This window comes from Engystomops pustulosus, chromosome 9 (genome assembly GCF_040894005.1).
Source record: "Engystomops pustulosus chromosome 9, aEngPut4.maternal, whole genome shotgun sequence".
Classification (NCBI taxonomy): Eukaryota; Metazoa; Chordata; class Amphibia; order Anura; family Leptodactylidae; genus Engystomops; species Engystomops pustulosus.
In genome coordinates, this window is record NC_092419.1 from 96,441,703 (window position 1) to 96,585,881 (window position 144,179).

A 144,179-nucleotide genomic window follows, 5' to 3' on the forward strand; every position below is an offset into this window, starting at 1 on the left:
AGGCACATCAAGCGCCTGTATCTGAGCCCAAAACACAAGCTTCGGCGATTCAATTGATCTATCCTCCAATCACAGCACAACGTCAATCTCGGCGCCAATCAAATGCAGCGCCTGCTGTAACCGGCCAATAGATTTCCTGCAGCCTGTGAGAACCTTCCAATCACTGCGCGTCTTCCACCAGGTCGCGTCACTGCTGCTATGAATTCCGCGTGTCGGTATTCTGGAAGGCGAAGAGTTGGCGGCATCTACGTAGATTGCGTAAGTTGTGTAGTCGTCTATGGTGACAGTGTTTGGAGCCGTGGCGCTTCTTACGTACATTGCGTAAAGGGACTGTGGGGGTCTATGGTGAGCGAGCGTCTGGGGCAGAAAGCAGAGAAGAGCTGAGGACCGTGCAGGTAAGTGGCTGCAGCCCACACATGGAGCAGGTATTGGGACATACCCCAGGGGGCAGTGCATAGGGGGCATCACATAGGCGAGCTCCTGCAGTGCCAGGATCTGACCAAGATGGACGTGGCACTGCCTGGCTTGTTGTGGTTACTGATGGCTACCTAGTAACCCCTTCATTGCTGCATGTGTACTGACAGGGACTGTATACAAAAACTAGCACAAAGGGTGACTGTTGTTGCCCATAGCAACTAATCAGCTAATTTAAAGGGGGGTTCCATCCCTTGATCATGGCATTACATGATTGTCTGTTCATTCTGGTAACATGTCAGCAACAAGAACAACCAGGGTCTTATACGGGGGTTATAGTCGCAACAGATGCGCCGCTGCAGAGAAATAGTCACCCTTAAAGGGGTTGTACACTAGAAGAAAAATATAGGTGCTTTCTCCTAATAACAATGTCACATCTCTCCCAATGTTGTATCTGCGCTCGTGCAGCTTTTCGCCAGATCACATCAGTGAAACTCAGTTGCAGTACCAGACACGACCTATGCACAGGGGTGGCGCTGTTTCTGGATGAGTGAGCTATGTTTTTAAAAATTTCCTTTAAAGGTCTATAGGGTAGAGGGGTCTTACGTGCAAGATCCCTGAGTATCTCAAGACAATTGAGTAGTAAAACGCATAGATAACACCTTCTGCATTTCTATAGGACTGTTGTATTTAAAGGGGTTGTACCTCACTTATCCTATTCACAGGGAATAACTAGCTGAGGGTCTGACTGCTGGGATCCCCACTGATCACAGGACCACCCAGCAAACAGGAGCATATTTTCTTATAACTCTGTATGTGTTCCTCTGTAATTCCTCCTAGAAACATTTGAATACTTTGACAACTGGTTGTTACCTCCTTGTCAAAGATGTATCTGACACGAGCAGCACTGATTTGAAAGTATCAGATTGTTCAGGGACCCTCCCTCAACTGGTAACACCCACTTGACAATGTATTCATACATTGTTAGGAGGAATAACAGAGGAATTGCATGACACAGAGGGCTAGATTTGTTATTTTATGAATGATGTGGGTATTTACTAACACAAACATGTCAGGGGAGGTGAGATGTACTCATTATAAAGCATACATTATATATATATATATATTAACAAATATTGTGATTCCAACAAAATCTGTAGAAAGAATCTATAGTACTAATACTAGCCATGATTGAAGTATACAAGTGAATGATTGTGATATAACGCACACATTTATCACTCAATGACTAGCTACTACTTATTTACCAGTGGTCTGTCATTTTTGGATTGTCTGGTGTTTACTCCTTAATTTTAAGAACATGAATAAAAGGAAATTTGGATTTTTCTCCACGTAGGGTGGACATTCACATTAGAATATCATACTTGCATAGGCCAAGTGTTCATGTTTGTGCACCAGTAATCAAGGAATGAGCCGCTGCCATGGTTTATCTCCTCCCTGATCAGGCATATTTCAATTTTAATATGCCTGATCCTTCTATAATATCTTGCATTAGGGACAGTTTTGAGACATCATCAGTTCCACCTTAATGGTCCAGGTGGACCCTGAATCATCCATAGCTATTAATATTCCTCGCTATCTCTGCCCATTAGGTGGGTGGGTTGGGGGTTCATATTTCAGGACTTTTTTATGACCTATGTAGTAACATGACTGACTGATGTATGAGCTACCGTAACTAGTGTTCGCTAAGTGAATGGGATCCAACAGAACGGACGTCATGTCTTCAACGTGGCACCATGTCAGCGGGTGAAAGTCAGAGTCACACTACGTAGGCGGCGCGTACTGACGCACTGTCGCTGACAATTTTCCTGACTCATTTGTCATTCACTATGAGTTTCACTAAAAATAAGTGAAGTATTCATATCATTTTAACAAGCGTTCAGTCATTTAATGGGATTTTCCAACTGAGGACATTTTAAGGGACTCGCCCCCAGTAAACTACGAGCCCCCTTATGGGAATGAAATTACCTTTCCATAATTCCCTCTTTTATGTGAAATCTCAGCATTTACCTATAACACCTCATTTGTGTGAAAATGAGCAGAGAAGAGTCATATTTGCCAGAAATGAGTCAAGTTTAGTGGCTGCAGGGCGGGGAAGGGAGTTAATTAAGAAGCCCCTAACTTGAGTTCTCCAGTACCTGGAAATATGCTGCTGGTGTCATATTAAAGATAAGAACCTTATCTTTCATATTGTACCAGGTTTGTGATTTTGTGATATAAAGAAGTAAAGATACCGGCAGTTAAATAGAAGGCTTTCATTGGATTTTCATGTGCAGCTTACATTTCCAAATATGTCATTAGCTATCTCTGGTTCATTAGAACAGAACCACAAGCCTGATGTGATCTGAAATATGAGAATCTTCTCTTTCATGTGACACTTAAAGCATATTTGTAGATTCTATAGAACTGAAGATAGGACCAGCTAAGGTGACCTTCCCCCAGCAGCCTCTAAACTTGACTCATTTCGGGCAAATATGACTCTACTATATTAATTTTCACATGACATTGGAGGAAATTTTTTTTATGGGTAAACGGGCAAATTTTATATAAAATAGGAAATTCATACCCTACCTTAGGTGGCTGGTAAAATCTGCTGAAAGGTTCCCAATAACACAGAATGTCTAATCTCTGCGACCCCCCCCCCCCCCCAGTTACTAGATTGGTGGTCCTTAGCTCGTCTTCTCTAGTAAGGAGGAATATTTATGACCCCTTTTATCGGACAGCGGGTTGTGGGGGCAGTGATATAAATCCTATAGTGCCCACCCTAGCTCTATGATGCCTTTGCCAGCCTTGGCTGCAGTCCACTAAGGCGATGGTTATGATGTTTACACAGAAAATAGACCACAGGCCGCTCCGAGGTCTGTCCTTGACAAGGGAGATAAATTGTAGATGAGTTACGAGGGAAGTCGGGCAGGCGTCTACTCACTCCCTATAATTCTTCAGAAACTTTGATGTTTTATAAGGCTCGCCAAAAATATAAATGCTTATCCCAAGCCATTATCATGCGAGCGGTTTATTACAAGTCCTAACAAAACATAAAATTGTCAGGGCATCTGTCTGACCACATGTAAGGATAGCTCAGACTGGTGGTCTGTGACCTCGAACCCTACCCCCAGCCCCCAGTCACGAGATCTATGGTGGTCTGATACTAGGCACTCCCACTTTTCAGCTTCAAAGGCCTGCAATATCACCTCAAATAGGCTGCAATACCAAACACCACCACTATACAATGCTTGGCGCTGTGCTTGGTAAGGAGTTGAAGTCTATGAAGTCTAGAGCCTAAATCCTGCGGGATGATGCTGTGTGTCGTCAATATGGAAATGGGATTCTTAATTATGGATTAAAAGTATGAATAGGATTCGGATACTGTGATTCTCGTGGGATAAGCGGCATCAGTGAGGTCATTTAGTTTTGCAATGGTGACAATGGGGGGGCGATATCTATCCTTTATGTTCAGGATTTCAAGGACAACAGTAAACAATTGGCTCTTACAATTCCCCGGAATGAGTTGTTGTGACTTTAAGATGTGTGAGCTCTTGCTGGGTCACATTTTGCTGGATTAGTACAAGGTCTGTGGAGAGGTAATTGGAAGTCATATAGTTTTTCCCACCAAGGATTTAGACCTAAACAAAAATAGCCCCTCTGTAATTCAGCGGAGCTGCACTTAATCCCAGCCGACCTCTCTCCCTGCTTCCCGATCCGTCCACGGGAAAAATTCTCCAATGTTATCCGGCAAGTTTATGCAACCTCCGTTGGAATCTCGTCATGTGATTATTTTACCTTTTGTAAATGTTGCGTAATCTTCTTCCTAAAAAGTTCCTCAGAAGAAAGTGGAGGAAGTCCCTGCACCTGCCGCTCGCCCTCCTGAGTCTCCTCCGGGGCACAGTAATCGGAGTCGCCAGCGTAATTTTGGAAGCTATATCCAATCCTATGATAAAGTAATTTGCATATTAATATTCTATATGGAATCTCTTGTAACTTCCATGAATTTCCTGGTGACTCAAGAACCAGAAAGACGGAAAGAAACCAGTGACTGATCTCTGGGTTGAGCCATCCGGTAATGCACGTCCCGGGGACTCTGGGTGTGCTGGGACCAGTAGTGTCACTCCACTGGTTCTGGTTGAACTTCCTTATACTGAGTCAAAGTATGTAAATACATAATTAAAGGGATATACGTTTCTTCTAACATACATTGTGAGACTGGGCCTGCACACATTGCACTTTAAAACGCAATTGGGGAGGGGTTACTGCAGAGCGCGGATGCATTTAGACCTAAACATTTGTGTTTGGGAATGAGCAACACCATGTACACATATTACGCAGCGCTGCACAAAGCATGTCAATTAAGTCCCTGTCCCCAATGGGGCTCACAATCTAATCATCCTACCAGTATGTTTTGGAGTGTGAGAGGAAACCGGAGGAAACCCATGCAAACATAGAGAGAACAGACAAATTCATTGCAGATTTTGACCGTAGGACCTGAACCCAGGACCCCAGCGCTGCAAGGCTGTAATGCTAACCACTGAGCCACCGTGCTGTTTTGCCAATTCATGTGTTTGAATTGCGCTTCAAAACATTGTTCAAGTGCAACATGTGAACACGGCCTTAGTTAATGGACTGGGACTGATTGGGGCAGATTAAGTTGAATTGTGAATATTAAAAGTCACATATACTGTCAGGGGAAACAGTGATGTACTGTCAATCCAGGGCGACTATGAGAAGAATGGGGAATATTAAGCTCCATAAGTTACTATTTTGAGTAAAACGCTGTATAAAACCACAAGCAAAGTGATGGATGATTAAACATTTTAGTGGTGTTGTCCTTTAAGATCTGTTCCTAGACACTGCTGAATGTGGGGCACAAGGTCCTAGGAACACAAGTAAATGTCCCCCCTGTCTCTTCTTTGTTACATGGACGGATATAAGAGCCGGACAGAACAAAGCAGAACACTTTGTACGTTTCATCCTCTCCTGACGTCGGCCTCTTAGCACCTGAATGCTCGAGCACCATGTCCCTGTACCAGGATGAATATTACCTTTGTATCAGTCTGACCTAGAAGGACGGGCTCTGCTCTGTACGGAGGTAACGCCGCGGCCTTGGCTGATAACATCCGGATACTTTTGTTATATTGGGTAGAGTTCAACTAGTCAATATACTGAGCCAAATTGGAATGCAAATGTGATAGATACTAACCAAGATTTGCATCAAATTGTCTCTGGAGCTGTTGTTCTTTCCTCTGCCCTAGGGGGGAGCCCTAGAGCCAACTTCCTTTCCATTTGCATCTCAAGTACAAGGTTCTTCTTTGCTGTGGTTAAAGGGGTTGTCCAGAGGTTGAAAAACAAGGTCAGCGCTGACCATGGATTGTGCCGCTCGGCTTGATAGAAATGAATGGAGCTCCTTTGCAATACCACATGCCACCCACGGTCAGGTGTGGCGCTGTTTTTGGAAAAAAGCAGCCATGTTTTTGAACCTCCTTATAACCCCATTAAGTAGATGGAAGAGGTGAGTTCTTTTTGAAAAAAAAAAAGGAAATTTAATAAGCGTTTTTGAGACGCAATTATTCCTCAATTTATCATAATAATAACAATAACTTTCCTGGATTTAATCTATGATTCCCTATGAGATCAGTGGTGGGTCAGACAGATGGCACCGTCACTGATCAGTAGGTATCCTTCTCTCCCATGTCAGTTCTTTTGGGCTGAAAATTTTTGCATAAACTTTTTATTTATGTGGCCCACGTGACATTTTTAGAAACATGGACTGGCCTTGGCATCCTCAAAAATGTATTATCATTGATGGCAGAAACTGGTGGTGGTTATAACTAAGATCCAGTATCCCACTATACCCTTCAAATATTAGATGTGATGGGGGGCAATGTGTGAGTACACTCTCTCTATTGAAGTCTATGAGTGATATACCATTGGCAAAAGAGTCAAGGGATCAAGGAGGTGACAGCTGTGATTTCCTCACCAATCGGACATCTACTGCATTCCCTATAATACATTTACGCTGTCACGCTAAACTCAGACATTGCTGCTGGTGGAGGCCTGCCTTAATATTAAATTGGTGGGGGCCCCGGGGTGCGCACCCTGGGAGTCCATCTGGTAATCCAGCCTTTTTTACATTTATAGGTAAAATTCCCCTTTATTTCTGAAACACTGAGTCAGCAATCCTCTAACATCAGTGCTGCTGTGGGAGTCCACATTTAATACATTATAACCTATCGTTTATTAACTCTTAATATATGCATTTTATCTGTTTGCTGGGATTATTCAGCGCAGCGTCAGTCTGTGTTACTGTATAAACACGGCTGCTTGTCTTGTCATCACATATGTCGGCACACATGACTCCTCTGTCACTTTCTATGATGATATGAATATGGTTGTGTGTGTGGGCAGCCATAGCGTGATGTGTGTCCCTATATACCGTAGTGTAGTACAATGAACGTATCACACAGAATTCTTTTTGAATCCCCCTTTTGCATTATAGTTGCACTGTGATTGTTTCCTAACTCTGACTGTGACTTAAATGTAGCTACAACGTCTATAGAGTGATTGAGGTGGTCTAAGACACGCCCCTTGCCTCCTGATTGGTTCAGATTTTTTTTTTTCTCCCTTCTGATTGGCTGATGTCCATAAACACTTGTTTATAGGACACTCGCCAGGTCATCAGGACATGGAGGACTGAGATAGCAAATAAAAGAATATTATAATTATTGTAATATAAATTATTAAACCACTATTGGGAAAGAAGATTATTAAGTAATGGATGTGCATATACAAAACAGAATTGGAATGGGGGGGCTAACTTAAACTAGATTTATCCCGCACCTTAGACCGGCCTACCCTGAAAATGGAGTAATAAGACTTTGATCAGTGGCGGCCGTCATGATTGACTTTCTATTGAATTTATCCATAGTGTTTGTGTACATTGTGTAGATTGTAAGCTCCAAGGACTGATATCAGTGTTTGCATCTTCATTGACTAGCTATAGCAATTTGAATTAAGTCACTTTGCCCAGGGTTAGGTAAATGGTGTGGGGGAGGGTTAGTAGGGTGCAATGTTATTATCATTATAATAAAACTAGCTTTAATCTGATAATCCAACACAGATCTGTTGAGATTACGGGGGAATGGAATATGCTTATTAAGATTGCTCTGAATAGCGGATCATTGGGGGTGTCAGGTATCGGATCGCCACTTGTGGACAGGTTTCATATCAATAACCTGAAAATCCATCGTATAATGTGTTTTATATACGTGCGTATTACTCTCCAATGATCCAGAACGATTAGCTATATCTGTATACAGGACGTACAAGATAAGTTCTGTAGGTTTATTCTTAAATTGAATTTGTATGTAAGTCGGAACTGTATATTTTATAATTCTAACCCCAGCCAAAATTTTTTTTGGTCTCTATGACTATTGGATTTTATAAATGTTGGGTTGTCATCAGAACCAGGATTAACAATAAAGCTTCATTACAGACGCCTTTGATAACTGTTAAAGCTGTTTATTGTAGCCTGGGACTAAAGTACAGTAAATTAACATCCAGAGGTCTGTTTGTAACCAGGGGTCGTCTGTAAGTCGGGTGTTCTTAAGTAGGGGACCGCCTGTACTTTGAGCCAAGATTTTTTAGTACTTGATCATGGGGCCATTTTGAGCACAAACCGAATAGATCATGACATATAAGTATAGTAAATAATTCTGCAAACAATTGGAAGAAAAAAAATAGATACTTTATAATTATTTATTTTAATTTATGTGGGTTACTTTCTATGAAGTCTCCCTGTGTATTAACCTTATGGAGGATGCTCTTTGACCCTTAGGTGTATGGGGGCCTAGAGGTATGTCTGGCGTATGGATTGGGTACATGCGCCATTCACAGTGTGAGATCCTATGTGACTGTACATAGGGCAGCGATGATTTTGGTCCATGAGCCTCGTCTCCGCTGCCTGCAGATTGTTTTCCTATCTCCGTCTCTTTCTCACACAGTGATGTGTTTGTTTTGTTGCAGCGCCGCCGCCGATGATGATGAGGGTGATGATGTGCCTATAAGAAGAAGGGTGCTGGATAGAGCCGGAGAAGCCGCCCACCTCCCCCTCCACCTCCCATTGAGCCGGTAGAGGAGGAGTCTTTAGCAGCCCATTGCTGAGTTCAGATTCCTGCTGATCACTGGCTAAACCTCCACAGCCTCGGGAGGAACAAGCTGAGAGCTCTCCCCTCTCTCCGAGATTACACGTCCCATTGGAGATAAGTAAAGTAACGCGCACACACATTGCACCTTCTGCCTGCGGAGACCACCAGAAGAAACCTTGTCCCCCTCCAAGTGCAGGAGGGCGCAGAAATTCAAAGGGACCCCCATCTCTGCTGGTTTGGAGTTTGCGGGTCCAGTCCTACTACCCCTGGAGATGCTCCAAAGATCATTCTTCTTATCAATCAGTTCTTGGGGCATCCATTCCCAAAGAAGGGCCGGACACCCCAACCACAGATACATAGAAGTTGACGGGCGATAAAGGACTTTGCTGTTTTCTTTGAAACAAGGGAAAAAAATTCCTTCCTACCCCCCCTCCTCCTTCCCAAATCTTCAAGTTCCATCTGCTTTCTCTTAACCTCACGCTTTGAGAAGCCTTCTCGCCTCTGTGGGTCACTCATGGCGTTCTTGACCAAGAAGAAGAAATTTAAGTTCCAGACCATCTTTACCCTGGAGGAGTTGACAGCCGTCCCTTTCGTGAATGGGGTCCTCTTCTGTAAAGTCCGGCTGCTGGACGGAGGGGACTTTGTTAGCTTGTCGAGCAGGTAAGGACATGGAAAGTGACCGGTCAGGGATCCTCACTTGAGCCAGAAACCAGGGGTCTGAATAGATGATCTGTTTACTCCCAGCGTGACCTGAATGGTCTTGTTTGTGCCTTTTGTTAGGTATATAATTAGCATTTTTATGGGGCTGCCTTTATTTGCAATTGAAAATAAGATGGGTCTTTAATTGTTGTGGTGCAAGTACAGGTAACAATGCCACTTTAATGGACCTTAGAGTTCCTGACGGCACTTTTATGGTGGTAATGTGTGTTTATTACTTGAGGTGCAAAGGGCAGGAATATGTCAGCTGCCACACAAGGGGTAAAGTGTGTATATACAGCATTGCAAGGGGTAAGGATGTATAAGGGGATTTCTTATTGATATAAGTGGCTATGTAAAAAGGTGTGGTTATATGAGCTGCCACCCATATAGGTATATGAGCTGCCACCCATATAGGTATATGAGCTGCCACCCATATAGGTATATGAGCTGCCACCCATATAGGTATATGAGCTGCCACCCATATAGGTATATGAGCTGCCACCCATATAGGTATATGAGCTGCCACCCATATAGGTATATGAGCTGCCACCCATATAGGTATATGAGCTGCCACCCATATAGGTATATGAGCTGCCACCCATATAGGTATATGAGCTGCCACCCATATAGGTATATGAGCTGCCACCCATATAGGTATATGAGCTGCCACCCATATAGGTATATGAGCTGCCACCCATATAGGTATATGAGCTGCCACCCATATAGGTATATGAGCTGCCACCCATATAGGTATATGAGCTGCCACCCATATAGGTATATGAGCTGCCACCCATATAGGTATATGAGCTGCCACCCATATAGGTATATGAGCTGCCACCCATATAGGTATATGAGCTGCCACCCATATAGGTATATGAGCTGCCACCCATATAGGTATATGAGCTGCCACCCATATAGGTATATGAGCTGCCACCCATATAGGTATATGAGCTGCCACCCATATAGGTATATGAGCTGCCACCCATATAGGTATATGAGCTGCCACCCATATAGGTATATGAGCTGCCACCCATGTGGGTGGGGGTCAGCTGTCAGACAAGGGGGCAAAACTTACAGAGTTGTTCCACAAATTTATATAAGGTGCTATACAAGGGGTTAAGTGTAAACAAGGTGTATAACATAGTATTAAAATACATGAGCGGGTATAAGGACATAAAATTTACCTTGTAATGTATAAGTTGCCATCCAAGCGAGTAAGAGTATATAGCCTGGCACATAAGGGGGGGTGCAGGTATAGGTTACAAACAGGAGGGTAAGGGCAAATATGAGCTGATACATAAATAGGTAATTGAGCTGTCACATAAGGGGGTAAGGGTATAACATGCCATCCAATGTGGGGGTAAGGGTATTTTGTGTTGGCAGTACTTATCAAGTTATAACTCGGAAACCCATACAACACTGTACAAATGAATTCTCAAGGTGTAGCAGAGCTGAATTTGTCCTTTGTTGCAGTAGGTTATTGTAATTGCTATTGTAAACACCTCGTTTACACTTAACCCCTTGTACAGCAAGACTTTGATATATAACTGTATTATAATCAGGGCCAAACCTAAATCTGCTAATATGTGTCTATTCTAACCCACATCAAATGGTTAGTGGTCTATCACACCCAAATGGTGATTTATAGATGCGATATTAATGGTCCTTTCCATTCTCAAGTTGCTCAACTTCCAATTGTCTTTGTTTATGGGTTAAAATCATTCAAAGACCAACTTTCCCAAGCTGCTGAATGGCAAGTATACCCAGTCATGTAGCAGCATCGGAGTGCAGGATGCTGTGCTGTATAACTAGGCAGATTTGTTATTCAGAGGCCTGGGAAATTTGGGGTGATAACCCCCGAGGGAGCGGCAATGACAGTCCTTTTGTCACTTTCCGAAAAGGAAGAAACAGATGTAACTGAGAGACGGCTGAATAGCAACTTGACAGAAGAAGACGACTCTGGACTTGTGTATGAGGGGCGTTCTGATTTCTCCCAGGAGGAGATGCCCCTTCTATTGCGAAAAATGGAAATTACTGATCTTACTTGTTATTCCTATGACTTAATAATTTCCTTATCCTGTAATAAAGCCCTACATAATATTTTGGGATGCAGCTTTCCATGCAGGCATGCGTAGGTTTTCCATGACGCGACACTTTGCAGGTTGGAGCGGCACACGTGTGCACAGGGTAGAGCGGTGTCTGTGTTTGTACAGGTGAGGCTGGTACCTGCTGGTCCCAACCTGCCCTTTACAGTTGTTACCTAATCCCCGTACAGGGCTCTGATTAGACCGCACTAAGTGATTCACCTCTGCAGTGTTTACCTACAGCTCTCAAGGCAGGGCATCCTGAGACTTGTAGTGCTCTCCAGGAAGGTTTCTAGTAATAGGATTCTCTGGTAAAGTTGGCAAGCACAAACCTCAGCACCACGTTTACGCTTTGGGTTTAGTAACGCAATTCAAGCACTGCAGGTAGGGGCTATTCCCAATTCCAGATACACCTTGCTATCAGGAAGGGGCAACACGTGTTGTGCCGGAAAACAATGCAAAAGACTTATTGCCTCTTCCCGATTGCAAGCGTTTTATGTCTAAATGTATCTGCATTCGGAAAAAGCTCCAGTCCACTGGGCTTGATTTGCGTTTCTAAATGCAATTCAAGCGCAATGTGTGAGCACGCTCGGGGTACACAACTTGTAAATAATTATATCCTGAAAAACTCAATTACACAAAGGATTCTCTATCCAAAACCGCACCATTTACAGTTTTCTGCAGAATGGTTAAAGTTTTACAATGGATGCACAGACCTAAGATTTGGATGCTTTTTGAGATGCGTTTCTGTCTCATGTGACTGCAACACGTTTCAAAACGCATAGTGTGAATGCGGCGTTAAAGATCAGGATTTTATTATATGCCCCTAATTATGTTAAATCTGTGATGCAAATTATATTTCATTTTGCTGCAAAGGGAGGCCTTTGGGACCCCTTAGGCAATGGGACCCAGGTGTGATGCAGCCCCTGCCCCCCTTGGCTCTGCTCTCCCACTATACTGCTTCCCTGATCACCAGCTTTTGTTTCTCAGATGTCCGAGAAGATTAACACGTAATTGTCAGTTCATTTACAAAGTATCTTCTCTGTAGCCTCTCATACACATTCGGATCACAGGACCGTGTCTTATGGCCCGGCACACTGTCCGATGACTTAGTCTTGAGCTTTACTCTGGAATCCGCAAATTCGTAGGTCGCTGCACGGAGCACATGACCCGCGGTGTGACTCTTATACATGTTGTGCTTCTTAAATGATTGATAGACCTGTCACTTTACGTTCCCGAGAATTCTCTATCCGCCTAAACGCCGGCTCCGCTGCTGCCTCGAAACTATCAGATTTAGCCATTTCTGACTATTTATAATTTATCAGGCCCCGGAATTGCTTTTAGTTGTTCATGCTCCATTTAGTTCTTTATAGCGACTTGTCTGTGGTCATGTGTGAGTTAATTGTTTAGTTATCCTTTGAGCCCTATTCACACCTGCAGGGTGGAGCGACAGGCGGATGTGAGGTTGAATCGCAGCCGTTGCATTACAAACATCAGGTTATTTCTTCACGTAGAAAACTGATAACCATAGGGACAGATCCAAGATAAGTCAAGCACATGGTGACGTCAGGGCCTGGGAAAGCTGAGCGCAGTGAGATGGGATATCAGGAAAATTTCCTGGGAATTGCCACATAGACAAATGTCACTGCTGGTCATTCAGCATTCTGTTTTCTAGCTATTGCTACACATAGATGTAGCAGTGCCGAGTGTGTACTACTTGCGTTGCATAAATAAATTGATTCAATGACAAATTCAACTCTGCTACATCTGAGTGGAAAGGGATGCATAGATGTCTCCTCTCTGGATCCGTTCCAGGATGATGGTGCTATTATTCCATCCTTGGACGGTAGGACTACCACTCCTGTTCACGCCTTTGCCTCTTTGCCCTTTTGATGTGTCATTACATTTTGTTTTTCTCCATATTATCACTCGCTGAGTTGGAAGGAATTTGACATCTGGCCGCCTGGAGTGGCGTCTACTGCCAGCGCTGGAAGGAGATCGTGCCCTTAGGTCTATGAGGGCATACAGCTGCATGGGGCCCCCCTTCCCAATTAATAAAATATACATATTAGTATGCTCACACATGCGAGTTACAATCACCTATAAATACACTCATGTGCATATACACATACATACAGTGCCATATGCAACATACTCACATACAGTGTATACAGACACCATATACACAGATACTGCATATATACATCACAGTATATGTTATATACATATTATGCTGGACATGTGCAGTACAGTATAGATATAATGGTGCAAGTCAGATGACGGGGCCCCCTGACGCTGCGGGCCCCCTAGCGGCTGCTACCGCTGTAGTTGCGCCCCTGATTACTAGCATGACTTCTTGTTCATCACGACTCCATATGCAGTTATGTTTTCGTGGCAATTGAGATGTTTACTTTCTACTTTTTATCATACTGGTGCATTAAAATTCCCATAGAGCATTAGTATGGGTCTGACGGGTCACAGTTTTGGAGTCTGGTCCATTCTCCTAGTGGTAGAACCTGGTTAATTAAGTCGTTGGCGTGTATTTTTATTAACTCTCAATTGATTTCCAGACATTTGAGGTCCCATAATGCACTGCAGCGACGTTGTGATTGAAACCCATTAATAATTAAATGGCAGTCTACGGAGTGGACCTTTCTGATAAGTTGTCTAAATCCATCCAGAATAAGCGTCTGACGCCCCAGAGTCCGATTGTCCGATGCGGTCAGCGTCTTTGATCTCTCATTGTCCGGGTCCTAGAACTAAGGGGGGATTCTCAGAAGCTTCTGCTTTTTGCCAAGGACAAATAAAGGATCTTTTGATGTAGATGCTAAATTTTGACAGTCATATGAAGCAGGACTGCTATTACTGGAATCAGGAGTTTGTGATAATTGGCCTATTTATGGACCAGCAACCATGTGCAGCCGAATCCCCAGTTCCCTGTGTCGGCACAAGTTTGAGGACAATACCTGGGCCGATTGGATACAGCTGGCGGTCACGGATTTGACCACATCTGACTGTATCCTAAAAAATCTGCAGACTATTGGCCAAAATTTTGTTTGCATTCCTCCATTGCATAGATTTAATGCATTATCTCTACTTATCTGCCTCCTTTACCGGTCAATTCTATTGTTTCTTTCCGTAAATTCCCGTGCAGAATTAACCTTTCCCCTCCTCACTTACCTGTGTCATATGTTTGGAAACTTGCCTGGAGCAAGGTACGGGAAGAAAGTGGACCCGACATGGGTCACGCGCATATAGACTGATTTCTGCCACAGCTTTTACCACGGTTCCGGGCAGGGTCAGAGTTCAAGTTTTGCATTGGAAAGGTTAAAATCCACATTCAGAATTTGCAACAAAAACGGATTTTTTGCCGTGTTTACTTATTGAACTTGAATTGCGTTTTGAAAATCTTAGACGTCAACACTTGCGTTTCGAGAATTGGCAACACGCGTTTTGCAACGTGTTAACCGGATGCAAAATTATAGGTCTAAATGCATCTGCGTTCAGGAGTAACTCCTCCTTGATATGCTTCAAAACGCGATTCAGATGCAATGTAAATGCAGCGGTGGCTCAGTCTTGCGCTACAGCCTTGCAGTGCTGGGGACCTGGGTTCGAATCCCGTGGTCAACATCTGCAAAGAGTTTGTATGTTCTCTCCATGTTTTGCGTGGGTTTCCTCTGGGTCCTCCAGTTTCCTCCCACACTCCAAATGATTTGTTGATTTAATTGTGAGCCCCATTGGGGACAGGGACTGATTTGGCAAGATCTGTGCAGCGCTGCGTAATCTGTGTGCACTATATAATTCAAGGAATTATCATTATTATTTATTCCAGTTTTCTGGCAAACAAGCCTTGACATAATCACAATTCCTTGTAGGAATTGAGATTATTTTCCCCCTCGGCGAACCTCCATGCCAAGTGTGCATGAAGGGGGCTGGTAAACAAAGTTCTGCCTTGCTTGTTCAAGCAAAGGGTTTAGAATTATTCAACATCGGACAGGCCCTAGTATAGAATTGTAAGACAACACAGCACTTCGTGGATACATCCTGAGGCCGGAGCCTCCCAATATGTATCCGGAGGGGCATGGTTTTCATCATACGTTAAAGCCAGTGTGTGATAAATGCCCCCTTTAGTGCCTATGCAGAGACTGTAATTCGCTCCAGGTTAGACGCAGGCGACCTTTTACACCCTCCGTTTCCCCATTCCAAGCCTGGAATGGTGCATAAAAATTTTGGAGCCAAAGCCAGAGGTGGATTTATAAAAGAATGGAAATGTAGGACTTCTAATACTTCACCTGCATCTGCTTACGGCTTAAAAAACTTCCCCAAAAACTTGTGTGATTCCTTCCAAATACAAATAATTTTCTACTTTCAACCCAATCCAACTGGAACAAAAAAGGAATGACTTCGGAGAAAGCCAAATACAGAAAATATATTGCTGTACAGTAAATATCCAGACATGGAGCAGATGTAGATGATGTTGTGCATGCTAGGAGCTGGCTGACAGGTGATAAGCGGCGCTGTGCCTGGGGAGGTGACCTCTGCAGGTAGGTGGCACGGTGACAGCGCGTTGCTAGGAACGATGTGTACTGTATTCTGGAGGTGCGCTGCTTACCCCGTACAAGAAACACAATAGTTGCCGCGCTCTCGGATAACAACGCTGAATACCTGACGTTCCTCCTGACGTGGTTTATCGCTCACCTTGTTTCAGGTCCTTGGAAAATGAAATCGGATATCTTTCTCTTTTTTAAACCGAGATGATCCCTGCATTTCAGCGAAGGGCGTAGCTCGTAATGTGCATTCAGCCTTAGGATTGAAGCTATATATATATATATATATTTATACACCACATAGACTGTAGGGGATTCAGGCAGGTGTCTGCTATTGTGCGGATACATGAATGAGAAGTGTCATTTACAAACTAACCAGGGTGGGGGGTAAACATGACGCCTAAACATGGAAGCGTCAGAGGGGAGCAAGTTGTAGTCAGGTGTAGCTTTTACTCTGTGCCGTATACTAAGGATACTAATATATACTAATAATAATACTAATCTAGGGATGAGAGTACAGTATATCACCCATGTGCCCTTTCCTTAAAATAGGTCAATCGTATTTGGTCGATAAAGGGGTCAATAACTGGCAACCCCACCCATTAGCAGGAGCCATCAGGACCGAATCCGGCCCAATCTATTCTCTATTGCTACTCTAATCAATCCAACCCAAGGAATTTGTAAAAATTAAAAAAAGAAATAAAAACATAACCCAATAATAATAATTCCTTTATATGTAGTGCACACAGATTAGGCAGCGCTGCACAGAGCTTTCCAAATCAGTCCCTGTCCCCAATGGGGCTCATAATATAATCAACCTACCAGTATGATTTGGAGTGTGGGAGGAAACTGTAGGACCCGGAGGAAACCCACGCAAACACAGAGAGAACATACAAACTCTTTTCAGATGTTGACCTGGATGGGACTTGAACCCAGGCTCCCAGTGCTGCAAGGTTGTAGTGCTAACCACTGAGTAACCGTGCTGCCTCTATGGACGTTGAGGTCTAAAATAGGATTAATGCTATAACATACCGATGTCATGTGTCAGTAGTAATGAGACGTATGCAAATGGCCCATTATGGGATTACTCAGACACGTATGGCACGTGCTGGATCCTAAACAAACATCCAAGATCATTCATGTGGTATCCAGTATCCACAGGAGCCGCTCCGTGCATTCATTGACTTCCAGGTCCCGTCAGATCCTTCCCTTATTATTCACCCCATATTCCGACAGGCATTGCCTCTTTAATTAGATAATTCTGGTTTTATACAGGGGGTCCCCTGTCCTGATTGTTTGGTTGCAGTGGATCTGCTACTGGAGATGTAACAAGTTTTTTTTACAGGCGGTCCCCTACTTAAGAACACCTGACTTACAGACGACCCCTAGTTACAAACGGACCTCTGGATGTTGGTAATTTACTGTACTTTAGCCTTAGTCTACAATGATCAGCTATATTAGTTATCACAGGCGTCTGCAATGAAGCTTTATTATTAATCCTGGTTCTCCTGACAATCCAACATTTTTAAAATCCAATTGTCACAGAGACCAAAAAAGTTCTGTCTGGGGGTTACAATGATAAAATATACAGTTCTGACTTGCATACAAATTCAACTTAAGAACAAACCTACAGAATTTATCTTGTATGTAACCCGGGGACTGCCTGTATTTTAATCACGGAGGCAAAAGCGCAGCATAAGATAACCTAGCTGCGGTGCAGGTCCATTTTGTTTTTTTGGGGTTTTGGTTTATATTTGGTGAAATCTCAGCCATAACTTTTCAATGCAAATTTATTTACCAGCGGTGACTATGATCTACAAGGACCTACCCCTATCTTCTTACTCTCTTATTGGTACCGTCATGTAGTTACTGAATAACCCCATTGACTTGTGCTACTGAAAACACCTTTTTTCCCCTGGTTTTATGACTTGTTAATAACCTGCAATTCCCATCTGTCCATCCTTACAATATCGGGCTTCAAAGTAAAGCGTTATCTACCTTATCTCTGATCATATACGTGGGGTGGGGTAACCTTTTACTTTTTTTCTTTAGTGATTTCCTTTCGAATGTGTGACCAGGAGAGAAGATGACCCTCAGGAAATCCTTTGGTGTCCTGTTTCTGTACTCTATGATTATAGTGGGTGAATGTAGTCGTGCCTGTATATGTTGCATGTATGAGTGTATTCTCTCCCGTGTATCCTGTACAGTATCATAACCCACTGGGAAATCGTCCATAACATCGCTCTGTCCCTATGTCCTTCCTCTCTCAAATCCTGTTGTTTAGGAAGTTACTAGTTTATCATAAAAAAATCCTTCCTGCTCCACTGCCCCGGGTCCCGTGGCCTCTTATCTGCAGAACGCACGCTCGTATCAGCGGGTTCACCCTTTAACTACTTATACGCCGGGTTATATATCACCCACTTCTCCTACTACATACAGCATGGAGTCATAAAGCGTTCAGATTGCAACATGAGGCCCGGGTTACTCCTTGTACAGAGTGTACAGGGAGTATAATTATACAGGGCCATAAAATCTGTAGGGTAATGGGATCGGATCCAACAAACCTATAGATGCATACAGAAATCTGCAGGGTATGACTGATTTTTAGTTTTTTCCAGAAATGGCCCAACAATTGACACAGACCATGGTAGGGGGTGAAATGTCCTTACTAGAATTCTGTCTTTGATGTGACAACTCGCCTACTTATTTATAATAAAACTGCTTCCAAAGTCATGTAAAAATGAGATAAGAAGTGTCTTCTGTTTCATATGAGTCACTTTTAGAGGCTGCAGGGGGAGAGTCACTTCGGATGCCCCTATCTTCGATCCTATAGTACATATAGAAATATGGGAAGTCTACAATAATATAAAGCATGATCAACAAGGGACACTCACTTAGAGATCCAGGCACTGTGACTGTGATACTCTTCTTAGATTTGTCATCCTTCCTTCTACAATCAACTTTTAAAATTATTTAAATGAGTCGGAGGGGCTTCTGGGGGTGTTACCAGAGCCTTTCCAGGCTTTGGCTCCACAGGATGTTACAGTCACCCCTGCTTCCTCAGCACTCCCCCTCCCTCTACCTGATCTCACAAAGTGGAAGGGGGAAGTGCTCCTACACAGTTTAACAGCCTGTGAAGCTCGAACGCCTCCCAGAGCCCTTCTGGCTTTTTAACAAATTTTAAAAACTGATTTTAGAAGGAAAGAAATCTTTCCATGAAAGAAATGGGCAGGATCTGGATGTTTATCTATATCTTGCATTCCCAGCTTATGTATTTAACTGCCTTTATCTTTGATTTTGTAGCAGAAAGAAGCGCAGAAGAGAATCTTACCTTTAGAATGACACCAGTAGCAGGTTTCTAGGTGCTATAGAACCAAAGATCGAGACATCTAAAGTGATGCTCCCCCTGCATCCTCAAAATTTGACTAATCTCTGCTCATTTTCACATTGCTTTGGAGGAGATTTTTTTTTTTTTTATAGATAAACGGGTGAGATTTAAAACAATAGAGGGAATTCTAAAAAGTAGTTTAATGGGTAACAGGTTTGTTGTAAGTGAATGTTACGGAGCTGCACCACCATTACTGGGACTTATAGACCTCTGTAAAGTGATAGGGACTTAGATGGAGAGTGGGGGAGATTTATCACAAGTGGGCAACTAGAACATTTATTTTTACCTCTGACACTTCTGATGAATCTCCCCCAGTATATAGGACATGTAGGGTAATGAATATAACAAGCGCTGTGATTATTGACGCGCCTTTCAGGCCCGGCGTCAGCACCCGGCTGACCCGGGCAAGTGCCGGGGCCCCACAGCTCCAGAGGGGCCCACCACGACGATGTGGCACCGTATTACGGGGCCCAGGTTCGCCGCTGATTGCAGGCCGCATAGGAGGTGGGCGGAGAGGTAGTGGGATCGGCCCGGGAGCAAAGTATAATTCAGCATCCCACTCCCGGCCCGTCCCTTTACCTCCCCTCACTGCTGCTGAAGCCCCGCCCTGCCCTACCCACCTCACATGTTGCTGCGCAGCCCTCCGCTCCCCGGGACACCCTGCGCTCCCTGGCCCGCCCTGCGCTCCCTGGCCCGCCCGCTTCACCTGCGGCTCGGCCCGCGCACCTTCCGGCCGAGCGTCTCGCGTCCGGCCTGCGCGCCGGATGTCCAGCCCGGCCGGGGCGCCGAATGTTCAGCCCGGTCTGCGCCCCCGCCTGCGCGCCGAATGTCCAGCCCGGCCGCCCTCTCCTATGCGGTCCTCTTCACCTGCCACCCTGTCCTGACCGAGTGACATCCAGCTGGGGTGAGTATGATTGTACATATGTAAATGCATGTATATGTGTGTGTATGTATGCTGTGTATAGTGTATATATGCTGTATATCTGTGCGTATGTGTTGTATATATGTTGTATATCTGTGTGTATGTGCTGTATATACTGGATGTGTGTATATATGCTGTATGTCTGTGCATATGTGTTGTATATACTGTATGCGTGTGTATATATGCTGTATATCTGTGCGTATGTGCTGTGTATACTGGATGCGTGTGTATGTATGCTGCATATCTGTGTGTATGATGTATATACTGGATGGGTGTGTATATATGCTGTGTATGGTGTATATATGCTGTATATCTGTGCGTATGTGCTGTATATACTGGATGTGTGTGTATATCTGTGCGTATGTGCTGTATATACTGGATGTGTGTGTATATATGCTGTATATCTGTGCCTATGTGCTGTATATACTGGATGTGTGTGTATATATGCTGTATATCTGTGCGTATGTGCTGTATATACTGGATGTGTGTGTATATATGCTGTATAGCTGTGTGTATGTGTTGTATATACTGGATGCGTGTGTATATATGCTGTATATCTGTGCGTATGTGCTGTATATACTGGATGTGTGTGTATATATGCTGTATAGCTGTGTGTATGTGTTGTATATACTGGATGCGTGTGTATATATGCTGTATATCTGTGCGTATGTGTTTTGCTATTTTAAATGTCTGTTTTTTAATGTCGCTACATAAGTTCACTGTTAAGGGGCCCACTGAAGCTCTATCGCCCAGGGGCCCACTGAAACCTGGAGCCGGCCCTGGCGCCTTCAGATGTGCATTAGATCCTAAAATAACTTTTGTATGTCTCAACGCGTTTGAAGTTCTTGTCGGAGTTACTTTAGAGTAAATTGACTTCTCATGAATTTTACATCAGATCAAAAAACAAAAACAAAACATGGCTGCCAGATCTATAGCACAGCCACATACATACACCGCTAATCAGTGGTGTAACTAGAAGCTGATGAGCCCCAGTGCAAAGTCTGTGCCAGGCCCCACGAATATAATGTATGGTTTATAGTAATAGTCTTCTCATATGGGAAAGTGACACCATAAGGGCCCCCTAAACATCCTGGGCCCGGGTGCGACCGCAACCTCTGCCCCCACTCAAGTTACACCCCTGCCACTAATACTAAGGTATTGTATCACTGACTACCCAATAGAGTCCGGACATTTTTAATAATAGGATTGCCGTTCTCGGACTGAATAAGGACCCTTTTTGTGGTCCAGGTCCAGTACTTAAAGGGGCGCTCCGCTTTCTACATCAGTTTATAGCCTGCACCTGCGGATGATGTGATCTGTGAGACTGTATTCATAGACAGGTAGTAAAGCAGATCTTTGTTAGTGCCGGGGCATTAGAGCCTGCGGATAAAAGGAGGTCATTGTGTGGATCACGCAGGGAACACGAGAATCCGGGCCGCTCTCATACATGGGAAAGGTACAGGCCGTGAATAGCAAGTGTGACAAGTATTCATGTCGTGTCCGTGTGACTATAACAGCGAGCGGCGGCTAAACAAACACCTATGAGCCCCCCATACAGAAGAAAGCAATCGCGCCAAAGTGATGCTGGCTAAATACTTCCATTGTCTCCAAAATATTCCCTGAAATCTGATACTAGCCATGAGAGGGGGGGGGGGGCTTACAGGGGAACAATTTTAGGACCGGAGGAGGAACACAACATCTGAATGCAATTAAGTCGGACTGGCCCTGCACCTTGTAAACCAGCGCGCCTTCCAAAAAAATTTCCAAGGAACACCATGCAAGATAAGCAACACCCCCCTACCCCCTTCTTCCATGGCGTGGGCTCGGTGCATTGTTATTTTCAGCTATTTCGGGATCTGAAGAGGGGAAAAAAAAAGTTTTAACTAAGCGGCACGGTTCCACTACATCTCGCATCGCCATGGAAACCCCAGAAAAATCTTTATCGACCCCCCCCCTTTTTTTTAACCGCTTCCCAGCCGAAGCATAAGAGAACGAGTGTAAAGGGTTAACTTTGGCAGAGCCCTGTGCGTGCGCTATTGTGTTACAGTGCAGTAATCCCTAATTCTTTAAAATGTAAGAACATCCCTTTTTCTCGTTCGCTGTGCCCTGTTGTGCCCATCTGTCATCTCTTTGTGATTACGGCGAGTGTCCCTCCTGTCCCTGGTATTAGGACAGGTATATAGGAGGACGCCCCTCTACCATCCTGTACGTTTAGGTCTCAGGGGACACAGTTATTTTACCTGGAGGTTACGGCGAGTGTCCCTCCTGTCCCTGGTATAAGGACAGGTACATAGGAGGATGCCCCTCTACCGTCCTCTACATTTAGGTCTCGGGGGACACAGTTATTTTACCTGGAGGTTACGGCGAGTGTCCCTCCTGTCCCTGGTATAAGGACAGGTACATAGGAGGACGCCCCTCTACCGTCCTCTACATTTAGGTCTCAGGGGACACAGTTATTTTACCTGGAGGTTACGGCGAGTGTCCCTCCTGTCCCTGGTATAAGGACAGGTACATAGGAGGACGCCCCTCTACCGTCCTCTACATTTAGGTCTCAGGGGACACAGTTATTTTACCTGGAGGTTACGGCGAGTGTCCCTCCTGTCCCTGGTATAAGGACAGGTACATAGGAGGACGCGCCTCTACCATCCTGTACGTTTAGGTCTCGGGGGACACAGTTATTTTACCTGGAGGTTACGGCGAGTGTCCCTCCTGTCCCTGGTATAAGGACAGGTACATAGGAGGACGCCCCTCTACCATCCTCTACATTTAGGTCTCGGGGGACACAGTTATTTTACCTGGAGGTTACGGCGAGTGTCCCTCCTGTCCCTGGTATAAGGACAGGTACATAGGAGGACGCCCCTCTACCATCCTGTACGTTTAGGTCTCGGGGGACACAGTTATTTTACCTGGAGGTTACGGCGAGTGTCCCTCCTGTCCCTGGTATAAGGACAAGTACATAGGAGGACGCGCCTCTACCGTCCTGTACGTTTAGGTCTCAGGGGACACAGTTATTTTACCTGGAGGTTACGGCGAGTGTCCCTCCTGTCCCTGGTATGTATAAGGACAGGTATATAGGAGGACGCGCCTCTACCGTCCTGTACGTTTAGGTCTCGGGGGACACAGTTATTTTACCTGGAGGTTACGGCGAGTGTCCCTCCTGTCCCTGGTATAAGGACAGGTATATAGGAGGACGCGCCTCTACCGTCCTCTACATTTAGGTCTCGGGTGACAGTGTCAGTGATGTGTCCCTGTGGCTCAGTAATTCCACCCCTGGCCCCGGTGAGGATGTAACCTGTCATTCTCTCCAGGCCCTTGTCATTATTCAGCTAAACCTATCATCTCTGCGGTTCTCGTCTTCTTACGTAAGCGCTCGCTTATCAAGAGAACAGAAGACGCTGCACCATGTGACGTACATTGTTCCTCCCGGTGACAGGAGGAACAATATCCTACTTTTGTTATAAGATTTTAATTTGCATAGCACACCTGTCACGTACACCCCGCGCCCCATGCATATTCATCCTACCTGACGTGTCAACATATTTCATATCACTGTATACAAAGAATGTTCTTGCCCTTCAGGCTGACAATCTAATTTTCCTAAGACCGCTAGAAGAAAGGAGAGCACACGGCACCAGTGTTAGAAACCATACTGCATTTGGCCGAGCAGTGCTTGCATGTGTATAGGGCGGCTGAAAGGAATACCTCTGGCCGAGCAGTGCTTGCATGTGTATAGGGCGGCTGAAAGGAATACCTCTGGCCGAGCAGTGCTTGCATGTGTATAGGGCGGCTGAAAGGAATACCTCTGGCCGAGCAGTGCTTGCATGTGTATAGGGCGGCTGAAAGGAATACCTCTGGCCGAGCAGTGCTTGCATGTGTATAGGGCGGCTGAAAGGAATACCTCTGGCCGAGCAGTGCTTGCATGTGTATAGGGCGGCTGAAAGGAATACCTCTGGCCGAGCAGTGCTTGCATGTGTATAGGGGTGCTGGAAGGAATACCTCTGGTCGAGCAGTGCTTGCATGTGTATAGGGGTGCTGAAAGGAATACCTCCGGCCCAACAATTTTTGCATGTGTTTTTCGCTAACAGAAGTAACTTTTTCCCCAAGAAATGTCCCCCCCCCCCTTATCCGGAATTCATTTTGTGCCATTTGTAATTTCTTTCATTTTTATTTGGTGTTGGGTCAGGCTGCACCTGCTGGGCATCCGATTTCCCATGGCCGCCTGCCCCTTTCTCCCTGCAGGTGCAGCGGTCCCCTCCATCACTTCTCCTGGCTTTTGGTGCAGTACCAGGCAGCTGATCCGCAGGTCTATAGCGTTACACAGAAGGAATTGTGGCATCCATCTTATTGTCCTTTTGTGCGTCTCCTGGGGGGGAGGAGGGCACGGCCATTGTTACGCCAGAGTTTGGAGAAATTCCATCCCTGCAGCTCTATAATGTGTCTTTTGTTTTCACAAACAAGCAGGAGAAATAACCCCCCAGCCCAGGCGCTGGCACACAGGCGGCGGGGGAGAGTGAACCCTCTGATACCCGACTGCTTATCTACAAACACTCATAATAAGATCCACTGCTGTACATCCAAAAAAATCCTACAAATTCTGGTGTGTAAACACTATGGTTCCATATAACAATATAGGATGAATTTTTTTCATTTAGTTATCCATTAGGTGGCGCCGTTATGTTGCTCTCTGCTTGTTATGGGAGCAGTTTAGATGAATTCTTCCATGACACATGAGTTGTATAATCTCCGCTTTGCTTTTCGTTGCCTCGCTCCATATCGCGGATTAGATCTACTGGGTTGTTTTTCCATAAGGGAAAGTGTAAGCATGTGTCAAATTCTTGGTGGGTCTGGTTTCTACCTTCTCTCCTCCTCGTACTGTGAGGTTGGACTTTGACCTTCTGTGATCCCTGAAGAATTTTAGGAATGTGTTGATTGGAAAACTTGTTCCTGCCTGCAGGCCCTGGAATCTGGTTGGGTCACCTATGGCGTGCATCAGACTGGGTGCCTCTGTTTATGTTATCATTGGAGATTATACTGGCAGTGGATGGGGGGTATTTTAGCCCTGGTGGCATAGTGGTTATGTAATCCTGGGTCCTGTAAATCCTGTTATGTTGCGGAATCTGTTATCTGTAAAGATAAGAATATGGAAATGGCTTGTTCTGTTTTGAGATCTTGTTTCAGGTCTGTATCCACAATAGTTGGATTTCTAATGGCGAGTCCTACACAAGACGTTTTGGGTGGGCATATATTTTAGTGACCCTCTATGCAATGTTAGATGCAGCTTTTTTCCAAAGCAGCGACTTATTCCTTACTCCATATCCCGAACACATGCACTCTTGGCATATGATGGATTGTAGGGAATACCTGTTATGTGAATGTATTAGATTCCTTATGACTACAGGCAGTCCCCAGGTTACGTACAGGGTAGGTTCTGTAGGTTTGTTCTTAAGTTGAGTTTTTTATGTAAGTCGGAACTGTATACTTTATTATTGTAACTTTTTTTTGGTCTCTGTGAAAATTGGATTTTAAAAATGTTGGATAAACAATAAATCTTAATTACAGACACATGTGATACCTGTTAAAGCTGTTCATTGTATCCTAAGACTAAAGTACAGTAAATTACCAAAATCCAAAGGTCTGTTTGTAACTAGGAGTCGTATGTAAGTCAGGTGTTCTTAAGTAGGGGACCGCCTGTGTAATCATCAGGACATGACGGGATAACAGCATCTTATCTGTATTCATCCCAAGACTCTACAATATATCCTACAATATCCCAGTACCCCCAAAAAACGACTTAGAAGTAACCTTGAGCCAAGTCTGAGATCTGCATAACGTCAACAGCGACTCCTAAACTCGCCTCGTCCTTCATTACTGTGAGTTATGATGCCATTTGTTCCAGTTTTTACTAATTTATTGGCGGTTTTGGGCGTTTCGCCAAATTGTGAAGGTCTGTGGATAACATTGTATTACATAGACTGTTAACATCAAGTATCAGTCTGGTTTTCCCGGGATATGTAGATTATTTAGACTCTTCCTTACTCATCCTATCCGGACAAACTCGGAGGACCAAGACGTTGTATGATACTATAAATTATTAAAATTCTGTATCTAAATATTCTTGATTTTAATAGAGTGAAGCTTGGTCTAAGCTCGGCTCAATAACAATGGAGACTTGAGCTTGAGCCTAAGACTTGTCACATATTATTCTTGACTCTTTTTTTTTTTTTTTTTTTTTTGAGAGGATGAAAAGTTGTTTCTCTTCTCTTTAATTTATGACTTTATTCCCTTCTTGTTCTGAGAACACAATTTTCTTGCAAAAAGCCATTTCCTTCCCCCATACCTTGTTCAGACCGCAGCAGCTTTACACGGAATTAGGGTTTTTATTTGCAGGAAATGTGACCTTACCACAGCGCAGGTCCTTCTGCATCTCTCCTCTTTTGGGTTTGTGCAGAGGGAGTGTTTGCTGGTGTTTACAGCCTGAGTCGGTCCCCAGCCGCCACCGCTTGCATCACTTTGTTATCTGTGTATCATGAGCTGCGCCAGATATCCTGCTCCCTGGTGTCTGATAAGCCCAGAGTAAAACATGATTACCGAGAGCGAACAGCACAGAGATGACCTATACGTGTCCTTACACCCAAGCCTATTTCACTGCTGAAATCGAGTTGCAATACCGGAAATAACCTGAGGTGGCGCGGTTTTTGAACAAAGTGAGAGAATCAATGATGGTAGAGTTAGTCTAGATGGCTCATTTGTTCTTCCCTAAACATTTTTAAAAAAATTGAAAAATTCTGATTGCGTCCACAAGACTCACACCGACCCCGTAGGCCTGCATTTACCTGAAATAGACAATCACTAGAAAACCTAGCAGAAGGTTCTCATCCACTGAAAGGGAATGACAATTACAGAGAGAGGGGCTGCTTATAGGGGGGGTGACGGCTGTCGCTCCCATCCCCCCCCCCCCCCCCCCCCCCCCCCCCCCCCCGCTCTTAGCTTCTGGGCTCATTCTAATGGGTCTCTTTGCTTTTTATCTCGGCCTGTGCAGTCGGCTGTGAAGTAAAGGAAGCTCTGCTAGATATGGCAGCTTGGCCGCCCGTCAGCTGCAATCACACATCACTGGCTCGCTGCGGTTCAGGGTTTTTTTTCGATCGGTATAATTACAGCGGAAATTTTACCTGCTGTCTGTGCGGTTGACGGACTTGGCAGATGCCGGAAGAGAAATCGGGGTTCAGAATAACTAGAATCATTATATATATTATGCAGAATGTTTGGCGAGATGATGTACGCCATATTTATCAAATGCTACTTTTAAAAAAAGACAGAAAAATTCTCAGAATTTGACTCCACTAGGGGGCGGCAAAGATAGCGGCGTAACTGGTGAGGCTGCGGTCACACGTGGCGTTTTGAACCCATTTTTGGCCCGTTTTTAAGCAGTCCGTTAAAAAATGCATGCGTTTTTGACCGGTTTTCCCAATTATCTTAATTTTAAACCGATCAAAAACTGATGCGTTTTCAAAAAAACTCATTCGTTTTTTTGACGGATTGCTTAAAAACGCCACGTGTGACCGCAGCCTAAGGGTGGTAACCTCATCATAGGCACATATTTCCTCTGTCCTGTGCGGGGACATTCAGTAATTGAGATGATATTGGGCAAAAGTCTGTGAGACCTCTTCCAGGGGTGGTACCAGATGGCGGCCTTCATGGTGGGGGCCCTCGATTAGGCAAAGGGTGAGGGGTAAGCAGATAATAGATAATATACAATAATATGAAGTTAATCTCAGTTTTTAGCTATAATTTGGCTCAGCATTATCCATAATGTGATGTTTCGGAGATGCGTGGGTGCAGCTTCATATAGGAAACCACGGAGGTGCACGCAGGATGAAACTTCTCACCTGTATCCGAAACTTGCAGCTTTGGCCGCAGAAGTGAGAAAACTAGGAGGGTAATGTAAAAAAAGTGCGTTTCCACCTCAAATAAGATTTACGTTCTGTATAAGTTGTCACTCGGCTTTTCCAGAAACGGATAAGGCTGTGTTCACACCTGAAAGTAACATTTGATGACATTATAGCACAGAACACGATATTATTTCTCCAGAAAACACCAGGGGGTAACCTTCTTGTAAGATACAGGGGTCTGTTAGGTGTCATTGGTGTGATCCAAGATGTGCTGATCCGTGATATCTAGGCCCGGATAATACTCGCAAATCGGATCTGACCCCATAAACGTAGCTGTAACGTTTTATAGACCTGTTACTGTTCTTCTCTGTGCACCCGGATGTGTGATGTGACCCGCATTGTGTACCACGCAGCGTGTGACCAAAGACTAAACGTGTCGCCTTCTGTCTCTTATCACAGGGAGGAAGTACAAGAAAACTGCGTGCGCTGGAAGAAAAAGCTGACCTTTGTCTGCAAAATGAGTGCCAACCCTGCCACGGGCGTGCTGGACCCCTGCATCTGCAGAGTCTCCGTCCGGAAAGTAAGCAGATGACGATTGTGACATAAATTGGGATTGGGTGGGGGTGGTGGGGGGTTACGTGGCTTTTGCTTGGAGAGTCTATTATGTCGGCTAAGCCTCATAATCTGAGCGTGCAGCCTATGGATTTGGTATGATGCTGAGCCCATGTAATTATGCACGGAGAGGGGGTAATGCAATTGAATTGTAAGGATGACATCATTGGGGGGGGGGGGGGTGATATAGCATGTATGCAGGAGATCTGTCGTCTGACCAGAGTTTAGACAGACGCCAGGAGGGTCAGTGTAATATTGCTGAGGTCCCTGATCTCTGTGCTATATAACAATGTACTGTGGTCCTGGATTTGAATCTGACAATATCTGCTGGGAATGTGTTCCCTTAAAGGAAGTCTACCAGGATGAAGGATTGTAAACCAAGCACACAGACATACTGGTGTGCGCCTGCTCTGACAGGGTCTGCACTTCTTCTTTAGGCTTACTATGCCCTAGGGGCTTTAAAAATTATTCAGGCTTACTATGCCCTAGGGCTTTGAAAATTATGCAAATGAGCCTGATGGGCTCCAGGCTCCATTAACATCTATGGAGCCCGGAGGCCCTCAGGCTAATCTGCAAAATATTATAAGCCTTTTTGTGTAAAAAAACAGGGCATGAGAAGCTAAATGAAGAGCAGATCCTACCACAGGGGGCACACACCAGTATGTCAGTGTGCTTGGTTAACAATCCTTGATCCTGGTGGCAGATGTCCTTTAAAGGGGGTGTCCAGCCATCAAGTGGCAGATTAGTTGTTTCTCTATCCACTGCATAGGAGATCACTTATTGATTGTTGGAGGTCCCAGTGTTGGGACTCTCATAGATCACAGTATGGCGGCTAAATTGTGGCCCAAATTAATGAATCGGCATGTTGAACATGTGCGCTGCTGCTCCATTCAATCCATATGACGGTGAAAGACGTAGCAAAGTACAGATCTCCGCTATCTTGCTCAGTGCCATAGAAACTAATTGAGCAGGAGGCGCATGTGCTACCCTCTACAAAGGACCCTCATTCTCATGATCCACAAGTGTCCCATAACCAGGACCCCTAGCGATCATCATGGTATCCATAGGATAGCCATATGGCACTTGATGTCCCAATTAATAGGGTTGTGCTAGTAGTATCACCTATCCTCATTCTAGTAGGATCTTTCAGAACAGAGATCTCTTGCAGTCCCATAGAAGTGAATGCATATACACTAGCTTTCCATGTATATGGTGCCCTGGTGGGCCCCCTATTCTTGTAATCATTGGGGGGTCCCGGCTAGAACAAATTTAGCCTTATTCTGATTATATAGGATGTATGTGGATTAAGGAGTATATTGCTGTGCAGACGCGATGCTCTGCATTGTTATTCCCTCTGGTGTGTGGGAGGCATTGTACTGTATGCGTCGCGTATGTGCTGCAGGATGTAAGACGTGGTCCGCAATCCACGTATGTACATGTTTAACCCTCTACATGACAACGTAACCCTTGTACGTGTTTTTACGCCAGCTGTGACACCAGCATGGCGGATTCTCACAGACCATGACTGCTGTTTGTTGATGGTGTCCGAGTGGAAATAATAATCTGTCTTTTCCTGTTACAGGAACTAAAGGGTGGAAAAGCATTTTCAAAGGTAAGACAGAGGACATAACTCATGCACCATGCCCCCTAATTCTGACCGATCAGTCCTTCAAAGGCGTCTTGTTAAAGGGTTAGCGCCATTCATGAGAATCGGGGCGAGATTGAGACCTGTGTCCTATTATTAGTAAGGAAACATTGATTGTTTGTGCATGTGACGCCTCTGACTATTGCTCTGCTGTCCTATTAGTCAGGTGTGGAGTCGCCCTATTGGGATTAGTAATGCTTATTGATTTTGCTAGGGAAGCCTCGACGTGCAGATTGCTACTCTATCACGTGACAAGTAGCCGCCACCTCCATCAGGTTAATATCGCATCTGCGTTTTTTGCTAAACAACAAAAAACAATCTGGATGAATAGCATGGTCAGCAGAGCGGGGAGGAAGCCGCGGAGAGGAGTATCTGGGCCGAGCATCCTTTTCATTTGGAGCCCCTTCCTCTATGGGTTTCCTGCCATGATGGTGGGATGTAGGGACCCCCTGCCAATAACAGTGTGTGACGCAGACTGGATGCGGTGGGAAAATAGTCGGGCGGATGACAAACATGACTCTCGGGGTGATAGTATCCCTTTTTTCTTCAGAATAACAAGGCTTCCAGCACTGGTTGGGATGGGGTTAAGCTGCCGCTGGTTTGCAGGGTTTGCTACACTGATGGTATAGGATGCGTGCAGTGCGGCTTTATACTACAGCATTGCAGCAGCTGTCTGTCTTAAAGGGGAAGTCAAGCCTAGGGAACCCATTACCATGCCCTACTCTGTTTATTTAGTGGTACAATGAACATGATCCATAACCAGGACCCCTAGCGATCATCATTCACTTTTATGGGACTTTCACAACAGAGATCTCTCGCAGTCCCATAGAAGTAAATGCATATACACTAGCTTTCCATGTATATGGGGCCCTGGTGGGCCCCCTATTCTTGTAATCATTGCAGCAGTTGTCTGTCTTGTCTTAAAGGGGAAGTCAAGCCTAGGGAACCTATTACCATGCCCCTTTGTGTGCCATCCATTATGTAGATAAGACTTGTTCTTCAACCTGCGTTTAATCCACTTTCCAGCTGGGCTTTGCCGACCTGAATTTGGCCGAATTTGCCGGTTCCGGATCCACAGTACGCTGCTGTCTTCTAGAGGGATATGATACCCGGAACACCAGGCAGGATAACTCCATCCTAAAGGTAACAATCTCATTACATTGTGTACACGATGGTCTCTACCGGTATATTAATATAATTTCCCCTTTCCTGTTTACCGGTATTAAAGTCATTTACGGTCTCATATAATTATCGATCTAGGCGACACATAAACCAGCTTGTAGGATCACCAGGGAGATATTTGTTTACCAGGGACTGGCATCACTGAGGCATGAGGTATTACGTGCCTCATGTTTCAGACATGTCATTCATTTCTAATGAACCTGCAGAACCTCCATTATGCCGAATCATCATCCCGTGTCAATGCAAACTCATATTACCTGTTAGACCGTGCCCTGTATGAAGTGTCACTCCATTCCTCGTGTGCTACAGGGAACCCTGTTTGTATAGTTTATATTGGTTGTATTCTGGACTTGCCTTTAAGCTTGGTGGCGGAGGTCTTCTATCTCATGTCATCATTATGAATACAAAATGTAATTATAGATCTTTTCTTGACAGGTCACCATCGGGATGTCCCTCTTGTCTGGAGACCCGTGCTTTAAAACGTAGGTGTTTGCACGTTAACTTAGATTATTACAACAGCGTCATGACTTATGGTGTACACATCTGGTCCTTAAAGTAAATACTTAAAGGGGTGTTCCCATTTCAGCAAATAAATGTTAATGTTTGTATAATGGAAAGTTATGCAATTTTCCAATATACTTTCTGTATCAATTCCTTACGGTTTTCTAGATTCTCTGCTTGCTGTTCTTCTATAGGAAGCTTCATTGTTTACTTCCAGTGGAAAGAAATCTGACCCTGGTCACACAGGTGCACGGCTCGTTAGTATCAGAGAGTAATCAGAGCTGTGTGATATAACGAGACGTGCACCTGTGTGACCATGGTCAGATTTCTTAGGCTGGTGCCACACGTAGCACTTTGTCTGCGCTTGCAAACGCAGACAAAGTCGCGCCCACCGGAGTTAAATTAACGCAAAACACCGGCGGCTCATTCCCGATCGCAGGCGTTTCCATAGAAACGCCGATGCGATCGGGTCTAGGCCCGCCCCGGTGGGCGCGACTTTGTTTGCAAGCGCAGACAAAGCGCTACGTGTGGCGCCAGCCTTATAGAAGGACAGCAAGCAGAGATGTAAAAAACCATAAGGAATTGATATAGGAAGTATATTGGAAAATTGGATAAGTTTCCATTATAACAAACATAAACCTTAATTTGCCGATATGGGAATAACCCTTTAATTTCTTTACATGTATTGTAATGCTGGGGTAAGTAGCTTTTGTGTTGATCTTTCACTTCTAGACCTCCTTCGACCGCAAAGACTGTCTCACCCCCTGGACAGGATTCCTCTCTGCAAATAACCTGTAAAGGCCAGGGGACTGTGCGCTCGGCCAGTGGCACCATGCGCCAGAACAGGAGTCGCCAGGCGTTGCTGAGCTCAGGTATCTGAACGTTGTACTTGTATTTTCCTCTAGTCCTCCGTAGTCACAAGGTATAGTCATCCGCATAAGCTCCATAGGATGCTGATCCATCACAATTCTATATCACTGTAAGGGAGGGGATCAGGGGCTTGGGAGTCCCATTATACTGATTATTATATTCAGCATATCTTCATTGGCCTCCGTGAAATCTGCAAAGATGAGAAGCGGTGCATTGTATGAGCTCAGATAATCTTAATAGAATATTATCCCGGTTCTAGTAACCGGCAGCAGAACTGTGAATTCCGTTTCGGAGCACAATATAATCTAGGATTAGGGCATGATATGAGTGTCCCTGTATTATTGATCAAGAACATGCGGCCTATTGTGTGTGCCCGTCCTGTTTTTATGATACAAGACCCGCTTGTAGTTGTGACATGAATTATTTTGAAAGCATTGGCAGAATCTGCAAAGGGAAACACGCCTAGATAGGAGGATTACTCCATACAGCAAACTTGTTTAGCAAGTGATTTGCTAAAGACTTGATTTGCTAAAAATGCATAAATGGCCTTAAAGGGAAGGAGCGTCGAGGACTTCCCTTCAGGTAACAAACCTCAGCTCTGGAGGTAAAGTCCTCCAGCTGGAAGGGAATCTCCCGCTATCTGTTTTGCTTCTCATGGGAAAAGGCAGTGGGATAGGAGCCAGGTTTAGCAGCTGTTTTCCTTCTAGTAAGATTTACTTTCCCCCTGAACCTCTTCTAAGTCTTTTTCATTTTCTTTAACATTCCAGGGGTCTTCGAAGATACGGATCAAAATCTCTCAAGCCCTGAAGAAACTTCTCATTCAGGCCACTCGCGAAACTCCAGCCAAGCCAGCCAGCAGTCTAAAGCATCCGGTAACCATTCTTTCTCAAGTATTTTTAAATGCTTTCACTTTTTCTGAGAACAAGACTATGCACTTAAAGGGGTTGTCTTCTCTTTTCAACCATCAAGCACAGAGAGTATAATTCACTCTGGAGGACCCGACACTATCTGTGCATTAGATGGGCACTAACTTTAGTGCAGTTCTTTATTTTGCCTGCGGAGGCGCTGCAGAGAAATTGAACACTTGCTTCTAGTTGTGCTTCAAGATCTCCTGTCATTAGATTATTTGGGGGGGTACCTTTGTGTAAAGCAGACACCCCAGCTTATACTCTAATAAGTATGCATTACCACGTGCACCTCCACATATCTTCATGCATACTTTGTGTTTTTCCATGCAGGTCACAGCTCTGAACACTCCCGATGTTCCAGTATGTCAGATCTGACTCACAGACGCAACACATCGACTAGCAGCAGCGCCTCTGGGGGAATCAGCATTACTGCGGACACACCCGATGCCGAAAAGGAGAGCAAACCCGAGAAGCCTCCGAGGCCGATCAGACCTCCCATGCACATGGAAAGACAGTCTAGGTAAAGCTAAAGTACAATATCGGGGAGACCATGTTTAAGGGGACATCCTCATTATAGGACAGATGTCTCTAATGAAATTTTAGGAGAGTCCAAGCCGTTCATTACAGATGTTCTTATTCAGTAGCTCAGAACATGAAAACAAAAACAAGTCTGTCTCTGAAATGTCAAATTAGTGACTGAGTTGTGAGCGTCTTTCTCCAGTGTCAGTATGGAATATGTGATGTGACTCAGCTGGGACTGAGTCAGTGTGGAGCGTTGGCTCCGGTCTCTCTGGATTCCAGAGCCAGATCCTCTTAACACGCTGCACTCGTGATTTTCCTACTCGGTCTCTGCCAATGGACTTGTATTGTTGAGATGATTATCATATGGGATTTTTGGGATTTTTCTGCCCCCTCTAGAGTGCTTTTTATTCAGTCAGGTGTAACTTGGGGTCAGTTCTAATCTCCATTCAGTCTTCAGTCATTTACATCAGTTTTTGTGTCAGAATAACTGATGCAAGTAACAGATAACATTACAGAGATGTGAACTGGCTCTAAGACAATTCAAGACTATCCACGTCTTAAGATGGATAGCTGTATAAGATAAGTTCCTTTACAGTAAGAGGAGCCAAAGGGGAACTGAACTCTTGCTACCAAGTTCTCCTAAGTTTACATCTGAGTCCTAAAAGTGGTCCACCATTATCAAAAGTGCACATTTCCTTAAAGGACATCTACCACCAGGATTAAGGATTGTAAACCAAGCACACTGACATACTGGTGTGTGCCCCCTCTGGCAGGATCTGCTCTTCTATGAGCTTCTTATGTTCTAGTTTTAACAAAAAAATGTGCTTTTAAAATTATGCATTTTATTATGCATTATCCATTTTAGTTGCATTTGCACCACGATAAGTCTAATTCTTGCTACAATATTTGACTCTTTTTCCATCTCATCCATGTTTCTGCCCCTTTAGGAGAAAGAAGGACTCTGTGGAAAGTCACCCCACCTGGGTAGATGACACCAGGATCGATGCCGGAGATATTGTAGAGAAGATCATGCAGAGCCAGGACTTCACGGACGTCAGTAACAATGAAGGTAAATGAGAGGAATGTATCCGGGGAGAGGGGACCTCTGACATACAAGTGTGTACTAGTCTATGAACGCCAGGAATGTAACGTACAATGCGAGCTCCCACTTCTACTCTGTAATTCCACTTATTACAAGACATTCATTCTCCCTTATGTTTCATATGTCTACGTGACCCGGTGCATATGCTAAAATATTCATCCCTGAATTAACAATCTTTATATTAATTACGGGTGTAACATGGCCGCCCCTGTTTAGGTCTATAATCCTGCACAGCCGCTTGCGTGTATACTCCATATAAGTGAATGTGTATATACTACAGATCAGATTAATCTTGCGCTCAGTTTTCTCACCACCTAATCCCCTGTACATTCCCCAGGCTTGTGCGGAGACATTTTGCAGCTCACATACATAGAAATGCATTGCTGTTGTCTCTACCAGGACAGGGACCTGGTGTGTTATATCACCCGCGCTCACACTCTGTTATCTGTCTATTTGCAGACAGTCACCTGAGGCTGTTTGTCAGCAGAGACGGCTCAACTACTCTCAGCGGGATACAGATGGCTAACAGGTATGTACAAAGATATGTCTCCTACCTATGGAAAATGATAATACGTGTCATTATCTAGATGTTATCTGTTTCATATACTTATTAGGCTCGGTTCATTTTTGCATCGTTGCTAATTTCATAACCTTAGTGGTACCCAACATATCCCGTTATAATTCTGTGGAGTCTATCAGACGCTCCTGGTGACCATCCTGCACTTCCAAACTCTGCGTGGAGATATGAACAGAGTTGATTGAAGATATAATATAGATGGATAGATATAAGATGGATAATAGATGGATGGATGGATAGAAAGATAGATATGAAAAATGGATAAGAGTGATAGATGTATAGATAGGAAATAGATGTGTAGATAGATATGATAAATAGAAAGATATGTCATAGATATGAAAGATGGATAGCAGATTATATAAGCCATAGATAGGTAGATACATATGAGAGATAGCAGATGGGTGAATTTATAGGCGGGAGATGGATAAGAGAGATGGCAGATGAGAAAAGAAGAGATAGATGGGTAAATAGATTTGAGAAATATAAAGATGTGATAGATATGAGAGCCAGATTGATAGACATGAGAGAGGTAGATGGATGGATAGATAGGAGATTAGATAGATCTGTGACAGATTAGATGGCTAGATTTATGGATCCATAACTAGAATGGTGATAGAAGAAGTCTTGGTAGCAGTGTACTATAATCTGGCACCATATTGTGGCTTTTGTTATAAACAGATGTGAATAGGTGCTATAGCTGATATCTGTCTTGTATATATGGTATTACTACATAGTGTTTATATATACATGTATGGTAAAAGTGTGTGTGTGTGTGTATATGTATATATATTATATATAGTAGTATTACAAAGTGTATATATAGGGTAGTACTACATAGTGTGTGTATATATACGGTAGTACTACATAGTATATATATAGGGTAGTACTACATAGCATATATAGGGTAGTACTACATAGTGTATATATAGGGTAGTACTACATAGTGTATATATAGGGTAGTACTATATAGGGTAGTACTACATAGTGTGTGTGTATATATAGGGTAGTACTACATAGTGTATATATAGGGTAGTACTACATAGTGTGTGTATATATAGGGTAGTACTATATAGGGTAGTACTACATAGCATATATAGGGTAGTACTACATAGCATATATAGGGTAGTACTACATAGTGTATATATAGGGTAGTACTACATAGTATATTATATCACCCACTTAGTAACCGGAGCTGAAGGTCAGGCTTTGTACAACATGACGTGTTGAGGATCCATTCCAGGATGTTTATATGTGAGGCGCTGTGACATGTGGTGTGTTGACATCGTCCCTCTATGTCTTATGTCTTATTGTTCTGCATTGTCATGTTTCTCTGGGAATATCCTGTATTATACATGTGTTGTTATGTAAGATCTTGGCTGTATTGGGTGCATTCAGGTCTCTTTGCCTCTCCCTATAGATGACATGACGTAATCCTCTCTCTCTCTCCTTTCAGAGTCTCTGCGGGAGTCTTTGAGCCTGTGGTCATTGAAATCCACTAAACACACAAGAGGCTGTGGATCCAGTCAGGAGTCCCAGGCCTTGAGCCAAGCCAACCATTCCAGGCTGCGGGGCTGAGACCTTCCCCACGTGAGGGGAGGACAAGACACAGCGAAGGTCTGGAAACCCTCAGCAGACTCTCTCCTGGTTCCCTCCATTCTTGAGTCATCCTGGCACTTGTCCAGTTGTCGTGTGCACATATCCAGCGTGTTTGAGCTCTCCAGCATGTGACAGTGTTTTCGTCTGCTTCTAATCACTAAGAATCTGACCAGGCATCTGGCGAGGAGACCCCAGGCCCTCCGCAGGTCCTGCACACATCTCTGTGATAGCCGCAAGGGCTATTGTTCTTGCTGTGCGACCACTGCAGCCATTACTCTTACTTTTGCATGTTCTGTGTAATGTCTGTGTAATGTCTGTGTAGACCATGTCAGTGCTGTACGGGTCTAGTATCCGGCAGTTCGGAGAATCCTTATCTATGTTGTGAGGTTACAGTCCTGGAATCATAGCTGAGGTCAGTAGTCCAGCAGAAGGAAGGGAATTTAAAGGGAATCGGGGGTTTGGAGCAACACTCCATGGTTTTAGATATCCTGCAATGTGTTGATCCTAAAAAATTTGGAGTAGACTTTTCTTTTGAGTCTTTACCCAAAAATAACCTCCCTTAGATTTCTGTTAACAGTCGAGGGGGAGTCATTCTTTTAAGGGATTGAAAAACGTGGCTGCATTCTTCCAAAAAAACACGCCACATATGCCCCTGGTTGGTGCTGGTATTACGGCTCTGCTGCATAGAGATGAATGGTGCTTGGTTGCAATACTACTCATAGGCTGGGGTGGAGCTGTATTTGGAAAGCAGCTATGTTTTTTAACCTCCGGACAACCCCTTTAAATATTTGCATTGATGGTTCAAGAATGTCAGTGCAAGACACATCTGGTGGCATTCATTACACTTCACTTTACGTGTACCAACACCAATGGATGTGGCTTATACTTACACTGGGCCTATGGAGTGTCTACCAAGCCAAGCCAGGAGGAGTTACCAGCCAGCGTGACTCTTCAGGAGAAAGGCTCCGCCCCTCTGACTATATATAGGCATTTAAAGACCGCGTTTAAAGTTCTTCTGCTGCTTTATGCACGGGATATAGAAGAACTTTACTGTGAATCAGTTGCTTTTGGAGGTGTAATATTAAAACTTGAACAAGGTATATATACAAAGTATGAATAGGACCATAGAATCCAGGACTGCAACCTCACAAGCAGATGTTTTACACCTCTACCACTTTTACTATTATGGTACCATTATTGTCACGTAAAGCTACGTAATTTCCTCCTGGGTTTTTCTCCATCCCTTCCCCCTTAGTAGAAAGGCGCCAGTGCAGAATACAGGCTAGCCCCCTACTCTCGTCATATAAAGCAGCTGGACTGCTAACCCCTCAGGAAGGGGTCATGCTATGCAGCTGGACTGTAGACACCCTCTGGCAGGGGTCATGTGACACAGCTGGTCTGTCATTGAACCTTGAAGGACTCCTCGGGTAGGAGTCACACGACGCAGCTGAGCTGTGGAGATACTTGACATATATGTAAGCAGCAGGGCTGTGATGATACTATGGGGAGACACAGCTGGATGGTGAATCCCAAGAGTCTAGGAGGCCTCCAAGTTCTGCACTGGAACTTTTCTTCTATACATTCCAGTCAATGAGAAACCCAGTTGTCCGTGTGGGGGTCAGCTGTGCGGGTCGCAGCTCCCGGAGCCAGTCCTGGTAGATATCCGCTCACCTGTAGCCACTGTCGCATGGTGTAGACTGCACAATGATATCCTGAGCCAGCAGGCTGGTGTTTCATTTCATTCCTCTAGCTAATCTAGATTTTTCAATGTGAAACTTATTCTTCTGTGGAGTCATCTGGCGCTCAGGGCGGTTGTTTTTTTTTGTGTTATTTTTTCTTCTTGTATTTTTTTTTAATGTTCTTTTATTATCCGGTCTGGACATCTGCAAGTTGAGGGGATCATTGCAGAATCCCTATTACTCTGGCCTAGAAAAAAAAGTCACCTTAGCTCTTTTTTTATTTCCCGATTCCCACATTCGTCTTCGGACTTCATCCCTTATAAAAATCCGGTCACCTCTTCTTTACCTTTTTGTGGATACGGAAGGTTCCGCGGAATCGGCACGCGCGCTGCTATACTGCCGTTCTGCACAAGCGACCACTAATGTATGGGGCACTTTAATGATTGTTTGGGCATGGTGCAGGGAATATAAATGTCTGTGTTTTTATTCAAATTTTTTTTTTGGAGCCCCCTCTCTAATGTTGGGAGTTCTGAAAAAAAAAAAAAAATCTACAAAATTTCTGGGAGTATGTACCGTAACTTTTTATTTTTTACCAATTTTAACTGCATTTATTCATTGAATTGAATCCTAAGCACTTGAGGGGTTAATCGACTAACCACCGTTTTCATAAAACCACCACTCTGTGTCAGGCAAAGGGTTAAAGGCTCAGATTTGGTATTGGATTAGTGAGTAATTTATCATTTTATCTCCTGTGGATAAAAATAGCCTAATTATCTGGGTGCGGTGATTTGCAGTTACTTCACTCTGGGGTTAGGCCGCCTGTCGAGCTATGATTATCTCGATCTGTACTTCCCAGCATGCTTTTTGGGGAGAAACGCTTCAAAATTTGATGTGCCAAAATAATATTAATTGAATATTTTAATAGCGGAGCCTGAGCCCCGGGCGTCCCAATGTCAAGTGGATCGGACACCTATACACAGCGGAGGGAAACTTCTTGTAAGTGGAACGGTGGTAACAAGACTACGAATTTACCAAATGTCCAAAACTTTGACATAAGGCACTTAAAATGTTCCCTCCACTTGAGTCCAGGTTGACTCATCTTGCTATAAGACCTCGATTACTTTCTAATACTCGTAATTAGTCTCAGGACTTCACGACGGGATGACGGTTTGGGAGCAGAGCCAACATTTGCACGATAATAAATATTTTCTTAGCGATTTTTTTTTTTTTTTTTTTTTTTTTTTTTTTTCCCCAATCCCCAAAAATCCCTAAATTATTTTGTTCGAGAATAATTTATCCTACGATGATGGATCGTTCACTTTTGACCACCAGGACTCCTTTGATCAAGAGTCCTGCTATGTCATTGGGTGTCCGTCAGCCAATCACATGACGGTTAAAATCTAACATGGCCTGTGAATTGGCTAAAAAAAAAAAACTTCACATGATGATTTTAGATCCAATCACTTCTATATAGTTAATTAGGAAATGATTATATATAGAGAGGTTTACACATTGCCTGACGCAGCACTTGACTTGTGTTAGCATAGCGTTCTCACTTGGTTACGTAAACTCTTGTGTTAACACAATTCAATCGTTGTGTCTATCTCATTAGGGGGAAGAATTGACCTCCTAAAACATAGATGACAAAGTATAAAATATCCCAATATCCAGGTCAAGAAAGGTAATAGCGCTACCAGTTAAACTGGCCAGAAAAAGGACTGCACCCTTGCACAAAAATTGTAGCCACAATGTATTTTTTTTAACAAAAATGATCACAAAACAAAAGTCCATATTTTTGGAGAATAAGCTACTTTTTTACATAAATATCTAAAATGAATTAACTTTGTATAAGACACATTCTGGTCTCCGAGTTGTGGTTCTCTATTGATTCATAAACTACAACTCCCAGCATGCCCTGGAAGCCTGGAGCTGTCTAGTGAAGCATGCTGGGAATTGACGTTTCACATCCACCGGAGTACCACGGATTGGTGACATAGGAGGTAGATTATAAGAGACGTGTAAATGTTGGCTTAACCTAAACCGGGCCTGATCGGTACAAATAGATATAACCACTATTTTTCTTCCAATTTTTTTTTTTTTTGTTCTATTAATTCCGATAACGAGAAAATTCCAATAGAATTTTTGTTTTGTACTCAGATGATAAAGTTATATGCAGAGATATATAAAAATTCTAAAGCTATTTTTGCTAAGAGAAGGTCCAAGGATGCACATTAATTCAGAATCTATCGGCCTGGTGGAGAGTCTATAGTTTTCGTAAAGCGAAAAAAAAAAAAAATGTTTTTAAGAATTTCTGCTTCTATACATATTTTTTTTTTTTTTTTTGTTCTCCAGAGTTTGAGATGCAACTCGGCACATTTCATTGTTTTTACATCTCGCCTCTTTCAATTGTTACATTGTAATTGCTCTTCTGGATCCAACTGTAAACCCTGTGATCAGTGGCATTCGGGGGAGAATTGGGTAAAATAAAGTTCTGTTTGGTTAACGCATAACTTGTTGCCTGTTTGTTTGTTTTTTCCGATATTGACAAGAAGAAATAAAAAATAGAAACAAAAATAGCAGCATTGAGGACATTCTAAAGCAGAGGTGAACAGTACTGTGGGAAAGCTACAAAGTCCCTACCTTGTTGATTTGGGAAAAAAAGGTTTAAAAAAAAACTTTATTAATAATGAGTCCCATGGTCAAAATCTAGTTTACTATATGTATACTGAATATTTAAAGGCTTGAGCCCCAACCATATAATTATTTTATGTTTAGAGTTTATGGTATGGACGCTAGACAGGGCTTGGTCTGAGTTTCTCAATACCTTGTCCCATTACCACACAAATCACGATTCGTGTGATTGGAATCTTGTAGGCGGCACGGTGGATGAGTGGGTAGCACTACAGCCTTGCAGCGCTGGGGTCCTGGGTTTGAATCCCACCCAGGTCAACATTTGCAAAGAGTTTGTATGTTCTCTTTGTGTTTGCGTGGATTTCCTCCGGTTTCCTCCCACACTCCAAAAACATACTGGTAGGTTGTTTAGATTGTGAGCCCCATGGGGCATGTCCGTAAACATGGGGACATGATTACGGACATGCTTTGTGCGTAATCTGCGTGCGCCATATAAATAAAGAATTATTATTAATCTCCTCTCCACCCAATCCACTAACACCATAGGACAGATCCAAAAGTTCACCTTAGAACAGAAGCAACCAAAGAGGAAAGCTTGGGGACAAGTCAACCTCATGTGAGACCATACCTTTGAATAGGTAAGGGGCTACCACTTTGAAAATTACACAAGTCGAATGGAGCAAGATCACAGCGTGTTCAGACTAGATATGAATTATTTGTAGTCTGTAACCATGGAGACACATACACCTGCACAAGAGGTGTATACAGAAACGATAAGTATTTTTTTTTTTTTTTGTGGAGCAAATGTAGAATGTATAAAAATTTAAAATAATCGGTAATATCAGGATTTTTAATGATGCTTAAAAGGACTACCAAGCACAGCGCCACACATCGTACAGAGGCTGTGCTTGGTATTGCAGCTCCGTTTCATTCACATCAATGGGAGTGGACTACAGAGCAGCCATGTGATAGATGATCTCTGGTATATAAGTCATACTTCCGCAGCTTAATACTGCAATGTGATCATATCTCTGAGTAACGTGACCGTCTTCTCTCCTCCCTCTATGTAAACCTGCCATGTTTATTGTGCTAATATTACATGGGCCGTTCCCATCTGTACTTACCTGTCCCATGGATTTGTGATTGTTGTTAGCAACCACAGATAACACACGGTACATATCACACACCCCACCCACAGGAGAACCTGTACAAAGTAATTTTGGATAGCTCTGTACTGCCCTTCTCCCATCATCAGGTGAACTATTACACCTCCCGCAGACATGACCCTCTATTGTCCATGGCTGCAATTACTGAGCCAAGGGTCATTACACCTTAAGTGCACATTTGTCAAACTGAAAGGAGTTTTCACTATGTCAATGGAGACCCTGCGGATTGTAAAGCCAAAAGCCACTGATTTCAGGGCTGTAATTATCATAGACACCAGCCACTTCCAGGTCAGATGATACCTAGGGCTATGATAGAGGATATATCCAGGGTGGTTATATAATCAGACATGTTTTATTTCTTACAATGCCATGCACAGGATGAGGAAAAGGAATTATTATTTCAGAAACAGCGCCACTCTCGCCATCTGGCTGTGTCTGGTACTGCAGTTGCACTATACAACTTTTAGGATTTTATGTTTCGTTTATACATTGAAATAGTCTATGGAGTCGTCTTCATGACAACTGCCTGTCAAGAGGGGTTCCCTTTCCTGTTTTTTCTCAAAGCAGAAGCAGATCCCACACCAGATATGAGGTTCGGGGTTGATGTGATTTCCTTCTGGTGTCTGCAAGGAGCGTAGGGAAGAAACACCTAAGAAACAGATGAAGTATTAGTAATGTATATAGAACGGACACTGCATCTATATGAGCATAAAGGATTTTGGATTAACTCGGTGGGTAAAATAGAAGAGACACTTTTCTATAGACTCTGCCTAGTATAGCATTCCTTCAGCCAAACAGCTATTCCCTTTTATTTCCTCGTACATCATGCTCAGTTTGTTCAGAATTTGCATTTTGTTTTCCCGTTTTGCAGGGAGTTAAAATTGTTTCAACAATTTCGTACAGGTCAATCAGAGACACTTAGAGGACTGGACGTAGCCCGTGGGTCATACAATGCCCAGGTCTGATCTAACGGAAGATGTAAAAATTGATACTGACACCATTTAAGGTCTATTGAAATCAATGGGAAAAACAGATCAATTCATCTGTTTTTAATGCAAAACTGAAGCAAAAATGTACGAGGGCAGCATGGTGGCTTAGTGGTTAGCATTACAGCCTTGCAGCGCTGGTGACCTGGGCTCAAGTTCCAGGGTCAACATCTGCAAAGAGTTTGTATGTTTCCTCTGGGTACTCTGGTTTCCTCCCACACTCCAAAACATACTGGTAGGTTGTTTAAATTGTGAGCCCCACTGGGGACAGGGACTGATTTGGCGAGCTCTGTGCGGCGCTGCGAAATCTGTGTGCGCTATATAAATAAAGGAATTATTATTATTAATTATTATTACTTGAATAAAGTTGACTGCAATACCAGACACATCCTGTAGCTAGGTGTGGCACTGTTTTTTTAAATTTCCAGCCAAATATTGTATACTCACCAAACACGAAATACGCTGTCAGTGACAAAGCAAACACGATGAGGATGATGTTCCCTGGGCCCACGTCCTCCGCCTGGCAGCTACTGGGACAGGCACATGGACTCTGCACGGAGATCTCCAGAACCTCAGAGATGTCCTCCACTTGGGGGAAGGTGACGGAGGAGGTCGAGCTGCAGTTATAGTGGACAACCGCTCTCAATGGACTCTCCGGGGAGGCTAAAGGGGTAGAATCGCCATATGTTACATAGTATTATCAGTCACATGGCCTATGTGCGGCTCACTCCTATTCAGGAACGTAGAGGTGAATTGTAATACCAAGAATAGCCACTGTGGTTGTTAGGCTGCGTTCACACATTCAGTTTTTCAGATGCAGTTTTTCCAATCCAAACCAGGAGTGGAGTGAGAAAGCGAGGAGTAGTAGCAGCTCGGAATTATATGTTCTCACCCATTATGATCCACACCTGCTTTTGGCTTCAAAAACTGCATCTGAAAAACTGAATGTGTGAACGCACTCTAAAGGGGTAAAGAGGCTGCAACACACATCCGAACACTGCAGTCTCTTCAACACAACATCTTTTCTTATAATTGTTCCTCTGTTACTCCTCCGAGAAATGTGACAACTAAGTGTTGTCACTTGCGGCATGTTCCCGCACAGTCTGATACTGATCAGCAGGGGCGTAACTTGAGGGGGTGCAGAGGATGCAGTGGCAACTGGGCCCAAGAGGCTTAGGGGGCCCATAAGGTGTCACTTTCCCATATGAGAAGACCAATACAATCAAAAATACATTATAGTGAGGGGCCCGGCAAAGACTTTGCACTGGGGCCCATCAGCTTCACGTTACGCCACTGCTGATCAGTACACAGTATCACATAGATAAAGACAGCGGAAATAATGTAACCTAGTTATTTCTTCATTTCCAGGGGGAAATACAGAGGCATGACACAGCATAGAGTTATCAGAATTGTAATTTCATGGGGAATATAGGTTTTTATTTAAACAGATATGTCAGGAGAGGGTAGAGGTCATCTTTATGCCTATAGGGTATGTAAAAGACCAGCAATAATTGGAATACGCCAGTCACTGGGCATTGATAGATTTGCAGGTGGAGCGCCCAGGGTGGTGTCTATAGATCATATACATTGTGGCGGCAGTACATTCACATCATTGGGACCAGCTATGGACACATAATGTGGGTGATGGTGTCTGGTGACTTCTACTATTCATTAGAAATCTAATTACTGGGTCAGTGACACAAAGTTCTAGACTGAGACTGAGCCGTTACGACTTCATCATCAGGTTATGTGGCTAAACTGGGCTAAGTAGCTATTAGAATGGAGAAATCAGTCTGGTCCGTTAGTACAGGGAGACGTGCCAGCCCATCTTAATGCCAGGCTTGTCAGGATGCCAGGCAGGCTGCAGTAAAACAGTGACGGGACATATATTTACTGCCTTATTATTTATACTGCGGCATTAGGAGCATTGCTATAAATGGACTTCACCTTCTATATTACTGGGTTATTCCGGGTCGTTCTACATTGTGTTTTACAGGAATTGATACCATCAAAAATTTCCGGGGGAATTTATAATTCCTAATATTTTGTTTATTGCCTACAAGAGACAATAGACAGGAACTGCAGGAAGATTCTTTGAGTTCTGTTTGGTGTGCTGGGGTGATGGCAGTAAGGGCTCTGAGTGCCGCCTCTGGCACCCGTGCCATAGGTTCGCCACCACTGATCTATAGTATAGTCATGACATAGAACCAGGGTAAAGAACAATTGTCACCCCAGCTGTGGTAAAACTACAAATCCCAGCATGCCCTATTCTTCTATAGGAGTTTGTTCTTGTAACGTTTCAGAACAAAAGTTGAACCATCTGTATGACAAAATTGACAAGTGGGCGTTTCCAGTGCAGGAAGTGTCCTAAATACAACCATTGAACAACTACCCATGCATTTCTAGGAGCAATAACAGAGGGACAGCACAAGAGGAGTCATGTCAAGAGGGGTGACAGATCCTTTAAGAGATTTGTCGAGAGTTACAAGACATTTGATAAGGGGCGTCTCCCTTAATCTTTCCTAAGACATTACGGACACAATATCCCCTCCGCTTCCTGGCTGTATAATAGGATAAGCTCCTATAAATAGCAGACAGGCGGGCATTGTTTTATCTCACGGAACACTTAAAAATCTGGTAATCGTGTCTTAACCTGCATTATGGCATGTGAGAGAATCACAGATGATCTCTGGAACATTTCTCGCAGAGTAAAACACTTCGCTGATCTGTGCAGCGTGCCACCCAGTCTGGTTAGCAGGGCCTCGTTCACACACATCAAGTGCAGAAATAAGGACTGCATCATAATGTGTTCCTTATATGTACCTACTGGCTATAGCTTTAAAGTGGTTATAGATAATGATACCCTATGCTTAAAGGGGTTGTCCAGAATTTATATTTCCACTTCCATCCTATCGAAGAGACACCATTGTTGGTGGCAGGAAGTATTAATGTTATCAAACATTAAGCAAATTATAAATCCTTGGGAGTCATCAATATGACATTAATGGGGGCTCAACACCCAGCACCTTCATCAATCATCATTTTTCCAACATTGGAACTAGAGCTGCCTTCACATCATCATGCGCTGTCAGATTTCACGTACGGAGCACAGTGCCAGGGATGGGATTCCTTATCGGTCCATGGGTCATTAGTGTGTAATATGTTTCTGAACCATATACATCCGCAAAAATGTTCCATATGTTATCATTTTTTGGATCCGCAAAAAAATAAATAAATGGAAGGCTGGCAAATGATGTCACTAGCTTGTCCCAACCTCTTCAGGGGTCACATGAATGTGTTAAATAGGAACTGATCTGCAAATAACATGTGTGGCATCCGTATTTTTCAAGTTTCCATAGACTTCTATGGGAAGGTACATGGTCCAAATATTGCCAGGAATAGGACCTACTTTGCGTTTTCGACAGACTCGTCATAGATCTGTGCAAAATACGTTCATGTGCATGGGTCCATTAAAATTAATGTGCAAACCGCAAAAAGAAAAAAAATTACCATGTGCATGTAGCCTTATACCGAGAGTGAAGTCAGAAACACAGCTGCGTTCTACCTCCTGTACTGCACTGGAAACCCCCTTTAAGAATTAGTCATGTAGCATCCTCCTCTTTTATCTACATTGTAACCATTGGATTATTACTCTGATGACATGCAGCCTCCTCTTGTAGCATAGCACCACCTGCTGTATACACATCATGACCGCTACCTGTCAAATGATCCCTGGGGCAGCGGCGCCATGCGGTCTATGAATTCATCTGTATCTGTTCTATTACATCTATTTATTTTATAATCATAGCAGAGATTAAATTATATCTACATCTGGGTAGTGTTAAAATGCTTTTATTTTCTTCATTCTGAAAGCAGCCACCATGATTTACACTGCAGCTCTGTCCAATCTTATAAATCAACCACAGGAAGAAATGTAGATGTTTTACATGACTTACCTCTGTATATGACTGACAACATTTTGCTCTCATTGCTGTAAATAAACTCGTTGCCTTCATGTTTTCCATATCCCGTATATTGGGGGACACTTCCTATTGCTTCGGGATCTCTAAATGGGGAAAACAAAAATTATATTTTAGAAATCTGTTTAAAAATGGAGATAAAATGGATATCCGTGGGTGTATTTCATATATCAGATGAATAGATTGTCCATTGCTATGTGCAATCAGCGGATATAAACTGAACTTTCTCATACTCTGCTTGCTGTCAGTGAAAAAAAACAATGCCATGACATGCTTATAAGTTACTTTCTTAGGACAAGAGTTATATGTTCACATTATATAGTAACGTTCCAAGATCTAGGAATGGCTTCTTATGGCTACAATGGCTACGTGCCAAAAACAGATACCTCCATAATACATCTAGATATATATAATACTCCAATACCTGGACACGACACACACCGCCACATGGGAGCAGTTTATAAGCGCCCTGGGTTCACTGAAAGGATGGCAGGGGCTGAAGGTTACTGACTGTTCCACTCTTCTCCCCTCCACTTCACGTTGTACCCTCCTGTTCTGTATCAAAAAACCATCCATATTTCCTAGCGCAGCCAGATTGACCACCCCTGAGCCATCCTTCATAAGACACTTGCAGGGGTTCACTTTCATGCATCCGTTGGGATCCCCCAAAACAAGTCCAGAGCAAAAAAGAAGCAAAATGTATTCTGCGGCCATAGCGAAGAATCAATGCAGCAGCAACTCTATGGCACATAGGTGACAAATAGTCCAAATGATCCCAGCACATATTAACACTACACTGTCAGGGAGGATGGCCGGGGCACATTTACATGTAACCCTACTAGTGCTAAATGGGAAATTTGATGTGGGGTGGCCATTTTTTTTTTAAACTGTATTTATTGATTTTTCCAATTTTATAGGAAAACGAGACCCCAATATACGGTCAACAATACAAACAGAAGTTCAGAGGGTGGCCATTTTTTGTATGTTAGGGACATTGTAATCTAGATAAATGGGCTAAGGGCTAATAGCGTTTTTCCGTCAGGTTTTCCGAATTGCCCCGGGTTTTTGGCGCACGTGATTGGATTGGATTGGATTGTGTTGCATCGGGCCCAGGTTTCAGGCGACGACACACACGCTTGACACACACTTACATGCACCAGGAATAGGATAGTGAACTCCGGCGGACCTCGGAGCAGCAGGGACACCTGGTGGACATCGGGCGCACGACCTTTGCGAATCGCCGGAAGACCCGAATCCTCATCGGAGAACGCGCCGCTGGATCGCGACAGGACCGAGTAAGTAAATCTGCCCCCTTCTCCTTCTCATATGTGATTTGATATTAAACACCTATCCATTATACTTCATATTGAACTATAATAAACATTGATTTTGGAAAGATTGTGGGGGACCAAACCTGCTTTACGTAAGCTCCAGCTTGTCCTGTCCACTTCTAAGATGTAACAAAGTAAAAAGTTGTATAACACCGTTTTGCAGTTTTTTTTTATACCGGGAAACTTACAACATCTTTAAATTTTTTTTTGCCTAAAGCGTAGGTGTGGCTACTTTTCATCTATGTTTAAGACACCACTATGGAGCCAAATTCACAATTCTGGCACAAAAAAAGGGTCACATTAATTTAGCATTGGCCTATAGTTTAAGAATTTCTGCTCATGTGGCTGTATTTTTTTAGGCAAATTGGGCTGACAAATAGATTCAATTTGGAATTTTAACACTAAACAGGGTAAAGAAGCATTGTTTTTATCATCCAGTATCCGTCTGTGTTAAATATGTAGAATTTATGCACAAAATTTACTCTTTAAACAAACGAGAAAGGAGCAAAAAAAAACGGACCGTTGCATCTGTCTAGTCAATGTCCTCATGACTCGAATGTCGCTTAATATCAAAAACGGTCATTTTTTACTGCTAAATCACAACTCTAAGGCCTCTTCCACACTAGCGTTGCGTTTCACGTCAGGGTGCAATGCGTGAAAAACTGACGTTTTTGGCTGCGTTTTTGTTCCATTTTTCCTTGGAGTAATTAGCGTTTTTGCGTTTTTCACGCGCGTGTTGTTAGCGTTTTTTTTGCGCTTTCGGCGCATTTTTCACGCGCGATTCAATGGGAGACTCGAGCATTTTTCAAAGGGACCATGGTTTGGGATTAAAATGTGTTATTTAATTGAAAAATAATGTCTTCTGATAATTAGCAAACATCTGCGATCTATTCTTCACTGTTCCGCGCGTATATTATCTCCCGACAATTTAGCAGATGTGAAGAACAGTGAAGAATAGAATAAAAACATTGAACACAGTGAACACAGTGAACACAGGATCATTTAAGAGAAAAACACAGTGCAGAACACAGTACAGAATAGATTACAGATGTTTGGCACATCTGCTTACTTGTCGGGAGATACACGCGGAACGGCGCGAACAAAATAGCATGTGAAGAACAATATATATGTGTGTGAAGAACACATTGCAGATGTTTAAATACATCTGCAATGTGTTCTTCACACATATATATTGTTCTTCACATGCTATTTTGGGCGCACCGTTCCGTGCGCATCTCCCGACAAGTAAGCAGATGTGCCGAACATCTGTAATCTATTCTGCACTGTGTTCTGCACTGTGTTTTTCTCTTAAATGATCCTGTGTTCACTGTGTTCAATGTTTTTATTCTATTCTTCACTGTTCTTCATTGTGTTTTTTTAATTAAATGCTCGATCGCGAGCAGGGGAAATAATGTTATTCTGGTCACCTAGCAACCCTTACGTTTAAAACGCATTGCACTCGCATTGAAATCGCAATGTTCGCGAGTGCAATGCGTTTTTGATACGTCCCCATAGACTTGAATGGGGCGTGAAAAACGCGCGTGAAACGCAAAAATAGAGCATGCTGCGATTTTGACACGCGTGCAAACGAACGCAAGCACGCGCGTGAAAAACAACGCTAATGAAGAAAGAGCCATTGAATACAATGGGACAGAGTGCAATGCAAGTTCTGCGCGTCAAATGTACGCGCAGAACTCGCGCGTGAAAAACGCCAGTGTAGAAGGGGCTTAAAGGGGTATTCTCGTCTGGGCATTCACATTCAGTTTCATTAATCTGCCATATATAAACATTTCTTCAATTAGACGTTATTAAAAAAAATGTTCCTGTGTGAAGATAATTTCTCATAAATGTAGTGATTTTGTCCCTTAGAAACGAGATGGCTTCCTCGGATACGGCCACCTCTGCTGGAGGGATTTCACAAAGAAACAAAAGGTTTTTGTATATGAAATGTCCGGGAGTTACTGCATGTCCCACAGCCATCCTGTGGTAATGATTGCTATATCCAGGCGGTCAGGCAGGACTCAATAGCTCATGTCTGGCCCCCGCTGCCAGAGTGTGACGTGGTCGTAACCGAGGAAGCCATATGGTTTCTAAGGGACAACATGACTACATTTATGAGAAATTATCTTCACACAGGAAATTTTTTTTTAATAACATCCAATTGAAGAAATGTTTATAAATGGAAGATTAGTGAAACTGAATGTTAATGCCCAGGCGAGAATACCCCTTTAAGTGTTCACACTTGGCGTTTTGGTTGCATTTTCATTGCATTCGGGAACGCATTTCAACAGTTGAGGAGAGATGATTTGTCTAATTACATTACTGTTTACAATGTTAATGCATTGTTAACATATGAGTTAATGTCACGTTGACGATGAGTTTTGTAAACACAAATGTTAACAGTAATGTAATTAGGCAAATAACTTCTCCTCAGCTGCTGTAATGTGTTTCAAGACGCAATGAAAAAAATACCAAGACGCAAGGTATGAATGATGCCTCAAGGCAGTGGCGGAACTAGGAGAGACAGGGCCGCCTAGCAGGCTACTGCGTGGGGCCCCCCTTATCACTTAAAAAATATACATATTAGTATACTCACACATGCAAGTTACAATCACCTATAAATACACTCATGTGCATATACACATACATACAGTGCCATATGCAACATACTCACATACAGTGTATACAGACACCATATACACAGATACTGCATATATACATCACAGTATATGTTATATATATTATGCTGGACAATGTGCAGTACAGTATAGATATAATGGTGCACATCCTCCATTCTTTATTGTGTCAGGTCAGATGACAGGGCCCCCCTGATACTGCGGGCCCCATAGCAGCTGCTATGGCTGCTACCGCTATAGTTACGCTCCTGCCTCAGGGCAGTTTTAGAAGAGCAAGGACTGTGGATCAAGGACTGCTCAGTGTCCGGTTTCACGGACTGACCATAGTGCAGAGGATGGGACTCCAATCATCATGATGTATAATAATCTCTTCTTCCCCTCTGGTGTGATGATTACAGTTCGCTGCTTCTGTTTTGTTGGGAGGAAGGGTCTCCCTGAATCATATATCACCATGATTGCTCATCCCCAGCACTGTAGTTGAACTTTGAAACAGAACACTGCCCGGTCCATGATCCACAGAATGGACCAATGAAACAGTCATTTGAAACTGACAGAAAATGGCGGCAAAATGCACCACTTTGCTTGTGAGAAACTTGATCTTGTTCAGTCATATAACCCTGGTGTAAGGGGAAAATTTTACTTGGTATTTTTCTTTCTTTTGTTGTACCAGGATAAGTTTTGGGACTTTTTAGGCAAATCTGAACAATATAATTTATAGCCCAGGCTTCAGGAGCTGTATATATGGCTCACAATCATCAATACCTCCCTTCAAAGCCTATGTCTTGCAACACATCTACCAATAAAGACTCTTTCATGTTTATTTTTGACTCCTTTATAAAGGGAACTTGTGAAATTTCTCTCAGATTACAGGGAAGTAAAATGAATAGGTGCTGTGATGATAGAGTATAGTCTGTTCTGCTGCAAACACTGTACACAAGAAGAAATAAACATAATGACGGGTTGTGACTAAAGACATAGGCGATGCTGAAGCGGCTTCAACTACTAGAGTGTCTAAAATACTATATATAGTATAAAGTATATATTCAGGGTGTAAAAAATAAGATGAAGACAGGAAGAGTGTCTTGTTACTCATAGCAACCAATCACAGCTCAGCTTTGATTTATGAAGAGTACATCAGAAAATAAAAGCTGCACTGTGATTGGTTGTTATGGGGAACGAATGTTCCTCTATATGTACTGGGCCAGAAACATAAACCTCAATAATGCGAATCTATATACTGTATCCAAACTGAGAATTCTGTAACTCAGTGTGGAAGTGTGAACACGGCCGAACATATGGGAGAGGAGCGTCTATTAGATCTAAAATTAAACTACAACTTGGCATAAAAAGAGACAAACCAATTAGTCCCAATGCGCCAAATATTAGAGTAAAACGTAATTTGTTATTTCCATAGCGATTCAGCAACGATTCAGGAAATATCTAATTATATACTCAAAACCTCCATCTCCGCTCATGTTGCTAGGAAACAGATCTTTTTTTTTTTTTTTTAACATTTACAAAAATATTTCTATTTTTACCATTTATTTTGGGAAAACGCAGACTAGGCTTAGAAACGTAAGCCCTGGTGTGACGAAAAATTACAAAAACAGAGTTTCCTCCTAAAATTAAAGAGTCATGATTGTCAAAACAAGGGACGACACTTTATGAATATTGATTTTATAAAATAAGTATTTACAAGATATTAAATTTTTTCACTCATTATTTTTTAGCTTCTATTAGGGTACATTTAGACAGCCGTCTGTGGGGATGTATATGCGCCCGCAAATTTGCGGCCAAATATACGTCCCCATAGACGGCAATGGTGTCGATCCACATGTGTGGCACCGATCCGAGACGTACACAGGGAGAAGATAGAGCATACTACCCGTGTGTGCGGGCCGTGCGTCGCTTTTCTCTATGGTGGGGTCACCTCCTCTCCAGCACACAGCGGTATGCGGGCATGCGGCTGTGTCTATGTACCCTTACTCTGTTGCTCTATAAAAATGTGTTTTAGCTACCTGGAAACCATCAGCAAGTTGCTGATAACTGATATTTCATTGTAATATTGAGTCTCTGTCTAGTACTATGAGTGTATAATGGAGCCCTTCTTCTAAATAGACTGTGATATGTGAGATTGGTCCCAATGGCACAAACCCTTACCATATGCCATCTAAGAGCAAATTGATGACATAGTTGGGGTTCTCTGTGAATGTAGTTGTGGGTATAATGTTAATAAGTTGACATTTGTAGGGGCACTGTGACTTGCTTGATTATAGAGGTGCCGTGAATGACACTGTTATGGGGGCACTCTGACTAACTCTATTATTGTAGTACTGTACTGTGAATGACACTTATGGGGGCACTGTGACTAGCTTTATTATTGAGGTACTGTGGATGACACTGTTATGGGGGCACTGTGACTATCTCTATTATTAAGGTACTGTAGATGATACGGTTATGGGGCACTGTGACTAACTCTATAATTGAGGATGACACTATTATAGGGGAACTGTGACTAGCTCTATTATTGAGGTACTGTAGATGACCCTGTTATGGGGGCACTGTGACTATCTCTATTATTAAGGTACTGTGGATGACACTACTATGGGGGCACTGTGACTAACTCTATAATTGTAGTTCTGTGGATAATACGGTTATGGGGACACTTTGACTAACTCTATTATTGTAGTACTGTGGATGATTCGGTTATGGGGACACTGTGTCTAGCTCTAATATCGAGGTACTGTAGATGATACGGTTATGGGGACACTGTGACTAGCTCTATTATTGAGGTACTGTAGATGACACTGTTATGGAGCACTGTGACTAGCTCTATTATTGTAGTACTGTGGATGACACTATTATGGGGGCACTGTGACTATCTCTATTATTAAGGCACTGTACATGATACGGTTATGGGGGCACTGTAACTAGCTCTATTATTGAGGTAGTGTGGATGACACTGCTATGGGGACACTGTGACTAGCTCTATTATTGTAGTACTGTGGATGACACTATTATGGGGGCACTGTGACTATCTCTATTATTAAGGTACTGTAGATGATACGGTTATAGGGCACTGTGACTAACTCTATAATTGAGGTACTGTGGATGACACTGTTATGAGGGCACTGTGACTAACTCTATAATTGAGGTACTGTGGATGACACTGTTATGGGGGCACTGTGACTAGCTGTATTATTGAGGTACTATGGATGATACGGTTATGGGGCACTGTGACTAACTCTATAATTGACGTGCTGTGGATGACACTGTTATGGGGCACTGTGACTAGCTGTATTATTGGGGTACTGTGGATAACACTATTACGGGGGCACTGTGACTAGCTGTATTATTGTAGTACTGTGGGTGACACAGTTATGGGGTCACTGTCACTGGATTTTGTCTCAGGGCACTATGAGTTATAATATGGCTGCTGTAGATGACACCTATGGGGACACAGTGGAAAAAAATTATTATTGATCAATTGTCACCCCCTCCCTCTCGCCCCCCATGTGACACCAGGCTAATCAGACCCAGGGACCATCAATCGGGTGAATACAGTCACTGAGTAAACAGAATGCATAGGGCGTGGCCAGACAAATTTGGGCGGAGCTTTTGCATTGCCTACTATTTATATGTAATGGATATAAAGACATTTACAAAACCTTTGTAGAGAAATATAACATAATAAAAAGTAAAAGCGACGAACAAACAGTAATCCAGAGAATTTACAGAACGCGAACCAAACTTTATCCACCTATTCTGCATGAAATCCCCCCCCGTTCGTTCAATTTTGGTTCGTCCCAGTTCAAATCTCTGCGTCATATGGAAGGCACAAACTACAAGATCCAAGATCCTTTGCGCCCACCGCGTCTTTTGATTGGCTACTGTAATAACCCCGGAAGTATGGACAGTGAGTGACGTAGCAGCATGGTGAGTTGGTGACCATTAATCCCCGGGATGGAGTACAGGACTTGTTCTATTATACGGTTATCTGTCACTGTCTGTGTTTTGTTACAGGCGACGGGGATCGACCGATTGGCCGGGGCGGGGCTTGTGGCGTTTAGCAGTGTGTTGTTCCTGTATTACACAGTGTGGGTCATCTGCCTGGTGAGTGCTGGATTATTAGCAGGGCAGTAATCCAGGAACATGACGTAGAACTACAAGCCCCAGCATCCTGGTTCTTTACTGTAAGAGCAGTGAGACTATGGAACTCTCTGCCGCAGGAGGTTGTTATGGCGGACTCTATGTACATGTTCAAGAGAGGCCTGGATGACTTTCTGGAGAGAAAAAATATCACGGGTTATGGGGATAAAACATTTATTTAATTCTTAAAGGTTGGACTTGATGGACTTGTGTCTCCTTCCAGCCTTATATACTATGATATACTATGATCCTCTGGGGGAATGAAGGTTAAAGAGCACAATCAGTTTCTTATACAGACCCAGATCTCTATGGACTACAAATCCCAGCATGGTCTGGTGTGCAGGGGATTAATGAGCATGCTCAGACTGCTTATAGAGAACCAGCTATGCACTACAAATCCCAGCATGCTCTGGTGTGCAGGGGATTAATGAGCATGCTCAGACTACTTATAGAGAACTATCTATGTACTACAAATCCCAGCATGCTCTGGTGTGCAGGGGATTAATGAGCATGCTCAGACTGCTTATAGAGAACCAGCTATGCACTACAAATCCCAGCATGCTCTGGTGTGTATGGGAATAATGAGCATGCTCAGACCGCTAATAGAGAACCAGCTATGCACTACAAATCCCAGCATGCTCATTAATCCCCTGCACACCAGAGCATGCTGGGATTTGTAGTGCATGCTCAGACTGCTTATAGAGAACCAGCTATGCACTACAAATCCCAGCATGCTCAAGAGGGCTCAGTATGTATAAGAATAATCGAGATTCCTTTAGAGACCCAGCTGTCTATGCAGTATGAATCCCAGCATGCTCTATTAGGTGAAAATTTCATGAGTATGTTTAGGCTGCCTGTAAATACCTAGCTATGCATGTACTACAAGTCCCAGCATTATATGGCTATATGAGGTCTCTCCAGCATGCTCTGCCTGCCCCTGTATACCCATGTACTACAAGTCCCAGCATTATATGGCTATATGAGGGCTCTCCAGCATGCTCTGCCTGCCCCTGTATACCCATGTACTACAAGTCCCAGCATTATATGGCTATATGAGGGCTCTCCAGCATGCTCTGCCTGCCCCTGTATACCCATGTACTACAAGTCCCAGCATTATATCGCTATATGAGGTCTCTCCAGCATGCTCTGCCTGCCCCTGTATACCCATGTACCACAAGTCCCAGCATTATATCGCTATATGAGGTCTCTCCAGCATGCTCTGCCTGCCCCTGTATACCCATGTACTACAAGTCCCAGCATTATATCGCTATATGAGGTCTCTCCAGCATGCTCTGCCTGCCCCTGTATACCCATGTACTACAAGTCCCAGCATTATATCGCTATATGAGGTCTCTCCAGCATGCTCTGCCTGCCCCTGTATACCCATGTACTACAAGTCCCAGCATTATATCGCTATATGAGGTCTCTCCAGCATGCTCTGCCTGCCCCTGTATACCCATGTACTACAAGTCCCAGCATTATATCGCTATATGAGGTCTCTCCAGCATTCTCTGCCTGCCCCTGTATACCCATGTACTACAAGTCCCAGCATTATATCGCTATATGAGGTCTCTCCAGCATGCTCTGCCTGCCCCTGTATACCCATGTACTACAAGTCCCAGCATTATATCGCTATATGAGGTCTCTCCAGCATGCTCTGCCTGCCCCTGTATACCCATGTACTACAAGTCCCAGCATTATATCGCTATATGAGGTATCTCCAGCATGCTCTGCCTGCCCCTGTATACCCATGTACTACAAGTCCCAGCATTATATCGCTATATGAGGTCTCTCCAGCATGCTCTGCCTGCCCCTGTTTACCCATGTACTACAAGTCCCAGCATTATATCGCTATATGAGGTCTCTCCAGCATGCTCTGCCTGCCCCTGTATACCCATGTACTACAAGTCCCAGCATTATATCGCTATATGAGGTCTCTCCAGCATGCTCTGCCTGCCCCTGTATACCCATGTACTACAAGTCCCAGCATTATATCGCTATATGAGGGCTCTCCAGCATGCTCTGCCTGCCCCTGTATACCCATGTACTACAAGTCCCAGCATTATATCGCTATATGAGGTCTCTCCAGCATGCTCTGCCTGCCCCTGTATACCCATGTACTACAAGTCCCAGCATTATATCGCTATATGAGGGCTCTCCAGCATGCTCTGGCTGCCCCTGTATACCCATGTACTACAAGTCCCAGCATTATATGGCTATATGAGGTCTCTCCAGCATGCTCTGCCTGCCCCTGTATACCCATGGACTACAAGTCCCAGCATTATATGGCTATATGAGGGCTCTCCAGCATGCTCTGCCTGCCCCTGTATACCCATCTACTACAAGTTCCAGCATTATATCGCTATATGAGGTCTCTCCAGCATGCTCTGCCTGCCCATGTATACCCATGTACTACAAGTCCCAGCATTATATGGCTATACGAGGTCTCTCCAGCATGCTCTGTCTGCCCATGTACTACAAGTCCCAGCATTATATCGCTATATGAGGTCTCTCCAGCATGCTCTGCCTGCCTGTACCCATGTACTACAAGTCCCAGCATTATATCGCTATATGAGGTCTCTCCAGCATGCTCTGCCTGCCCCTGTATACCCATGTACTACAAGTCCCAGCATTATATCGCTATATGAGGTCTCTCCAGCATGCTCTGCCTGCCCCTGTATACCCATGTACTACAAGTCCCAGCATTATATCGCTATATGAGGGCTCTCCAGCATGCTCTGCCTGCCCATGTATACCCATGTACTACAAGTCCCAGCATTATATGGCTATACGAGGTCTCTCCAGCATGCTCTGCCTGCCCATGTATACCCATGTACTACAAGTCCCAGCATTATATGGCTATACAAGGTCACTCCAGCATGCTCTGCCTGCCGGTACCCATGTACTACAAGTCCCAGCACTATATGGCTATATGAGGGCTCTCCATCAGTGCACTTCCTTTGTGTGATTCAGGGATTGTTAATTCTGCCTCTCCATTTTCTCTCTTTCCAGCCATTCATCGACAGTGACCATGTGATCCATTCCTTCTTCCTTCCCCGGGAGTATGCCGTGCTGCTGCCCCTGCTGGCCGGGCTCATTCTACTCCTACTCATGGGTGAGTCATCAGGAGCCATGCATGCATGTGTATTGGAGAGTCGGGAGGAATAGCTGTCAGCAAAATAAGCACTAGACCTAGAGGTGGCACTAACTGTTTTTCATGTAGAGTAAAAATACTTCTGGCATTTTAAGTATTGTTTTTAGCCAAGGAAAAAATTTGTAAACTTTTTATAAATAATATGTAGCCATATAGTATGTTGAAGGAAATCTACCATCAAAATCCATCATGATAAACCAGGGACACTTACTCATAGATCCAGGCTCCGTGACTGTGGTATCGTCTTATATTTGTTATCCATGGCCTCATTCCTTCTAAAATCAACTTTTAAAATTACCAGAGCCCCTCTGTGCTGCAACTTCACAGGCTGCTACACTGTCTCCCCCTGCTCCCTCAGTAATTTTCCCTCTCTCTCTCTGCCTGATTTAACCTCACTGCAGTAGATGAAGTTATAACACACAGTGGGAGGGGGAAGTAGTCTTGCACAGTGTGTCTGTGAATCTGCAGCACGGAGGGGCTCTGGTAACACTCCCTAGTGGCCAATAATTTCAAAAGCTTATTTTAGACTGGAGTGACTGGATCTATGAGTAAGTGTCCCTGGTTAATCGTGTGATTTTGATGGTAGATTTCCTCTAAGAAGCTGCAAGGAAACCATTACTATAACAGTTTTCCATCCATAAATAGCAAGTGCTAAATTTTCTTTTACATTACAAAGTAAACATTAGCCTTAAAGGTGTTTTACCAACAATTTTAAATAATCTTTGGTAATCTGTGAGATTGTTAGGATTCCTGCCAATCTCGAGAACAGACCCCTGCTATGCCTTCCCCTCCCCCCGCGCAATTCGGGGGGTTATCACTTATGGGTCGAGCCGCAGCATACGTTCTGCTGCTGCATTCAAAAGTATGGGAGTGTTGGAAATTGCTTAGCACAGCGATCAAGTATCTATGGGACTCATTTAATGCAGATTGGAATTGCTGTTATGATAGAATGAATTCAGTCTACACTGTAGTTCTAGCATGCTATTTATGAAACAGAGAGATCAGGCTGAGCAGTACCGCAAAGGTAGAATAGACTGTCAGCTCTGTGGTGCTCAAAATCTGGCAGCCGATAATCATATTCTTGTCTCTCTTCCATCAGGGGTCTTTGTGACTTATGTCATGTGGAAAAGTCGTCCCAAAACGAGTCCTAAAAAGAAGTCGCAGTGAAGATATCGCTAAGTTACCGGACCCTTTTTATGTGACTGTGAACTGCAACCAACATTCCCCAATGTCACCCATCATATGGCTCTCATGGTGAAGCCGCATATTAAGGATCAGGAGGAAAAACTATAGCTTCCCTTCACTTGACTGCACTATAGCTGTATTCAGGGGTAGAGGGTGCCACCTGCTGGCTGTACTGCTACATGGCAGATGCTGGTGAAATGGAGAAAACCCAGAAGATGATTATTTATGTTTTCAGTCCTCATGTAAATCCTTAGTTATTGGATATGATGCATTTTGTCTTTGCTTTATGAACATTATTTAACTTATAATTTTTGACTAGGGTTTACAGAGGTTGCAAAAACATGTCAGCTTTTTTCCAAGAAGGGCTCCACACTTAGCAGTAATACCCTCCAAAACCTTTGCACCTAAGACCCATTCACATTGATGGAGCTCAGCTGCAATATTAGGCACAACCTGCACACAGGTGTGGCGCTGTCTTAGTAAGAAAACCGCCGTATTCATTAAAATGCATCTTTAACATGAAGGAGGAAGACGTCTTCATTTAAAATTCCTTGCAGATCTTCCTTGTGAATTAATTTGCTTTATTACAGACAATTATGCTGCATTAATGACATTAGGACAATTATCAGATCTACATAAAGTATACGTTGTGTCTCCCGCCATATGTGCAAAATACTGGAAGACCTGGAAGGGAAACTGTAACTGAACCGATGCATCTTTTTTATTAATAAAGATTCCTTTTATATTGCAGTTACCCGTTCCTTATTAATATCTCTATCTGGTGTGAGCTAAATATCTGGTGTGAGCTAAATATGCCGAAAAATCTATCCTGATCTGGTTGTTTGTTACAGTGTATCAGTGTAGGTAGAATATTTAGCTTGGCTAAGGCTATGTTCACATTATCACTTGATTTTCATGATGATTTCTGCATGTTACTTCTTTCACCTATTGTTTTTAATGGGTAACTGCACCATTATTCACAACCATGGAGATTTAATATGCTTTACTCTGGGCTGGAGTGGAGACCTTAAGATCCTTGTCAGAAAACTGGTCGGGACTATAGCTAAGATCTCTGCCAGGTCAGCTGAAGCCTCTTGGTAGATCCGGGATGCCATGCACCAACATGGGGGGAAATAAGCACCATGGCATCTGGTGGTCATTGCTAGGCCTCATAGGTGCCATGTCAGATCCTTATAACCCCATGTTTGGATCCCAAAGAGGTCAGAGAAGGGGCATTTAAATGCCATGATCAGTGTTGCTTATGGGACAACCTGCGTTATCTATGACTGGCAGCGAGAGGTGGGTATAATACACCTGCCAGGTATGTTGCATCCAAAGAATTAGGGGATAAACAATGTCATCTTTATAGTCTAAGGGCAGTATGGCATGACCGTGGTTGGACACTGAATCACAGACCATTCACTACCTGATTTTCACAAACAAACCAAAATTCTCAAGTCAAAGCTGCAAGCATCATAGCGATATATGATGCAAGGAGTCCCCTCTACTTGTAGAACAGCAGCATCGGACTGTAATCATTCCTACATTGGGGAAGCAGGGACTCCATACATTCTACATCACTTTGATGCACGGAGTCCTGTCCTCAGCACTGTGGTCGGTCCTTGACACACTGCACAGTCCATGATTCACAGACCAACCATGAAACCTTCACATTTTGCTATGGGACTCCATGATTACTTGTAACACATGTGATATTTTGGGAAGATATAGATCAGTTTCACCTAAAGTACATTAGCAAGCCTTGCAATGGGTTAACAGTAATCCACATATGATGGCGGCAGTGCCACATACACGTCATTAGCTGTTGCTCCCTGGGCGCCCCTTTGTTACAGGGCACAATCTCTGCGCCTATTTGCGCGCTGATTGCAGTAAATAGAGACAGGATTATGGCGTCTCGGGGGAGTCGTGACTGCAGAACATTTACTCGTCCTACTTGCATCTTATGGGAACAAATAGGAGCCACGTGACAATAATTTCCATTCTAATAAGTACCTGTACTTCACACTAAGTTGGGCACACTACCCCCCGATGATGGCATCGCGTATTGGTTACCTGTTATTTATACAGCGCCAATGTATTCTGCTGCTCCCGGGGGTGGGGGGGACATATCTGTCACATATTACACAGATACTAAAGCATTGTGATATTTTACTGCCCAAAGGGAAGGAGAAAATTAGGATCTTCTATGTCCAGTCCTGAAACCATAGTAGGTGATCGTATTCCATTCTCTGCATACATACCCTTAAAGGGGTGTTCTAGGATATAGATATCCTCAGGTTATTGGAGTAAACAGTCAAACAGCTCGTTCCACCACCAATAAGCACGAAGATACTGCCATGGTAGAATGAATGGCTGCGATATCTTCATTCCCCACCGAGCACAGTGCCGTACATTGGGGCACATTTACTAAGGGTCCGAAAGCCGCATTTTCAGCGGGTTTCGCAATTCTTTTCCGTTTGCCCTGAATTGCCCCGGGTTTTTGGGGCACGCAGTCGGATTGCGGTGCATCGGCGCCGGCTTGCATGCGACACAAATTGGGGGGCTTGTACCTCGGACAACCCGACTGATTCGGACAAACCGCGGAATTTAAAAAAGGAATTGTGTCGCAAGAACAGCACTTACATGCACCAGAAAGAAGAAGGTGAACTCCGACGGACCTTAGCGGGGGAAGCGACACATGCCGGAAATTGGACGCACGATCTTAATGAATCGATGCAGACCAGAATCCTTGTCGGACAACGCATGGCAGGGATCGCGACGGGACGGGTAAGTAAATGTGCCCCATTGTGTAGTGGCTGTACCTGGTATAGCAGCAGGAATGTGGCTCGGCTGGACAACCCTTCTTGGAGCTGTTAGAGATACATGTGGGATTCCTGGGAGATAAAAAAACCTTCACACATACAAGTTTCCCAGATTAAAGTCAATACATGAAATAATTCTTAATCACTGAGCCGTGACGGAAATAGAAGGTACGATCCCGTTTACAGGGACTCTTCATGATGTACAGAGGAGCTGTCACGGCTTGTAAGACACAGGGGAACCACAACAAAGCGACACAGTCACTTGGCAACCAGACCCAGGTAGGAATCTCCATGTTTATTTGTGCCTTTCACCTGGGTCTCCCTTTACCTCCGGCCCCACCCTCGCCGCGGCAGACCGGCTTCACGTGGATTTCTACAAGGTGCTTATTACTTGTGCTCCACCGGGTTTGACTTTTGACCTTCTTCCAGGTCCATGTAGCATTTGTTACACCAAACTATAGGTCTGGTTGATTGTCTCAGCCCCTGAACGACCTGCGATCATCTGCTGATCCAACTATGACCTTCATCACTGATTATGACCACCCATATTTCGGATCTTTAGCCTCCACTGAATGTCTTTCTCTTGCACTTACAGAGCCATTGAAACTCCAGAATGATCACTGCCACCCCCAATATTACAAATGGAGAGAATTAACAAGACCAGGTCCCAGACGGGAAGTCGGGTGTCTGTAAGTAGAGATGATGCTGCTCCATTTCCAGTTCTTGTATCTGGCTGCCTCTTTGTTACTGCCTTATATCTGCATTACAGCCGCAGCTCAGCCTCTCTGGCACAAACAGTAGTTTATGGGAAGTTAAAATGTTAATGTACAGTCTGCACAGACAGTAAGAAGTGTTAACTATTTCAGTATCTTTAATAATATCAGACTGCAATTCTTTGTGCCCAACAGATAATGTGATGAATGGGTGGAAGACTGTATGTAGTGAGTGCCCCCTAGTGGTGGCTGTATAATATGTATGTAGTAAGCTCCCCCTAGTGGTGGTGTATAATCTGTATGTAGTGAGCTCCCCCTAGTGGGGGCTGTATAATCTGTATGTAGTGAGCCCCTCCTAGTGGTGGCTGCATAATCTGTATGTAGTGAGCTCCCCCTAGTTGTGGCTGTATAATATGTATGTAGTGATCTCCCCCTAGTGGTGGCTGTATAATCTGTATGCGAGGAGTTTACCCTAGTGGTGGCTGTAGAATCTGTATGTAGTGAGCTCCCCCTAGTGGTGGCTGTATACACAGTACTGTACATAGTGTTGTCCTCCTACTAGTGGCTGTATAAACTGTATGCAGTGAGCCCCCCTGGTGGTGGCTGTATTATCTGTATGCAGTGAGCCCCCCTGGTGGTGGCTGTATAATCTGTATGTAGTGAGCTCCCCTGGTGGTGGCTGTATAAACTGTATGTAGTGAGCTCCCCTAATGGTGTCTGTATAATCTGTATGTAGTGAGCTCCCCCTAGTGGTGGCTGTATAATCTGTATGTAGTGAGCTCCCCCTAGTGGTGACTGTATACACAGTACTGTACATAGTGTTGTCCCCCTACAAGTGGCTGTATAAACTGTATGTAGTGAGCTCCCCTGGTGGTGGCTGTATAATCTGTATGTACTGAGCTCCCCCTAGTGGTGGCTGTATAATCTGTATGTAGTGAGCTCCCCCTAGTGGTGGTATATAATCTTTATGTAGTGAGCTCCCCCTAGTGGTGGCTGTATAATATGTATGTAGTGAGCTCCCCCTAGTGGTGGCTGTATAATATGTATGTAGTGAGCTCCCCCTAGTGGTGGCTGTATAATATCTATGTAGTGAGCTCCCCCTAGTGGTGGCTGTATAATATGTATGTAGTGAGCTCCCCCTAGTGGTGGCTGTATAATCTGTATGCGAAGAGGTTACCCAAGTGGTGGCTGTAGAATCTGTATGTAGTGAGCTCCCCCTAGTGGTGGCTGTATACACAGTACTGTACATAGTGTTGTCCCCCTACTAGTGGCTGTATCAAATGTATTTAGTTTGCTCCCCTGGTGGTGGCTGTATACACAGTACTGTACATAGTGTTGTCCCCCTACAAGTGGCTGTATAAACTGTATGTAGTGAGCTCCCCTGGTGGTGGCTGTATAATCTGTATGTAGTGAGCTCCCCCTAGTGGTGGCTGTATAATCTGTATGTAGTGAGCTCCCCCTAGTGGTGGCTGTATAATATGTATGTAGTGAGCTCCCCCTAGTGGTGGCTGTATAATATGTATGTAGTGATCTCCCCCTAGTGGTGGCTGTATAATCTGTATGTAGTGAGCTCCCCCTAGTGGTGGCTGTATACACAGTACTGTACATAGTGTTTTCCTCCTACTGGTGGGTGTATAAACTGTATGCAGTGAGCCCCCCTGGTGGTGGCTGTATAATCTGTAAGTAGTGAGCTCCCCTAGTGTTGGTGTATAATTTATATGTAGTGATCCCCTCCTAGTGGTGGTGTATAATCTGTATGTAGTGAGCTCCCCCTAGTGGTGGCTATATAATATGTATGTAGTGAGCTCCCCCTAATGGTGGCTGTATAATATGTATGTAGTGATCTCCCCCTAGTGGTGGCTGTATAATCTGTATGTAGTGAGCTCCCCCTAGTGGTGGCTGTATACACAGTACTGTACATAGTGTTGTCCTCCTACTAGTGGCTGTATAAACTGTATGCAGTGAGCCCCCCTGGTGGTGGCTGTATAATCTGTAAGTAGTGAGCTCCCCTAGTGGTGGTGTATAATTTATATGTAGTGATCCCCTCCTAGTGGTGGCTGTAAAATATGTATTCAGTTATCTTTCCCTAGTGGTGGCTGTATACCCTGCATATAATGAGCTCCCCTAATTGTGGCTGTATAAACTGTATATAGTGAGCTCCCCCTAGTGGTGGCTGTATACACTGTATATAATGAGCTCCCCTAGTGGTGGCTGTATACACTGTATATAGTGAGCTCCCCCTAGTGGTGGCTATATGATCAGACTGATCGGATTATGATTTTGGGAGTCAATGCTCTATCATCCCCTTGGAAATAAACTGCAAAAGCCTTAAGATTATGCTGTGACCTTAAAGACCTTGGGTGTCTATTATTGTGTTCCTAGATTGGGGTTAATTTTACTGCAATTTATATGTCGCAGGGGTGGATATAGTTACCTGTTATATGAGGAGTGTCTCACATGGGATGCCTTTATGTTTCCTTTCTTCTCTGACAATCTGTTGCTAGGTGACACTTAGGTTAATTATGTGTGTTTGTAATTAATGACCAGAGCAGTAGAACTGACCCCACCGCCACTCCGTACACATAGTCCAGAGTGAGCCATGTATCCAGACCACAAGCACTTTCTCCCTCCGGAGGAATCACAGGTAGGACGAGCACGCAGCATCCGATAATCTAAACACTCGGATAATCCGGAATTGCCACGAAAAATAGACAGTAAGCAAGAAGATAGTATCTGTGCTCCTGTATACAGCAGTGAGTTCCAAAATGCAAGAAAATCGCATTGTGTGAACACGGCTTTGCACACGTTACAGGTGAAAAATGCATTTAAATCTGCACCAAACAATGGAGGTTCTTATCAGCGTTTTTCATGTGGATTTGTGTGATGTATTTCGCGTTTTTGATGCATTTTAACTTTTACCTCCTTTTTTTCCACTTGATTTGATGTCATTTGCAATAAGACTCTGCGTAACATCTGCTTCAAATTTCATAGATTTCAAAGCCCATAGGCGTCAATGTAAAAAAAACCCAAAAAACGTGACATTCATTTATTTCTAGCAACAATCACACAACAATTTATGTGCTGAAAAAAAATCTACCCTTTTCCCAAATCACATTTACCCCCAGTGCTATTGTATTGTGCGGCATACAGGCAGTCCCCTACTTAAGTACACCCGACTTACAGTCGACCATTGTTACAAACGGACCTATGTATTTTGGTAATTTATTGAACTTTAGTTTTAGGGTACAATATACAGCTGTAACAGGTGTCTGTAATTAAGATTTATTGTTATTCATGGTTCTGATGACAACCCAACATTTTTAAAATCCAATTGTCACAGAGACCAAAACATTTTTGTCTGGAGCTACAATTATAAAGTATACAGTTCTGACTTGCATACAAATTCTACTTAAGAACAAACCTACAGAACCTATCTTGGACGTAACCCGGGGACCACCTGTAATTTCAAAACTCTGATATGCATGGGGGGGGTGGGAAGGGAGCATAAGAACGGTGACACACGTGGCGTTTTTGTTGTGTTTGTGCATCCATGAAAAACGCATCATATTTGCATATTGGCTTTTTCATTGGGTTTTAGGTGACTTAAGTGTCTTAATTTGGCGTTTTTAACCTTTGCAGTTTTTTTGCCTGCTTTTTCAAAGCGGTTGCGTTTTTGAAAACGGACATAGTTTTATGGTCTGCGTTTCGAAAAGCATGGCGCAAACGAAGATCACTGCGTTTTTCCATATTCCAAGAGAATATGCAATTGACGCACATCAAGTATGTGACCGATGTTAAAATTTATCTCTCTGCCTTTGGTGACTATAATAATAATAGTCATGTGCAAGTAGTGTGACTCTCTGTAAATAATGGAATGTAAATAATGTAAATCATATACTAAAAATGGAAATACGATGTATATTATAGAAATATGCCTTTGTACTAATGAATGGATAACAATACCTATGTACATTCTAAGTCTGCATCCCTTCGGGGATCTGTTAGTGCGTTCCTCTGCCATTGGTCTATGTAATTATGGCTCTCTATTCATGTCCGATATCATATGCCAAGTTTTGTTACATCTTCTTTTCCCGTGCGTCGGAATTCCTTTGCTGTAGACACTAAAAGCAGTTAGGCGCGGATGTGGTGCCACTACGCATGCGCAGCCTCACGGGTTGCCACGGTAACCCGTACAGGAACCTGATACTACCACGTGGAAGTGACTGGAGAGTTTCCGGGTAAAGACGCAATGCGGCGCAGGCGCAGACGGCTGAATAGCCGTGCCGCATTTTAAGTGAACGGTGTTCTCCACCTTCATTTGGTAAGTCACTGAGGGGCGGGTCTCTTATTTGACCTGTTAACGCTCAGTTGACTTAACGGAGCCGAACTGGCATCGGGAAACACGGGGTGCCGGCTGTAACATATAGCCGGCACCCCAGTGTAACACCCGCGATCAGAGTGGGCGCCGATCGTAGCTTATTAACCCATTAAATGCTGTGGTCAGCGCGACCGTGACATCTAACATGCCTTCCGGGGGTCTTACCCCCACGATCGTTCCCCCCAAACCGTTTTCGGGGGGCGCCGATCGTTGCTAAGGCATCTCTGGGGTCCAATCGTGACCCCAGAGATGCCTGAAGGCAGTGTCTGAAAGATGGCGTCTGTGACGTCATCTTAAAGACACAGGGGGTCATTTACTAAGGGCCCGATTCGCGTTTTCCCGACGCGTTACCTGAATATTTCCGATTTGCGCCTATTTTCCCTGAATTGCCCCGGGATTTTGGTGCACGCAATCGGTTTGTGGCGCATCGGTACTGGCATGCAAGCAACGGAAATGGGGGGGCGTGGCCGCCGGAAAACCCGACGGATTCGGAAAAAACGCCGTATTTTAAAAAAAAAATGGTCGCACAGGCCATACTCACATGCACCACGATGAAGACGATGAACTCCAGGGCACCTCGGCGGACTTCGGTGCAGCAGCAACACCTGGTGGACATCGGGCGCAGGACCTTCATGAGCCTCTGGAACGCAAATGGACCGGGTAAGTAAATGTGCCCCATAGTGTCAACTTATGCATGTGCACAGGCTGACACTGCTATTACTCTGCAATACATGAGTACTGCAGGATATTATCATGAACAAGCAATCAGATGATCGCTTGTTCATGTCCCATGGTGGAAATAGTCAAAAACTAAAAAAAAAAAATAAAATAAAGTAATAAATCACTAAAATTGCCCATAAGCCCTATAACATATAAAGAGACATATAACGCTAAAAAAAAGTCTAAATCACAACACAAACCCCACATATATATTATCAATGCGTCCTTAACAATCCATAGAATAAAGCTAAATAATTATTGAACCCGCACGATGAACGCCGTTAAAAAAAAACTGTTAAAAACCCGCTAAAAATTATGATTTTTACCCATTAAACCACACAAAAAATGCAATAAAATTTGTTCAAAAAAACATACGTACTCCACAATGATACTGGTGCAAAGTACAACATGTCCCGCAAAAAACAAGCCATCAATTATCTCAATAGCCAAAAAAATAAAAATGTTATGCCACTTGGAAGACGGCAATGCAAAAATTATAGGTTTTTCCCACATTGGGTTTTATTTGGCAAATTTAGTCAAACGTAAGAAAAAATATTCATGTATGGTATCCCCGTAATCGTATCGACCCATAGAATAAAGATAACATGATGATTAGGCTAAACGGTGAACACAAAAAAAAATAAAAAATCAAGGAAAAAATCCAGTACAGAATTGATTATTTTTTACTCCTGCCCTCAAAAAAAAGTTCTACATTTTCAACAGTAGGGGATACCAACCCCAAAATGGTAAAACTGGAAAAAGCATCTCATCCCGCAAAAAAAATGCTGTCACATGGCCCCAATAACGAAAAAGCTAAAATTTTATAGCCTACAAAAGGGGCCAATGAGGAAAGTAAAATCCTGGCAGCTGCAGGTCCCTCCTTCCCTTCTGCGCCTCGCTGTGCCCCCATAAAACAAGTAACGTCCACATGTGGGGGGTCTCTGCACTCGGGAGAAATTGTATGGTGGATTTTATCTTTTGGAAATGTGTAAATTTTAGGGCTAAATGAACGTATAACCGGCACAATTTGACCATTCTAAATTTCACCTCCATTTTGATTTCATTACTATGAAGATCTCAAAGGGTTAACAATCTTCCTAAAAGCTGTTTGTGCTTGAGGGGTGCAGATTTGAAAATGGGTTGGTTATATAGGGGGTCTTTTGATGCTAAATATGTAAAATTTCATACAAAACGGGATTTATCCCCAAAATAGTCAATTCTGAAAATACGGAAAACCGATGCTCGATTTGTAAGCCGCGTGACATCAAAATAAATTATCCAGACATTTAAAAAATGATGAAAATATAAAGTAGACATATGGTAAATGTTATTCGGCAAGTTATTTAGGTGGTAAATCTATGTGCCTGAAAACGCAATGATTTCGAATTTCGACAATGGCAAATTTTTCAAAAAAATCATAATTTTTTCATTTTTTGTAAATAAACGCAAAACTTATCAGCCAAAATTTACCACTAAAATGAAGTACAAGATGTGAGGAAAAAAAATTCTCAGAATCGTTTAGATAAGTAACAGTGTTCAAAAGTTATAACCATATAAAGTGACGCAGGTCAGAATCCAAAAAATGGGGCTGAGCCTTAAACTGTAAAAAGGCTGCGTCCTTCAGGAGTTAAACTTAGCCACATAGGAGCATGTTGTCACACATTGGTTAACATCCCGTGTGAACACACGACTCTTCTGAGGGGTGAGGCACTCCTTCCCCTTCACCTTCAGGTCAACCCTACTTGGAGGCATCAGATCTATGGTAAGCAGCATTCGTCTCTGGTCCTTTAAATGACATTTGCGGATCTTTGAGCCCAACTAAACAATATGCTTTATCTATTTGTTTGCAGGGCTACTCTTATGTTCATATATTCTCCCTCTGATGAGACCTCTGGCGAAACGCGTCAGGAAGGTGTGATACGTGTTTAGTACAGGGTGCAGTTTTGGTACCGCCCTTGTAAGGACGGGAGTCTTGGGGTGATAGGGCAAGACTGTTAGGGTCCATCACCCTTCCTCCTGCCGCGATACTCGACAACCGGATCGGACGGCTCCTACCCAGCCCTACATCTTCTATGGGTATTGTATGCTGGTACAGTAAGACTCAATGCCTAACGGGTGGAGGTATAATATAAGATAGTCTGAGGCCAACATGTCTCGCGGCAATATATCTCCTACCCGCCCATTTTTACGTTTTGATGCTATCCGCATTATGTTCACCTTTCTCTTTTGGTGTGGTTTTTGACACTGTATTTGGTGGCGTTAATCAAGGTGGTCTAATTTATTGGCTCTGAGTGGGTACAAGTTCTTTTAGAATATTTGTAGTAAACGTTTATTAATTACCCTTGTGCTGCTTTGTTACCTATATACCATACTATAATATAACCCTACACACGTCCTCTTCCACATTGCAGTCACACAAAATTTTTTGCAGCAGATTCCCCCTATGAGAACACCCACCCGCCCTCTCTGTAGCGTCAGCTGATGCCGTGTAATCGATGTGTGCTGACTCTTCCAGCGAGCTATTTGCTGCCTTTAAATTGTCAATGGGATTGTGTGTGTCCTCCTCCCCGTACTGCAGTGATTTTAATGGAGCAGACTATTTAATGTGCGGGGAGGGGAAGGGGCGACGTTGCTGTTTTGTAGAGCTACAGGAGCAGGTGACCCTATGTGCACTCCAGTATATGAGTTACTTTTTATAGGGGGGCTTATTCCCTATAGGGGGGTGCAGCAGCGTGCAGACTTGTAGTACTGGGCACCCTCCTCCTGGGGAGGTGGATCATGCCTGGCATGGGGTGCTGTCCAGTTTAGGAGGGTGAGCTGGAGAGAAAGGAGGGTCAGTCAGGGTGAGCAGGGGGTGGCCGTGCTGAGCAGTAGGGGAGATATATACCGGACTTGTAGTCATCGAGGGAAGGAGTCTGACAGATACAGTAACTGTGTATGCGAGAGGACGAGGAGCAGGTGCAGCCCAGAGACAGCAAAGGGGAAACTCTCAGTGAGACATAAGAACACGTGGGGGCTGACAACTGTGACACATCAGAATGGAGAGGGAAGGAAGACGAGACTCTGTCCACAGTGCCATGATCCAGAAGGTGAGCAGCAATTCTTACCCATATCCTGCCCCAAGGTAGACCATTGGCGACAGAGCCTCAGTGGGCCCCTTTGCAGTGAACTCACATGGCGGTATTAAAAATTCAGAAACTAAAACAGTCTCCTGTTCCTAGTTTATCATCCCAAACAGCCCCCTTATGGTTATTTTATATAAAACCCATCTCACCCCCTATGGATTCATTAGATACAGCCCCGTTACCCCATGGATTCCTTATGTACAGCCTTATGTGCCCCCCCCCCCCCCCCCCAGGAGCCCTAGTATGCCCAGCCCTGGTGCTGGCCCTGTCATGTGCCCATTCTGTATCTGAGACACCCTGGTTTTCTACTTGCTTAACAATCTTATGCTTAAAATTGTTCTTGCTTTACTAATATAATTCAGTTACTATTTAGAGAGACGCTAACTGTTCAACAAACTTTTCTATAATCCATAAAAAAATAAAAAAGAAGACACATTGTCATATATCTTATCAGAGGATTGTGATTATTACTCCACCTATCGGGCTCCTTTCCTCCTTAACTAACACACAGTTTCTGAAATCTCTGCTGAATCCACCTTACCAGGGCAAGATGGGCTGGACTCACAGAGCTATGGCAGTATATAAATGTCTGTAAAGAGGAGGGGGGGAGAGAAAAGACACAAACAGGAGATACTGCAGCTCTTAGTAAGTTTTCTATCTTACCCCCGTAGCTGTATTCCCATTCATTCAAGTTGGTTTTTCTCTATTATGCCCTTTATGATGCTTATGCTTATGAGATAGAAAATGTGGTTCATTTTGATAGAACTACTACTACAGTTTCTATGGCAGACCATACTGTATATTCCTGTCCTTTAACTACTAAATATTACAATCTATTAAGATGCCTTCACTTTTGCGGGTTTATAATGGATCACCCCTGAGTCCAAAAATACATTATCTTTGAGTTTTGTCATAACTTTTGCATGCTCTGTGATCTCTTGTTCTCTGTATGTTGGTGATGCTGGGTGACAGTGACGGGGTGATGACACCCGCTCACATGGTCAGATCACACCCTCCTGCAAATGCTCTGACTGTGCAGGACCGTGCCTGGAGCCATTGTTTCTGCCCGGCTTTTCCATTTACTGTCATCCTTTTTATGGAGGATATTGTGGCAGCGTGCTAGTGCTAGTGCGGTACCTCCGCCTTGTATACTATCCAAGACTCTCCAGACTCCATTATATATTCATGGTACTGTAATCACGTTGATGTGTATTACTTCATCTGAATTGTAACCTACTGTAATTTCCTTTTATTTACTTCTTATAATTAGGGGGAGTCTCGGGGAAGCGCAAGGAGGCGCAGACTCTTCTGGAAGCTCCGACAGCGTTGGAAACTTCTTGGTCTTTTTGAAATTGATAAGGATCATGACTTTTACCCATTGACGTGCGATCTAAAGGAAGGACTGAAAGATGCCGTTCAGGATACGATCCAGACTGAGGCCACGGTGAGCCACGTGTTATGTGCAATGCTGATTGGTACCTTAGAGAGAGATTTCCACTAGACACAGGATAGCCTATAATTGTGGGAATGATTAAAAATCACAAAATGAGGAGTCCACAAAGGACTTAAACATCACGTATTGGACAGTGTCCTGTTTCACGGACTGACCACAGTACAGACGACCGGGACTCCGCGCATCATAGTGATATATGATAGGAGTCCCTTCTTCCATGTAAAACGGCAGCGTTGAGCCGTGTTTATAATTCTGGTTCAGCCCTGCTGTTCCATAAGGGATTAAGGGACTCCTTGTGTCATATATCATTATGATGCGTGGAGTCCCGTCCTCCGCCCTGTGATCCGTCTGTGAAATCTAGCCAGTACGCGGTCCGTTTTTCACAGACCGACTGCTGTCGTGTCCACCCTCCCTAAATAGTGTTTTGGATTAGTTATGGAGCCTACAGAGCCGGCAAGTGAAAAAACCTGTGGTGGCCTCTACATTAAAAATTCTAACTCGTAATGTCTGGTGTATAAATCATCACAAAAAATTATGCCTTTTTTTATCCAAAAGTCAGAATTTCAACTTTTATTTTTATATTTGCAATATTCCATTTTTTTTTTTTTGTGTGAGACTTGTGAAATCCTGTTTGACATTTGGGGACTTTAAGTGCTAATTTAGCATGAAATTTCTTTTTCAGCAGTCGCTTCTTACAGATGAGGATTACAGCGCCAAACTCACCCAGGGCCATGAGGTAGGAAGTCTTTATGTCATCGTTTTTAACTACTTATTTCCTGGGCCTTAAAAGTTTATATTTTATTTTACTGCAGTGTCTGGGGGTCAGATTTCTACTTGAGGTCTCTGACCTGCTCCTTCTATATTGCTAGGGGGTAATATAATTGTATATATAATATAATTATTAATATATAATATTATATTACCTGAATTATAATAATAATCGCTTTCAATGGTCATGTTTACGCAATGTGCAAAACTCCAAAGTGTCTTCTCCAATAAGAGGAATATGGCTTGTGATCCTCTATTCCATATCTAATGGGTAGTTGGGTGGGATGGCCTTAAACTATAAAGTATAGCAGGATAGAAGACCCCCAATACCAGTTATTTCCTTGCTGTTATATCTCTGGCAGGGCTATGTTATGAGAACATACGCGGGGCCCGTGTTCAAGCAGTTTCGCCAGTCTCTGGGTGTAACGGAGGAAAGTTACCAGAGATCTCTGTCCTCCTGCGGCCTGTACCTACAGTTTATTAGCAACTCAAAGAGTAAAGCCGACTTCTTCCTGACGTGAGTATATTGGGTTATATCACTTTACTAAGGTGACTCTCCAGCTATTGCGAAACTACAACTTGAAATGCTGTCTGTGTATGCTGGGAGTTGTAGTCTTATGGTAGCTGGAGATTGGAAACTTCTCATGTAATACATAAATACATAGCCATATGGTATAGCCAATATTTATGTGTCTGTGAATATTATGTGGCATTAAAATGTATTTTTTTGTTTGCAGAAATGACAAGCGGCTTTTCCTGAAGACACAGAGTAAGAGAGAAGTTCACTTCCTTCTGCAGATCCTGCGCAAGTACATCCAGCACTTCCAGTCCTATCCGCACTCCCTGTTGGTGAAGATATTGGGTAAGTAGTGGTGGCCTTATTAGGATAGCTAAAAAATATTAGATTAGCGGGGACTTCACAATGCAGTTTAACCCCTTGGTGTCACATGGACATAGACAATGTATGAATAATAATAAAAATTCAGTCATATCTATATATATATATATATATATATATATATATATATATATGCACACAGATTACGCAGCCCTGCACAGAGCTTGCCAAGTCAGTCATATACAAGCAGTCCCCGGGTTATGTACAACATAAATTTTTTGGTCTCTGTGACAATTGAATTTTAAAAATGTTGGGTTGTCATAAGAACCATAACAATAAAGCTTCATTGCAGACACCTTTAATAATGGTTAAAGCTGTTTATTGTAGCCTAAGGCCAAAGTACAGTAAATTACCATTATCCAGAGGTCCGTTTGTAACTAGGAGTCGTCTATAAGTCGATGTTCTTAAGTAGGGGACTGCCTGTATATGAAGCAAATTTAGGAGCTGAAATATGGTCTGAAAAATACCCCCCACAATAGGGTGCCACTCCATGGGGCACTTAATTCGGTGGTTGTGGTACATAAAAATACAAGCCCCTACTAACCGGCCTAACAGTAGTAATAGCTACTAGATAACAAGCTAGATTTTGCAATGGGTTCTAGGAGCTATATCTGGGTACTATCTTTAGATGGGGCAGGTGAGTGTCCTAATAGCTGTAAAGTAGTAATAACATAACATAAGCTTGAATGTCCTTATTGTTCTGTACAAACCCAATGGACTTATACAGAACTGCCTGTAGGATTTCTGAACTTGCTTGTTCAGATTTAATGACCCTAGCGCCCTCTCCTGTCCAAATCTGCAAAGCAGAAGCAGAAATATATACAATGCACATAAAGTTTAGGGAATCTTCCAAAACCGGAATACATTAGACGGCAATCAATGACCTTTGATCCTAATATCTCTCTTGTTCAAGGAGTGCACAGCATCACCAGAACTCAAGAGAAAAAGGTAAGAAAAATTGTGTTGGATAATACAGTATGTTAGGTTTCAATTCTTTGTTATGTCAAGATACCTCATTGCTGTCAGTGAATGAGAATGTGCAATCTCAATTTACATCTAAATTCTGTAACAATACAATGTCCTGATCTAGGGGGGATGGTGTACAGTAACTGATTTCGACTACTTTTGATGTTCAGCCTGTAACCTGTATAGACCTGCTAAAAGACTATCTCCATATACTGTATGTCTGGTCCCTATCAATGATTCATGTTCATTATCTTTCATTACAGAAATATTTCATCATTATGCAGAGCGTCTTTTTCCCGGATGAGAGGATCACTGGCCGGTGAGGATGGCATCATAACCTGTCAGAGGTTGCGCCCTTTGGATTTTTCAGTGTTTGGTGTTAATAGGTGTTTTCTATTATTTCAGGTACGATATTAAAGGCTGCCATGTTAGCCGCTGGACCGAGCCAGAGCCGGAGGGAAGCAGAGTCCTCCAGGTCTTCAAGGATCTAAACTTTGAGGGAAACGTTATTTGTTTGGGTATGTTATTAATTTTCCTTTAAAGGGACATCCACTATGGAAAGTGCCCCCATTAATATTTCTGCCTGGTCCCAGTCACTATTTATTATAGTGTAAACCTTAAAACCTGGGCCCAAGGCATCTAGTGAGTCAATTGGCCACCCACCAAGTTTGATACTGCCATGTAGAGATACTTAAGAAAGCACATAAATGCTCATACATGTGGCAAACTCGGTGTATCGCTGCATAATTTTTGTGCGCTATATAAATAATGGAATTATTATAATAATATGTGCCAGCTCCCGACAAACCTTTATGCAAGAGTCCTTTAAGGTCCATAGGACAGCAGCCTGGGTGACCACTATTAGTGTTAGTTATCCTTGAGGAAAGAATATGAACAAGCAATGAGGGGCTCTGGTGCAAAGAATAAAATGAAGGAGTTGAACCACAACCCATCGGGCCATGACTATAGTTTTAGAGGACCTAAAGAAAATGAAAGCTGGGCTACTAATATGTCATCGCTCTATGCCTTGAGTTTTGCTAAGTTTCCCTTTTCCTAGGTTTACACTTTTTTCATGAAACTCCCCTTCTTCCGCAGACCAACAACGTTCCTGGCTCCTTCGTCAGACCGAACTGGACACTCATTTCTTACGGGACCTCAATGTTCTGGATTACAGTCTTCTTGTTGGGTTCCAGACCCTACATCAAGATGAGAAAAACCAGAGCTGGTCTTTAGCCAACCTAATTGTCCGCACTAAAAGGTAAGGAGACGTCCAGACACATCAACATCGCCCTGGGTTGTCCGATTATATGTGAAATATTTGTTCTGTATGATTGCCTTTAAGCAGTATCCATCTTCCCGGTATGAGATGCAATACCAGGTCCATCCTATGAACTAATTCTTCTTTGTTTCCCAGGTCTGTAAATGGGACGGGTAGTCCGACTACATCCCAGTGCGCTTCTGTTCCCGGCACCGTAGAAGAGGAAGGTGAATCCACTGACAAAGAGGAAGAGGGGACTGAGTTTAGTGGCACCCCAGACCTGACTTCTGCCAGACGGGTGCCCATGAAGAGAATCGGCCAGCAGGCCAGCACCGTGTCCAATATCTCTGATGTTATTGCTCAGAACCGCCGCCTGCTTCCTAACTACAAAAACCCGCTGCACGTGATGGACGGGCCAGAACTGAGATACTTCATTGGGATCATAGACATATTCACCGTCTACGGACTGAAGAAGAGACTGGAACATTTATGGAAGAGTATGCGTTACCATGGGCAGGAGTTCTCCACTGTCAGCCCCTCGCGTTACGCACACAGGTTGTGTCACTGGGTGGAGACCCATACCGTGTAACCTACCCGTAAGAGTCCGGTTACTGGGAACATGGTTATGCATCCTTGGCCTTCAACATACTGCTTCATTGTGAATGCCTTCATATTTAAGTTAAAACATTAGGAATGATGCTGAGCTTGCACTTCATAACGGTAAATATAAGTGCACGACGATATACACTAAACGGCCACGGACATGAGATATTCAACTGGGGTGAGATTTATTAGGTATCAAGAGAAGAACTGGAGTTGAGAAAACATTGACAAAAATTTGGCATCTAGACAATCCAGAGCATCTCTTTAATGGCAGGTCATATGGGGTGTCCCAGATAGTCAGTGATTAGTATCTAACACAAGCTATCCAGAGAAGGCCATGGTCATGGGCACCCAGGATCGTGGTCTATGGGGTTGTGTAGCTGTACACTGTTGAGAGTGGCTATGATGTCCTTAGTCCACTGTAAACTGTAAGGGCCTGAGCAACAGAGATGGATCCTGGAGCAGTGGAGAAGGTTGTCTGGCTCAATGGTTGGTTGTATGAGTGTCTCAACATGCAAAAGAGATGGTACCAGGAAGACAAGCTGAATGGTGCTGTGGGCAATGTTGTGCTGGGAAACCCTTGTGTCCTGGCACCACGTGAAAGCTACCTAGACACAAAACTTCTACCAATACTGAATGGCTTACAGGACTAATACCTCACTTGGCAAGGGTGCTCCTATGTAAGATATTGTCCTGACCACATTGCAAATATATACAAAAATGGTCTGAAGTCCAAACTGGTGACTTGCCTCCAAATTCCAGGGATCTCAATCTGATTGCGTACTTTTAGAAGGCTTATACTGCTGGTAATGTCTTAGTACCAGATACCCCCAACACCTTCAGTTGCCCATAGTCAATCCAGATCAAGGCAACTGTGGTGGCAGGAGCGGGGCCTCCACAATATTAGGCAGGGGTTGAATGTAATGGCTCCAGTAAAATGTAAATGCTTCTACCAAAGCAACGCTTCAAGGACTGATCTTGAAAAGCCACATTATTGCCTGCTGCAAAATACTACGGCTTATAATGAATGTAATAAAAAATATTTTATGTAATACCAGTCTGCATTATTCATGATACACAAAAGGCAAGTTAATCATGTCAAGTTATATTGGGCCATTTCACGTTGCATTAACTTATCAAACACACAGAACTGCTGCATTTCTTTACATCATACCTTGTTTTTGTCCATAAGGCCTCATGCACATGACTGTATGTTTTTTCCATTTCTGTATATACAACCCCTTTCCAACAAACGTATGATTTCTCCACTCCTGTATTTATGTGCTCTATGAAGGTACATTCAGACCAATGATGCCAGTTGCGTAACTAGAATCTGATGGGCCCCAGTGCAAAGTCTGTGCCAGGCCCTGACTATCATGTATGGTTTATAGTAATAATCTTCTCATATGGGAAAGTGACACCACAAGGGCCCCCTAAACCTCTTGGGCCCAGGTGCGATCGCAACCTCTGCACCCTCTCAAGTTACGCCCTTGAACGCTGCTCACCCCTCCACTCTACATAGAGAAGTACAAGGCCGGTGGCGTAACACAGCGAAATATAGGACATGTCCAATATTTCTCTGTACGTGGTCACAGTGTGGTGAAACATCATGTGCTCACCACAATGTGTGGACCAATATCCCTGTTACGGCCGAGCGAATAAGCCCTAAATCTGTATATACATGACGTTGTACATCTGTATGTTCATGTATGTCACTGTATCCGTATAAAATACAGTGGGCTGGGTAATGATGGCTGATTATTGGCTGACAGAATGCACTTCCCACTGGTTTTGGTTTCCCTAAATACTGCAGGTATATATATATATATATATATATATACATATATATATATATATATATATTGCGGCATACAGTGCAGAGCCCTATGCAGCACGTATGCAACCTGTATTATAAACGTTCCCATACATTTCTATGGGCGGAAATATTGGTGAATATAGGACATGCTCTATTTTTTTATTTTCTTTTTTTACTTCTTGCTCACGGTACACATATTCTGCTATGATCACGCAGAGGGCGAGCTGGTGACGTCACTGGTATGGTGTCAGTGTGTCAATCGGCCAGGGGGTGTGCATATATTAAATATCGGCGTAGTCATGAGGCACGAGGGCCTCTGGCTCATATGTACATGTTATGTAGCTCATATTCTAAAATATGACAAAAGAAGCATTTTTGATTTTCGGGATGGGGAAGTGAGTATAAACCTCTAGGTTATCTGATGGTAGATGTCCTTTAAAATCTTCTGTATAAAAACAAACTTTTTTATACTTTGATGTACAGAGAAATGTAAGGTGTTATTTTTGCAAGATTAGCTGATGTCCGCTACCATTTTAGGGGCTGTACATTTTTTTCTGTAGCACAAAGTGGCGTTTTGGACATTTCGAAACGCTATTTTCTGTTACAGGGTTCAATGCCGGGAATAACCATTTTTATATTTTGATAGACTGGGTCTTTTGGGGATGCGCCGATACCCAACACGTCTGACTTTATTTTTATATCAGTTCTAGTGAAAGTGAGGTGATTTGAACTTTTTTGTATTAATATTTTTTTTATTCTTTTTTAATTCTCTTTTTTAGACCCCCTAGGGTACTTTAACCGTAGGGAGTCTGATTGCTCCTACCTTATAGTGCAATACTACTGTATTGCAGTATATGGTGAATTTGCTATTGATCTGTAAAAATGTGCTACTGGCACACTGTTACAGATATGCAGCAATGACAGGTCCTGTAGTTTTATAAAGACTCCAGGCTGTTATGGCAAATGATCATCTCTTCATGACGACGACATAGGGATCAAAGTCAATATACTTGTGCCCCCACGGCTGTCAAAGGCTTAAAAGAAATTAACCACTCAAAAAACTACAAATACTCTCCTCTGCTCCTCTTCAACTCTATCCTAGCGCTGTCCGTGGCTAGTCTTGACACGCTGGGATCACCTAGAAAAGAATATTATAATTAGCAGCAAAGAGCGCAGGGGCAAGATGTCTGGTGCTCAAGGCTGCTAATTAAGCACGCCCCTGCACCTACCTCTGGGAGGTGACATTACGTGGGGGAATGTGAATAATTAGCAGTTCAGAGGACCAGATATATCTTCCCTGCACTCCGTGCTGCTAATTATAAGTTTCCTTTCAAGGAGATTCCAGTGTGCCAAGATTAGCGACAGACAGCGGCGGGATCACCATCAAGAGGAGCAGGGGTGAGTATTTGTAGGTTTTTTTTTGTGTTTTTGAGTGGTTGATTTCTCTTAACACTCATGACCAGTTGCGGCAGCCAGGTGGGTGTTTGCTTCAATATAAAGCAAACACTGGGCTTGTATGGAGAGGGTTCAGTCTCAGTGAGCCATTTACATACTCCCTTAAAGGGGTTCTCAGGAGGTGGAAGAACATGGCTGCAGTCTTCCAAAAACAGCACCACACCTGACCATGGTTACTGCCAGTACTGCAGCTCAGCTGTATAGAAATGAATGGAGCTTAGTTGCAATACCACACACTACCCATGGTCAGGTGAGGTGCTGTTTTTGGAAGACTGCAGCCATGTTTTTCAACCTCCAGAGAACCCCTTTAAATGTACTAATATGTCATTAAGGGGTTAAATAAAGTACAACCCAACAGTACAGACACTGATTTGGCCCCATATACATTATACAGTTCAGTAAAAAAGAAAGTTACAAAGTTAAGCCACAAAAATGCTAAGCGTCATGGAGGATCTCAGTTATGAGGAAAGATTTTCAAAAATGACATTTATTTCACGATTAATCTACAGTATATAAATATATACATTTCTTTAAGTGTAAAATGTGAATATAAAACACAGGATAAAGGAATGATTTGAAAGAATCGAAGATGAGGCGTGGGATCGCCAGACAAGTCCGTCCTGAGTCTTCAGGTCCATGTCAGCTTGTTGCTTTGCTCCTCTGAGATGACAAGATCTCCTGGCAGCTGCGATAGATCTCGGTCAGGCAGTCCAGCCGGGGCTGAGAGCTCTGGAAGATGGGAATGACCTGGGACACCCCGGCCTGAGGGTTGCGGGGATCCTTGAGGAGAAGGCACAGGTAGTAGTTGACCCTGTGCATGGAGATGCCCTCATTGATGACCACGTCTTGGACCCTGCACATCTCTATGAAGACCGTATTCTCCCGGCCGGAGGCGTACGTCGAGGTGGTCTGGATCCCCAGGGAGCCCAGGATCAGCAGCGACTCATGATCTACCTTCACCAGGTGCAAGTATAGGAGAAGCCCTACAATGGAGAACAAGATGGCCGCCGTCAGGACAGCACTGTGCTGCGTGTAGTAGAAAACGGCGTAAGCGACTATCCACACGCTGCACGTCCACGTGGTCAGGGAGCGCAGAGACATCTTGGAGCTGGTGATGGTGAAATCCTGGCACGTGTCATTGTACGACTGCTGCTGCAGCGTAATCTTATTCCCATAGATATCTGTATACTCCTTCCCCTCCATTGCTTAAAGGGCAAATGCTGGTTACTAGAGCACGTAACGACCTTGGATGATGTCACGATGTCAGCTGATCAGTCACATGACTCGAGTAGCACAGGATCAATGATGAGCGAAGTCAGCCACACAATGCACTGCCCTCCAGTGGAGATCAAGGCTGCACTAGGCTGTGCGCTCTGGACAGGAAACAGTTAAAAAGGCAAGCTGCTCCCCAGGGCGTGCACAGCCCACAGGAGCTTTGTATTTAACTATATCATGTCCACACAGCAAGGCTTAGTGGAGAGAACTGGAACTGCAAGACCCCTGGAAGTTATATTCACCCATATCCAAATATAAATGTAATGGTCGGAGCTTTAGACATGCTGAGACTTGTAGTTCTCTCCTGGGTTGCAGTGTCTCATCAGCTGACGGCAAATTTTATGCAAAAAAAAAAAATCCTAATTTGTGAATGGGGCACTTGAAATGACATGAAATACCTGTAAGGCTATTAATAAAGGATTCGGTAATGACCGGCTCTCATCTCATAAGACCGATAATAATAATAATCTTTATTTATATAGCACCATCATATTCCGTAGCGCTTTATAAATCATAGGGGACAAATACAAATATAATAGAACATGACAGAGCACAAACATTCGTATGGAACTAAGGGTGAAGACACACATGGCGTTTTTGGGCCGTTTTTACTAAGTGCGTTTTCAGATCGTTAAAAACGCATGCGTTAAAAAACGCATCCGTTTTTGTCAGTTTTTCCGAAATTGTGCAATGAAAAACGGACAAAAACGCATGTGTTTTTGTCAGTTTTTCATTGCGCAATTTCGGAAAAACGGACAAAAACGCATGCGTTTTCAAAAAACGCATGCGTTTTTAAAAAACGGATGCGTTTTTTAACGCATGCGTTTTTAACGATCTGAAAACGCACTTAGTAAAAACGGCCCAAAAACGCCATGTGTGTCTTCACCCTAAGGCCGGCGTTTGCAAGCGCAGACAAAGCGCCCTGTGTGGCGCCGGCCTAAGGGTGAAGACACACGTGGCGTTTTTAGGCCCTTTGGGGCATGCGTTTTTGACCAGTTTGAATTAAGATAATTGGTCAACCCTGCCAAAAACCCATGCGTTTTCAAAAAACGCATGCGTTTTTAACGATGTGAAAACGCACTAACTAAAAACGGCCCAAAAACGGCCTAAAAACGCCACGTGTGTCTTCACCCTAAGGGTGGTGGCACACGTGGTGTTTTTTTTAGACCGTTTGTGGACCGTTTTTAGATATTACGTTTTCAAATCGTAAAATATGCATGCATTAAAAAACAGAAGATACCAAAGATAATTGGTAAAACCTGTCAAAAACGGATGCACGACTAAAAACAGCCCAAAAACGGCCTAAAAACGCCACGTGTACCACCACCCTAAGGAAGATGGCACACGTGGCGTTTTGAATGTTCAGCATGCCTTTTTTTTAAATTAACCCGTTTTTGACAGGACTGCTTAAAAACGGGCCCAAAACATGTTCAAAACGCCATGTGTGCCATCACCCTAAGACTCCTGGACCCAGGTGTGACTATATGCTCTGCTTCTTCTGACCACTACTCTGATTACTCCTTCAGTGCCATACAGTGGCGTTCCCTGACCCACCTGGACCAGTTGTAACCTACACTGGAATAACCCCAAACCTCACTGGTAACTGAGCCCCAAACATGTGTGGCAGCTCCGAGCACCAGTACTATGGGGGGAGATTTATCATACATTTCTGAGGTAAAACTATTCTCATTGCCCCTGGAAACCAATCAGAGCTCAGCGTTCATTTTCTAAACAGCTGTGGGAAAATGAAAGCTGAGCTCTGATTGGCCACCATGGGCAACTAGAAAAGTTCTGCTCTTAGACACTTCTGATAAATCTCCCCGTGTGTGCGTGATTATAAAAAAGGCAATATCAGTCATCACAAGCAATAATCTAGTTTTCACTTCTTTATTAGACAAGTAAATATCCTGTAAACAATGCTGTATAATCCTCCATCAGCCTGACTATAGGCGCTGCTCCTGCTGCTCTGTATCATGGATGTAGATCCCTGGACAGATGAGCCCTGATATCAGTGGAAGAAAGAAAAATACACATGTTTAATCACTATTGTATGATAATAATATAATAAAATGTGTATGAGAGGACGATATGTTACTCAGACTTACCATCAATGGTGCAGTATGAGTGAGAGAAGACAAAATCAAGTTATTGAGCCCCTGAAGATGGAACAGCACAGGCCCGTTTGTAACTAGAGGTCGGGTGTTCTTAAGTAGGGGACCGCGTGTAGTAGAAAAACACAGGCATTTGGTGATGTGGGCTCCTCCATCCCAGAGTAGCTGGCCATCGCGCACCACTTCATTTTCTTAAACCCAAAACAGCAGCATTAGTTGGCGCTATCATGAGTTGGAGGAAATCAACTCGCGGCTACACTACACACTGTTACTTTGGTCTTACTTACTGCCATTTGATGTGCTGCTCTATCATTCGGGTCCATTGGTGTCTATTTTTGATGATTGCTGTAGGATGTTCATCTGAAATTTAAAAAAAAAGAAGGTCCGGCCTCCTCCACCCCTTAATAGCCGGCCATCTCTCACCTCTTCCCCTCACCTATGGCAGGGCTGTCATAGAGAAGAGGAAATCCGGATACTGGTAAGATTTTATATAAATAACTATATACAGAGGATAACTTTGTATATAGGTAGCATAGGCATGTGCTAATCCGGCCTCCTCCTCCCCTTCATAGCCGGCCATCACACACCTAGCGATTTTCTCAAATTCAAGATAACATCACACGATGGTGCTATCCTGAATTTGAGAAAATCTACTTACCGGTGAATTACACATGCCTATGTGGAGAGCACAGGTGTTACTACTTACCACCATGACCTGTGCTGATCTTGTGTCGTCTAGTAGTCAGATCTATAGTGGTCTTCATTGGTGAAGTTATAGTCTGGAAAAGAAAAAGAAAGGAAAAAAAAAAAAAAGGTCCGGCCTCCTCCACCCCTTAATAGCCGGCCATCTCTCACCTCTTCCCCTCACCTATGACAGCGCTGTCATGGACAAGAGGAAATCCGGATACTGGTAAGATTTTCTTTAAATAACTATACACAGAGGATAACTCTGTATATAGGTAACACAGGCATGTGCTAATCCGGCCTCCTCCTCCCCTTCATAGCCAGCCATCACGCACCTAGTGATTTTCTCAAATCCGAGACAACATTACAAGGTGGCGCTATCAAGAATTTGAGGAAATCTACTTACCAGTTATTTTCACATGCCTATGCGGGGAGCACAGATGTTCTGCTCCCACTTACCTCCTCCGGCTGGCTGGTGTACTAGCCGGGTCCCTCAGCGATGTTGATCTTCAGTTCCATCATCCTTCTCCTTGAAGATGCTGTTCTTCCGGTGCCAGGTGCAGGTGGATGATCCGGGTGTCTTCTGGATGTTTTCTGCCAGGAGCTCAGGAGGACAGCTCGCTCTGGTGACATTAGAGCCGGTGTCATAGAGGGTCACTCAGGTGACAAAGGAGAACCCTCTGAACATGGCCTGGTCTTTCTCTGGTAAGGGTCCTATTATGGCCTCTGCTGCCTCCATTGTGACCAGGTTGAATGGTCTGGCACGGCAGGGAGGTGTAGATGGCTGTAAGGAAAAGAAATAGATGAGTATCCTGATCACATGTTAACACGAAAAGTGGCACAACGTCTGTCCATTTACTTACTACAGGGATGTGCGGTGGGGGCATCCGAAGGGCTTCCACAGAGACCCAATCAATATGCTGGAAAAACCGGTGGCTACGGATGTTCCGGTGGACTCCTAAGCGCTTGGCGGGATCTTTCCGGAGGAGCTGAAAAAGAGAAAAGTCATTATAAATGAGTGAATACAGTAATTGTTAAGAAACGATGGGATTTCAGTGAATACAATACAATCATATCTGTACAGTGAAATACTGACCTTTCTGATGATGTCTTTGGCGCCGGAGGACGATGCGTCATAAAGTGCAGGATGATATTTGCACTTGCTGGTAAGCATTTCATTTAAGATGACACCAAATGAATACCAGTCCACTCCGGCGCCATACTCCTCGCCAGCCTCCATCTGCCAAAAAAGAGAGAACAGTTACTACATGGATTATACCATGGGACCAACATTGTGGAGACTGGAAAAAAAAATCATCATTAATACAACTGCATCAGTAAAAATAAGCAAAACTCTCACCTCAGGAGCCACATAGCCTTCGGTCCCAGCATATTCGGTGGCTGTGCGGTCTCCAAGCATGTTGTCAATTGCGAGACCGAAATCTGAGATCTTAATATGGCCCGACTCAGCCACCAGGATGTTCTCGGGCTTGAGGTCTCTGTGGATGACGCCCTTAGAGTGGAGGAATTGGATGCCACACACGAGCTCAGCGGCATAGAATGTTGCGCTGGGGATGGTAAGCCGCCCCGTCACCTGGAGGAGATGTTGGAAGTCCCCGCAGCTCATGTATTCCAGCCCAAATAGAACAAGCATCTTGGTCTGGAATGCAAAGTCACTGCGGACCAGGAAGGGGCTCCCAGATGCCAGCTGAAGGACTCGGTGCTCCACCAACACATCCGCCTCATTGCCAGTGGAGAGCAGGGATCTCTTGCTGATGATCTTAACAGCGTACTTCTGATGGTTAGAAGTATCCTCTGCCAGGACGACCTTTCCAAAATTTCCTCGCCCGAGCACATGATGGAAGGTTAATCTCTGTCTGATGGTATCAGAGATTGTGCTTCTAGAGCAGGATGGCCGGACACCGCTGTCATCTGTCAGTAGGAAAGAGTAAAAGACGTAAGAAGATAATTACAGAGATATTTTATACCTTTTTAATATCTCCCCAGTGGCCTCCCTCCAAATGAAGTGGATGGAGAACCATTGGACTGAGTTTGCCCCTGCAACTTTTTGGAAGTTCTGGAAGACTTTGAATGGGACTATCCCTTTTAGATTTGCTATATGTTGTGCACGCTGACTGGGAATTTTAGTCAATGTTGTATCTACTTTTAAGGATGAAAGGAGTTGGACAATTTACCTCATGTTTTTGTAATAAGTGTGCAGGGGGCAGGAAATTTGGTAATTTACCAATATACATATATTAAAAGTTCAGCTCTGCTTTCTTCATAAAGTGAAGCCTTCTGTCTTTTACCTAATCAACCAGACATTCCTGACCATAAAATGCTCATGGTCAGATAGAGATCACATGACCGTCCATCTGCGGCCATTTTATGGTCAAAAATATCTGGCTGGGGAGGTACAAGACAGGAGGCTTCACCCGGAGACCCTAGGGCAAAGGAAGGAGCGGTTTATTAACGCTTCTGCTCTCTCCGTTCCTCACTGCATTGTGCTGAAGCAGTGCCGGCGCAACTCTGATCAACGTCTGCCCTCACAGGGGGTTGTTTACCCCTGTAACTGGGGCTCTAATAGATGCCTAAGTTATAGGGGAAAACTTGCAAAAGTTAAAAAAAAATTAAAAAAAATTAGAAAAACAGTGACAATGTCCCCCAGCGATCTTTTATGACCTCATGGGGGCCATAGAAAGTAAAAACACACACCAAAATATGAACAAATGTTCATGAAAATACAATCACATTTCCCAATATAATAAAAATAAATCCCCCACTACACTACAAAAAGCACCACGATAGTCGCCCAATTTACCCGAGAACGAAAAACAAAATAAATAATGTGTATTTTGAGTTCATTTGAAAATGTCCAAAAATATATACTGTAAATTACAAAAAAAGCCTTTTACCCACTTACTAAAAATGAAAAAAATATTTCAACTTTTAAGACGTTTTAACTAGCACTCAAAAAAAAAAAAGAAGTTATAGCCTTAAACTGCCACATATGAAAATTCGCTAAAAATTCCCCCTTTATTAAAGCCTTTTCACACGGTATCATTAAGGGGTTAACGACACATGATATTCAGCATTTCTAGCATCTCTAAAAAGGGTAGCATGGTGGCTCAGTGGTTAGCATAACAGCCTTGAAGCGCTGTGGATCTGGGTTCAAGTCCCAGGGTCAACATCTGCAAAGAGTTTGTATGTTGTCTCTGTGTTTCCTACAGGTTCTCCAGTTTCCTCCCACACTCCAAAACATACTTGATTAGATTGTGAGCCCCATTGGGGACAGGGACTGATGTGGCAACTCTGTGCAGCACTGCGTAATCTGTGTGCGCTATATAAATAAATGAATTATTATTATTTATAATCCTATGGATATGTTTAAATCCTGGATTTTCTGATTAGATTCCATGTTAAAATCTGCGTGTCATGTTTTCAGATGTGAATTTTGACCCTTGTGGATTTTCAGTTACATCCATGTAGCATAGAAGGCACAACATTTTTTATTCCTTATTTAAGTCGATAGGAGATGGACTTTTGCAGAAATTTTTCACCTGTGTAAACTAGCTCAGGCCACTAGAAATTCTTTTTATATAGAGTTAAAGGGGTTGTCCACATGCAGCATATTGTTTGTGTAATGAAAAGAATACAATCTTCCAATATACTTTCTGTATCAATTCCTCACTGTTTTCTAGATCTCTGCTTGCTGTCATTCAACAGGAGGTTTCATTGTTCACTTCCTGTGAAAAAACAATGCTCCCTGTTCATGTGATGTCACACAGGCGTGTGGTTCGTTATACCCCGGGTCATGTGATGTCACACAGGTGCACAGCTCGTTATATCCCTGGTCATGTGATGTCACACATGTTCACGGCCCCTTATATCCCTGGTCATGTGATGTCACACAGGTGCATGGCTCATTATATTCCTGGTCATGTGATGTCACACATGTGCACTGCTCGTTATACCCCTGGTCATGTGCTGTTACACAGGTGCACGGCTCATTTAATCACAGAGAGCTGTGTTTTACAACGAGCCATGCACCTGTGTGACATCACATGACCAGCGATATAGCGAGCCGTGCACCTGTGTGACATCACATGACCAGGGATATAGCGAGCCGTGCACCTGTGTGACATCACATGACCATGGACAGATTTCTAATCAAAGGGAGTAAACAATGGAGCTTCCTATAGAATTTCAGAGATCTAGAAAACTGGAAGGAATTAATATAGAAAGTGTATTGGAAAATGGTATGAATTTTCAATACACAACCAATACCAATTATTAACTGATTGTGGACAAATCTATCTTCTACAGATCCTACAGAAGAAAACCAGACAATAACCGATAGATCTGAACACCCTCTCTCGCAGTGGACCTGAACTATACCGGTGTCTGGACACCAATCTGGACCTGAAACTAACAAAAGGACATGCGCTAAGTTGGTAATAAAGTTCTATACTGAAGGTGCTGTAAACAAAGTGTTACATCAATGACAACACAAAAATCAGAAAGTCCATGCAAAACAATGATGCAATAAAGACTAATATCACCAGTTAATAGATGGGGAGCGGGGACGGCTTCCCTATGTGTATGTACAACCAATTAATGATACATACACAAAGAAGTTCTGCAGCAGCTAAAATAAGGATCTGTACACTGTATAATAAATTATGAATGATATTAGAAGTCAACAGAGGTCACCAATAGGAAATTAGAAATATTTAGGAATATATATATATATATTTTATGGTAGAACAGGAAATGGTACATTAAACAGTAGAATGGTACAGTCCAAGGGTGACAAATCCGTGGACTAACAGAATAGGACTAAACATGGGGTCCGTCATGTTACATACACAAGTGGGTTACATTCATGTGTTTACATGGACTAGGACTAGGACTAATAATGGAAACCGATCTGTATATAACTACATCATTATACATGGATATACATGGCTGCCTGTCTCTTGTCAATAATTTTGTAATTAAAGTTAACTGTAAGGAAAAAAAAACATATAGAAGATGGGGACAGTTATATGAATGTCAGGGGTCACATGACTGACGCCATGTTTTTTTTCCATTTTATTTCCCCTATAGCTACATTTCCCAGAATTAAAAACTTATACAATAGTCAAACCTTCAGACTATGAAATGCTATTTTCTAAAAAAATTAATCACATCATGAAAATATAACAGTATAAGGCAGAACTCTTCAATAGCCCAAAGTGTCAACACCTTGCAACGGCAGAATGGCTTGCTGCCACCACTAAGGGAATATGTCCCACCATAGCCGTAAATGTCATATGTAAGCATGGAAGACGTTTAAACTAAACTAGAATGAGCTAATATAAAAGTATTCAGGTACATGATAAGTAATGTCCCATGTATCCCATTGCCCAACAACAAAACTGCACCAGTAGCAGCTTAACGGAGGCATAACAAGGTGTATGAGACATGGCTACCCTATTCTAGAGATCAAAGTGAACCCAAAAATTATACAACTATGCCCTCTACCCCAAATAACATTTCCACTGGACAGATTATATGATATTACTGAAATTCCCTCTACAATATGTATACAAGTATTAACCTGAGACTCTCTGGTCTTGTGTCTTGATTGTAGACTCAGGTGAAGAGTTCAAGACAAATTTCCTCTTCTTGGCACCTTTCCTGCGCACGATGACATCTTCATCATCTGGTGGGGTAGAAGACTTCTTGGAGGAGCTGGAAGGTGCTCTCCTCTTCCTCTTCTTGCTCCTCTTTTTAGGCGTCTTCTGTTCTTCATCAGATGAGGACGGGACGGTGCGTCGCTTCTTGGGTCTTCTCCTCTTGAAGACGAAATCTTCGTCCTCTATCCCGCTCTGCCCATCAGCCGATGGGCCAGAGGTTGGTCTTCTCTTCTTCTTTCTCCTCCTCTTCACTATCTCCTCTTCCTCCGAATCCATGAAAGCGCTTTCCTTTGGGTCAGCAGTAATATCCAGTGTTGACTGTCCACCTCCAACTGTCACCGTCAACTGTCAACTACCATCAATCCTAGACAACACATTTGCCGCACGACCATCGCTGGTCATGTGACCAGTAGCTGACCGATAGACCTGAGCCATAGTATAGACATATTCCAAGTGCACCAATTTCACATCTGGTCTTTCAATAAATACATCGGGAAGTTTTATCGAACAACATTTGTCAAAAATGTGTAGATTAATTCAAGTTACATAAATGGTAGAAGAAACATCCGCCATATATGTCTTGTTCTAATGATGTTAATGCCTTTATGAATCCACCAAATAACCTGCAGTGGTTCCACCATATCAGACGCTTTAGATCAGCGGTGCACAACCTGCTCCCCGGAGAGACTCAGGTTGTGGCCCTCTCCCGGCTGAGACTAATGATGGCAGCAGTCATTGGTACAGGAGACAGGGTAGCTATGAGTACATTATCACACACCCGGGTATCTCCTGCTTTTCTCTGTCTTCTGACATTGGTTCTATGTGTGGGCCAACAGAGCAGCCGGGGACCACAAGTGCGTTGAGTACATGTCATCCCTATGGTACTCACAGCTCCCAGGTCCATTCTTGATCTGTGCATTGCACTGCTCCTGCAACAGGAGAGGAAAGAGAGCCAGGGGAGGTGAGTATTTTTTTGTCTTATCTGGAGGTCTCCTGTATTACATATATGTCCTGGGGGTCTCCACTATTATAGGTTCGGTACTATTTTAGGTCTGCACTTGGGGTCTCCAGTATTATAGATCTGCTGTATATAGGGGTCTCCACTATAACACGTCTGATCTGGGGGTCTCCAGTATTATAGATCTGCTCTATATATCTGTCTCCAGTATAACACGTCTGATCTGATTGTCTCCAGTATTATAGATCTGCTCCATATAGGGGTCTCCACTATAACACGTCTGATCTGGGGGTCTCCAGTATTATAGATCTGCTCTACATAGGGGTCTTTACTATAACACGTCTGATCTGGGGGTCTCCAGTATTATAGATCTGCTCAATATATCTTTCTCCAGTATAACACGTCTGATCTGGGGGTCTCCAGTATTATAGATCTGCTCTATATAGGGGTCTCCAGTATAACACATCTGATCTGAGGGTCTCCAGTATTATAGATCTGCTCTATATAGGGGTCTCCAGTATAACACATCTGATCTGAGGGTCTCCAGTATTATAGATCTGCTCTATATAGGGGTCTCCACTAGAACATGTCTGATCTGGGGGTCTCCAGTGTTATAGATCTGCTCTATATAGGGGTCTCTAGTAAAACACTTCTGATTTGGGGGCCTCCAGTATTGTAGATCTGTTGTATGTAGGGGTCTCCAGTATAACACGTCTGATCTGAGGGTCTCCAGTATTATAGATCTGCTCTATATAGGGGTCTCCAGTATAACACATCTGATCTGAGGGTCTCCAGTATTATAGATCTGCTCTATATAGGGGTCTCCACTAGAACACGTGTGATCTGGGGGTCTCCAGTATTGTAGATCTGCTCTATATAGGGGTCTCTAGTAAAACACTTCTGATTTGGGGGCCTCCAGTATTATAGATCTGTTGTATATAGGGGTCTCCAGTATTATAGATCTGCTCTATATTGGGGTCTCCACTAGAACACGTCTGATCTGAGGGTCTCCAGTATTATAGATCTGCTGTATATAGGGGTCTCCAGTATAACACGTCTGATCTGATTGTCTCCAGTATTATAGATCGGCTCCATATAGGGGTCTCCACTATAACACGTCTGATCTGGGGGTCTCCAGTATTATAGATCTGCTCTATATAGGGGTCTCCAGTATAACACGTCTGATCAGGGGGTCTCCAGTATTATAGATCTGCTCAATATATCTGTCTCCAGTATAACACGTCTGATCTGGGGGTCTCCAGTATTATAGATCTGCTCTATATAGGGGTCTCCAGTATAACACGTCTGATCTGGGGGTCTCCAGTATTATAGATCTGCTCTATATAGGGGTCTCCAGTATAACACGTCTGATCTGAGGGTCTCCAGTATTATAGATCTGCTCTATATAGGGGTCTCCAGTATAACACGTCTGATCTGGGGGTCTCCAGTATTATAGATCTGCTCTATATAGGGGTCTCCAGTATAACATGTCTGATCTGAGGGTCTCCAGTATTATAGATCTGCTCTATATAGGGTCTCCACTAGAACACGTCTGATCTGGGGGTCTCCAGTGTTATAGATCTGCTCTATATAGGGGTCTCCAGTATAACACATCTGATCTGAGGGTCTCCAGTATTATAGATCTGCTCTATATAGGGGTCTCCACTAGAACACGTCTGATCTGAGGGTCTCCAGTATTATAGATCTGCTCTATATAGAGGTCTCCAGTATAACACGTCTGATCTGGGGGTCTCCAGTATTATAGATCTGCTCTATATAGAGGTTTCCAGTATAACACATCTGATCTGAGGGTCTCCAGTATTATAGATCTGCTCTATATAGGGGTCTCCACTAGAACACGTCTGATCTGGGGGTCTCCAGTATTGTAGATCTGCTCTATATAGGGGTCTCTAGTAAAACACTTCTGATTTGGGGGCCTCCAGTATTATAGATCTGCTCTATATATCTGTCTCCAGTATAACACGTCTGATCTGATTGTCTCCAGTATTATAGATCTGCTCCATATAGGGGTCTCCACTATAACACGTCTGATCTGGGGGTCTCCAGTATTATAGATCTGCTCTACATAGGGGTCTTTACTATAACACGTCTGATCTGGGGGTCTCCAGTATTATAGATCTGCTCTATATATCTTTCTCCAGTATAACATGTCTGATCTGGGGGTCTCCAGTATTATAGATCTGCTCTATATAGGGGTCTCCAGTATAACACATCTGATCTGAGGGTCTCCAGTATTATAGATCTGCTCTATATAGGGGTCTCCAGTATAACACATCTGATCTGAGGGTCTCCAGTATTATAGATCTGCTCTATATAGGGGTCTCCACTAGAACACGTCTGATCTGGGGGTCTCCAGTGTTATAGATCTGCTCTATATAGGGGTCTCTAGTAAAACACTTCTGATTTGGGGGCCTCCAGTATTATAGATCTGTTGTATGTAGGGGTCTCCAGTATAACACGTCTGATCTGAGGGTCTCCAGTATTATAGATCTGCTCTATATAGGGGTCTCCAGTATAACACATCTGATCTGAGGGTCTCCAGTATTATAGATCTGCTCTATATATCTGTCTCCAGTATAACACGTCTGATCTGATTGTCTCCAGTATTATAGATCTGCTCCATATAGGGGTCTCCACTATAACACGTCTGATCTGGGGGTCTCCAGTATTATAGATCTGCTCTACATAGGGGTCTTTACTATAACACGTCTGATCTGGGGGTCTCCAGTATTATAGATCTGCTCTATATATCTTTCTCCAGTATAACATGTCTGATCTGGGGGTCTCCAGTATTATAGATCTGCTCCATATAGGGGTCTCCACTATAACACGTCTGATCTGGGGGTCTCCAGTATTATAGATCTGCTCTACATAGGGGTCTTTACTATAACACGTCTGATCTGGGGGTCTCCAGTATTATAGATCTGCTCTATATATCTTTCTCCAGTATAACATGTCTGATCTGGGGGTCTCCAGTATTATAGATCTGCTCTATATAGGGGTCTCCAGTATAACACATCTGATCTGAGGGTCTCCAGTATTATAGATCTGCTCTATATAGGGGTCTCCAGTATAACACATCTGATCTGAGGGTCTCCAGTATTATAGATCTGCTCTATATAGGGGTCTCCACTAGAACACGTCTGATCTGGGGGTCTCCAGTGTTATAGATCTGCTCTATATAGGGGTCTCTAGTAAAACACTTCTGATTTGGGGGCCTCCAGTATTATAGATCTGTTGTATGTAGGGGTCTCCAGTATAACACGTCTGATCTGAGGGTCTCCAGTATTATAGATCTGCTCTATATAGGGGTCTCCAGTATAACACATCTGATCTGAGGGTCTCCAGTATTATAGATCTGCTCTATATATCTGTCTCCAGTATAACACGTCTGATCTGACTGTCTCCAGTATTATAGATCTGCTCCATATAGGGGTCTCCACTATAACACGTCTGATCTGGGGGTCTCCAGTATTATAGATCTGCTCTACATAGGGGTCTTTACTATAACACGTCTGATCTGGGGGTCTCCAGTATTATAGATCTGCTCTATATATCTTTCTCCAGTATAACATGTCTGATCTGGGGGTCTCCAGTATTATAGATCTGCTCTATATAGGGGTCTCCAGTATAACACATCTGATCTGAGGGTCTCCAGTATTATAGATCTGCTCTATATAGGGGTCTCCAGTATAACACATCTGATCTGAGGGTCTCCAGTATTATAGATCTGCTCTATATAGGGGTCTCCACTAGAACACGTCTGATCTGGGGGTCTCCAGTGTTATAGATCTGCTCTATATAGGGGTCTCTAGTAAAACACTTCTGATTTGGGGGCCTCCAGTATTATAGATCTGTTGTATGTAGGGGTCTCCAGTATAACACGTCTGATCTGAGGGTCTCCAGTATTATAGATCTGCTCTATATAGGGGTCTCCAGTATAACACATCTGATCTGAGGGTCTCCAGTATTATAGATCTGCTCTATATAGGGGTCTCCACTAGAACACGTGTGATTTGGGGGTCTCCAGTATTGTAGATCTGCTCTATATAGGGGTCTCTAGTAAAACACTTCTGATTTGGGGGCCTCCAGTATTATAGATCTGTTGTATATAGGGGTCTCCACTAGAACACGTCTGATCTGGGGGTCTCCAGTATTATAGATCTGCTCTATATTGGGGTCTCCACTAGAACACGTCTGATCTGAGGGTCTCCAGTATTATAGATCTGCTGTATATAGGGGTCTCCACTATAACACGTCTGATCTGGGGGTCTCCAGTGTTATAGATCTGTTCTATATAGGGGTCTCTAGTAAAACACTTCTGATTTGGGGGCCTCCAGTATTATAGATCTGTTGTATATAGGGGTCTCCACTAGAACACGGCTGATCTGAGGGTCTCCAGTATTATAGATCTGCTCTATATATCTGTCTCCAGTATAACACGTCTGATCTGATTGTCTCCAGTATTATAGATCTGCTCCATATAGGGGTCTCCACTATAACACGTCTGATCTGGGGGTCTCCAGTATTATAGATCTGCTCTACATAGGGGTCTTTACTATAACACTTCTGATCAGGGGGTCTCCAGTATTATAGATCTGCTCAATATATCTGTCTCCAGTATAACACGTCTGATCTGGGGGTCTCCAGTATTATAGATCTGCTCTATATAGGGGTCTCCAGTATAACACGTCTGATCTGGGGGTCTCCAGTATTATAGATCTGCTCTATATAGGGGTCTCCAGTATAACACGTCTGATTTGGGGGTCTCCAGTATTATAGATCTGTTGTATATAGGGGTCTCCACTATAACACGTCTGATCTGGGGGTCTCCAGTATTATAGATCTGCTCTACATAGGGGTCTTTACTATAACACTTCTGATCAGGGGGTCTCCAGTATTATAGATCTGCTTAATATATCTGTCTCCAGTATAACACGTCTGATCTGATTGTCTCCAGTATTATAGATCTGCTCCATATAGGGGTCTCCACTATAACACGTCTGATCAGGGGGTCTCCAGTATTATAGATCTGCTCTATATATCTGTCTCCAGTATAACACGTCTGATCTGATTGTCTCCAGTATTATAGATCTGCTCCATATAGGGGTCTCCACTATAACACGTCTGATCTGGGGGTCTCCAGTATTATAGATCTGCTCTACATAGGGGTCTTTACTATAACACTTCTGATCAGGGGGTCTCCAGTATTATAGATCTGCTCAATATATCTGTCTCCAGTATAACACGTCTGATCTGGGGGTCTCCAGTATTATAGATCTGCTCTATATAGGGGTCTCCAGTATAACACGTCTGATCTGGGGGTCTCCAGTATTATAGATCTGCTCTATATAGGGGTCTCCAGTATAACACGTCTGATTTGGGGGTCTCCAGTATTATAGATCTGTTGTATATAGGGGTCTCCACTATAACACGTCTGATCTGGGGGTCTCCAGTATTATAGATCTGCTCTACATAGGGGTCTTTACTATAACACTTCTGATCAGGGGGTCTCCAGTATTATAGATCTGCTCAATATATCTGTCTCCAGTATAACACGTCTGATCTGGGGGTCTCCAGTATTATAGATCTGCTCTATATAGGGGTCTCCAGTATAACACGTCTGATCTGGGGGTCTCCAGTATTATAGATCTGCTCTATATAGGGGTCTCCAGTATAACACGTCTGATCTGATTGTCTCCAGTATTATGGATCTGCTCAATATATCTGTCTCCAGTATAACACATCTGATCTGGGGGTCTCCAGTGTTATAGATCTGCTCTATATAGGGGTCTCTAGTAAAACACTTCTGATTTGGGGGCCTCCAGTATTATAGATCTGTTGTATATAGGGGTCTCCAGTATAACACGTCTGATCTGAGGGTCTCCAGTATTATAGATCTGCTCTATATAGAGGTCTCCAGTATAACACATCTGATCTGAGGGTCTCCAGTATTATAGATCTGCTCTATATAGGGGTCTCCACTAGAACACGTCTGATCTGGGGGTCTCCAGTATTGTAGATCTGCTCTATATAGGGGTCTCTAGTAAAACACTTCTGATTTGGGGGCCTCCAGTATTATAGATCTGCTCTACATAGGGGTCTCCACTATAACATGTCTGATCTGAGGGTCTCCAGTATTATAGATCTGCTCTACATAGGGGTCTCCAGTATAACACGTCTGATCTAAGGGTCTCCAGTATTGTAGATCTGCTCTATATATATGGGTCTCTAGTAAAACACTTCTGATTTGGGGGCCTCCAGTATTATAGATCTGCTCTATATATCTGTCTCCAGTATAACACGTCTGATCTGATTGTCTCCAGTATTATAGATCTGCTCCATATAGGGGTCTCCACTATAACACGTCTGATCTGGGGGTCTCCAGTATTATAGATCTGCTCTACATAGGGGTCTTTACTATAACACGTCTGATCTGGGGGTCTCCAGTATTATAGATCTGCTCTATATATCTTTCTCCAGTATAACATGTCTGATCTGGGGGTCTCCAGTATTATAGATCTGCTCTATATAGGGGTCTCCAGTATAACACATCTGATCTGAGGGTCTCCAGTATTATAGATCTACTCTATATAGGGGTCTCCAGTATAACACATCTGATCTGAGGGTCTCCAGTATTATAGATCTGCTCTATATAGGGGTCTCCACTAGAACACGTCTGATCTGGGGGTCTCCAGTGTTATAGATCTGCTCTATATAGAGGTCTCTAGTAAAACACTTCTGATTTGGGGGCCTCCAGTATTATAGATCTGTTGTATGTAGGGGTCTCCAGTATAACACGTCTGATCTGAGGGTCTCCAGTATTATAGATCTGCTCTATATAGGGGTCTCCAGTATAACACATCTGATCTGAGGGTCTCCAGTATTATAGATCTGCTCTATATAGGGTTCTCCACTAGAACACGTGTGATCTGGGGGTCTCCAGTATTGTAGATCTGCTCTATATAGGGGTCTCTAGTAAAACACTTCTGATTTGGGGGCCTCCAGTATTATAGATCTGTTGTATATAGGGGTCTCCACTAGAACACGTCTGATCTGGGGGTCTCCAGTATTATAGATCTGCTCTATATTGGGGTCTCCACTAGAACACGTCTGATCTGAGGGTCTCCAGTATTTTAGATCTGCTGTATATAGGGGTCTCCACTATAACACGTCTGATCTGGGGGTCTCCAGTGTTATAGATCTGTTCTATATAGGGGTCTCTAGTAAAACACTTCTGATTTGGGGGCCTCCAGTATTATAGATCTGTTGTATATAGGGGTCTCCACTAGAACACGGCTGATCTGAGGGTCTCCAGTATTATAGATCTGCTCTATATAGGGGTCTCCAGTATAACACGTCTGATCTGATTGTCTCCAGTATTATAGATCTGCTCCATATAGGGGTCTCCACTATAACACGTATGATCTGGGGGTCTCCAGTATTATAGATCTGCTCTACATAGGGGTCTTTACTATAACACGTCTGATCAGGGGGTCTCCAGTATTATAGATCTGCTCAATATATCTGTCTCCAGTATAACACGTCTGATCTGATTGTCTCCAGTATTATAGATCTGCTCCATATAGGGGTCTCCACTATAACACGTCTGATCTGGGGGTCTCCAGTATTATAGATCTGCTCTACATAGGGGTCTTTACTATAACACGTCTGATCTGGGGGTCTCCAGTATTATAGATCTGCTCTATATAGGGGTCTCCAGTATAACACGTCTGATCTGGGGGTCTCCAGTATTATAGATCTGCTCTATATAGGGGTCTCCAGTATAACACGTCTGATCTGAGGGTCTCCAGTATTATAGATCTGCTCTATATAGGGGTCTCCACTAGAACACGTCTGATCTGGGGGTCTCCAGTGTTATAGATCTGCTCTATATAGGGGTCTCTAGTAAAACACTTCTGATTTGGGGGCCTCCAGTATTATAGATCTGTTGTATATAGGGGTCTCCAGTATAACACGTCTGATCTGAGGGTCTCCAGTATTATAGATCTGCTCTATATAGAGGTCTCCAGTATAACACATCTGATCTGAGGGTCTCCAGTATTATAGATCTGCTCTATATAGGGGTCTCCACTAGAACACGTCTGATCTGGGGGTCTCCAGTATTGTAGATCTGCTCTATATAGGGGTCTCTAGTAAAACACTTCTGATTTGGGGGCCTCCAGTATTATAGATCTGCTCTACATAGGGGTCTCCACTATAACATGTCTGATCTGAGGGTCTCCAGTATTATAGATCTGCTCTACATAGGGGTCTCCAGTATAACACGTCTGATCTAAGGGTCTCCAGTATTATAGATCATCATAGAGACACATTTGGTGCAATTAGCTGAACATTTTCCTATAGTTCTTACCCTACTGATGGATCAGGTCATTTTACAGTATTTATAGAATATATCATTGAGATTTGAAGGACAACCAATAAAAGTTCCCCTTGCGATCATTCCGGTACCTTGTGCCATACCAGGAAGGGGGAAATTAGGAAATTCAATAGAAGATGTTGACTGTCATCCCTGGAAGAATCATTCTTGAGGGCAGGGTATTGCTAATCATGTACAGTAAATGGGGTATCAATATTCATGAAGTGGTCAAAAACAGATGTTTATTCAAAGATCTTATCCTGATTTATCTCAGTCCTTTCATACTAATCCATCTGATCCACGTGTAAGAGGAGGTTACTACTAGTCCGGACCTAAGGAAGGTGCCAGATGCTCCAAGACAATTGGGGCATTGATAGAAAATAGAGGGTTGTCTGCACTACCCACTATACTGTATTACTTTTTATTCCTGATAAAACCTTAATAAAAATGTACAGTTAAAAATAAAATAAAACAGAGGGTTGTCATTATTAGGACATTTTTAATTTTGTATCCCAATTTCCAGTGTGTTGCCATAAGGGTCAGTCTTGGGGCATCTATTTAATCATTTTATTAATGACCTCATACAGGGATTACAGAGCAGAATTGCAATATTTTTGGATAACACTCTGTAAAGTAAACAACAAAGAGAAGAATAGATGCTTTTAATAAGGACACATTTATCATTTATACAAATCAAAAGTCTGACCGCACATGGGAGTATTGTGTAAAATGTTGGCCACTAGTGTATAAGGAGGATATAGCTGACCTATAGCGGGTGCCAGGAAAAGAAACCAAGATCCTTAGGGGAAAGGGTGGATTGGTATAGAAAGAGTTGTCCTTATATACATTGTCTTGTGAAAGTATTCAAACCTCATGAACCCATCCTGAAAGTGCACCTTTTTCTGTCTGTCTATATAAGAAAGGGGCTACTGTAATACCCCTTTTTCTATAGAATCCCACACACATCTATAAGGTCCCCTTTTCTTTGGCCATTTCACTATGAGGAAAAAAAATATTCATACTGTACATACTCGAGTAAAAGCCAAGTTTACCACAAAAAAAATTTGAAAAGTTATTGACTCGAGTATAAGCCTACGGTGGGAAATGCAGCTGTTGCTCTTTAAAGGAAACCTACCACTATTAAGTTAGATCGGGTGGTAGGTGCCTCTATTATACGTGAGGATAGCCCTTTTAAGGGCTAATCCTCACGTCCCCTGTATCTTTTTATAACTTTTAGTCCCCCAATATGCTAATTTTCTAAAGAGGCTGTGGAGTAGCTGGAGCTGAGGTTACACGGGGTGGCTACTCCACGCCCCAGTAGCCTCTTTGATCCTCCTACCACATATCTTCGGCGCGCAGCTGCACAGTCACTGCTCCGAAGCTTGAGCTACTGCGCATGCGCAGAACTCCAGCTTCGCGGACGAGGGTGCGCAGCTCCTCGTAGCGGCGCACTGAAGATATCTGGTAGGAGGATCAAAGAGGCTACTGCTGTGTAAGTCCCATGTCCTGCTGCCAGGGGAAAGAGGGGGGGTTAGGTGATCCACAGCAAAAACTGAATTTTAACAGGGTAAGGCCTCGAGCACACTGACATAAGGGCGACCGTGATCACAGTCCCATAGACGTATATGACACCTGGTCTGTCTCACATCACCGAGCACAAAAAAATATATAGGACATGTCCTATGTTTTTGCCGTGTTACGGCGCATACCACTAGTCTTTCTATGGAGAGGGGAGGGGTGAGGAGCGCTCACCCCTCCTCTCTCCTGCACCCAGCCCGGGCTACGCCTCATGTGCAGGAGGCCTTAGTATAATATTAGTGACCCTATAAGGGTCTTATACCCTTTTTTTAATATGGATGACCCCATAAGGGAATAATACCTTGTACTATAAAGTTTGCTCTAAGTTACCAACCCCTTATAGGAAACCCCATGCACTCCTGGTTAGATTTGGACCCAGGACCTTGATAGTTATCTACATGCATATGATAAAATACACAGACGCACCAAGGTTTGTTCCAGCCTGTCTTTATTTTCCAGTCAGGATTACAACACGCAACTTTAGTGTCACAAACACAATATACAGCACAAAGGGGTACCAGGCATAGGCGATTTTAGGGTGGAGCACATGAAGCGGGTAGTAATAATGGACGGGAGAAAAATGGGGGATGTTCAGTACCCAGAGTGCACGTAGCAGGGATTATCCACGGATCTTCTTTGCATCCTTGATTCCGTCGCTTTAATAATCCACACCGGAGCGGGTGTCATTTGTCATTGCCGCCATCACTGTCCCCGACCTACCTATACTACACAGGGCGAGCTGACCTTTAAGTGTTAAATTCTTTATCAATCCCTATATTGTGCAAGACGGGCCTACAATGCATTGCAATGTGCAAACATCACAGATCGCTAAAGGAAATCTAGAACTAACCAGAAGCGTAAAAACGGTGCATACAGCAAAGGGGGGACGTCCCTGCAAATCTAGGTCCCTGCCAGGTGGGCTGATAGGTAGGACAAATGTCATCACTCCGTAACATTACAATACTGTAGGGGGAACAGTTCACAACATGATGCGATGCAGCCCTGCCCGCCTGGCAGGGAAAGAGATTGGCAGAGGCGTTCTGCAGAACGGCAACGTAGCAATGCTCTGCAGCTTCCGGTAGAGAGGGGGGGTGAAGGGTTACACAGCAATGCTCTGCAGGAAGACAGTCTCTGGTAGAATGAGATGGGATTTTTTTCCTGTGTTTTGGTACAGATATATATCATTAAATATATTTATATATTATATTATATATTATATAAACATCACGGACACGACATTCTCCCATTAATATTCACTCGGGCAGCTGGGCTGCATCACTGCACATCAGAATATCACAACCTGAAGCTTGAGCTCACTGATCGGCTACGGAGAAGCCTGCGGGAAAGATGGGAGGAAAACGGGAAGGAGGAAAACATAAAAGAGGCAAAAAGCAACAGGGGAGGTGATGATGGAGGGGTAAATGGAAGAAAAGAAGAGAATTAATAAAGGAAGGCAAAACTACAGAGAATCCCAATCCCCCATCAGATGAATAATCCCATATTAGTCCAAACTAAAAGGTGTAAATGCCTCACGATCTATTAATTAATTCTAATTTTTTATTTTTTTTTTACCACTAACCAATTAAGCAATGTATAGTCTTCTTATTTATGGATATGGAAATCAGTCGGCAGGTACACTGGGGGCGAGTCTGCCCAAATTTGTCACATTTGGGTAAAAATAAAATTGATATAGTCAAATCATCTTTAAGCTACATTCACACATCCGTTGGGGAATGTATACGTCCCCCATAGGCCGGCAATAGGCGCACGGAGCAGTATGGTGTGGCACCAAACCGCTCCGTACCCAGGGAAATGATAGGACATGTATTTCCCCGTATTGCTGTGCCGTGCGCCATGTATCTCTAAGGAGAGGGAAGGGGTCACCCATCCTCCTCTCCACCGTGGCGAACGCATGCACGCCGTGCTATGGCCCGGGCGGGCATACGTTATTGTGAATGTAGCCTTATAGGACACAACATTTTCAGTGGAGAACCAGAGCATTTGCAGCCGTCTTTAGGCTAATGAGAAAAATCAGATCCACCCCCAGTGCACTCACAGGCTGATTTACATATGCATGTAAATACGATCATATCTGCATAGCTTAATTGGTTTGTGGTCACAAAGGTATGTTTCTGCTTCTAATGCAAATAAGCTAATAATTTAAACTATATTTTAACTAGAAAAACTCTCCTCTTGTATTAAATGTAATTAGGAAAAAAAGTGCAGAAGTGCAGAATATCAGAAATATCACATAAGTTATAATGTATACATAGGAAAGATGATCAGGTATAAGAAGGATGTAATATAATAGGAGACTAGGAGTGAGAAAAACCAGTGTTTCAGTATAAGATGGAGTAAGTCATGATGTGGCAATGCAGGGAGAAGGTGTAGAGGATGGTGGTGGAGATGATCTGTGGAGGGGGATGGGTGCAGACTACAGGGAGGCAATGTGACATTTGAGTGGGTGAGATGGAGAGTGATGCGGAAGGAGGGGGGTAAGAAGAGACAAGTGTGTGGTGGAGGGGAGGCACAGAGAAGAGATGCTGCTCCGTGAGAGGACCATAAGGTGTGTAGATGCGACACTATCACAGACACAAGAGATGATTCATGAAGAGACGTGGAGATGAGTCACACCGATGGGGGTAGTGGTTGTGATACAGATGACGTTCAATGCCGCTTCGAAGAGAGATAAAAGAACCCATACACCTGAGGCTTTAGCAAAAATCATGGACCATCTATTGGATATGGAGGTGTCCAGCCTCTCTACTTATTCTGGGGGTAGATAAGCTGCCGCCAGAGGTGCTGAGTCTGAGTGTGTGACGGTGAAAGTTGTTATGAGATATCCAATACGACTTAAAGGGGATGTGGATAGGGTACATCTTACAAATTGTGCATGGTCCAAACATCAGAACCCAAAAAATCTCAGAGAATGGGGACTGAAAGGGAATGAACTTCTAAAAGAGCTCCGCAAGATCATCCTCTCTCAGCCCCATAGAAGTGAATGAAGTGCCAGACTTTCAATCCCAATGGTGGGACACTTGTCAATCCATAACTTATAAATTCCTTTTGCAGGAATAAGAAGGGTGTTGAGGAGATAGGCTGCGTGATATCACAGCCATACACTAGAGGGCAGTAGGACATCAGTCCTTGTATGATCCTCTTTCCCTCTATACCACACTGAAATAATCCAAGTCACTTCTAGGTATGATGGGTTCAGTTATATACTTATAAGGTTATACTCCCACATTTAAGTGATAACTATATATGAGGGTCAATCTCTGTGATCCCACCAGTCACTAGCACAGACATCCAATATGCCCACCGAGGGCACTTTGCATTGCCGGGGTGAAATGCTGCATATTGTGTGTCACAACAAAGGGCATCACATCTCATACTAGCATTGCTCCTAAAATAAAGAACCTTAATGCTATTGAAAGAGGGGTCAGGTCCATGATACTGGACCAGTAACTAGAACCTTTCGACCTGCTGCTCCTCTATGACCACAATCTTAATTTTCAGGTTATGGAACTGTAGCAATAATTCCCTCAAATTACATGTAAACGTCATACGCATGGTTAATTTTCTCATACAGTGGAATGTCAGTAGTATTTGGCAGAAGTTGGGGCTTTCATTAACCCCTCATTATTCTAGGATGGGTAACTGTACTTTTGCTTACCATCGAGACACTCACCAGCTCACATCTGGTTGGAGAAAGAGGTAGGGACACCTTGCTGGCTATACCCCCCTTGGCTGTACCCCTGTTGGTTGTATTCAGGCTGTTGGCCATAATAGTCGGGCTGATAACCTCCTTGTTGTCCATATGAGTCCTGCTGAGCGTATCCCTGACCCTGGGCGTAGGTGTCTGGAGCAGGCTGTTTCTCCTGGGCGGGTGGTGGGTACTTCATGAATGGAGCGGTCCATCCAGTCTCTTTGAATACGAACCAAAGGTTTCCAAGCCAAATTATGCAGTTCAGGAAGCCGAAGGCCTAGAAAGGAGAGAAAAGTCACTCTGCGACTGAAAAGTGTTTTCGGGTAATTACAAGTTATGGGGGGATCTCACTGCTACAATTTCCAACCATCACAAGAACATAGGTCCGGGGTCCCCTTGTATAAATGCGGCAGCTTGCACATGAACATTGACAATAGACCCATTTATGGTCCAACAGGGACGAATAGAACAGCAATAGACATGTGTGACCTGCCCTCTCTTTTCATACGGCACATGTGGGACCCCCATTCTTGTGATCAGAGACTCAGCCCAACAACAATTGTAATCTAGCCCATTTCTATACTATGTTTAATTGGAAACTACTTGTAAAGAAGAACTCCAAGCAAAACACATTCATATTTTACTGTGTAGGGCCTACAGGAAAACTCCCGGTCCCTACAGAAAACAATGTATAATATAACAAAGTGCATGTTTACTCCACTGTGGTTTTATCAAACATGGAAATGTAATGAACAAAATTACCACTAGAGGGCGATACCCCATTAATAGTAATTGGACATACAAGTGACCACGACAAGATGGCCGCCATCCCGATAAAACGTGCACTCACCACAGAGGTATTAAGCCCGGACATGACAGGATCTCGCACTTCTTGACATTTGTTTTCTTGACTCTCACAGGCAAGGATCTGATTCTTGATCAACTCGGGGTCAGTAGCCAACTTAATGTCAGACAAGCCCTTGGCCCATGCACTTGAACTTACCAGCCACAGGAAGGCAAAGACCGCTGTCACTATACAGTCCTACAGAGACAAAGACAGTATTTGTTATCTAATGTCTAATTTTAGATTAAAAAAAAGCATTTTCGGCTTTATAATGACCCCTCAATTCACTGAAGTCTAGTAGTAACACATGGAGCGCCACAAGGCCTCAGCCTCCATATACATATGACTTCCAAATTCCCCTGGCATGTACACAATCCACTAACTTAGGGTCAATTCAGACTGTGAGGTAAAAACTCCATCAAAGACACACATGACAAATCTGCATACAGTTCTTTCACAGTTTTTGCTGTGGTTTTGTTTTTTTTTCAGTGAAACATGTTAAATAAATGCGTTTTACCTGTAATAACCACAAACACATTGAAATGTGAGGTAAAACTGCAAGAATTTAGATGCGCCTCAACAAAAATACTTGAATACAACCTTCATGCTAACAAAAGGTTGTTTTTGGCCTTGAGCTAGCGTTTTTTTTTTAACGCCTCATTAGGCGAGGTGTGGATTAAGACTGCCATGGGCCCTGGGCTGTATGAATATTATATCCCCTACAAATCTGGAATTTACTTCCTACATATGGTACAAGAATTAAGCTTCTTGTGGAATGGAAGATGTGTACCATCTGTCTGCTTTCAATCTGTGGTTTCAGGACCTTCAAAAGGTCCTGAAATTGCTCTTGTGTACATGTGTGTCTAGAACAGGAACAGATGTATGAGGATTTCATGGGTGAAGGTCCTTTTAAGTATCAAATTTGGTGGGTGGTTTGGGTGGCCAAACCGCCTATATTAAATCCAATACTGGGTGCATGCGCTGCGCTGTAACCAATCTGACTGCACATACCCCAAATTATACCACAGGTCCTACTCCTGCTTGTGTCTGGTTGAGTGCCACCCACCAGATGATGTCAGACGGGTGGCGTTGTGTGCATAAAGCCTAAATTTGCCCATGCATATTCAATAGCTGTCCCTGACTCCACCATACAGCCCTGTGTTTGTGTTTTCAATTAGACAAACTCGTAGCCACTTAGCTCTGGGAAGTTAAGTGTTGAAATTCAACATGTCTGATCCTTCTGCGCCCCCCCCTACCCAAAAAAAATATAATCTCTGAATTGGGAGAATGCTATATACAGTAGGTATGAGCAAGTCCTGTCATTATCAGCGGATTGGGTTGTTTCTTCTCTAATGTACAGGGAGGCCACTGTCTGTACCATGAAGAGAACCTTATTAACCCCTTAAGGACGCAGCCATTTTGTAGCTTAAGGCTCAGCCCGATTTTTTTGGATTCTGACTTGCGTCTCTTTATACGGTTATAACTTTTGAACACTGTTACTTATCAAAGCGATTCTGAGATTGTTTTTTCCCCACATGTTGTACTTCATTTTAGTGGTAAATTTTGGCAGATAAGTTTTGCGTTTATTTACAAAAAAAAAGAAAATATGATAAATTTTTGGAAAAATTTGCCATTTTCGAAATTCAAAATCATTGCGTTTTCAGGCAGATCGATTTACCACCTAAATAAGTTGCTGAATAACATTTCCCATTTGTCTACTTTACATTTTCATAATTTCTGAAATGTTTGGATAATTTATTTTGATGTCACGCGGCTTGCAAATAGAATATCGCTTTTCCGGATTTTCAGAATTGACTATTTTGGGGATAAATACAGTTTTGAATGAAATTTTACATATTTAGCATCAAAACCCCCTATATAACCAACCCATTTTCAAATCTGCACCCCTCAAGCTATCAGAAACAGCTTTTAGGAAGATCGTTAACCCCTTGAGATCTTCATTGTAATTGAATCAAAATGGAGGTGAAATTTAGAATGGTCATATTGTTCCCTTATACGTTCATTTAGCCCTAAAATTTACACATTTCCAAAAGATAAAAAGAGAAAACCCACCATACAATTTGTTCTGCAATTTCTCCTGAGTACAAAGACCCCCCACATGTGGCTGTGACTTGTGTTATGGGGGCACAGCGAGGCGCAGAAGGGAAGGAGAGCCCTGCAGCTGCCAGGATTTTAGCCCCTTTTGAAGGCTATAAAATTTTCGCTTTTTCGTTATTGGGGCCATGTGATGCCATTTTTTTTGCGGGATGAGATGCTTTTTCCAGTGTTACCATTTTAGGGTTAGTATCACCTATTGTTGAAAATTTAGGAACTTTTTTTGAGGACAGGAGTAGAAAAGCATCAATTCTGTACTGGATTTTTTACTTCTTTTTTTTTTGGTGTTCACTGTATAGACTAATAATCATGTTATCTTTATTCTATGGGTCGATACGATTACGGGGATACCAGACATGAATATATTTTCTTACGTTTTACTAAATTTGTCAAACAAAACCCTAATGTGGGGAAAAATCTATCATTTATGTATTGCCGTCTTCCAAGTGGCATAACATTGTTACTTTTTTGGCTACGGAGCTGGTTGATGGCTTGTTTTTTGCGGGACATGTTGTACTTTGCACCAGTATCATGTCGCAGTACATATGGTTTTTTTATCACATTTTATAGCATTTTTTGTGGGATTGAAAAGGTAAAAATCATAATTTTTGGAGGGTTTATAACAGTTTTTTTTTACGGCGTTTATCGTGGGGGTTCAATAATTATTTACTTTTATTCTACGGGTTGTTACGGACGCGGTGATACTATATATGTGGGGTTTGTGTTATGATTTAGACTTTTTTTTGAGTTATATGTCTCTTTATATGTTTTGGGGGTTTGGGGCATTTTTAGTGATTTATGACTTTATTTTTTTATTGAATAACTTTTTTTGTTACTTTTTCACTTTTATACCATGGGACATGAAGAAGCAATCATCTGATTGCTTGTTCATGATAATATTCTGCAATACTGATGTATTGCAGAATATTATCAGTGTCAGCCTATACACTTGCATAGGCTGGCACTGTGCCAGTAAGATGACGTCACAGACGCCATCTTACTGGCAGTTCTTGCAGGTAACTCTGGGGTCCAGATCGGACCCCAGAGTTACTATAGCAACGATCGGCGCACCCCAAAAACGGTTCGGGGGGGCCGATCGTGGGGGAAAGACCCCCCAGATATATGTTAGATGCCGCGGTCACGCTGACCGCGGCATTTAACGGGTTAAGCACCCGCGATCGGAGACAACTCCGATCGCGGGTGTTACACTGGGGTGCCGGCTATCAGTCACAGCCGGCACCCCGTCTTTCCCGATGCCGGTTCGGCTCAGATCTTGAGCTGAACCGGCATCAGCTCAGCGTCCGATATATCGGACGCTGAGCGCTAAGTCACTGAGCTCAGCGTCCAATATATCGGACGCTGAGCGTGAAGAGGTTAACATGAGAAGTCCTTGCTTTCAATGTACACACTGCACAGCTCAAAACACATTATAAAGTTGCGTTTGTTTTTGTCCATAACACTGCCAGACGTTCATACAGCCATATAATCTTTTACTCAGGTTTCCCATTGTTTCTGATGAAGAGCAGGGACTTACGATCATGGGGCCTTTGTTGTTCTCGCGATATTTGTTCTGTAGGAAAATGTAAGTGACAAGTGCTCCGAGAGAGTAAAGGAAGGCGAACACTGCTATTGTGACGAAAAACTCAGCAGAGGAGGAATAATCCCCAACCAAAAACACCTTGGTTGTAGCACCCCCCCGGCATGTAGGGGCCTCAAAGTACTCCTGGTGCAGCCTAAAGGAGAGGAAAGAGAACATATTGAAGAGAGGGGTTATGTACAGAGGAACACTTTAGTTCAATGAATAGGATCCTCTAGTACAGCGGTGGCGAACCTATGGCACGGGTGCCAGAGGTGGCACTCGGGGGCCCTTTCTGTGGGCACCCAGGCAATTCACCAGAGAGGACACCAGGTATCTTCATGGATTCCCAGACAGCCCAGGACTTTCTGAGCTCAGTGCTATCTTAAAGTGAGAGCGCTGCCTAAGACTACAGGAGGAATGGGAAGGTGTGGGCAGATCTGGATTATCATTGTAGTTTTGGCTCCAGGCCCAAAAATTCTTCCTATTCAGGGGAACCTGTAACACTTTCTTTCTACTGTATTGGTGTTCTTAGGATACTGATACGATTGAAAGCTTTGGGATAAATAAGTGGGTTTTGGTTGTAGTTAGGGCACTTAATCTCTAAAAGGTTCCCCATCAATTCTCTAGTACAAAAAGTATAAAGTAGGAATCCTCAGCCATAAAACTACATCCGTAGAAGTCTATGGGGCAATACTGTACCTGTTACACACAAAGGGTTTATGTGACCTGTTCTGAAGTCTATAATACAATATCTAAAATTATGCTTCCTGGCACCATACAGAGTAATATGGCGTGATCTATACGGACAGATTTGCTATTCCTCTCTAAGAGGAGGAGGGTTGAACGCTGTTCATCCCTTCCATCTCCACAGAAAATAGCGCCGCACAGCAGTTCCTACGGCCGAAGATAGAGAACGCTCTATTTTTTTTGCGACAAGCACACATTGGGGGTCATTTACTAAGGGCCCGATTCGCGGTTTCCCGACGTGTTACCCAAATATTTCCGATTTGCGCCGATTGTACCTGAATTGCCCTGGGAATTTGGCGCACGCGATCAGATTGTGGCGCATCGGCGCTGGCATGCACGCGACGGAAATCAGGGGGCATGGCCGAACGAAAACCCGACGGATTCGGAAAAACCGCCGCATTTAAGACAAAAAATGTGTAGCGAAAATTACACTTACCTTCACCAGGTATAGGCCGGTGAATTTCAGGGCATTCCAGCGCGCCTCCGGGGAACTTCAGCGCAGCAGCGCCACCTGGTGGAGGGCGGAGGAACTACCTTAGTGAATCCCGGCCGGACCCGAATCCACCGCAGAGAACGCGCCGCTGGATCGCGAACGGACCGGGTAAGTAAATCTGCCCCATTGTCCTCACTGTACTGTGCCCAGGCACCATAGCCATCTATGGGGACGTATATCCGGCTGCAAGCGAGTGGCCAGATATACATCCACACATGGCCCATGTGAATGGGGCCTAAAAGGGATATTCCCATTACAACAAATTAATGTCATTATTTTTAGGATAAAAAGTTATAGAATTTTCCAATATACTTTCTGTATCAATTCCTAACGGTTTTCTAGATCTCTGCTTGCTGTCATTCTATGGAAAGCTTCTATGTTTACCAATATTGAACAAACTCTGACCATGGTCACATAGATGCGCGGCTCCTTATACCACACACCTCAGATTACTTTCTGTGATCATGCACCTGTGTGACCATGGTCAGAGTTTTTACACTAGTGGTAAACATAGAAGCTTCCTATAGAACGACAGCAAGCAGAGATCTAGAAATATGTGAGGAATTGATACAGAAAGTATATTGGAAAAGTGTTCAACTTTTTACCATTAAAACAATAACAATAATTTGATAAAATGGGAACACCCCTTTAAGTTGACAGACACAAACATGTAAAACAAGTTCACACTCACTTAAATGGATATTCAAAATCCACTTTAATATTCGGCTTGCTCTCAGTTTTGTTGCTACATTCGACGCTCAGGGTGAATTGTCCACTGTAGCTTCCGCATGTCGCAAAGGCAAAGATAGAAAATAGCTGTAAAAGAGAAAAAATAAAAGACATCATTTAAAGCAACCTCCTGTCCATGGTCTCCATTGAAGAGAATGCAACTGAGCTGCAATGCCACTCACAACCTGAGGTCAGGAGTGGCACTGTTTCTAGATGAAAGTAGCCAGGTCCCTTAAAAGTGCATTTCCCACCACATTAATGTTTATGAGGGTCTGAATTTGGTGGGGGTCTCAGAGGAAAGCATGATGAAAAACTTTTGGTGAGCAGTGAGAGAACTTTTTGGTTGGTATAGACTAGTTCGTAGCAGAGTGAGTTGGTGACATTTACTTGGATATAACAGCGAATTAGCAAGAATTCATAAGTGAACAGTATAGTAAATCATAAGGTGGCACAGTGTGTGGACAGCTTGGTGACTTCATAGGTGGCACAACTTAAGTGAAAAAAAAAATGGGCAGCAGTGGGTGGCATAACTCAGTGGGCAGATTTGTTTCCCTATAGCTGACAAACCGAGTGCACAAAAAAGTGATGTTTAGAGGATGGCGCAGGTAACAGAATGGGGGTCTTAGAGCTTAGTGAAATGCATGATGCCTCAGTGGGTGGCAGAGACTAGCGGGCAGCACGGTGACTAGTGGCACTATATAACAAGAATATTCTTCTTGAAATCTAGAACTTGGACTGAGACATATGAAGAATCACATGTAAATGTGTTATCAGCGAAGAAATATGCCACGTTCTCCTCCTGCCAAATGTTAAGATGATAGGAAGTGGGTGGCACATACGATTTCTTGGGTAGATCTTATAGTTGGCAGGGGATCTCAGCAGACCTATCTTGTGCCTGTTTCTCTATGGAGTTCTGCAGCCAAGACATTTTTAGTTTCCCATCCAAAGACGCTGCAGAGCCCGTCAGTACCAGGAGGGTTTAAGCTCTGGTATTGGTACTTCACCCCTACTGCAGATGAACAAGCAGGGGGGCAGGTGGCTGGGCACAGTGGGCAGACCCGGCTGGATTTATGCTGATGGTAATCCTCAGAAGGATTCTGACCTCCCGCATCTCCGCAGAGACCGAGGAGTATTTTTAGAGTGTCGGCCATTGCAAACAGTAAAGAGGATTACAGTGTAACCTGGGGTGTGAGAATGCACAAGACATAGCGCTAGGCCCTGGCTAATGCAGGCCACAAGATACAGATGGGGCACCTAAAATTAGTCGGGGCAGCCCGTGCATTAGTCGGGGCAGCCCGTGCATTAGTCGGGGCAGCCCGTGCATTAGTCGGGGCAGCCCGTGCATTAGTCGGGGCAGCCCGTGCATTAGTCGGGGCAGCCCGTGCATTAGTCGGGGCAGCCCGTGCATTAGTCGGGGCAGCCCGTGCATTAGTCGGGGCAGCCCGTGCATTAGTCGGGGCAGCCCGTGCATTAGTCGGGGCAGCCCGTGCATTTGTCGGGGCAGCCCGTGCATTTGTCGGGGCAGCCCGTGCATTTGTCGGGGCAGCCCGTGCATTTGTCGGGGCAGCCCGTGCATTTGTCGGGGCAGCCCGTGCATTTGTCGGGGCAGCCCGTGCATTTGTCGGGGCAGCCCGTGCATTTGTCGGGGCAGCCCGTGCATTTGTCGGGGCAGCCCGTGCATTTGTCGGGGCAGCCCGTGCATTTGTCGGGGCAGCCCGTGCATTTGTCGGGGCAGCCCGTGCATTTGTCGGGGCAGCCCGTGCATTTGTCGGGGCAGCCCGTGCACTGGCGGGGCAGGCCGTGCACTGGCGGGGCAGATTGTGCATTGGCGGGGCAGCCTGTGCATTGGCGGGGCAGCCTGTGCATTGGCGGGGCAGGCCGTGCATTGGCGGGGCAGGCCGTGCATTGGAGCTACACCCTCATCAGACTGGTGCAAAAAGGGGGCAAATGATCAGATGCCAAAGATAGATCAATGCAAGAGCAATGCACATTGCAAAGTTTCACTAAAATTCTCTGTATCCATTGCTAGATTACAATGCACAGTGAGGCTGCAGCATTATGATATTTTCTGGATTATCAAATGCCAGATTAAAGGACATTTATCACCAGATCAAGGATTGTAAACCAAACACACTGACATACTGGTGTGCACCCCCTCTGGCAGGATCTGCTCTTCTTTTAGCCTCTTATGCCCTTTTTTTTTTTTTAAAGGGGCTTTAAAAATTATGCAAATGAGCCAAAGAAGCTCCAGGCTCCATTAAGTCCTATGGAGCCTGGAGCCCCTTGGGCTCATTTGCATAATTTTAAAAGCCTTTATTTTTTTGTAAAAGCTAAAAGATAAGAAGCTAAAAGAAGAGAAGATCCTGCCTGAGGGGGCACACACCAGTATGTCAGTGTGCTTGGTTTACAATCCTTGATTTGGTGATAGATGTCCTTTAAACTAATTTTCTTGCATAAATGTGTTGGATAATCTACATTTCAGGTTCAACAAATGCTAGATTAAAGGACTTGTATAAGAAAGATGGACTATCACAGTCTATAGAAATCAGATTTAAGTGATTGTCTGGTATTAATGAGCAGGGAGATGAAATGTTTCTGTATTATTAAATGCCAGACTGAATAAATTGGATAATAAAAAAAAGATGAATGTAATTTCTAGATAACCAGATGGCAGGAACTGTACTGTATAAGTGAGATGGACGATCAATATCTCTGCATTATCAGATTCTATCAACATTTCTGGATGATAAGATTCCAGATAATAAAAATGTGTAAATAAAATAGACCATTGCCATTCTGGATTATCAGAGGGTGGATTAAAGGGAATTGCAATAAAGACTGAACATGGATTAGATACCAGATTAAAGGAATGTGTACAGTATAAAGTAGCTGGTCTGTGAGGATTCCTTGATTATCAAATGCCAGATTAGATACCAGTATTCCTGAATTATCAGATGCCACATTATATAGCAGGATTCCTGGATTATCAGATGCCATATTAGATAGCAAGATTCCTGAATTATCATATGCCATATTAGATACAAGGATTCCTGGATTATCAAATGCCATATTAGATAGCAAGATTCCTGGATTATCAGATGCCATATTAGATACCAGGATTCCTGGATTATCAGATGCCATATTAGATACCAGGATTCCGGAATTATCAGATGCCATATTAGATACCAGGATCCATGGATTATCAGATGCCATATTGGATACCAGTATTCCTGGATTATTAGATGCCATACTAGATACCAGGATTCCCGGATTATCAGATGCCATATTAGATACCAGGATTCCTGGATTATCAGATGCCATATTAGATACCAGGAATCCTGGATTATCAGATGCCATATTAAATACCAGGATTCCCGGATTATCAGATGCCATATTAGATACCAGGATTCCTGGATATTCAGATGCCTTATTAGATACCAGGATTCCTGGATTATCAGATGCCATATTAGATACCAGGATTCCTGGATTATCAGATGCCATATTAGACACCAGGATTCCTGGATTATCAGATGCCATATTATCAGATGCCACATTTAAGGAATTGCACTGCATTATTAGGCATATGTGTAAAGTAGAGGGTCTCAGTCTAGCCCCTGCCCTGTGCAATTCTTATACATAATGGGCACAGCTCTTACATTGAGGGTTTATTATGCCCCATTTATGCGGACAGTAAATGGAGGAATATATTTGTGATGCTGACATGTTCCCGCTATGATGTTCTCACTCTGAGCCTCATCATTTATTTAAGGCATAAATGAACAAGGTTTTCTCACAACGTGTCACGCAATGCATCTTCGGGGGAACCCGGTATACAAGGACATAACACCCCGTACAGCACCATGGTGGCCACATACTGCTACACAGTAACACACGGGCATGATACAAGGTCACAATTAGGAGAATTGCTCACCCATTCCAAGATTTTGATGAATCCCAAAGGTTCTTTCACGATACGAAACTGCCCCCCTGCCACCAGCTGTGGGAGACAAGTAATACATGTTAGTGTTTGTGTCGCTTTCCAAGGTGCTGAAATGCCATACTACCTGATCACACATAAAGTATACGGCATGTGTGTCACTATATACCTCCAGGACATAAACATGACATCATCACAATACAGAGCAGGCATTGTGGTAACTGGTCAGAGACAGGATGGTCCACGTCCCCCTGTGTAAGTGGAGGCCGATTCTAAGACTCCCAGTTCATCTGCATAAATCCTAGGATAATCTACAAACCTGGTCTCAAAGGTGGATTCTTAAAGGGTTAAAGACAAAAAGAAGTAGCACCCATCTCACCCATCCCCACACCGTGTCCCCAAAGAGCTTGACCTTCTTGCCCTGTCTCAATAGAAACCGCCTACCCATTGTTTGTAGAGTTGACCCCTCCCCTTGGTTTCTGATTGGCTAAGAAAGCATTTCCTGTCTGTCAAGGACCCACCCCGGCCAGTGATTGGCCAGGAAAGTATTTGCCGTTTTTCAAAGAAGCGGAAACCCACATCAACCAGTGATTGGATAAGGCGGCATTTCCCTTTGGTCACCAAATAAACAGGAAATGTCTTGTTAGCCAATCACTGGCAGAGGCAGACCCCCAATAAACAGGAAATGCCTTGTTAGCCAATCACAGGCAGTGGTGGACCCCCAATAAACAGGAAATGCCTTGTTAGCCAATCACTGGCAGAGGTAAACCCCCAATAAACAGGAAATGCCTTGTTAGCCAATCACAGGCAGTGGTGGACCCCCAATAAACAGGAAATGCCTTGTTAGCCAATCACTGGCAGAGGCAGACCCCCAATAAACAGGAAATGCCTTGTTAGCCAATCACAGGTAGTGGTGGACCCCCAATAAACAGGAAATGCCTTGTTAGCCAATCACTGGCAGAGGTAAACCCCCAATAAACAGGAAATGCTTTGTTAGCCAATCACAGGCAGAGGTAGACCCCCAATAAACAGGAAATGCCTTGTTAGCCAATCACTGGCAGAGGTAGACCCCCAATAAACAGGAAATGCCTTGTTAGCCAATCACAAGCAGTGGTGGACCCCCAATAAACAGGAAATGCCTTGTTAGCCAATCACTGGCAGAGGTAAACCCCCAATAAACAGAAAATGCTTGTTAGCCAATCACAGGCAGAGGTAGACCCCCAATAAACAGGAAATGCCTTGTTAGCCAATCACTGGCAGAGGCAGACCCCCAATAAACAGGAAATGCCTTGTTAGCCAATCACAGGCAGAGGTGGACCCCCAATAAACAGGGAATGCCTTGTTAGCCAATCACTGGCAGAGGTAGACCCCCAGGAAACAGGGCATACCTTTTTAGCCAATCACTGGCAGAGGTTGATCCTAGACAAATAGGAAATCCCTTCTTAGCTAATTACTGATTGATGCGGTTCACTGCTTGTCTTGACGCCTACATAGACAGTGTGTCAAGATAAGCAGCGAACCACATCAGACATTGATTGGCTAAGTTGGAATTTCCTGTTTGTCTAAACCTCTGCCAGTGATTGGCTAAGAAGGGATTTCCTGTTTGTCAAGATAAATGGTGGACCACATGAGGAGGTACTTGCTAGGAAGGGATTTCCTATTTGTTGGGGACACACCTCTGCCAGTGATTGGCTAAAAAGGATCTTCCTGTTTGTCGGGGACACACCTCTGCCAATGATTGGCCATTTCTTGTGTGTAGGCGGCCCACCTCATCAAGTGATTGGCTAAGAAGTCATTTTCTGTGTGTCGGGGGTCCCACCTTTGTTAGTGAAGCCATTTCCTATGTGTAGGCGGCCCACTTCTGCAAGTGATTGGATAAGAAGCCATTTCCTGTGTAGGCGGCCCACCTCTGTCAGTGATTGGCTAAGAAGGCATTTCCTGTGTGTAGGCGGCCCAACTCAGCAAGTGATTGGCTAAGAAGGCATTTCCTGTGTCGGGGACACACCTCTGCGAGTGATTGGCTAAGAAGCCATTTCCTGTGTAGGCGCCCCCACCTCTGTCAGTGATTGGCTAAGGTGGCACCTCCTGTTTAAGGAACCCACGTCTGCCAGTAAGTGTCAGTAGTGCCTTTAAACCAGTGTGAGTTTTTTCACTCCTAGACATCCCCTTTAAGCACTGGTCTCAAGCATTATAGGAGGAGAATCAAGTTGGATAAGGATTTGTATAGTCCAGGAATCCAGATGACAAACCCCAACATAAAAGAAACAGGACTCATCAATTCCCACACTGCTCCCATACCGACCCCTTACCATGTCCCAGAGGGTATCTAATATCTAGATCCCGCCTCCACACAGGAAATAACCGTCCAGCCAATCACCAGCAACATGAGTGACCCACATCAGCCATGAGTTCTACTCCCGTGTTGGTAGTAGTGGACACCGGCCTCATACACATGGAGGAGAATAAGATGGATCATTACTCCTATATACATACGACTTCCCCCTAAGGCCATAGTGGGTCCAAGCAGATACCAAACCCTAGCAGTGACTGGTTCTGATCCGATGGCTTTTTATTAAGCTATTCTGCTCCAGGACTGTGCCAGGAACTAATTACTATACATTTCAGTATGGAACAAGCCTCATCTGATATCTACACGGCGTTTACCTATGGACAATTTCCATCATATGGAGACTTGACCCCTCCAAGGAGCGAGACAAACAGAAGCCACGGATAATTACTAATAATCTGTATACATTGTAACATCGGCATCACATAATCACTTCCCGTACCCTCCCTGAAATCTTAGCTAAATCCTATACGTTCCCTCTCATCACCACAATCATTAACCTTCCCCCCAAGTCTCCGGTGATTTAGGACAAGCGAATGTCCTTGTGTTGTAATAGGCCACATCCGACGGGGAGAATAATGTGGTGACCCAGCCGCCTCCTGTCACCCTTCACCATAAAGACGTAGCAAGTACTGAGAGCCGTGTATACTGTCCCCCAGCCCATCCCCCATAGGGACATCCCTGCTATTCTCATCAGTATATATGTGTGTATATATAGGGAGATGTATAGGTGTCTGATACCTAGCTGTGATATCAGTATATATGTGATATATCAGGATATATGATCAGAATATATGTGTGTATATATAGGGGGGTGTATATAGGGAGGTGTATAGGTGTCTGATACCTAGCTGTGATATCCGTGTCTCCTTCACCTCCCTCCTCCTACCATTTTCCTTCTCTCTATACCCTCCCATTGCTCCATCTGTCTCTCTATTATCTCAAAGACACCCCCAGTCTTGTCTTCCTTCCCCCCAGGCACACTCTTCCCCCAAGTATCATCTCCCCCCCCCCAGGGGTGCTCCCCCATATGTAGCAGGTGTACCCCCATTCCTTCCCCCGCTGCCAGCCCTCACCTGGTTGACCACGTCCATGTCTGCAGGATGCTGGTGAATCGCGGCAGCGCGGAGGGCGGAGGGACATTTATCTGTAAGAGCCTGAAATGCGGCGGCTGGGGAGAGGGCGGTGTATGGAACAGCTGACCAGGGGACGGCCAATGGGAGGCGAGGATAGGGGGCGCTGTGATGACGCCGTGACGTCAGCGGTCTCCATCTTCATTGTGGGCAGTGATACCATAAATAAAGCTGGGGAGAGGGCTGGGGGCTACAGTCACCCCTCACACCCTAAACAAGTGCCGGGGGCTCCCGCCAGTACTATATGATACATGTATTACTGCTGGTGATATATAGTATATGTTATATTCTAGTATACTACTAGTAGTAGAAAGTTTCTTATCACTGCTACCGGTAGTAGTATATGGTATAGTACAGTATTACTGGCAGTAGTATATAGTATAGTACTCTTTTATAGCATTACTTCTAGTAGCATATCGTATATTGCTATAGTATTAATGTTCGTAGTATATGATATATTACTATAGTATTAATAGCTATAGTATATGGTATATCACTTTTATAGCATTACTTCTAGTAATATATATATATGGTATAGTTCTACTACTAGTAGTATAGTATATATGGTATAGTTCTACTACTAGTAGTATCTAGTATTATTGCTACTAGCATATATCAGGAATCCTGAATAAAATTCCCTCACATCATAAACTACTAGCTGTAATACTACACCATATACTACTAGCAGTAATAATATTGTATGTATTACTAGCTGTAATAATAGAGCAGACAATATATACTATTACTGTAAGTAGTTTATGGTATAGTACACTGATGGCGAACCTATGGCACTCAGAATGCTCTCTTTGGGCACTCAAGCTACCACCCCAGCACAGAGTTTACCAGACAGGACTCAAAGAATCTAACTGCAATCCCACGCAAGTCAAGATTTACTAATCTCAGTGTTATTTTAACCCTTTAATTTCTAAGGACATACCTCAGGGTGGCACCACAGTGGCCAAGCCTGTATGAGATACCTCCTGGATCATATGAATCATAACTTTGGATCCCTGGCACCTAGAATCTCTTAGCTGCTTGGCATTGACAGAAAAGCGTGAAGGTGTGGAGAGGACCGGATTATATTTGAAGGTCCTCCTGTTCCCATGAGTATTCCTGTACAGCGGGACCCTGGAGAGAAGCTACAGTAATAGTCCGAATTTGCCCTCCTGCTTTCAGTTGTATCAGTGTCCTGAGGAGGCTGGTATGATTGAAAATTGTGGGAGAACAGTTCAACAAATAAATAAATGACAGCTTATATTGGCACTTTGTGATAAATGAGCAGATCTTGATTGTAGTCTGGGCACTAGGTTTCTAAAAGGTTCGCCATCACTGGTATAGTACTACTACTGGTAGAATATAGTATAGTATCACTGCTAATAGTATAAAGTATATGTTATAGTAAAATTGCTAGACGTCTAAAGTTTATTACTCCCTGTAGTATATATTATTAATTCTAGTAGTATATATGGTATAGTTCTACTACTAGTAGCATCTAGTATTATTGCTATATCATGCATTAATACTGTTGTGTAGATGTGGATAGATGTAAACGTAGGTGAATACAAATATCATCACCTACTATTGGAGAGCTGCTTTCATGCATGATATACAGTATTTGTTGGACTAATACTGCTGATAATATATGGTATATATCCTCTGCTCTATTATTACAGCTAGTAAGATATAGAATATTGTTCCTGCTAGTAGTATACGGTATAGTATACAGCTAGTAGTTTATGGTGTGAGGGAATTTTATTCAAGATTCCTGACCATACTGTCCGTATGTACTGCTAGAATTGTATTCATTATGTAGTTTGTCATAGTCTGCAAATATTTGTTCTTTGTTTTGGCACGTAAAGTGATTATGCAAACTACTGATAACGCGCTTATAATAACATTTACCGTCTGCTTATAACCGATTGATGTAGAGGGATGGAGATTTCTCACAAAATAGGAGACTCTATTACCCTGTTATTGCACTGGTATATATATAGAGTTTTATTTCACTAAAATGTGGGTCACCATTCGAGAACAATGGTCTCAGCGTGTTTGATTCTCAGAATTTATTATCCAATTACCCCAGAATTTGATCCATACAGAAACTCAGGCGCACCACTATAGTATCTTCTGTATTATAACTGCTAGTATTTACTTGTGTATTAATAATAATAATCTTTATTTATATAGCGCCATCAGATTCTTCAGCGCTGTGCAAATCAATGTACTAGTATTACTACTAGTAGCACATGTATATAGTATATTATTACTGCTTGTGGTATATAGTATATTATTACTAGTAGTATATAGTAACTGCTCTATTATTACTGCTAGTAGCATACAGTATCTGCTCTACTATTACTGCCAATAGTACAAAGCATAATATTACTGCTAGTAGCATACAGTATCTGCTCTACTATTACTGCCAATAGTACAAAGCATAATATTACTGCTAGTAGCATACAGTATCTGCTCTACTATTAGTATATTGTTACTGCTAGTAGTAGATAGTGTATTATTACTTGTATTAGTATTTGGTATATTATTATAGGTTTCGAAGGTTTGTTCTTAAGTTGAATTTGTATGTAAGTCAAAACTGTATATTTTATAATTGTAGATCCAGACAAAAAAAAAATTGTCCCCAGTGACAATTGGAGTTGAAACATTTTTTGCTGTAATGGGACCAAGGATTATCAATAAAGCTTCATTACAGACACCTTACAGCTGATCATTGCAGTCTGGGACTATCGTAACATCCAGAGAGGTCACCAGAGGTCATAGGAGTCTGTCTGTAACTATGGGTTGTCTATAAGGCGGTTGTCCTTAAGTAGGGGACTGCCTCAGGCAGTCCCCGGGTTACGTACAAGATAGGGTCTGTAGGTTTGTTCTTAAGTTGAATTTGTATGTAAGTCGGAACTGTATATTTTATCATTGTAATCCCAGACAGAACTTTTTTGGTCTCTGTGACAATTGGATTTTAAAAATGTTGTGTTGTCATAAGAATCAATATTAACACTAAAGCTTCATTACAGACGCCTGTGATAACTGTTATAGCTGTTTATTGTAGTCTAGGACCAAAGTACAATAAATTACCAATATCAAGAGGTCCGTTTGTAACTAGGGGTCGTATGTAAGTCGAGTGTTCTTAAGTAGGGGACCGCCTGTACTGTAGTACCAGCATAAATATTACTGCTAGTAGTCTATGCTATATCACTACTCCTAGTAGTATATTATTACTGTTGGCTATATTATTGTTGTGGTTAGTGTATAGTATGTGTAATTATTGCTACTACCCTGTTTCCCCGAAAATAACACAGTGGGGCTTATTTACTACTAGGGTCCACGGATCACATTTCCATCTGACTTTTTGGGACATTTTTGGGATTTGTGCCACTGTAACAGGTATTTAGCAGGGCATTGTGTCGCACGCGATCAGATTGTGGCGCAGTTGCGCCGGCTTTCATGTGACAGAAATCGGGGGGTGGGCCGCCGGACGATCCGACTGATTCGGACTTAGCGCAAAATTTTACTTTAAAATCGTGTCACAATCCAATGCACTCACTTATTTTTAGGGGATGTCTTATTTTTTTTACATACAAGAATTAAAATTTATTAGTCATCTTATCAAAAACTCTAAATTCCTTCAAGAATTTCTTATGACTCTATTTCCATGTGCAACAGTCTATGCTACATTCGTCAGTCCCAATTTCATACTGAATTTTCATTTCTTTTAGAACCATTGAACATGATGAAGATATTCATATAGATTAGATCCACTAATAAGTTATAGGTAATTAATGACAGACAGACATGAGACGCGCAAGGGTTAACAGGGTGCGTCTTTAGTGGTGCCGCACAGTGTGCACACGGCCTGCAGTCGCATTTACACTAAGGTGAGTGGTTCTCGCAGCAGAGCTGCACAGTGATGGAGGAGGACGAAGCAGCAGGATGAGACGCTCCTTTGTTATCCTCCGGCTGCTCCTGTTCTTGCTAATAATAATCGCTGTTCCCTTAGTAAAGATGGCGCCTGCTAGTCAGCACCCCCGTTACCATAGCAACAGAGTAACGAGGTGTGAGCGCATTGTTATGGCCCCTGTGTCGTGTCCACTGTATTGGGCGGCTCTTGCTCTGATACAGACAAAGCCGAGGAGACAGAAGACATCACTAAACTCCTCACTGTACACGTGTAACGGAAGATAAAAGCCGAAATATATCATCCTAAAATGGGCTCCAGCCTAGCCTCTAAAATGGTTCCTAGTGACGTCACCGGAACCTGCCGCCGCCATCTTGGATAGGGGAAGATGGAGGGATTAGGGAATGCTCTGGCCTCTGGTCCTTACCTGAGATATTGTACTCTGGACTGATGTTGTATGGGTGGCATAATGTTCTTAGGGATGAGGGATAGAATTAAGGCAAAATTTACAGCACCCACTGCCCGTGGCCCTGGTGGTATAGGGTAATCCTGATGGTCTAGGGCTACACTTTTCTTTTTGGTAGTGGGAGGGGAGGTGGAAGCTGACTCTTTCCATGGGGATTAGCTCAAAGTAATTGTGGTCTATAAAGGGTTTCAGTTTTGCATAGTGGGTGGTTTAGGGACCACTTTAAACCCCCCTTTAACACCCCTGATCACCAGGGATGTAACTAAAAGCCTTTTTATTACCTCTGATCACCGGGGATGTACCCTTATACACTCCTGATCAGCAGGAATGTAACCACGACCCCCCCCCCCCTATTACCTCTGACAACCAGGTAACCCCCTTCATTACCCGTGATCACCAGGGATGTTACCATTACCCCCCCCCCCCCCCTTTATTACCCTTGATCACCAGGGATGTAACTAAAACCCCTTTATTACTCCTGATCCTGAGCACCAGGGTTGTAACCCTCCTTATTCCCCCTGATCACCAGAGATATAATTAAAAGCCTCTTTATTACCCCTGATCACCAGGAATGTAACCATTAACCCCTGTATTACCCCTGACCACCAGGGATTTAACCATTAACCCCTGTATTACCCCTTATCACCAGGGATTTAACCATTAACCCCTGTATTACCCCTTATCACCATGGAACTAAACATTACCCCCTTTATTACCCCTGACCACCAGGGATGTAACCATTAACCCCTGTATTACCCCTTATCACCAGGGATCTAAACATTAACCCCTGTATTACCCCTGACCACCAGGGATGTAACCATTAACCCCTGTATTACCCCTTATCACCAGGGATCTAAACATTAACCCGTGTATTACCCCTGACCACCAGGGATGTAACCATTAACCCCTGTATTACCCCTTATCAACAGGGATGTTACCATTAACCCCTTGACTTCCCAGGCTCGTTGATGCACATCATGTAGGATAAACTTGCCTATTCAGCCGACATGAGGTTGTATTTTGCATCAAAATAGTGGACACTTTTGGAAAAATTGACTTCTCTCTGCGCTCCCCCAATGCGCTCCTCGCCTGCCACCAATGTTTTTGCTTCGTTGGATGAGGTCTGTGTCATGGAGTAGACTTCTGCTCTGTCTACTGGCAGCCAGCTGCACCCACAGAGACGGCTCATTCATAAGTGAGGACTTGGCTCACCCTCGCTCAGACGTCTTCTTCTGCTCTGTAGAGGTCATTGAAGTTCCCTTTCAAGAAATCTTATGGGACATGAAAACTAAAACCCCGGGCTGACAAAGCAGCAAATGCTTGGGTAATGAAAATTCATGTATCAGTCTCCTGATATCTAGATGCGCCTTCTATACCCATTACTCCATAAGAAGGTGAAATCAATGAGTCTGATTTTTTTACGTCTTTTACAGTTCTTTGAGGGGGTGGGGGTGTAACGAGGGGGTGCTCATAGCAAAATCATAACCAACTCCATGTGAGCCCCTGGACAGCAAGATTGCCCCTATACAGGAGAGGCAGGGCCCCATAGCAGGCTTCTGAATGGGGCCCCCCTTCCCACTTAAAAATCTGTCTTTCCTAAGCCACTTATAAAGACACATGCCTGGCCTGGTTGAGCATGCATGTTCTGAACAGGGAAAGGTAGCCCCCCAAGAACTGAAGACCTAGATGCAACTAACAAGTGACTTGTTTATCCTGAGAACAAAAGTATTGAAGTTCCACGTTTCAGTATGACATGCGTCCCGACAGATGATATCCGGGACGGTCAGAAGGTCCAAATAAAATCCTGTTGTAGCCCCTTGACATAAACTCACAGCGGAGGGCTAGGATGTATCACATACTTTGTCCTTTTCCTCATCTCCAACCTGAGAGCAGGAGGGGAAGCAAACATCAACAGCAGCAAGTTATTGGCTGCTGCCTATATAAAGGGAGATTCCCCAGTGTGGTATATTTCCTTATATGGACTGTGACATCACTGGGGAAACACCCACAGTGTACGTTCAGCGGAAGCCAGGGATGGATACAATACAGCTGAATCTATCAGCCTATTATGGCCTTCGCTGAGCGTACACAATACTTTGCAGCAGGATAGAAAAAGCTGCTTGCTGCACCTTTCCATCCAGTGTTTCCTGCAGCATATACTGGGGCACAGTTACTTACCCGTCCCGTCGCGATCCCCACCGTGCGTTGTCCGACGCAGATTCGTGTCTACCGCGATTCACCAAGATCGTGCGTCCAACTTCCTGCATCTGTCCCCGCTGAGGTCCGCCGGAGTTCACCTTCTTCTTCCTGGTGCATGTGAGCGCTGATCTTGTGACACAATATGCTTTTTAAATTCCGCGGTTTGTCCGAATCAGTCGGGTTGTACGACGTTCACGCCCCCCAATTTGTGTCGCATGCAAGCTGGTGCCGATGTGACACAATCCGATTGCGAGCACCAAAAAACCGTGGCAATTCAGGGGAGAGCAGAAAAAAACCCCGAAACACGACGGAAATTGGCATTCGGACCCTTAGTAAATGTGCCTCATACTGTGCTGAAGGAGGCAAAAAGGAACTACCTGCCTGTATAGATCAATGGCAGGGGCGTAACTATAGGGGGTGCAGAGGTTGCGGTCGCACCTGGGCCCAAGAAAATTAGGGGGCCCTTATGGTGTCACTTTACCATATGAGAAGACTATTACTATAAACCATACATTATAGTCGGGGGCCTGGCACAGACTTTGCACTGGGGCCCATCAGCTTTTAGTTACGCCACTGATCAATGGGTAAGTTCAGTCTATACGGGAGCAATCCTGGTGTCTACGTTGAACGTATCCATGATATGTAATGTGAATGCTGCCCAAGATTTGGTTGGGGGTTTGATACTTATGCCTGCAGTGCATTGTCCCACTCGAAATGTCCAATTTAATAAAAAGAAACAAAATTCTTTATTTTCAAGTGAAAATCCCTATTTACATTTAAAAAGGTAGAAAAAAAAATGGAGCGTACAGAGAGACACCTTCATACAAGTCTTATTAAAGATTTCTCCTCCTTCTATCGGCAACATAATTCCAAACAGAAACCTAAATCCTGCATAGAAAATATTCACAAATCAGTAAAAGATGAAAATCCTAATCCTTATTGTTGTGTATATTATATTATAACATATAATTATAATATATTCCTATCACTGCCACTGACTACTCCGCCGTCCATTTTAGAAGAACTTGCCTGTATGCGAGTTGTATTTTCAGTCTGGACTTATATACTGTATATAGCAAAAATATAAAGGAAAAACGTGGAAATCCTGCATAGCTCTCTATGTAGGAAGACAAACCAGAAGTGGCATGGCCTCCATATTGGATCTGCCTATGATAAAGTAGCTTTGGCGAGTCTCCCTCTCAGAAGGAATAGACTTAGAACGAGGACACGCACGGCATTTCATCCCTCAGCTCCTCTTCATCTCTACAGTGCACCGATTCTTCATCGCTGTAAAATAGCCCTTGCCCCATCACGTCCTCTCCATTCGGCCTCCCTCCCGTACTTCCGCTCCAACTGCTTTTCCGACTCTGGCTCAGGAGGTCGCTGGCCGCGCTCTCCATCTCGTCGATGGTCATGTGACATGCGTCAGCAATCTCGCGCTTCGCAAAAGCAACAAACTTGGGGTCCCGTGCATAGAGGCCTAGACCCTCCGATATCAAAACCTATGAAATAAGAATAAAAATATTCACAGTGTGTTATACAAATGACCAGGGTCGGCTCCAGGTTTCAGTAGGCCCCTGTGTGATGGAGCCTCAGTGGGCCCCTTTGCAGTGAACTAATTCAGAAACAGTCTCCTAGTCTCATGTAAAATATTCCCTAGTTTATCATACCAATCATCCACATCATACTTATTTTATATACAGCCCCCGCATAGTTATTTTATATACAGCCCCCTCATGGTTATTTTATATACAGCCCCCTCACGGTTATTTTATATACAGCCCCCTCACGGTTATTTTATATACAGCCCCCTCACGGTTATTTTATATACAGCCGCCTCATGGTCATTTTATATACAGCCCCCTCACGGTTATTTTATATACAGCCCCCTCACGGTTATTTTATATACAGCCCCCTCATGGTTATTTTATACACAGCCCCCTCATGGTTATTTTATATACAGCACCCTCATGGTTATTTTATATACAGCCTCCTAATGGTTATTTTATATACAGCCGCCTCATGGTCATTTTATATACAGCCCCCTCATGGTTATTTTATATACAGCCCCCTCACGGTTATTTTATATACAGCCCCCTCACGGTTATTTTATATACAGCCGCCTCATGGTCATTTTATATACAGCCGCCTCATGGTCATTTTATATACAGCCTCCTCATGGTTATTTTATATACAGCCCCCTCATGGTTATTTTATATACAGCCCCCTCACGGTTATTTTATATACAGCCCCCTCATGGTTATTTTATATACAGCCCCCTCACGGTTATTTTATATACAGCCCCCTCACGGTTATTTTATATACAGCCCCCTCACGGTTATTTTATATACAGCCCCCTCACGGTTATTTTATATACAGCCCCCTCATGGTTATTTTATACACAGCGCCCTCATGGGTATTTTATATACAGCCGCCTCATAGTTATTCTATATACAGCCCCCTCATAGTTATTCTATATACAGCCACCTCATAGTTATTCTATATACAGCCACCTCATGGTTATTTTAACAACAGCCCCCTCATGGTTATTCTATAACAGCCCCCTCATGGATATTCTATATACAGACCCTTCATGGTTATTCCATATACAGTCCCCTCATGGTTATTTTATACACAGCCCCCTCATGGTTATTTTATACACAGCCCCCTCATGGTTATTTTATACACAGCCGCCTCATGGTTATTTTATACACAGCCCCCTCATGGTTATTTTATATACAGCCCCTCATGGTTATTTTATATACAGCCCCTCATGGTTATTTTATATACAGCCCCCTTCACCCCTTATGGATTCCTTATGTACAGCCTTATGTGGGCCCACCCAGCAGCCCTGGCACCTGCACGGGCACGCCCAGTGCTTGCGCCAGCACTGCAAATGAGGATCCTAAAGAAACATCTGACACCTAGTTGTAGACTACTTACCGCCTCCACCAGGCTATCTGCACTGCCCCTCTTTTCGGTCAGCCTCTGCCCAGGCACACGGAGCTGGGTGTAGGTACAGTAAGGAGCCTTGCCCTCTTCCTCTCTATACCAGTGAGTGCAGGGGATGGTGGGCAAGGTGCTGTCCTCCTCCACCAAAATAAGAGGTGCATAAAGTAGACGACCGCGTTTTGGAGGATTTGCCCAGGAATGTGGACCGCTTGTTGGATAATCGTTTCTCTGCCAGGAATCTGAACTTCCATAAACCTGTAGAAGATATAATGTAATGAAAATAGGGGCATCACTAAATACTTACAGGCTCTCATGCAAGAAGTGAGCTTAAGTCCTCTGTACCACCTTTTCTCTCACACCTGTAGCTAGTCCATACCTTTCAGCAGCATCATGTGACCCATTCACGGAGCAGGTCTGTTTTTAGGGTGGAACAAGCATCAACATATAAATTGAAGTTCTGAATACTGGAAAACCATCTCTGCCTCAACCCCTGGTTCTGAGAAGTCACACCTGGAAGCCTTGATATCATAAATCTCAGTGCAGTGATCATAAGGAAGGATTTATGATGCTTTTATCTCCTTTTTGTTAGATTTGTTACAGGGGCTTTTGAACCCCTCCTTGGTTAATGGGCCTGGTTGCATCTATGATCCCAGTAGCTATGCCAATGAATTGAAGGATCCTAGGTTTAAGGACACAAATTCTACTCACTCTGGTTCGGCAGGGAGGAGCGTTTTGATGGTATGTCCCTGGGATTGGAATATCATCACAGCTTCCCTGTCGTTTCAGGCACTGGATGCTGAATGAAGATTTGCTACCTATGATGAACAGAATGAGTAATTAGGTTATGTTCTTACAGGAAGTATACACTGGATATTTTCCAACCCGCACAAATATATCCTCTGCGTATGTGCCTGCAAATTCACTCTCCATTTACTGATATCTTGTGCAGTTTGTAGATAAGACTGGGTTAGATCTGAATCTGAACAGTTTCCGTCCGCAGCTCTGAACACACACTATATCTACAGAAACTATCCAACAGTTAAAGGGGTTTTCTGGGACTAAAATACTAATATGGGTTAATCATAAGTTAGTGACTGAACAGATGACTGCTGCGGCCTCTTCACTATTTTCCAATCACAGCACCAAAAGCGTACGGTGGGTGTGCGTGGTATTGCAACCTATAAAAATGGAACACACCACTTCAGTCATCTGATCTGATTTTGGGAGTCTGACCTCCCCCAATCATCATGAATAATTTAGTCCCACTCGGTCTATGCTCATGCAATGATTTCAAGCTGTCCAAATGATCCAAGATTATTACTGCATCTTTGTAGCTGCATAAAGTGTTTCCATACCTGGAGTAGGGGGCAGAAGTCTGCGGCGAGGTGGTACTCTGCCATCTACAGTACCATTAGCCCTCGGAACTGAAGGAGGTGCGGCAGGTGTGGGCGAAAAGTTTATTCTTTCTTCCGGAGATGCAGATCGCTTTAGATCCTCCAAGTTCTGCTTCCTAAGGGAACGTAGAAAGAGAAATATAGAATGGAATAGAGCGGAACTTTTCGTATTAACACAAAGTGACACATAATCCTGGGACATGTTCGATTTTTTTTAACATGTCTGATCCTTGGGTTTGTGCAGGGGTAAGTAGTGCCTGGCAGCCACTTATCTGCCCCCGGGCAGAGAATGGATAATTGGCTGATTATTTACTTTGCGGGGGAAAGTGTTGTATCACTGTCACTTCTGTTCTGGTGTAAACAAAACTCAGCGGGGCAGATCCCGCGGTGCGTTGTCCGACGAGGATTCAGGTCCAGCGTGACTCACTAAGATCATGCGTCGGAGTACCTCCATGTGTCGCTGCTGCGCCGAGGTCCGCCGGAGTTCTCCTTCTTCTTCCCGGTGCATGTAAGTGCTCGGTCTTGAGACACATTTCTTTTTTTAAATTCCACGGTTTGTCTGAATCAGTCGGGTTGTACGACGGCCCGCCCCCCGATTTCTGTCGCGTGCAAGCCAGCGCCGATGCGCCACAATCCGATCGTGTGCGCCAAAAAACCGGGGCAATTTGGCGCAAAAGAGAAATATTCAGGAAACCTGATGTAAGTGAGGCGTTCTGCCCCTTAGTAAATGTGCCCCAGTATCTGAGTGGGCAGAGATAACATCCTACATTCTGCACAGTCTATATGTAGTATAGCAGATGGAGGATTTTCCATGTGATATGATCCGATCTGCTGAGTCCCAGGGTTGTGGGTTAACTGCATACGTACACCCAGGGGGTTTAGCTCTTGGCCGATTGAGATTAATGAATTGATCTTTCTAAGATAACATTGCTAAGAATCTGGCTTAAACAATGTCAGGAAAACAAGGGAACCTCTGTCTACGTACTGCTGAATCAATTTTAAGATAGACTTTCCCATTCATTATAACTGTGCCTACAATGTCAACCATGACACTACGAGGATGATACGGTCTAATTTTTAACTATTTGAAAACAACAGGGCCAGCGCCATGAACCAAACTCAATCACCAAGAAATTAAATAAAATCCAAATGTTTTATTGGTATGTATTGGTAAACATTTGGATTTTATTTAATGTCTTGGTGATTGAGTTTGGTTCATGGCGCTGGCGCTGTTGTTTTCAACTAGTTTCACTTTGTTTTCCAGCGTTGTACCACATATATGGTAACATAACGGAGGTGCAAAAGTTTGTTTGCACAGTCTAATTTTTAGACATGATTATTTTGGACACCAAAATTTTGCTTAGTTAATCTCCTCCAATGAATGCGTTATAGTTTCTTATTTCTTCTTATTTTTTATGATATGATCATCATAGCCAGTCGCCCTCATTGTACACAAGTCACGTGACCGCTGAGGTTGGTGATTACCTGCAGTGGTCACGTGATTATTTTACATAGATGTGCATGGTGAAAATAAGCACGGACTGAACTTTCCTACTTTCAGGACTTTACCTCTCTGTCTCATGGTTATGGGGGTATACAGGGGAGGATGTCTTAGATCTCTGCTCATCTTCAGTAACAATTTCCTCTTGTTCTTCTACTGTCGGTGGTACAAAGGTGGCATCTGAGCTCCTCCTAGGGAAAACAGAAGCACAAAGTTTAGTAACATAAAAGAAGAAGGACTTGATCAGTGATTCTATTATTTTTACTAATCTTAATGGTAGTTAGTCCCATTGTCCCAGGGGGGTCTAACTACCAGGAATACGGACCATATATATAGAACCAATTTCCCAATAGAAAAAAACAACATTTAGTGCAGCATTTTGCGGATTACCTCCTTATTACACCAGCTCTGCTGATATTCTGTGTTGTGGGGTAAACAGCATCAGGTGGAGGTAATTGACACTTACTGCTATACATATCAGGAGACTCAGGAGTTAACTCATCTGTGACCATACGGTCTTTGAAGACTAGAAATATTTCATGTAGGCTGCACCCTGTTCACCTGCGTGTGCTGAGCGACCGCTTCTTCACACTAGTCCCACCGATCGGTGCTGAGGGAGGAGACAAAAGGCTGTCTTTGGACCCCCCACCGGATCTATTGACTAAAGATGATCTGCGGGGGGCAGGAGCCTGTTCTTCACGTCCTCCAATAGAGTTGGTGAGGGAGAGTACAGATGAAGAAAGCTGATGTTCCTTGACCAGATCTGGTGCCCCCTCACACAACGCCGTCTCCTCCACCACCTGAAAAGATGACATAAAAGAGAACTCACTCGGAGAGAGGCACAGGAACGCAATATTTCATTCACATAGAACTGATTCCATACCTGGCGCCCCAATCCCCTTAATGCAGAGAGGTCATCTTCTTCCAGCTCACAGGATAGCGCTCTTCTAATCTCAGATCCCAGATCCTGTAGGCTCCGCAATCCAGCCTGCAGAACGAGAAGGACACAAAATATAGAATTTGGATAAGTTTCCACATTACAGAAAATAGGTGCACCAGCAAGCAAGGCCACACCTCTTGTGCACCATGAAGCTAACTTGCATGAAAGATTACAGTGAGAGATGGCTGGGAGACAGGAAAAGTATCTCTGTAAGGGTTATGAAGTACCCTACACAATTTTGCTTTTACTTTTAGAATTTGAGTGACAATGAACCCCATGTGCAGGGACCTCTCCCATGTGCAGGGACCTCTCCAGTGTACAGGGACCTCTCCAGTGTACAGGGACCTCTCCCATGTGCAGGGACCTCTCCCATGTGCAGGGACCTTTCCAATGTGCAGGGACCTCTCCCATGTGCAGGGACCTCGCCCATGTGCAGGGACTTATCCACTCTCCTCTGCCTCAAGATGGGGTTCAGGGAACGCGGTTTTGAAGACAGGTCAATTTGGTAGACTATGGATCACATTCAGGCGCAGGCTATGGTCAAATTCTATATCAGGTCAGATATGGCGTAGAAGTACTTCACTGCGCTGCTGTCCACCAGGATTTATGAGGGGTCAGAGGCACCATCATACGTGGGCGAATTGAGTGCCATTTAGATAAATGTATCCCTACATTTAGTAGATATAAATTTAATATAACCAGCATTTATTACTGTAGTTGTGTTAGATAATCCAGATTACAGAGCAGATATTAACCTGTAATGTTGTAGAATTGCTTGGTAGGTTTTCTGTACCAAGAAGACCCTTTTCTTTCCTCCGGCGAAATTTCCGAAAGTAATCTTGGATCAGGAAAGTGGCGTAAAATTTACCCACTGTAACTTCTTCCTCTAAAGGATAAAACACAAATAGTGACAGTTGTTTTCATAAAAAGGTAGGTCCAGGTAACATGTGCAAGCCTTGCTATATATAATATACATCGGACGGACCTTCCGGGGGTGGGATGACTTCATCCAGTATCTTCTGTTTGGTTCTTTTCCAGATTTTTTTAATGACGGCTCTCAGCTCCTCGTTAGCAGCTTCCAGATTCCCTAAAAAGACATGGGAAGATGATTATCGACGGAGGCCTGCTAAAAATATAATTAGGCCAAACATTGCACAGAGCTTCATGCCGAGAAGCGACTTTCACACATCTCACAGGTCCAGATATCTTAAAATAATAAGCCCAACCTTACAGCTGACAGAATCTGATAACTGCATTGTCATTCAGATTGGAAATAACATTAAGGGTCAAGCCAAATCTGTGTCATATAAGGGTCCCCCACCTAATCCATCTCATGTTTTATAATAATATCATTCTCAATATTAATATTACATCTGGTCTTATCAAGGCAACCCCTGTCCATGCCTCTACTAGGGAAGTGTCACGTATACTTATGTCCTATCTACGGCATAGAGGATAAGCTGTAGATCATGGGGGGTCCACCACTACAACCCCCGCTATCATGAGAATTAGATCTATTGTGCTGCTGTCTGAATGGAGCAAAGGGTGCAAGGAATTATCATTCCAATAACTGGTAGTGGTCTAATCCCAGGGACGTGGCACAATCCCTTTAATGATAATAATTAAATTATATTTAGATTTCCTATTCTAGATTTTTATTAGTGGATGTTTGAAAAGACAAATCTACCTTCAGTTTTTATCCTTAAAGAAGTCCGCACCAGGGCAAATAGAGTAGCGTTGAATGTCACTGTACCGTCCGAATTTAGAGGCATATTCATGGCGACCAATCTCTGTGGAAGATATAAAGGATACATATATAATCCCTTAGTATAATGCTCAAGTATAATATGCCCTGTCCCTAGTGGCGTAATGTGAAGCTGCTAGGCCCCAGTGCAAAATGTGTGCCAGGCCCCCAATTATAATGTATTGTTTAGAGTTTTATTCTACTCATATAGAAAAGGTAGACCATATAGACCCCCTGGACCTCTTGGGCCCAGTTGTGACTGCACCCTTAGTACCCCTTCAAGTTACGTCCCTGCCTGTCCCGATGAGTACAAATCTTTCTTGTTAGCGGCACACAGATTATGGAATCTAAAGCCATACAGCATGGAGGTGCCATCATATCTCCCAAACATTTATACTTTTCTATGCCCGGTGTGAGACTTTTGTTTTTAAATCTAAGATCCTCAGATCGTACCAATGCCCATCTGTCCCAATGGGCACAATGATCATAGAGTATCCTGCGACCCAAGTGCTTATCTCCCCTTCTGCGCCAAACCAGGGAAAATAAAGTATTATACAGACGTCAATAAAATGTGCTGTCAATGTAAGGAATAGATATGCTAGGACCTTTAAATGTTCACTCGTACTTTTGATAAGGCGCTTGAATGAGGGACTGTCCTCTGCTGACCCTAATGGGTTATTATGGACACATAATGTACCTTACACAGGTAGCATACAGCAATGGCTTAATATGCTGTCAGATCACACACATATATTATAGTCACAATACAGGCTGCAATAAACCCTCTACAGCAGAAGTGGAAGGTGGCTGATAATAGAAAGATATTAGTGTTGTTTTGGCCGAAATTGGTCCACTCAGTGTACTGTACATCTCCCTGGAGAATTCATTTAGCAAAAATGGGACAGAACAAAAAAAAACGTTGGTTTTTGTGGATTTTTGGATACGGAGAAGCGGGTTGCTGGGACTGGCACCATATAAATCACATATAGATGTCCATGCCGCATGCAACAAAGCCACAGAGAAGCTGTGAAGCCTCCTATCATCACCGTGTGATGAGACCGAGGCTCATGCAAGAAAAGCTTTGCCCCCCACCACCAAATGTGTGAGTCACAAGCAGTGAGAAGCAGATGTCAGCAGGCAAATGTGCATGATTTCATTTTACCAATGATGCCTCCAGCACAGCAACGGGAAACCGCGTCCTGTAGACAGACACGGATGTGAAACAGCAGCAAATAATGGAACACAAGTCAATTGGGAAATGTGGAATATTTGTTTATTCCTTTATCTGTGCTAAAATTATAACAATACAGGTCTGTATCATTGTATATATTCACCTCACTGCTGACCCCTGCTGGAGGAAGAGGGGTAACTCAACCGAGGGTTTTATAATAGGGAATAGGAAACACTCATTGTAACAGCCAGGATATTCCTGGAGCCCTGCAGCGTGTGCTGTAGTCTTATACAGTCCTATAGTCTTGATGCTGTGTTAAATCATTATGCAGCTTTTTGTAATTCCCAAACAGAGCGAATCCAAGTTTTCCGGTTGTTTGAGACTGTTTAAAGGGGCTGTGCCATGTCTTTAATATATCAGTATCTAATGTATACTATCCCCTATCTATTTATAATCTTAGCACAACTAATTTGCCTCTCCTTATTTTAGTAAAAACTTGTATTCCCCATGAAACAATAAAGATGGAGCATGTTAAAACTTTCTGATCCAATGTTATTCCTTCGGGGGATTTCTAAATTGACAAGTAGGTGTTACCAGTTTTAGGTTTGTCCCTGGAGAGAGTATTAGACCGTACATAGACATCCCCTACAATGAGTAATACTGAACTGTCGATTTACTTATAGACTTCTAGGAGGAATAAAAGAGGAACTGCACAGCACTGAGGTATATGCATACATGGCTCATTATTATTATTTTATTTTACTAAAATAGAGATAAATGCCAATATAGTGAAGAGTAAGGGGATATGGGCAACACAAGCGGTGCAATCAGCTTGATCCCCACTCAAAGTACCATATATCAAACAATATTTATAAAAGATTCAAAAAAGAGTGTGAACTATATATAGAAATATAGTCTTTATTAATCATAATGAACACAAAATCAATAAAAATTTATAGGCACATAACATAGGAACAGTTTAAAAACAGAGGAGCAATGCATGAGAATAATAAGTAGTTGTAAACAGTAAATGTAGTTCAAAGGTAAAGTGGTAAAGTGCAATAGGCTAAAGTCAAGCAAAGTTACACAGCATATAGTAGATACATAGTAAGACAGTGGATACAAGTAAGGCGTGTTTCGCTAAGGCTTTCTCCCCTTGAGAAAGCCTTAGCGAAACACTTGTCGGGGTCGTGCAGTGCATGTTTGATTGTTTGGTATGGTAACTAAGCCTTAGGTGTATCCACTGTCTTACTATGTATCTACTATATGCTGTGTAACTTTGCTTGACTTTAGCCTATTGCACTTTACCACTTTACCTTTGAACTACATTTACTGTTTACAACTACTTATTATTCTCATGCATTGCTCCTCTGTTTTGAAACTGTTCCTATGTTATGTGCCTATAAATTTTTATTGATTTTGTGTTCATTATGATTAATAATATATTAATATATATTTCTATATATAGTTCAAACTCTTTTTTGAATCTTTTATAAATATTGTTTGATATAAAATAGAGATAATAAAGATAGTCAAACGTAGTCATGAGATGTCAAAAATGTTAAAAAATAATAATAATAGAACACAATCCGTGTAGATTCAGGAAGGACATTCTCACACTTTTGCTGATTTGTCAAACAGATCAACATCTTTAGATGGGTCCAGGGATCTATTATCACTATTTTTAAGCTTGGGTTTACTTGACTGATTGCACTGCTTGAGAACGTACCTATCTGCTTAAAACCTTGTCGTTCACTGTCTGATCTGGAGACTGCGTATGACCTCCTATATTGCTGGGTCACACCTGAAGGATCATATCTAGGGGTCTATCTCTTACTATAGGGAGATATTGCTATATCTCTTGCTATAGGGAGATATTTACCTTTCAGCACCAATATATTTTCCTTATTCATCTGCTATAATTTGGCTATTCATTACCTTACATGCCACACGGTGAGGGCAAAGCTTCCCAAATCCCAAGGGAGGTTGGATACGGCGTAGTAAAGTCACAACATCCAAGTGTTTGATACGACCCCTACAAAATAAAAAGGGTTGCGCATGTGCCGACTGCTCTATTCATCTTTATAGCGTTGATGGAAATTGCCGAGCACGGCACTAAGCAATCTCCTTCAGCACTATAGAATAGAGCAGCCAAAGCATATGACCGGCTGCTCTTTTCATCTCAGGCTGTGGCGAGTGTACAACAGACCCCCATTCTTCTGATCTGCGGGGGTCCCATCACTGAAACCCCCACTGATCAGCAAGTTAGCCCCTATCCATTTGATTGGGGCTGACTTGTATGTGGCTGGAGAACCCCTTTAAGAACTTACTTTGCCTCAGGGTCATATTCAGACCAGATCCTCTTAAACTCGTCCAAATGATGGGGACCAAGAATGGACCAATCTCTTGTGAGATAATCAAAGTTATCCATGATGACGGCAACAAACAAGTTGATGATCTGAAATGGAAAGACGTAATTAATGGAGTCTTTATTAGAAACAAACAAGTCAATTAATACAGAAGCAATAAAACCAATAAACTGCTGGGGAAAAAGAACTCCCAGTTATTAGATAGACTGGCGGCTCCGCAGTATTGTGCCAACCTCTGTGAAACTTATTAAAATTGATTTGTGAGGTGAATCCTCACAGATTTCGCCCATGTTCTGTGGCCTGAATACAAAGCAGGACCTCTCAGGCTTCAGGCAGGGTTCAGCTTATATGAGATGGAAATGGAGTCACGTAATACGTCTCAGTCGCTGGAGTGCATTATACGAGGTCTCAGAAATAAAGCCAAGAGGATGATAATGGGGCATTAGCATGAATTTACCTCAGAAAACCTCATATCACTAGCCGCCAATTGCAGATGGAGGGCTTGAAATTGAGGATAGTCACTATGCTATCATTCTGCTATAAATGACTTAGGCTTTCTATATGATAATACCACTTTCATAGTACGGCTCTGTAAGCTCCAGCGTGGAATCCTAAAAAGAGTCCTTGATTCTAAAACCAAAAGAAATACAAGTTCCTGGTTCGGCCTATTGTGTGCAGTTTTTCAATAGTGTATTTGGCTATTCCTGAGGTAACTTGATCTCACAGATAATGGCTATACAAAAATTAAGCCCCCCCATACACTTTAGAGGGCTAGAACAGCTATCCCGGCCCAGTTCCTTATACTACAGCCGCAAGCAATTCAGCCAAGCAGTGCCATGTTCTGTCTGTAATAATAATAATAATAATAAAAAATCCTTTATTTATAACGCACACAGATTGCCAAATCAGTCCCTGTCCCCAATGGGGCTCACAATCTAATCAACCTACCAGTATGTTTTGGAGTGTGGGAGGAAACCAGAGGACCCAGAGGAAACCCACGTAAACACGGAGAGAACATACAAACTCTTTGCAGATGTTGACCTGGATGGGATTTGAACCCAGGACCCCAGCGTTGCAAGGCAGAAGTGCTACTCACTCATCCACTGTGCCACCCAATCCCATGACTTGAACCCAGGCCTGTAACAAGGTTTTAGTGGAAAGTTTGCTGCATTTAATTCACCAGTGTCCCACTTTTAGGCTTTTTCGCATGGCTATGTTCAGTCCATGAAATACTGACCCATAGGAATCTAGACTCCCAGCATTTAAATAAAGTATGTCCTGTAATCATCCATTATCAAGCCCCCCCATCAACATGCATGATGGAGCTCAGCCTTTACTTACCAAAAACGCACAAAGCATGAAGAAGCTGATAAAATACACAATGGCGAAGTTGCTTCCGCAAGTAAACTCTTCTTCCGGACCAAAGTCAGATTCAATGTCACATCTCTTGCCTGGTAAACTGGCTAACATGATCTCTTGCCAGGCCTCACCAGTGGCACATCTAAGAAGAAGAGCAGTCACCGGTATAAGTCACAAGATTGCTGTCCTTCCGATATACATACACACATATATATATATTTGAAGAGTCATATTTAACCGTATTTAACTTCTTAGGTCCTTGTTTTTAAGATACAAATACAAAGGAGCCTAAGGGGCTCCGAGCTCCAGTAACAGCTATGGAACCTGGAGCCACTAGGGCTCATTTGCATAATATTTAAAGTCTTTTAAAAAAAAAAAAAAAACAAGGGCCTAAGAAGCTAAAAGAAGAGCAGATCCTGCCAGAGGGGGCACACACAAGTATGCCGGCATGCTTGGTTTACAAACCTTCATTCTGGTGGTAGATTTCCTTTAACAAGCTTAATGTGTTCTGAAAGATGAGAGTCTTATCTTTTTTATAACATCAGCAGCATGTTGCTAGATACTATAAAACTGAAGATATGGCCATCTGAAGTGACGCTCTCTCTGCAGCCTCTAAACTTGACTCCTCTCAGACAAAATGTGACTATTTTCAGCCCATTTTCACATGACTTTTATAGGTAAATGGGTGAGATTTCACGTATAAGAAGGAATTCTGGAAAGGGGGGTTTCAGTAGTTTCATGGGTTAAAATCTGGTGACAGTTTTCCTTTAAGGAGTGTATCACTATATTTTATCTATTATTGTATGAAATCTGATTATGGATCTATGACAGGTACCAAAACGGATACAGTACAGATCCCATTATAGAACAGATGAATGTCAATCTGAACCGACATGTTATAGTTTAACATGACCAATTTTCTTTCCATCACATTCGCCATTGGGGAGACTCAACCAATATTTTACTCCCACAAGGGATCTTATATTAAGTGCAGCATTTCTCATGGTCCCCCAACATCACCATCATCATCATCTGTGAGCTGTGTGATACAGCTGGTGACACTCGTACCTGAAGAGCAGCAGCACAGCCTGGGGGAAGGTCTGAAAGTTATTATTCCGGTTAATTTGCGTCCCATCCTGCATGGCAATTTTTCCAAATGTCTATAAACAAGAACAAAGCAGAGGTAAGAGAGATAAACCCGGCTCACTCTGCGTCTGTAAATGGGAAGATATAAGTCACTCCCTGCACACGTCTGACTCACCTGCATGCCGATGACAGCATAGATGAAGAATATCATTGCTATCAGAAGAGCAACATATGGCAAAGCCTAGAGGCGGAGGAAATCATAAGGAGAGATGTGAAAAGTCTCATAAAACAACCTACATGGCGAAAAAGGCTTATTCTGAGACTGCCGCTGCTAAACAGGGTCAAGGACAGGTTACCAGTCAATATAGATATAGATCTATCACAGTTAAAGACAGCTTAAAGGGGGTGTTCAGCCTATGGATATGAATGACAAGTACATGGATATGCAGACACCTCTTAAAAAGGTGTAAGTAGCAAATATTTATAGCTGCACACTCATGCTAACCCTTGTGACGTGACATCCTACAGCAATGGCCGCTGTGATCACATAGGGGCTCATTTACTAAGGGTCCGCGGAGCGCATTTCCGTCGAGTTTCGTGTTGATTTACATTTTGCGCCGAATTGCCCCGGGATTTTGGCACACGCGGTCGGATTTTGGGTTAGGGTTGCACTGGCTTGCACGCAACAGAAATCGAGGGGGGGGGGCGGGATTTGTCGGACAACCTGACAGATTGGTGAGTGCACCAAGGACGTCCGGGCACTCACCTGAAAGGACTTTATAAAAGTCCACAGCAATGTCCTTATTCCTTCTCCCTTACTGAGCAGCTTCACCAAACGCATCACACGGAAGAGACGGAAGAAGGTGATGGATATTCGGGAACTGTCTTCTGAACTCTGGAGAAGCACAGAAACATCATGATCCCTAAAATACCTTTTTCAATTTAGTTAGCCCTAAGTTTCTAGGTCATAAAGGTGTCGTCTATCAGTGACGTCCCTGACCTCGCATGACTCCTTCATCTCCTCCTATTAACAAGCTTTAAAGGAAATCTACCACCAGGATTAATAATTGTAGACCAAGCACACTGACATACTGTTGGGTGCCCCCTCTGGTAGGTTCTGCTTTTCTTTTAGCTTCTTAGGACCTTGTTTTTACAATAAAAAGGTTTAACAAATTATGCAAATGCGCCTCAGGGGCTCCAGGCTCCATAGATGCCAATGGGGCTTGGAGCCCCGAAGGCTCATCTGCATAATTTTAAAAACCTCTTTTTCTTAAAAACAAGGGCATACAAAGCTAGTAGAAGAGCAGCTTCTGCCAGAGGGGGTAAATACCATTATGTCAGTGTGCTTGGTTTACAATCCTTCATCCTGGTGGTAGATGTCCTTTAAGTAATAGGAGAAAAGGAGAAGTTTAGAGGTTGAGGAGATCCACCAACAGGATTTAGGAATATTAGGTGCATTATAAAATGATGGACAATATAACTGTAATCCCTTAATTGTTGGATACCAGAGACATCTCCATGAAGAGTTAGCAGATTATCTACCTACCTCCCCGACGTGCCATCCATTCTGCAGGACACACGTATCACAAAGATAGATGGTGATGAAGGAGAACAATGACGATGATGAAGATGGTGGTTATGACGATGGATCCATGGGTGCATGTCACAGTGTATATATAGAGACAACATCAATGAATGCATAAAACCTTAAGTTATCAGCTTACAAGGCACTAAAAGATGAAGCATAAGATAATACTGATTCTAATGCAACATCATGGAAAATGTGGATAACGAGGGGCCCCCAACCTGTCTGCAGAGACCACAATTAACCCTTATAAACAGTCTGATAATAAATAGAGATGGACACATTACATCTATTTACTTACAGAGCTCACACAACGCTGTGGTCAGTAAAGTTATGTTTGGGGCCCTGGATTGCAGAGCAGGGAGTCTGCCGCTCCCTGCTCTGCCATAGCTTTAAGTTGTGTCTGTGGTTTGTGTACACAGAGTTCAAAGAACGCAAATGGCTCTTTCTTTCTTTATCAAATTTCTCCGAACCATGGAAGAATCCTTGATCTCAGAGGCCACATGCAATTTCATGGGATGTGTAAAGACAGCCCTGAATTGTGAATATAGAGTATAGATCCACAGATCTGTCCGACTTCTGGCTGGGCAAGTATAAAATGGTAGAACTTGATGGATTGGGGTATAATTTCCTATCCACTTAATATACCTGTAACTATGTAGGATTACACTGTACTTTGTTACTTTCAATCCACTACTCACATTAACTTCTGTCACTGCAATGTCCACAAGGCTGCCCACCACGATTAAAGCGTCAAATGTGTTCCAGGCATCGCAGAAATAATGCTAGCAGAACAGAACAGGAATCCTGTATGAAACTTATAATAAATACTATTATAGACAGTGCATTTATTACAGCCCCTATGCAAACATGTTAGAAAGAATGTCATTTTTAGCTGGTGACAGGTTCCAATAGCCAATGTGCCTTTGTCATCATTCTGAATGCTGCTACTACTTTCTAAAACTTTATATCACATTACCTGGCTCCCTGCCAGTAATGTATGGTGAGTCCTGGAGAAGGGAGAGGGAGCTGCAGCAGCCTGTGTCCCTGTGTTTCAGTTTCCTCATGCATTCTTCCTCTTGTCCACGTCATCCCCCTCCCTCCCCTGCCTGCACAATGCACATGAAAGGCAGTGGGGAAGGGGGAGGGAGCCGGATGAGTGTTAGGAGAGGAAGAATGCATGAGGATACTGAGACACAGGCACGCAGTCTGTTGCAGCTGCTGTGACGTGTGGGGCCCACTGCACACTGTTGGCAGAGAGTCAGGTAATGTGAAATAAAGTTTTATAACGTAGTGGCAGCATTCGGAATTCTGACAAATTAAATCAGCATAGCATAGGAACGTGTTACCAGCTGAAAACAACATTGCTGGTGACAGGTTTGCTTTTAAAAATAGGGCCCAAATGTTTGTATAACCCTATTTTTGGGAGTTCACAGAAGTGGCCTGACGCCAGACGCTGGTGTAAATTTATAGGCCAAATGTAAATTTGAGATCCTACTACATGGATGTTATTCTTAAAAAATGAGGTGGATCTCAAAAGATCAAGACTAGCATAGAAAAAAACTTGGTAATATCTATATGTATCAGAACCATATGTATAGAGAGAAAGGCAGGAGGGTCACACACAGGACTGACCTTGGGTCTGAACGCGATGAGTTTCAGCACCATCTCCACAGTGAACAGACCGGTGAACACC

General features: G+C 43.4%; 8 protein-coding genes across 21 annotated transcripts in view; 3 read left to right on the plus strand and 5 right to left on the minus strand.

Annotated features, from left to right (window-relative positions):
- Window positions 1–275: 275 nt before the first annotated feature.
- Window positions 276–41,053, plus strand: EEIG1 (estrogen-induced osteoclastogenesis regulator 1). Its single transcript, XM_072124205.1, has 12 exons — window positions 276–395; window positions 8,449–9,230; window positions 28,559–28,679; window positions 30,294–30,323; window positions 31,383–31,499; window positions 31,974–32,020; window positions 32,772–32,911; window positions 33,677–33,781; window positions 34,148–34,337; window positions 35,287–35,408; window positions 35,901–35,970; window positions 37,472–41,053. Exons 2-12 carry the CDS (start codon window positions 9,085–9,087, stop codon window positions 37,515–37,517), a joined length of 1,134 nt encoding a protein of 377 aa, XP_071980306.1. The 5' UTR covers window positions 276–395; window positions 8,449–9,084; the 3' UTR covers window positions 37,518–41,053.
- A 2,390-nt stretch (window positions 41,054–43,443) lies between these two features.
- Window positions 43,444–48,824, minus strand: LOC140077221 (uncharacterized). Its single transcript, XM_072124208.1, has 4 exons — window positions 48,481–48,824; window positions 48,033–48,142; window positions 44,524–44,739; window positions 43,444–43,739 (listed from the first exon to the last, which is right to left on the minus strand). The coding sequence occupies exons 1-4, from the start codon at window positions 48,768–48,770 to the stop codon at window positions 43,573–43,575; spliced, it is 783 nt and encodes a 260-aa protein (XP_071980309.1). The 5' UTR covers window positions 48,771–48,824; the 3' UTR covers window positions 43,444–43,572.
- A 7,005-nt stretch (window positions 48,825–55,829) lies between these two features.
- On the plus strand, window positions 55,830–61,261 carry DPM2 (dolichyl-phosphate mannosyltransferase subunit 2, regulatory). Of its 2 annotated transcripts, XM_072124210.1 has the most exons (4): window positions 55,830–55,959; window positions 56,047–56,136; window positions 59,185–59,287; window positions 60,426–61,261. In XM_072124210.1, exons 1-4 carry the CDS (start codon window positions 55,957–55,959, stop codon window positions 60,491–60,493), a joined length of 264 nt encoding a protein of 87 aa, XP_071980311.1. In that variant the 5' UTR covers window positions 55,830–55,956; the 3' UTR covers window positions 60,494–61,261. The 2 variants fall into 2 exon arrangements, with proteins under 2 accessions (XP_071980311.1, XP_071980310.1); XM_072124209.1 differs by lacking the exon at window positions 55,830–55,959 and having other exon boundaries at window positions 55,987–56,136.
- Window positions 61,262–63,614: 2,353 nt separating this feature from the next.
- On the plus strand, window positions 63,615–79,349 carry PIP5KL1 (phosphatidylinositol-4-phosphate 5-kinase like 1). 5 transcript variants are annotated; one of them, XM_072124213.1, is made up of 11 exons: window positions 63,615–63,713; window positions 63,929–64,022; window positions 73,540–73,713; window positions 74,405–74,458; window positions 74,853–75,007; window positions 75,228–75,352; window positions 76,302–76,336; window positions 76,618–76,673; window positions 76,760–76,872; window positions 77,450–77,612; window positions 77,769–79,346. In XM_072124213.1, the coding sequence occupies exons 2-11, from the start codon at window positions 63,975–63,977 to the stop codon at window positions 78,199–78,201; spliced, it is 1,356 nt and encodes a 451-aa protein (XP_071980314.1). In that variant the 5' UTR covers window positions 63,615–63,713; window positions 63,929–63,974; the 3' UTR covers window positions 78,202–79,346. The 5 variants fall into 5 exon arrangements, with proteins under 5 accessions (XP_071980314.1, XP_071980316.1, XP_071980315.1 ...); XM_072124215.1 differs by lacking the exons at window positions 63,615–63,713; window positions 63,929–64,022 and adding an exon at window positions 66,575–66,690 and having other exon boundaries at window positions 77,769–79,345; XM_072124214.1 differs by lacking the exons at window positions 63,615–63,713; window positions 63,929–64,022 and adding an exon at window positions 71,680–72,233 and having other exon boundaries at window positions 74,408–74,458; window positions 77,769–79,349.
- A 2,608-nt stretch (window positions 79,350–81,957) lies between these two features.
- Window positions 81,958–82,839, minus strand: PIGH (phosphatidylinositol glycan anchor biosynthesis class H). The gene has a single exon (XM_072123059.1). It carries the CDS (start codon window positions 82,687–82,689, stop codon window positions 82,126–82,128), a length of 564 nt encoding a protein of 187 aa, XP_071979160.1. The 5' UTR covers window positions 82,690–82,839; the 3' UTR covers window positions 81,958–82,125.
- Window positions 82,840–84,634: 1,795 nt separating this feature from the next.
- LOC140076757 (protein kinase C delta type-like) lies at window positions 84,635–91,600 on the minus strand. Of its 5 annotated transcripts, XM_072123444.1 has the most exons (8): window positions 91,159–91,600; window positions 86,917–87,488; window positions 86,653–86,796; window positions 86,420–86,545; window positions 86,016–86,340; window positions 85,579–85,651; window positions 84,867–85,319; window positions 84,635–84,763 (listed from the first exon to the last, which is right to left on the minus strand). In XM_072123444.1, exons 1-5 carry the CDS (start codon window positions 91,511–91,513, stop codon window positions 86,215–86,217), a joined length of 1,323 nt encoding a protein of 440 aa, XP_071979545.1. In that variant the 5' UTR covers window positions 91,514–91,600; the 3' UTR covers window positions 84,635–84,763; window positions 84,867–85,319; window positions 85,579–85,651; window positions 86,016–86,214. The 5 variants fall into 5 exon arrangements, with proteins under 5 accessions (XP_071979545.1, XP_071979544.1, XP_071979543.1 ...); XM_072123443.1 differs by having other exon boundaries at window positions 84,867–85,651; XM_072123442.1 differs by having other exon boundaries at window positions 85,579–86,340.
- An 11,005-nt stretch (window positions 91,601–102,605) lies between these two features.
- SYP (synaptophysin) lies at window positions 102,606–119,899 on the minus strand. Of its 2 annotated transcripts, none has more exons than XM_072124219.1 (7): window positions 119,751–119,899; window positions 116,322–116,387; window positions 112,353–112,477; window positions 110,377–110,575; window positions 106,734–106,925; window positions 105,866–106,160; window positions 102,606–103,510 (listed from the first exon to the last, which is right to left on the minus strand). In XM_072124219.1, the coding sequence occupies exons 1-6, from the start codon at window positions 119,766–119,768 to the stop codon at window positions 105,870–105,872; spliced, it is 891 nt and encodes a 296-aa protein (XP_071980320.1). In that variant the 5' UTR covers window positions 119,769–119,899; the 3' UTR covers window positions 102,606–103,510; window positions 105,866–105,869. The 2 variants fall into 2 exon arrangements, with proteins under 2 accessions (XP_071980320.1, XP_071980319.1); XM_072124218.1 differs by having other exon boundaries at window positions 105,851–106,160; window positions 119,751–119,893.
- Window positions 119,900–127,104: 7,205 nt separating this feature from the next.
- The window catches only part of CACNA1F (calcium voltage-gated channel subunit alpha1 F), a 64,787-nt gene continuing 47,712 nt past the window's right edge, over window positions 127,105–144,179 (minus strand). For 2 of the 4 annotated variants that reach the window (XM_072124222.1, XM_072124221.1), the window contains exons 31-49: window positions 144,119–144,179; window positions 143,185–143,268; window positions 142,445–142,465; window positions 141,665–141,793; window positions 141,074–141,139; window positions 140,881–140,972; window positions 139,795–139,954; window positions 138,415–138,542; window positions 138,023–138,119; window positions 134,857–134,959; window positions 134,155–134,256; window positions 133,925–134,055; window positions 133,113–133,217; window positions 132,791–133,029; window positions 132,298–132,420; window positions 130,690–130,844; window positions 130,043–130,149; window positions 129,326–129,589; window positions 127,105–127,884 (exon numbers count right to left, since the gene is read on the minus strand). The exon at window positions 144,119–144,179 is cut by the window's right edge and continues 50 nt beyond it. In XM_072124222.1, the coding sequence (XP_071980323.1) occupies window positions 127,597–127,884; window positions 129,326–129,589; window positions 130,043–130,149; window positions 130,690–130,844; window positions 132,298–132,420; window positions 132,791–133,029; window positions 133,113–133,217; window positions 133,925–134,055; window positions 134,155–134,256; window positions 134,857–134,959; window positions 138,023–138,119; window positions 138,415–138,542; window positions 139,795–139,954; window positions 140,881–140,972; window positions 141,074–141,139; window positions 141,665–141,793; window positions 142,445–142,465; window positions 143,185–143,268; window positions 144,119–144,179 (2,455 nt within the window). In that variant the 3' untranslated portion in view covers window positions 127,105–127,596. The remainder of the gene's footprint in view (window positions 127,885–129,325; window positions 129,590–130,042; window positions 130,150–130,689; window positions 130,845–132,297; window positions 132,421–132,790; window positions 133,030–133,112; window positions 133,218–133,924; window positions 134,056–134,154; window positions 134,257–134,856; window positions 134,960–138,022; window positions 138,120–138,414; window positions 138,543–139,794; window positions 139,955–140,880; window positions 140,973–141,073; window positions 141,140–141,664; window positions 141,794–142,444; window positions 142,466–143,184; window positions 143,269–144,118) is intronic. The other 2 variants (XM_072124224.1, XM_072124223.1) reach the window with 1 other exon arrangement.

Bases quoted from the DNA above. Each gene is read 5' to 3' on its own strand.
- SYP (XM_072124219.1), bottom strand. The intron at 112,478-116,321 runs GTGAGCAATTCT...TCTCTTTTACAG, and splicing joins TCATCAAAATCTTGGAATGG to CTATTTTCTATCTTTGCCTT. The intron at 106,926-110,376 runs GTAAGTCCCTGC...TTGTCTCTGTAG, and splicing joins ACAACAAAGGCCCCATGATC to GACTGTATAGTGACAGCGGT.
- LOC140077221 (XM_072124208.1), bottom strand. From the start codon at position 48,770: ATGGCCGCAGAATACATTTTGCTTCTTTTTTGCTCTGGACTTGTTTTG. The intron at 44,740-48,032 runs GTAAGTCATGTA...CTACCCCTTTAG, and splicing joins GTTGTCAGTCATATACAGAG to CCTCCCCGGAGAGTCCATTG. The intron at 43,740-44,523 runs GTGAGTATACAA...TCTGTTTCTTAG, and splicing joins GACAGCGTATTTCGTGTTTG to GTGTTTCTTCCCTACGCTCC.
- EEIG1 (XM_072124205.1), top strand. From the start codon at position 9,085: ATGGCGTTCTTGACCAAGAAGAAGAAATTTAAGTTCCAGACCATCTTT. The intron at 32,021-32,771 runs GTAGGTGTTTGC...TTTCACTTCTAG, and splicing joins GGAGACCCGTGCTTTAAAAC to ACCTCCTTCGACCGCAAAGA. The intron at 35,409-35,900 runs GTAAATGAGAGG...GTCTATTTGCAG, and splicing joins GGACGTCAGTAACAATGAAG to ACAGTCACCTGAGGCTGTTT.
- DPM2 (XM_072124209.1), top strand. From the start codon at position 55,987: ATGGAGTACAGGACTTGTTCTATTATACGGTTATCTGTCACTGTCTGT. The intron at 56,137-59,184 runs GTGAGTGCTGGA...CTCTCTTTCCAG, and splicing joins CAGTGTGGGTCATCTGCCTG to CCATTCATCGACAGTGACCA. The intron at 59,288-60,425 runs GTGAGTCATCAG...CTCTTCCATCAG, and splicing joins CATTCTACTCCTACTCATGG to GGGTCTTTGTGACTTATGTC.
- PIP5KL1 (XM_072124212.1), top strand. From the start codon at position 72,183: ATGGAGAGGGAAGGAAGACGAGACTCTGTCCACAGTGCCATGATCCAG. The intron at 75,008-75,227 runs GTGAGTATATTG...TTTTGTTTGCAG, and splicing joins AAAGCCGACTTCTTCCTGAC to AAATGACAAGCGGCTTTTCC. The intron at 76,337-76,617 runs GTAAGAAAAATT...CTTTCATTACAG, and splicing joins CCAGAACTCAAGAGAAAAAG to AAATATTTCATCATTATGCA.
- LOC140076757 (XM_072123444.1), bottom strand. From the start codon at position 91,513: ATGGATTCGGAGGAAGAGGAGATAGTGAAGAGGAGGAGAAAGAAGAAG. The intron at 87,489-91,158 runs GTTAATACTTGT...TCCTACTGACAG, and splicing joins ACAAGACCAGAGAGTCTCAG to ATGACAGCGGTGTCCGGCCA. The intron at 86,797-86,916 runs GTGAGAGTTTTG...CTTTTTTGGCAG, and splicing joins AAGGCTATGTGGCTCCTGAG to ATGGAGGCTGGCGAGGAGTA.
- PIGH (XM_072123059.1), bottom strand. From the start codon at position 82,689: ATGGAGGGGAAGGAGTATACAGATATCTATGGGAATAAGATTACGCTG.